Raw genomic sequence first — 121,896 nt, 5'->3', positions numbered from 1 at the left:
GCTCTGGGTCCCGGGGAGTCTGAGGAAAGGCCTTTGCTGGGGGGAGCGCGGAGAAGGGACTGACGGGAGCCAGGAGAACGGGAGGGGCATTCTCAGGCGTCCTTCACAAACACACAAAAACAAGGAAGCAGGAAGGGAAGGCGATGCAAGGAGAGAGGAGGGAGGGGAAGCCGTGAATAAAAGCGCGCCCCGGGCTTCCCTGGTGGCGCAGTGGTTGAGAATCTGCCTGCCAATGCAGGGGACACGGGTTCGAGCCCTGGTCTGGGAAAATCCCACATGCCGCGGAGCAACTAAGCCCGTGCGCCACAACTACTGAGCCTGCGCGTCTGGAGCCTGTGCTCCGCAACAAGAGAGGCCGCGATAGTGAGAGGCCCGCGCACCGCGATGAAGAGTGGCGCCCGCTTGCCGCAACTAGAGAAAGCCCTCGCACAGAAACGAAGACCCAACACAGCCAAAAATAAATAAATAAATAAATAAATTTAAAAATAGAGCAATAAAGTCATCAATTAAAAAAAAAAAAAAAAAAGGCGCGCCCCTCCAGTGATCGGTTACTGTTTTAAGCTCATTCCGGAAAGCGCCCGGCTGCTGCTAAAGCTTGCGGCCGCGCGCGCATAGTCCCCCAGCTCTCGGGCGCTGGGCGGAGCAGAGCAGCGCGCCTCTGTCAACCTGGCCAATCACGCTTTTCGGCCCCTCCCGCGCGGCCTCGCCCCGCCCCCTCGCGGAGGCTCACGGCCGCGCGCGCGCAGTCCCGCCTCTCCGGGCGCAGGGCTAAGTGGAGCTGCGCGCGTCAGTCAAACTGGCCAATCGCGCGTCTCTTCCGCCTCCCGCGCGGCCCCGCCTCTGAGACTCCCGGTTGCCGGCAGCAGCTGGGTTAGTTCTCTGCGCTCTCCGGGGATGGCGGAGGGAGGTAGCGTGCTGGGCGTGGAGTGGGCGTCTGAGAACTGGACTTCTTCGGGGATTGGGTGGGGAGTCGAGTAGCGCTCCCTTTCCGCGGTCAGGGAACCTCTCAGCTCCACCTCAGGCCTGGGGTCTCTCGAGGGCTCGCGTGTGCTTGCTGTAGTGGCGGGAGGGGAGGGAGGACTCCCTGTGGTATTTTTCCCGGTAAAGTTGATGGCCTTTGTTTGAGAAGCAAACTTCGGTCTCTCCTTTTCAGGGTCTCTTCGCTGCTTAATCGAAAACGATGCAGACAGGAGTAAGTTTATCTGTGCTTGGGCTCCTTATTCCTCAGGCCTGGAGTGTCATTAGTTTTAGGCACACAGCCTTTAGGATTTAGGGTAGCGTGACAGGTCTGATTATGTTTTTTTGAGTCAGGATTTCAGTTACATTTCTTTTCATCGTGAAGCTGGCGTAATGAAATTAAAGAATTCCTGACTATCCAAAGTTGTTATCCAACCCCCCCCCCCCAATATGGCAGATTTTGAGGATTTTATCAGATTTTATCCATCAATAAAAACAAATGTGGAGTTGTTCATATGAGATGCTAGCTAGTTAACTTGTCATGAAAAAAACTAGTAGTCACCATAATGACCAACACAATCCGATTTAGGAAAGTAAATGAAAAACTGCAAAAAAAAAAAAAAAGCAAGAATGAATCACAACTAAGTGAAAGAAGGAAGCTGGCTGGCTTACTTGATGATGTTATGTAAAACAATAAAAAATTCTTTTATAAAAATTGAGGAATATATAGAGGTGTGGGTTAATTTGATTTCCGTTTTGTGATTATTTTTTGTTTTTTAGAAGTAAAGCAAGATTTCAAGATGGAAAGTCCATCAGACTCAGCTGTGGCGTTACCTAGCACTCCACAGGCTGGGGCCAATACACCATCTCCCCGTACAAGCAGTTCAGGAAAACAAGTATGAAAATCTTAGTTCTTTCAGTGGATCTATTCTGTATTTCTAAGTATTGTGGCAATGGTGGTTTCAAGTCTACTGAACATTGTCAGTTAACGTAATGTGTAAATTAGTAAGTAAAAATTTTCTTAACATAATTTTAGGTCTTTCCCCTTAGATAATGTATTGGACCTTCCCGTCAAATTTTCATCTTGACCCAATTATTTCCATTTAGTTTCAGTTCAAGTTATTACAGCATTCCAAACAGGAAGTTTGAATCTGACATCATGAAGGTCTTTGGGGGAAAGATCTAGGTCGTTTCCTTAATTTGTAACTCTGAAGCACCTAACCATGTCAGGCTTGGGACAATTGCTGAACAAATGTTTGTGATTACTGAGATAAGTGTTTCAGCACCGTTTTAGAAGGGTGCCGGCTCTGCTAATATAAAAAGGGATTAAAACTTAGTGGAGCTTACAGGAATTAAAGATATTTTGTGATGGTTACTTTAGATATATGGAGACAGAAAGTCATAAAGTGGTGTCTGCCATAGAAACGTAAGGTCTTGATTTCTAGTAGATTTATTCATATCAAGAATATTTTTCTTAACATGATTAACGTTTGATGCCTTTTTCAGCCTATGAGTGCAACCCTTAGGGAACGATTAAGGAAAACTAGATTTTCATTCAATTCCTGTTACGGTGTGGTAAAACGACTTAAAGTAGAGAGTGAAGAAAATGATCAGACCTTTTCAGAGAAACCAGCACCGTCAACAGAAGAAAACTGTTTGGAATTTCAAGAAAATTTTAAACACACAGACAGTGAATTTGAAGAAAGTATATATTTGAAAAATACCTTCAAGAATATCAATGCATGTGCATCTAAATCACTTGATTCTGAGTCATGCAGTGATCTCCGGAATGACTTTATGAATGAGAATCTTCCCAAACATGGATTAAACAAAGAAAAAGCAAAATTGGTGAAGCAGATTCAGGAGAAAGAAGACCTTCTTCGGAGGCTAAAACTAGTCAAAATGTATAGATCAAAGGTGAGAAGAATTTCAGAACCATTGCCTAATTTTTTTTATTTTTAGATAAATGGTAGGAAAGTATTTCAAAAAGAAAAGTTTATTTTAGCATAATAAGAAATAAGCCAAGTATCCAGAAACCAAAAACTTTAACTCAAATATGTCATAGATTTAGAGTAGAGCAGTAGAGGCCTCTAAACACCAGGTGTAACTTTTAAAAGTCCCAGCCCTTATTTAATATGCAGTTGAAGCTTTCTCTCTAGTTTCCAGCCCACAGCAGTATTAGACGCTTCAAATGTTAGCTGCAAGTGGCAATGAGAACAGAAGCAACAGCGACAGTGAATGAGAAAAAAAGCTAAAAATGGGCCACAGAGTACAATGAGAAGTATTTTTAGTAATGATCTTTTGTTATTCAATTATTTGTAACAAATTATTAAAATGTTCCGAGCATTTTCTTTAAGAAAACAACAAATATATATTAGGTTTTAGATTTCAACCCAGATAAGGTTGAAGCAAATAGAATTTGGGCACTTGGAAGAAGATGACCCTTACTTACCTGGATCATTCATGTATATTGCAATTGCTCCTTCTTCTGCAGCAATGTGTAATAAATGATGGAATACTGTATCTTATTTGCTCTCTTGAATTTTTAGGACTTCTCTAAATATAACTACTTGAGTTTCATGAGATAGTGACATGGAAAAATATTAATTTGAATATCATTTTTTAAAGTACAGCTGTGGTAGAAAAAGTAGATTTTTTTTTTTTAACCCATATTGTTGCTTCTTTACATAGTTTTGCCCTATTTAATGATTCGATTTTTCCCTGAGGGTAAGGATAGCCCAGAGCTTCTACCAAACAAAACAGCCATAGAACTCAATTTGAGTGATAGTTACTTAAAACCATCCTACTTTTTTCCTGGGTAGAAGTCCCATTCATGTCCAAATGTGTTACCCTTTAAACCTACTACTCATCGACTGATTTGACAACTTTCATTAAGTAAGTTAGGATGACTATCTAGTTATTGACATACATTTGTGTCTTTTTTTTTTTTTTTCTGTTTCAGAATGACCTGTCTCAGTTACAGATGTTAATAAAGAAGTGGAGAAGCTGTAGCCAGCTGTTGCTTTATGAGCTGCAGTCAGCTATGTCTGAGAACAAGAAACTAAGCCTTACTCAGCTGATAGACCACTATGGGTTAGATGATAAATTGCTACACTATAACAGAAATGAAGAAGAATTTATAGGTGTTTAATTTATAATTTTTTTCTCCAGAATGTCTTTGTGGATGACAATGTAATTAAAAGATATTTATACATTTTACAGGGAAGATGTAAACCATTAGGGCTTAGAGAAAGGTATCCTGGTGAACCTGGATCAATTTAGGGCCTCTGTTATATAAGTATAAACTAGGTTCTAAAATGAAAATTTAGTGTTTTGAATAAATTTGCCAAAGAAAACTTGACAGTTAAAGAAAGGTGAAAACAATTTTAAAAATTAAGTCATGATTAAAAAAATAATTTGGACAACTGTGGAAGTGAGTTTTAATACATTGTTTTATTTATTGTGGTAAAAGTTTTATTTTAAATGTTAAGAAACAGTCCATCTAGTGAATGTCTAAACCTAAACTTGTCTGAAAATGCCTGCCTCTCCTAAGTTTATGCTTCTCCTTTGTTTCCACCCATTTACCACATATTTCCATCTGGATGGTCTAGCAGGTAATTAAACTTGTATGTTCAAAATTACATTAGTTCCTGTCTCTTCAAATTTGTTACGTGTATTCCTCATCTCAGTTAGTGAAGTGATCATCTGTTTCCCATAAAACCACATGTCCTCATCGCCCACTTCAGGGCATCACAGCATACAGGGCCTTTTACATTCATCTACCTTTCTAGTTTTATCTGTGAAATAGGTAAAAGCTAGCGTATCTACTCCATTAACAGTGACTCCTCAGCCAGAAACCCACCTTCACTGGGTTGGGGTTCTGGCTGCCACGTTGTACGTTATCTGTCATCCTGGCCATAGACGGACGTATGACCCAAGCATCCCAGTCCTTGAGAATTCGAAATTGAGCTCAAGAAAAGAAAGCCCCTCTCTTTTTGTAGCTGGAGCTGTTGTATGTGAACTTGAAAGCAGAAAAGCTGGTGTGCTTAAGTGTGCCCTTACAGAGAAAGGCAGAGATGACAGAGAGAACTTTTTGGGTCAGTGGCTTCTTGGTTCTGGTTTCCAGTCTCTTGGGTCCTTTTAAGGGCTGAGACAGCTTTACTTAGTTGTGTTTTTTTTTTCCCCCAATCTTAAAAAAAAAGTACTTCCCTACTACTTGGTAAACAGCCACTACCCTAAGCTTCCCCCCTCCACGCCCAACTGCTCCTTACTTTCAGCCCATTCCTTCCCCGTGATCCAACAGACTATTAATGTTGGCATATCAAGACCCTGACCTTGCATGCATTCTAATTGTTAATGCCCGTGCCAGTAACCTACCCCTCACCCCGGCCCTAATTCTTGCCTTCTAGACACTGCCATTGTCATTGGCTTCTGTGAACACAAGAGGACTGGCCCAGCCCTCACATGGGCCTTCCCTGGCTCTGGGATTCCCAGATGGGCATCCCTGGGAAGCTGTGCTGACCAGCCTCCATTGCTTCTTGCTGCTCAGCCAGAGGTCCTAAATGTGGCAGGAGAAGTGGTTTCCCTGGTGATGGTGCCAGCATTTGACTGCAGCTGCCCACTGCTGACTAGCACATCCCCTGGAGTCACCCTTACATGTCCATTTGGGGGAACTACAGCATCAGTGGGACTCTGGTTTTGGGAGAGTTGGGGAGCAGTTGGTGGTATAGCAATGGGGATTTCTAAGGCATTGGCTAGGTGCTGAGGGCTCCAACAGCTCAGTGGGCACTTCTACAAGAGGAGGTGGGTCATGGAGTATGGATGGGGCTTATGGGAGAGTTTGGGGCCTAGGGATGCCCATGAAGCAGTCCCCTTTTTAATAATTTCTATTGAATTTCACCTCCATTTAATAGGATATATTTATTAAGAACTACTGAATAAGAATTATTTTTATTCATTAAAATGAAAGCTAACACTTAGCACTTGCTTTGTGCCAGTTTTAAAAGTATGTTAACTCATTTGAGTTTTACAATTATCAACATCCCAATTTTAAAGATGAGGAAATTTTAAGATTAAGTAGTTATTTAGTGACAGTCAGAATTTGAACCCAAGCAACCCAGCAACAGAGCTCATAACCATGTTATGTTTGACCCAATTAATTATATATATTACTACTTGATAATATAGATAATATTTTAAAGGACTATAAAAATACAAATATAATTGCTCTTAGTTCAGCAGAAGCTGAGAGGAATCAGTACCATGAACATATCAAGAGAGAGGACTGCGTTCCATGACCCATGTGCCCTTCCAAAGCACCTGCCAATACCCCCAAAGCAGAAGATGCCTCTTGTTGAAAGTGCTGCTACTAGAATACAGCTTGGGGGCAAGAGGCTCTTGCTAACCTCCACTCTATTTATGCCTCAAAGCTGAGGCATTCAAGCAAGGAGCATTGCCAGAATCACTCAGGGTAGACACTAAGAAACAGAAACGACACAGGCTGTTAAGACCCGGGAATCCACAGAGCACTGTCCAGTGAAATTTGTGGCCTTGCCTTAGTAGCAAATGGAGGCTCCAGCAGCTAATTTAGGTGACATGGAAATATTACCAATAGGCACTACCCTGCTTAATCAGCCAAATCGACTACTTCAGGAATCATTCTAGGTCTAAGGGGGGGAGTTGTCAAAATGATGTTGGTTCTATTTTCCTTACCATTCTCACCACTGATCACTATACAGGTGATCAATTATGGTACTATCCTGGCAATTTCTAAATAGAAGGTTTTAAAACTTCTAATTTTTTTTTTCTAAACAGAATGTTTTATAATTGCTCTCTTGCTTTACCTACACCAGTGTACATTGGATATGGTGTTACGAATTAAACTTAATATTTAATTCACAAATTGCAGAACATTGAGACATTGACACCCTTTGGAGATTGTGGTTAATGATCCCAATGGTATTACCTTGAAATGCACCAGTCCATAGGCTATGGAAAGGCAAAGCAATTTTCTGAACAGTTAATCTTCTCATTACTTATTTATCATCATCTACATGAATAAAGTGATAAACTATTTCATGGAAATGTAAGAATTCTGATCACCAAATTCTTTTGTGTGTGTCTGTGTTTCTCCACACCAAGCAATTCTCAAAACACCATCTGGATGTCCTACAATTCAACTCAATTCTGACACATCTATCTGGAGATAGCATCAGATTCTACGAGTTAAGGGCTCAGTCCCACAAGACCACCCTCCACTTCAGATGCCATTTGAAAACACAGATTGTTACCTGTGCTTCTGACCGGCTGGCAATAAATCAGAGGTTCCCAAGATTCCCTCCTTCCTTGGGTTCAGTTAATTTGCTAGAGTGGCTCACAGAACTCAGAGAAACATTTTATTTATCAGATTACCATTTTATTATAAAAGGATCTAACTCAGGAACCTCGGGATGGAAGAGATGCATAAGGCAAGTTATGGTGAAAAGCTCAGAGCTTGCTTGCTCTCTCTGGGCACACTCTCCAAACCTTGTCCTTCTGGGCTTTTATGGAGACCTCATTACATAGGCACGATTGATTAAATCATTGGTCATTGGTGATCAATTCAACTTCCAGCCCCTTTACCCTTCCTAGAGGTGGGGGTGGGGGGGTGGGTGTGGGTAAGGGTGGGGGGTGGATGGGAGGTTGGGACACAGGGTTGGTTCTCCTGGCAAACAGCCCCCATCCTTAGGTGCAATCCCAAAGTCACCTCATTAACATAACAAGACACCTGTACCTCTCTCATCACTCAGGAAATTCCAAGGGTTTTAGGATCTCTGTGCCAGGAATGGTGTTGAAGACCAAATATATATATTTCTTATTATAAATCACAATATCACAAAATGAGAAAATGCTTTTTTCTGTTTACTAAACTCAATCGTGTGGGGCACAAAATTAAGTTCTGTTGCAATAAATATGAAGTATAGAAGATTATGTCATGTTTATGTAGAACATTTATGTAGAAGAAAATATGTTGTAATTTACAAATGATTTAGGGCTTGGTAAAAGTAAACAATTCACCTTGTTCCCATTGGTAGGACAGGGAATAATCTTAAACATTCTATTAATTTTTTTTCTGATGATAGAGAAATGCTTACTGAAGAAAATGGGAAATATAGAAAAGTATAAAAGATAAAAATCATTCATAATCTCATAACATTCCTGGTAATTTTATAAAATTAGAAATACCAGTAGTGGCTAAAAATAATATTTTGTCTTTAAGACTTTCTATACTACTACTGTGAAAATAATTTTTGATCAAATTAAGACTTAATAAAATAGATCTTGAATATATTCTGAGTTAAAATCTTGTTCATTCTTGAATAAAAGTCATTCATGTTATTTTAGACATTTATTCATGCAGGACAAACATTTTTACAACGACTAAGGCTAAAATCAAACAATTTGCTATTAAAAATATGCCACTAAAAGGAGACTCTACTTAAATTTCCTTATATAAGAGAAACAGAAATCATTTTAACCAAATGAAATTATTTTTAAAATGACTGATTTGGTCTTATGTTTCCCACCAGCATTTTTACATTTGAACGAGAGCAGGAAATGTTTTCATCCTTAATCTTTCAACTTCAGCCTGTAGTATTGAAATCTGCTCAGCTTGTTCTTTTGAAATTTTTGTTAATTTTTGGTGTTGCATCATGTTTTCATATCGTTCTTTGGCAATCTTTTCACAAGTCAGTGTAGACCCTATCCCAGGAATGAAGAAGAAGGAATTATTTGGATTATTATCTATACTTTTAAATACAGAAACAGCACTCAGAATCAATTAAACATATGGAACAAATACTGGTAGCTTTATAACCACTGTACAGATTTTAGGAATTATGATCACTTTTAAAGAAACTGACAGTTGATTGAAGAAAAAAATCTTACCCACTGCATTACAGATGTCTTTTCTCTCTGAGACAGCCACCAGTTCTTCTCGTAAATTGCAGCTTAGGTTATAATTTGCTACATCTTTTTGATTGCTGCACCTTCTCAGTTTTTTAAGCAGCTTTTTGCAGTTTTCCACATTCTTTTTGTGGGTCTGAAATTTTTGTTCCCATGACACCCCACAGAAATAATTTTGAAAAAAATATATTTTATAAAGACATTATTCTTAAAATTTAAATACATTGTCATCATTAAGACATATTACCATCATATCCCTAGTACCTAGCATAATGCCTGCACATAGTAGGTACTTAAATTATTTGTTGAAAGATAGAATGGTATGTTAATACACATTTTAGAAAAAAATTTGTATGTTCTTAGAAATGAGAGAAGATTTTAAAAACACATAGCCTTGAGATTACTTTGTTCCATATATGTTCAACACTCAAAACTGAGCACTGTTAGGCAATTAGGGTAAAACAAAGCCTTTACAATGCAAAGGAAAGACTATCAGCACTTCTACTACATAAATCATAACCTAATGTGAAACAGGAAATTTACCTACACTCTGATATCTCCCAAGGGGTTAATTCAAATGTTAAAAGAAGTGCTTCACAACCTAAATGACTGACAGATGAATGGATGAAGAAGATGGGGTACATACATACAATGGAATATTACTCAGCCATTAAAAAGAATGAAATAATGCCATTTGCAGCAACATGGATGGACCTGGAGATTATCATACTAAGTGAAGTAAGTCAGACAGAGAAAGATAAATATAATATGATATCGCTTATAGGCGGAATCTTAAAAAAATGATACAAATGAACTTATTTACAAAACAGAAACAGACTCACAGACTTAGAGAACAAACTTATGGTTACTGGGGGAAGGGAGAGAGGGATAGATTGGGAGGTTGGGATTGACATATACACACTGCTATATTTAAGATAGATAAGCAACAAGGACCTACTGTATAGCACAGGGAACTCTGCTCAGTATTCTGCAATAACCTAAATGGGAAAAGAACTTGAAAAAGAATAGATACATGTATGTGTATAACTGAATCACTTTGCTGTACACCTGAAACTAACACAACACTGTTCATCAACTATACTCCAATATAAAATAAAAATTAAAAAAAAAAGAAGTGCTTCAGGCTACCACATTGGTTACAGTTGCAAAGACACTATTTAGAGACCTCTAATTACATCCTGAATATCAGTATAAAAGACCAAGATTTTGGTAGGTTCTATTGAATTCATGATTTGCAAACTATTACTTTGTTCAAATCATTCACAACTACTGGAATTATAATGATTAGTATCCTTGAGACCTACCTTATCTAAAACAGCAATGGTTTGCTCCATTATTCCAATCTGAATGGCAATCAGAGTCTCATAGTTTGGTTCATTTAGGTACTTTAAGAGGAAAAAAAAAACCCACAATGTATGTAAGGATATTTTTCTCTATTTCTTTCAGTAGATAATTTTATAAAGATTATCTTAGTTTTGAAAGTTACTGTTTCTCATAAAAATTATCTATCCAAGTTAGGATTGATTTGACTTTAGTGTCATGCTATTTACTTATACTTGGCTATTGATACATTCATCTATATACTAATAGTTACAAATGCCTAGAGTTTATTTTCTCATTCATTCATTCACTTATTCAACTCACCAAATATTTATTGTGTCTCATTTGAGAGTGTCTCATTAAGTCTCATATTAACAATGTCCCAGTTAAAGATACTGAGGGAGATAACAAAGATAGATAACATGACAGAGCCTTCAAGAAAAAGAGAACATGTAGTATGATTAGTTGCCAGAATGTATGTAAGGTGACATGCAAATTAAAAGGTGGTTTGAGTTGGGCTATTGTTTCTCTGAACTGGGGAAATCAAAAGGCTTTATGGATGAGGTGGTATTTAAACCAGACCTTGAAAAATAGATAGATTAGGGATGTGAAAAAAAAATGCGGAAAAATATTGCAGGTAGAAGAGCCAGTACAAGCAAAGGCACAGAGGTAGAATCCTAGAAAATAAAATCAGTTTGGTTTGAGAACACTGATGCGTAAGAGGAACAGTGGGAATGAATTTCAAAAGATAGTTTGAAGGACACCGAACGCCACTTAAGGATTTGAGAATTCATGTGCCAGGTAAGAAGAGGAACTTTAAAATATTTGAGCAGAGTAGTAATGTTATTAGACCTGAAGAGGAATGTGACAGCAGTATACAGTATAATTAGAAAGAGAAAAACGCAAGGTCAAGAGACTAGTTAGGAGATTATTATAAAATACTCTAAACCATTGAAAAGGAAGGACTGAAGCAAGGTAAAGGCAGTGGGCATAGAGAATGAGGGAGTAAATGGATAAACTAGTCAAGACTTGGAAGACAAGGGAAAGAGAGGAATCAAAGAGGACAACAACTTTAACCCTGAGTGAATGGCTGAAAGAACAGAAATAAGCAAAATAAGAAGAGGAGCTGTTGGGAGGTGGGAAATACAGAAATAGAGCTTGAGAAAGGTCAGGTTCAGAGAGCTTAGATTGGAATTCGAATTTAATTGGAATCCAGAAAGCTTGGATGAGTCTTTTAGCAGTGATCATGAAAGTCAGAAAAAGAGAAATCATCAAAGGAGAGGGCATGGAAAGAAACACAGAGCTAAGGGCAGAATCTTAAAAATAGCTATACTTAAGAGAAACAAAAGAGAAATGGGGAAAAGAGGCAGAGTGGTCTGACATGTCGGAAGAAATACAGGAGAAAACAGGGATGATTAAAGCCAAAACAATGGGCAATTAAGAATGGAGATGGATGGACTTCCCTGGCGGTCCAGTGGTTAACACTCCGTGCTTCCACTGCAGGTTCGATCCCTGGTCAGGGAACTAAGATCTCACATGCCACGCGGCCAAAAAAAAAAAAGAAGATGGACAAATGCTACAGGGATGGTTATGACTGGGAAAGGGACCACTAGATTTGACAATTAGGAAATTCTTGGTGAACTGCAAGACAGAACTATACTACTGAATGGGTCACAAAGAACCAGAGGCAGCAAATGTAAACTACCAGAAGAAACAGACAGAATTCATAGTCACATTATGAACTACTTCTGGCATAGAACATGCTTGATGTCACAGAGGCTTCTTATTAAATACTGGTTGATTGAATGAATAAATTAATGAATGAAATTAAAATTATATCGTGGGGGGCAGGGAGAACTTACCTTTTGACGATCTCTTGAAAAAAACAGCATCTGAATATCCCAAGCCTTCTGATTTAGATCTTCCATTTCCATCTCCATTTTCTTATGTTCCCACTCGATCTGAAATATTCCTTTGTGGATTTCTTTACTTTCCATCATGCTAGCAACTTTCTTTTGTCCTTGAGTCTTAAAGAAAAAGTACATTCCGATATTCATGTAATATGATTCTGCATACAGAATACAGAATATTTGAAGCTGAATGCTTTTCTTAGAAAACACTTGGAGTGCAGAGATAATTCTATCCTCTTTTTTAAAATGTAGCAGATATTAAAAAATTACTTCATGGGCACAATCTGATCACTATAAAGCATGATAGTTACTAAACAGAAGGGATTATAAGATACATTTGAATGGCATAGCCAATTTACTTTATGTCAGTGATTAGGCAGGAACTCCTCTTGCCATCACCAATCTACCAATCTGTATGCATTTATACCCCTAGTCTGCCCTGCTTCTTGACACTATAGATAAAGGATTGTAATTTAATGCAGCTAGGCACAGCAGTATCTTTTTGGAAGCTAGTGGAAAAGCAAAAATATTCAATGGGTTAAATATGATATTTAAACACCTAGATGTTTTGTACTTCATTTCAAATTGCATACATGAAGTTCAGGAATATTTTCATGGAGTTGTTTTCCCAGATTGCTAACAGTGAAACTACTATGTCTCTAAAATAAATTTGTATGTGAGTTCCATCAGTTAATGTTTTATATTTTTCCTCCCTTCTCCTTCAAGAACTTAGCTTTTTCAAGTTCATGCCACTAGACTATACCAACTGCTACTCTTTTTAAAAATTATTTTCATCTTTTGGTCACTGCTTGGACTCAGTTCCTTGAATTTCCCACTTTCAATGATCTTTTCTCTATCTTGCTCAGCCACCCAGCTCCCATGATCATACCCTTGATCTTGTCATCACCAGCTCCAAAATCTTAAGGTCAAGTATTTCTCTGGAGCAGTATTTCCCAAATGTGGGAAATATTGCCCCATCAGGGGACATTCAACTATGTTTGAGGATATTTTTGGCTGATGTAACTGTTGGGGGGCATTGCTACTGGCATCCAGTGGGTAGAGGCCAGGGAGGCTGCTAAACTTCACACAATACACAGGACATCTCTCCCTAACAAATAATCATCCAGCTCAAAATGTCAGTAGTGCTGAGGTTGAGAAACACTTCTGTCGAACTACCACATCTCCCCTCTCCTTTCCTTTCAGTCAACTTTGTCATAAGATTTATTTATAGTCCCGGTCTCAACTTCCTCACTTCATATTGTTTCTTCAGCCATCACCAATTGAGCTCCTGCCCCAACCCTCCACTGAGACTGCTCTTGTCAAGTAATTGACATAGTGCATGGTTCTCTCCTCCTTGGAACTGTTTCTCTCATGGTTTCTAGGTTTCCTTCTATCTCACTGGCAGCTCCTTCTCAGTCTCCTCACTTAACTCCTTCTCTGCTAGATCTTTCAGAGTTGGACTTCGGGTGTTGGCCCAAATGCCCTCCTCCTATCTACCCACTTCCTACGTGGTCTCAAGCAATCTCGTGGCATAAATTATCTCTATGCAGATATCTATATGTAATAATCCATATGTAGTTAAATATATGTGATCTACATATAGAACACTCCTAAATATATATCTCAACCCTGAATTCTGACTATTAGATATTTCCACTGGGGTGTTCTATAGGTATCTCAAATTTAACAAAAGCCAACATTCTTCATCCTATGTCCCCAGCCAAGGCTACATCTCCCTAGTCTTTCTCATGTCAGTGAATGACACCATCACCTTCTCAGTTGCTCCAAAGCCAAAATATTAAGAATTATTCTTGATCCCTCTCTTTACCTGACCCTTCACATTCAGTCCATCAACAAATCTGATGATTGTTGCTTCTACTCTAACAACAAAAATGGAAGGAGAATTTAAAACTTCCTGAGATAAACAAAAACTGAGGGAGCCCATCGTTACTAGACTGCTCTACAAGAATTGCTAAAGGGAGTCCTTCAAGCTGAAATAAAAAGCAAGTAGATAGTAACTCAAAGCCAGAAGAACTAAATTAAAAAAAAAAAAAACTAAATAAAAAATGTAACTACATAGGTAAATATAAAAGCCAGTATTCTTGTATTTTGGTTTGTAAGTACTCTACTTTTCCTGTGTAGTTTAAAAGAAAAATGCATAAAATAATGATTAAAAATCTATGTTAATGGACACATAGTATATAAAGATGTAATTCATGATAATAATAACATACTGGCGGAGAAACAGAGCTCCATGGAAGCAGAGATTTGCATACTACTGAAACTAAGTTGGTGTTAATTTGAACTAGTCTGTTAAAAAATTAAGATGTCAATTATAATTTCCAGGGGTAACCACTAAGAAAGCATATGGAAAAGGAAATGTATAGGGAAAAGGAAAAGAGAAGGGGATCAGAATGGTTCTCTGCAAAAAAACCCAATTATATACTAAAGAAAGCAATAGGGAGGGACTGAACAACCAAAAAATATGATATGTAGAAAACAAATACCAAAATGGCAGCAGTAAGTTCTTCTTTACCAGTAATTATGTTCAATGTAAATGCATTAAAGCCTACAATTAAAAGGCAAAGATAGACACAATGGATTTAAAAAAGATCCAGTAATATTCTGTCTAGAAGAGACTCACTTTAGATCCAATGACACAAGTAGCTTAAAGGTGAAAGGATGGAAAGATATCTTCCATGCAAACTGTAACCAAAAAACAGCTGGAATAGTTACACTAACATCAGACAAAATAAACTTTAACACAAAAATTGTCTTTTATATGCTGATAGAAGGCCAATCCTTCAAGAAGATATAACAATTATAAACATATATGCACCTAAAAACAGCTTCAAAATATATGAAGCAAAAATTGACAGAATTGACGGAGAAATAGACATTTTAATAACAATAATTGGAGACTTCAATATCTTACTTTCACTAATGGATAGAACAAGTACATAGATCAATATAGAAATAGAGGATTTGAACACTATAAATTAATTAGACATAAGAGACATATACAGAATTCATCACTCAATAACAGCAGAATACACATTATTTGCAAGTGCAAATGGAACATTCTCAAATACAGATCACATGTTAGGCCATAAAATGAATCCTAATACATTTTAAAAGATGGAAATCATACAAAGTATCTGCTCTGACCACAAGGGAATGAAACTAGAAATCAATAACAGAAAGAAAACTCGAATATTTACAAATATGTGGAAATTCAACCCCACATTATTAAATAATCAGTGAGGTCAAAAAAGAAATAACAAGGGATATTAGAAAACACTTTGAAATGAATGTAAGTGAAAACGTAACATACCAGAATTTATACAAATCCTTCTCAAACACTTAACAAAAAATTGAAAAGGAGGGAATATTTCCAAACGTTTTATGAGGCCAACATTACCCTGTTTGATTATCAAAGCCAGACAAAGACACCACAAGAAGAGAAAATTACAGGTCAATATCCTTGATGAACATAGATGCCAAAATCATGAACAAAATATTAGCAAACCAAAGTCAACAGTACATTAAAAGGATCTCACACACACACACACACACACACACACACACACTCCTAGACATATGTTCAAACTGCTGAAAACCAAAGATAAAGAGAAAAATCTCAAGGATTAAAAAAATATAGTAGGCATCTTGTCAGAAGTTCCGTAAGCCAGAAGAAGAGGAACACCTTTAAAGTGAAAAGAATGAGAGGGAGAAAGAAAGAATCTGTCAATCCAGGGAACCCAGCAAAATATCTTTCAATAATAGAGGTGAATCAATTTCAGACAAGGAAAAACAGAGAGAATTTATTACCAACAGACTTGCAATTCAGTTGTTAAAAGAAGTTTTTTAAGCAGAAGGTATATATAATACAAGACAGAAACTTCAATCTATACAAAGAAAGATCTCTTGAAATAGTGAAATTGAAGGGGAACAGAAAATGCTTTTTTCTTATTTTCATCACTCTAAAAGATAACTATCTACAGGAACAATAATAACAATATATTGTGGGTTAAGAGCATTTATAAAAGTAATATGTATAGCAACATTAGCACATAATTCCCAAATAGCACAAAATCCTCAAATATTTGGAAATTAAATAACACACTTCTAAATAACCCATAGTAACTTCTAATAGGAAGTTACAAGGGAAATTAGATAATATTTTAAATGGAAAGAAAATAAAAATACAAAATATCAAAATTTGCAGAATGCAGCTAAAATAGTGCTTAGAAGGCAACTTACAACATTAAATGTTTATATCAGAAAACAAGCAAGGTCTGAAATCAATTCTCTAAGCTTATGAAACTTATCATTAGGTGAGGAGATTGACTCTAACAAAATAATAGCATGTATATTAGAACGAACACTTAACTCCGTGGTCCTGAACTTCTTTTACCTTAGAATTATCTGGCAAGCTTTTAAAAAATATCCATGCTTAGGGGTGGGGTCTGGACACATTTGTAAACTTGTTCAGGTGATTCTAATGTAGAGCCAGAGTTAGCAACCACTGGTTCAACTGAATGAAAATGATTTACCACAGAAATGGGAGAATATGAAAAATATTTGGTACAGCGGGTGATATGTTGGTTTTTTCTCCTTAAAGCATGATAATTACCCGAATCACAGAATTCAAGTCTTCAATTATGTTCTTGTTGATGAGGATTGCATCAGAATAATCCAGCAGTAACTGGAAATTCTCCAGTTCTACTTGCCCTTGTTTAAGGAGGATTTGGATTGTCAAATTCAACTGGAATTTCACTTTGTCTTCCTGTAATCTAAATTGAAAAAGACTTTAAAGTAAGTAGTTGTAATACATTTATATTCCAAATTTCATCTATCATCTGATATATAAATTCAATAAAATATATCTGATATAAAAATTGAATATAAAATTCAAAATTGATTTTCCTTAAGTTGAAGGAAAACATGCTGGAGATTAATGTGGAAAATATTTTCCCAATGACAAGCTTTCCTAGAGGTCTCTATGGTACCTCTTCTTACTGATGTGGAATTACACTTGGGCCGCTCAAAGAATGGTATGGACAGAAACACATTCATAAAGTTTTACTTCATGATTAAGAAAAGATTAATATGGTTTCGAATGTAAGTGGAAAAAATAGAGATGTTACCAAATAACAAATCTGTTAAAGTTCTGACTTTATGTATTGATCTCTGATATTATATTAACAATGTTTAATCTGTATGCTACTTATCAAATCTATTTTTAGGTAATTCATATTCCTACTCATCACCTAGATCTGAAAATGATGTTTAATGATGAATTTGGGAACATCAGAGAAGTATTTATCAATGTGGCTGTAAATATGGCCAAAAGTGAAGCAAGGACTTAAAACAGTATCCCAATTACTACGGAAAATACAACAAGCTCCCCTGAAGAAAAAATATTAGCTGCTTAGGCATCTACATGGAAATTTCTTGGATATCTGCTTAATTTTCCACACAGTTTGCTTGTGTGGCTTGAGCTTAAAAGTACTTACCAGCAGAAACATGTTCTTTGTATTTTCATGTGGAAGGAGATTAAAATAAAAGATTTTCCCCAAATTTGCCTATTTGATTAAGTCACAGGAATGTGAGGTATAGTATAGGGAATATAGTCAATAAAATTGTCATAACTTTGTGTGATGATACATGGTAACGACTTATCATGGAGATCATTGAGTAATGTATAGGAATATCAAATCACTATGTTGCGCATCTGAAACTAATTTTGTAAGTCAATTATGCTTCAAATTTTAAAAAAGGGAAAAAAAGAAATTGAAGAGTAAAAAAAACTTGACCATTTGCAGTAAGAACAGTGGAGCATGTAGGCAAATTTCATTCTGAAATAAGGTCTTATGTAACAAAATGCACTTTCTCAAAGAGAAGTTATAAAGCCATGAATATAGGTAAGCCAGTGCCAGCTGTAAACCAGTGAGTCAGCATTCTCTCCCCATGATAACACAGCCTAATTTAGCCCTAGATTTTGAATAAATGAACATGAATGAAAGGTTCAAATTACAGGATGAGCTCATGGAACACTTTTTCAATTTCATGTTGCACCTTCTCATCATCCTCAGTTCTCCTCTGGAGGAAAGCCACCATTTCTATTAAGCCAGCTGCTTTCTGCTTTACCTGAAGAAACCAAACCACCAACATCTCAGAACATACGGAGCTTTAGAAATAAAAGCAAACTAATTTTAAAGAACTTTAAAAAATATACGTCTTTTAACTTTGTTACAAAACCTTAACAAGTCCAACTTTCTAAGAAATAAACAAAAATTTAAATCCTGCTATTATGTAATATAAGAAACCCAAAACTTAACATGGTACATCCCATGAATAATTAGAAAAGTATCAAATTTGCTTCTCACTGAAAGACAATATGCAAGCAACTAGAATTTTTCTTATATCTTATCATCTTAGATAAAGTTTTACAATCATAGATACTTTAACAAGAATATGACAGCCTGACGCATGCGGCACAATTTAGGTCATCTGGCGGCAGGGCCAGGGGGCAAGGTGTGGTCAAGAAGCAGCAAGAGGAAGGAGTCTCTTCCCAATTAAACACACTCTCCAGTTGCTACCCTTTGTGACATTAACAAAATATTCTAGCAAAACTATAAAGCTGATTCTGGTGAAATATAATTCTAATCTATGCAAAAAGGGATGAGGACTACTCAGGACCAGAGCAGACAGGAGAAGTTGTATCTACAACAGTGTTGTCCAAGAGAAATGTCATGTGAGCCATCAATGCAAGCCACATATGTAATTTTAAATTTTGTAGGAGCCACATTATACAAGTGAAATGATACAGATGAAATTAATTTTATTATCTTATTTAATACAATATATCCAAAACATTATCATTTCAACCTGTAAGGAATATAAAAAATATTAAGACATTTTCCATTCTTTTTTTCATGCTAAGTCTTCTAAATCTGTGTGTATTTTCCAATCACAGCATGTCTCAATTAGGACTGTCCACATTTATTTCAAGTAAAAAATAACCCCGTGTGGCTAGTGGCCATCAATTTGGGCCTACAAGTACTTAGCCCTCAATAGGACTGAGGTTAATATTTTATTTCTTTATCAGTATTATTAATATTACTAACTATTACCCTAGTGGGAAAACCTAAATAACTAGCTTTTCTAGAAGCACTGACCACCATAAACTATATATTTGATACTAGTACACTAAATGAAATGAAATAAAATAATAAAATGTTATTATATACTTTCTGTTCATTTTCCACTTTTGCTCGTCTGGTCATGCAGAAATGTTCCCAGACGGAGGGGTCTAAGCCTTCTGGCATGTTATTAATACTGTCCAAGTCATCCATGGCTTTCATTAACTGGGCAAAGGCATCCTTATTCAATTTCCCAGATCCTGGTCGCTCTCCAAAAGGCACAAGACTGGTCGTATCTGAGTGCACTTTTTGTTTGTGAATCCTGGTGTAACCAATAAAAGCCCATCAACCTTTCACATTCTCACATACAAAAAAAATCACTGTTAAATTAATGTAACCCTTAGCAGAGGTCTGACACTGCATGACAGTTTCCTGTGGCTAATGGGTGGATTACCCTAAAGAGAAAAGCACCCACTTGGACCTTCTTCCATCCTCTCTGGATCCCCAGACATGACCTCGGCTGGACTATAGATGTCCCCAATTGCTGTCAGCACTGACAGCTTTACCTGCACTAGAAAATGTCTCCCTTCTGGGCATTTTAAGCAGGTAAGTAAATGCCTGAGGGAAGCGTGGATGTCCCCTGGTTCTGCCCCATACATCCTCTGCTGGTATCCTTGTTGCAGGTGAGTAGCCTGGAAAATGTTCAGATATATGTGCAACTGGAGAAGTGCCTCTTTTTATCTACATTAATGGATTAGTTTTGTTTCCCTGGCCTGCGGCTGGGAAGAGAAGGGTACAGAGATTTGTACCAGGCACTCATTCTCAAGTTGCTTTACAATTCGCCGTGAAGTTACTATTGTAACTTTTTCTTTTTCTAGATGAAGGAAGTGAGGCTCTGAGAGAAGTGACTGGCCGAGGCCACAGGTCTGATAGATGTGGAGTTAGGATTTAAAGCTAATTCTGTTGGACAATAGAGTTTATGCTTTTTCCACTGCTGCCTCCCAGTATATGGGAGGTCTCACTTCTTTCTTCACAGGCTTATGTAACTCACTCCTTTAAAAATAGGGAAACAAAGACATAAGGCTTGTTCTAGGCTGAATTCCTCAGGTTGCATGTAACCTGTCAAAGGTGAGGGAATGAGTTTGCATCTCAGACACAAATGAGCCTATATCTTTGTGACAAACTCCATGATTCCTATATTATGTCTGATTAAAAATTATGGAAATCTGAATTGATAAAAATTTGGAAATCTGTGAAATGTAATTCTAATGCTACTCTCGGTATAAAAATCAGATATTTTAGAACTCTTCTGATAATGGTTATTTTCAATCATTTATACTGGCATTTTTCAAACTTTGTCTTGAACACAAATCACATGAGATGCTCTGAGGAAAGGGTGTTTGTGGTCGAATAAGTCTGGAAAACATTTCCTACTCTATTTCTTATACTTGGGGATGCAAAGGCTACAAAAAGTTCTGAAATGTTCTTCAGTAAAGAAAATCTTTTAACCTTGTCTTTTTCAACCCAGTATTTCCTTAAACTTATTTTGTCCTGGAAGACTTTTATGTGTAATTCCAATTCATACTGGAAGGGACTCATACTTGCTGGAACACATCTTGGGAAAAACAGTTTATAAATCTGTCTGCCATTTGTGTCTTACGAGGAACTACTTTCATGTATAAAATAGAACCTATAATAGCACTATGATTACCTAGATACTTAACTTTTTTTAAATAGTAAAAAGAAATCCTTAGTCTTCATTGCCTACTGTAAGATATAAGAATGATCTTTAACAAACTGAGTTATGATCAAGACACTTGAACATTTTCACATAAAAGATGTTACACTGAATATTACGAACTAATTGGGAGAAAAAGCTGACATCTAATAACGCTTACAAATTTTTTTCTCAAAAACATGATAGCAAAGAGGAAACAAACCTTGGTCGGCGTTTAAAAAGTTTGTAGAGTATATCCACCTGATGACTGGGAATTTCAGAAAATTCCTTTTTAAAGCTGCGATCTAGAACCTAAGGGAAAACATATCATTGACAGGATTGCAACTTTGTTCCGAAGGTTTTATTTGTTGACAATACTCTTTAAAATATAGGTTGTATCACTTTGATTTTAAAAATCCATGAAAACTTGGTTTATAAACTTGTTAGAGGGTGACCACTCACTGTGCAAGGATTTAACAAAGATTTACTTTGAACAAGAAGCACCTCAGTAAATTTAAAACATTATTTCATATAAGAGGTCTTAGAAATCATTCAGAACTGAAGTTTCACAAAATGATATTTACCTGTAAAACATGCAAGTTACCTCTATTTTATTCCATTCCGTTCTATTCTATTCTTCTGTTTGCTTTTCTATCCTATTCTTTTCCATTATAAATCTGCTGGTCATAGCCTACTAAATTGATTTCATAACCAACTAATGGGGCTTGCAACCTGAAGTTCAAAAAGCTCCAAAGTCTAGATGAGCTCTCTCTTTTTCGTACAAGAGAAAGCTTAAACGAGAGAAGTTTACAAAAATTTATTTTACACAGTGATTTTTAGAAATACACAGTGGCATAGAATGAAGTACACCCGTAATTGTGAATTACAGTAGGAGAAAAATCTATGAGGAAATTAAATTATATCCCCCTTAATCTTCCCCAAATCCAGGCAGCAGCAATTCTATTGCATTAGCGAGTGGGTGAGACAACAGCTCTCACTTTGTCTTCCGCCAGTAAGTTGTCATAGTGTTCCTTGTACATATCGAGGTCTTCTCTAGATTTCCGGATGGCCTCTGTAGTCTGGCTCTATAATAACATCGGGAACAGAAGATTGGAACCGGAGATTTTTCAGGATAAACAAAAATACTGGGGATACTGAAAAGAACAAGGAATTCCCTAGTACAAGATAAATGTGAAGTGAAGTATTGATTACAGATAACATTCACAGAAGAAAGTAAACTGACTGGAGGCTGAAAGGACAAACATCCACTCACCTGTTTCGAAGGGTAGCCAGCTCTGTATGTGAGTGTGTAAGTGACTAGGGAGCACACTACACTCTTGGCAGGGCAGTATGGATGATGAAATTGCACAGACTTGGGAGTTGCATGGACCTTGGTTCTGAGAGACTGAATATATAAATGGACAACGGCCAGACCGTATATAAAGATAGTGCCCTGACCCATAAACTACACCCAGCCAGAAAGTGAAACCACAGCCTCTGCAGCAATCGGCCCTAGACTGCCAGGACTTGGTCAATAACGTTCAGCTTTCCTAATTTTTGCCACCATTTTCAACTTAGGACCAACCAGAGAAAGCCAAAGCTGCTTCCCAAACCAAGCACATAGGTTGCTAAGCTTCTAATTAACTTGCCCCAGGCTCCTCCATGCCAACAACTTCGAATCAGGGAATAGCTGAAGCCCTCTCTTCTATTCATTATAAAGCTTTCTCATCCCCCTGCCTGCCTTTGAGTGTCTGCCAAACACAAGTGATGGTGGCTGATTCCCTTACTATACCAAGCTCTGAATAAATAGTCTGCTTATTCTCATTTGGAGGGTCTTTATTTATATCTACAGTTCCAATTTCTGGCATGTTACACACTAGTGAGTGACTTAGCCTGTTACCAGTCTCTCTGAGATGGACTCCTCACCTACAAAAGAAATCCCATACTCTGTAGGGTTGTTATGAGTAGGGCTGTGTTTAGAAGGTGCTTTGCATATGCCCTTTAACAGACTCTTGGCAACAATAATTACATATGTCATTTGATACTTTGTATCATTCATTCATAAATGTCATTTATTAATACTAATAAAAGCTGACATCTTTTGAAAATTATTATGTGACATGTATTTTGTATTCATTGGCTCTTTAATGAAACATATCTATTCATGCTCCTATTTGAGTTTTTCAAAATATGACAGCTTTTCATTCTATAAGCTAACCCATTACTTATATATTTAGTGAAACTTAGGGTGCCAAATGGTCCAGAGAGAACAATATTCCCTAGAGAAGAGATTGAAAATAGCTTTAAAGGTTATGTGTCTTGTCCAAGGTCCCATAGCTAGTCAGTGGTTAAAAGTGGGCCCCTTCAACCATGAAGCCACATGGCCTCATTTTATAAACCATATGTCATATGAAAGTTACATAGTTCGTTTGACTAAATGATTGCAGACGCAGAATCACATAAATTTATGAACAGATTGGAGTGGGCACTTTCATCTGACCCTGGAGCAAAGTCCCAGACAGGGAGCCAAGGAACGCACACAGTTGAGTAGGAATGTAGAAGGAAGGAAGGGGCTAGGCATGTGAGCTCTTGTTAAGAGGGATCCCCTTTGTCAGAAGATGTTTGTACTCAGGTATCAGACACTATACTTACTTTCTCCTCCTGCTTCCTTGCAAGGTAGTTGTTCAGGAAGGCTTCTCTAGAGCTTATTTCTTCATCCAACAGTAAGGAAAAAACAAGGTTGTTTATTTTCAATTCTTCCTGTAGAAATATTTTAAAAGGGGGAAAATGATCAATATGCCTACCTTTGAAAGGATTTCCTATTGAGGGTCACAGACTTGGCACTCATCAAGCAAGTTTATGACATACAAGTAAGAGAAATTCTTTTTAAGAAAAAGGGAATATAAACTTACAATAACGGCTCAGTTGTTTTTACCTTTTTCAATTTTCATTGTAAGATAAAACACGTACACAGGAAAATACGTAAAACAAATGTAGAGTTGAATGAGTTATTATAAAGGCAAAACACCCTTGTAATCACCACTCAGTTAAGAACTAGAACTTTACCACTTTACCAGAGCCCTTTCCATGTGTCCCCATTCTAATCTCAACCCCGATAATAACCATTGTACTGACTTTTATAGTAATCACATCTTTATGTTTCTTTGCAGTATTATTACCCAAATATGTATCTCTAGGCACTATTGTATAACTTGCTGGTGAAAAAACTGTCACATTTTAAAAGTCTCTTATAATCCACAGGTTCCCTTTCAGCCCTTTCCTTTCCTCACATTTATTTGCAGTTCTCTGTAGTTTCACCTAGTCTGGGTTTTGCTAACTGCATACTTATGGCAAGTTTATCAGAGTTCTTTATCCCATGTATTTCCTGAAAATTGCCAGCTGAATCAGAGGACAGATCAGACCTATGTTTGATCCTTTTATGAAGACCATAAAGGATATTGTGTTTTTTGATCAGGAAACAGGTAGTATCAAGTTGTCTTTCTTTTTGAGATGTTAGCAGCTGTAGATCTCAATGCCCGGGTCCATTAATCCACTGGGAGCTGCAAAATGGTGATGTTATATTTCTATCATTCCTTTTTCACTTACTGATTGAAATCCTCTTATAAAGGGATGCTTCTCCCTATCTATTTGGTTACCTAGCAGTGTAGTTCATACAGGAAAACAGTAAACACTTGACACTTTCTCTTTATTAGTTTTTAGATAATAAATTTGTTGTTATCCTTTGATGGCATTTTTATTTTTAAAATATCACACATTCATTAATCTAACAAATTTGATAGGTTTCAGTTAATTGCAATTATTATTATTGTTGAATCTTAAATTGTCCCATTTAGGGGAGCTTTTAAAGTTGACTCCTGAGTCCTTTTGATGTTACTTAGTAGTCTTTGATAGTTTCCTCATTGTCTTTTATGAAAAGATGTTCTAAGTATATCTTTTTAAAATAACAGCTTTATTAAGATGTATTTCACAATCCATACAATTCACTCCTTTAAAGTCTGTAATTCAATGGTTTTTAAAAATTAGATTCCCAGTTGTGCAACCATCACCACAATTTTAGAATATTTCATCACTTCTAAAAGAAATCCATTAGCAGCCATTTCCCATTTCTCCCCACACCTCCCAGAGGCCTTCCCGCCTCCACCCAAAGCAACCACTAATTAACTTTCTGTCTCTATGGATTTGCCTATTCTGGACATTTCATATATATGGAATCATTCAATATGTGTCCTAGAGTGCCTGGCTTCTTTCACTTAGCATGTTTTCAAGGTTCATCCATGCCGTAGAATGTATTATTACATTCTTTTTGTAGCTGAATAATATGCCATTATAGGGATAAACCACATTTTATTTATCAATTCATAGTTGTTGGACAGTTGGATTATTTCTACTTTTTGGCCGTTATGACTAACGCACTCTTAAGACTAATGCTGGAGCATTCATTCCCAATCTCCCCCCACCCAACTACCATATGCATACATCCCCTCCCTGCTGGGCCGGTGATTATGTTCTTCTATCTGTGGCCACGATAACTGAGGAACAGCCCCTCTCCCATGGCTACGGGTCTTGCTGGGTCCTGGTAATAGTGCCCTTCCCTTGCCTCTTTAACTATAGGGATGACACTGGATTCCCATCATTTCTAGTCTCCAGCTGTTTCACCATTCTTTACTGTTTCTCTTAACCCTGCCCATACCTCAGTAAAGAGTCCCTGCATTACCTCTCTTAAATGTAACCCTTTCAGGGTACCATTCCTATTAGGACCCTGACAATACAGACATCCTCCTGGAGGTTCCTTAACCTCTCTCATATTTTTTGGTTGACCCCTTTGCTTTGGTGAGATACATCTTCCATTAGCTTCCAGAGAATGGGTGCATATAAATTTTTGAGACCTTGCATTTCTCAAAATATTACTCTCCTCTCACATTCAATTGATAGTTTGGTCAGGTATAGAATCTAATGTTAGGAATAATTTTCCCTCAGAATTTAAAGCCTTCATTCTTGGTCTTCTTGCTTCCAAGTTATTGTATGCTTCATTTATATTCTTACTGCTGAATCAAATTAAGTCAGATTTTTCATCTGATCTTTTGGGGCATGTATATTATTCATTCATTCAACATACAGGATGAGCCCAGCCCTTTGCTAGTTGCTGGAAATACAAAAATGAACAAGACAGACTCAGTCCCTACCCTCATGGAGCTTATAGTCTTGGGAGCATTAAAAAGTGATTCACAATAAATTAAAATTCAGTTGTAACAAGTGATAGGAAGTAAAAGAACAGAGTATATAACAAGAAGATCTAACCTAGTCTGGGACCTGACAGATGAGTAGATGTAGCCCAGGAAGCAGAGAAGTGGGCAGAGTCTTACTGCCACGTTGGGAGGAAGGAGATGTGAACAGGAGGCAGAGAACTGAGCATGGCAAGTGAGGGGGAGGGTGGCACAGATGAGGCTGGGACAGGAGTCACCGCCAGCGAGTGCAGGACCTGGATGCCAGACAGTGTGTTGGTCTTTGTCCTAAGAGCAATGAGAGGCCCTGGAGGCTCCTTAAAAGAACAAGTCATATAAGTAAAGCTTTTATTTACCTGGCTGACAACCATCTCCGCCCTCACTCTCCTTTCAAAGAGTCTTTTCAAATGTTCATCAAAATTCTGTGTGCTTTCTTGAATAGAGTTTTGAAGTTTCTTCATTTCTGTTTCTAATGACTAAAAGGAAATCAACAGCAAAGTTAACATTTAGGAACATCAAATGTTCCTAGGAAGTGGTTGTTTACATTTTGCTAAAAGAAAGGGGCAGGTGGAGGGCAGCCCTCGTGAGGTACTCTGGGCTCCCCCTTTAACCAGAGATGTTTCTGCTGCGTCTGTTATATTGTGAATCTGAGATTTTTGCTTAAAAAAGATTACACTGGAAAAAAAAAGTTAAAATCACTAATCAGGGCTAATGATGCAAGCAGACAGAGGTCTAGTAAAACAAATTGCAGCAAAGTTTTCCGGAAAATTCTGACTCTATACAGGACAGAAATTTCCAGGCACACAATCTGGCCCTAAGAAATCTTGATTTTTTTTTTAAGTTATGAATACAGTTGGTGGTTGAATAACATGGGTTTGAACTGTGTGTGTCCATTTATACACAGATTTTTTTTTCAACAAATATGTATCACAGTACTACACCATCCACGGATGGTTGAATCCACAGATGTGGAGGGCCAACAGTAAAATTACACTCAGATTTTTGACTGTGAGGAGGGTCAGGGGCCCTAAACCTGAGTCATTTTAGGGGTGAACTGTATATATACATATTTACGTTATTTATACTCTCTCTTGTTTTCTCCCTCCAAATAGTTCTACATCAGAAGGAAAAAGTACCACCTCCTTCTTTAAAATTCCAACAAGACTTAGCACTAAGCACACAGTAGGTAAGTAGAAAGATAGAAATTTATATTTTTAAAGAGAATGACATCTGCAGATCAAACCTAGACATACTGTTACAAACTATTTTTACCTTAGAAATTTTTGGTAACTTTTAAATTTTGATATAACTTCAAAATTTACAGAAAAGATGCAAGAATAGGACAAAGAATTCTCATATGCTTTTAACCAAATTAATCAACGGTTAATATTCTACCCCATTTCCTTTATTGCTTGCTCAATCTCACCCCCTTGCTCTCTCTCTCAACCATTTCAGAATAAGCTGCAGACACTTGAATACAAGCTAGTTATTTTGGGGTCTGCCACTCAGGTTAGGTCTGTCTGGCATTTCCTATGCTTAGACCAGCATGTACATTTCTAGCAGGAATGCTCCACAAATCATGTTGTGTCCTTCCCAGTGCACCACTTCAGGAGACACAATGCTGCTGCGTTTCACTTTGGCTGATGTTAACTGTGATCACTGGGTTAGGTAGCGTCTGCTAGTTTCTCTATTGTACCATTCCCGCTTTTCCATTTGTAATTGATTTGTGGGAAAATACTTTGAGACTATGTAAAAAATCTTGTTTCTCATCAAACTTTTAGCATCCATTGATAATTCTTACCTGAATCAATTATTACTATGATGGTAGAATGTTGTTATTATTTTAAATTTATTTTAAAAAACCAAGTTTTCTCTATGCTGGTTTAATAAAGGAAGAGACTAACCCTGGGAAGATTATGGAGAGAGAAGTTTAGCAAAATGTATAGAAATATATGATACAAGGAGAAATACCACCTAAACTAGGCTAATTAAGCAATGAGGAAATATTAAAAATAAAACAAATACAGCTCTGGGCCAATTTGCTTATAATAATTTATGACACTATCTCATAGGAATGGAAAAATCCTATGAATTGTGGCCTCCTAGTAGTTGTTTATCAAGTTCAGGTGTTTCTGGATAATGGCAGCATCATTATATGGCAAATGGCCAAAGACTCAGCCTCCTGAGGCCAGATTGTCCAAGGGTCCCCTACGCACCCTTCTTTAAAACACTGAGCTTTCAGGCTTTTGAAGCTCTCTGGTCTGAAAGGAACTTTTTATGATATCAAAACGGACTTTTGCTAAAACTGTTCTTCAAATGCCCCACACTCTTCTCATTGCAGGCCCTTCTCCATGCTTCCCCATCTGCCTGCTGTCCCTTCCTCACTCTTCAACCTGTTCATTCTTTCTCATTCTTCTAATGTGAGAACAAATGCCACTTTCTCAAGGAAGCCTTTCTTGGGTCCTGTCTTGGGCACTATCTTGAGTCTTAGCAGCAAAGTCTGGCACAGGATTCCAGTGCACATGCTTTCTGGAGGGAGTGCTCTTTTGACACCTATACGGGGGTGAGGGAAACGGGTAGGAAGGGGCAGGAGCTGAGCTATGATGTGCTTTCAGGTGGCCCAGCCTTGGCCTGATTCTCAGGGGTATAAGGGTAATAGAGAGGCTCTGCTGACCTGTCCCAATGTGAGCCGAGAGGGCTGGACTTTCATACCCCCATCTCATCAGTCAATTGCTGGCTATTCTGGGTGGGAGCAGCGGTATAACCTTGCGGTGTCTCTGGACAATAATGCCCCCTTGGTCAGCCAAGGACAAGACTCCAGTGGCCTTGGGTATAAGCCTTCAGCTGCAGCACTCACAGCAGCAAAGGGATGGGCATGCCAGCCTGTAAAGGGGACCAGGTGAACACCCCGATCTAAGTCAGTGCCTCTGTGTTTACTGTTATAGATGGCATTTGAACTTGTCCTTCCTAATTTATCACATTGTAGCTAAATAATTATTTTGTGAATGTCCAGTTAATATATAACCCCTTCACCACCAGATAGTGAACACTGAGGGTTGAGGGCTGTGTCTTTCTATTCACCACGTGTCCCTTGGATCTAACACAGTGCACATAGTGGGAACTCAAGGAGTATTGGTTAAAAACAAAAGTTTCCCTCAAACCTTCCTGGGGGAATCTAATTTTGTCTAAAAATGTCTGTATCAGATGCTGAGAAACGAGAAGCAGGGGAGGTGAGAGACGGAAGACCAAGTAGGAAGGATGAATAAACAATGTAGAATCCATCACATCAAGATTTTCTCCCATTCCCGGGACGTCCCTGGTAGTCCAGTGGTTAAGAATCCGCCTTCCAGTGCAGGGGACGCGGGTTCGATCCCTGGTCCAGGAAGATCCCACATGCCATGGAGCAACTAAGCCCGGGCACCACAACTACTAAGCCCATGCGCCGCAACTACTGAGCCCGCATGCTGCAACTACTGAAGTTCATGCGCCTAGAGCCCATGCTCCACAACAAGAGAAGCCACTGCAATGAGAAGGCCGTGCACACCGCAACAAAGAGTAGCCCCTGCTTGCTGCAACTAGAGAAAGCCCGTGCACATCAGCGAAGACCCAACGCAGCCAAAATATAAATTAAAAAAAAGTTTTTTTTAAATGACTGAAAAAATAATTCAGTGTCAGGGAAGTAGGTAGAGGTATAAAATGAGATAAGATTTGCATTAGTCAATAATTGTTGAAACTGCATAAGGGGGTCATTATATATGTTTGACATTTTCCATAACACAAAAGTTTTTTTTAAAAAAGATTCTTTTAAAAGAGGGGAATTAGAGACAGTGAACATCAGTTTTTCGAGGAGACATTGAGCAGTGGATTGAGAGGAAGGTGGAGTCAAGGGAGTGTTTGTTTTTTCTTTTCTTTTAACTTTTTATTTTGAAATAAATTCAGACTAACCCCAAAGTCACAAGAGTAATAGAAAGAACTCCAGAATCCCGTTCAAAGGAGTCTTTTTTTCTTTTGTATAAGATGAGAGATGTATACAATGTGTAAGACTACAGCACGTGTCTATGGAAAAATCCAGTAGAGGGGGAAAACTGACGATGCAGGGAAAAGGGGCAAATTGCTGGAGTAACAGCACTGAACAGGTAAGATGGGATGGGACCTAGTGCACGAGGGGAAGACCAGGCTTGGGCAGCCGCAAGGCCACTTCACCCATAAGGAACAGAAAGGCAGGGAGGATCTGTGGATTCAAGGCAGGTGGGTGTAGATGTGGTGGGAGAGGCGTAAGGAAAATCTCTTTTAGTTGCTTCTCTTCTCGCAGTGAAAAAGAAAATAAGGTGAGAGTGAGTTGAGGGTCAGGTGTTGGAGGTTTGAGGGTAGCGGAGAACACATGAAGTGGTCCTCTAGGATCTTGCTAGGATCTTGTGGTCCACCCACCAGCAGAAGCTGCACCACGTGGTTACTTGTTAGAAATGCAGAATCTCAGGGTCCTTCTATGTCCTCAGAATGACGGACTCTGAAGCTGTATTTTAAAAAAGATCCCCAAAGTGATGTGGATTAAGCTAGGGGGAAATTGAAAGCTAGGGGGAATAGCATTGTTGAGCAGCTTTACGGACCCAATAAAGAGGGTCATTAGACTGCAACCAGTCAGTATTTTTCCTTTACCCACTGCATGGTGCAGGTGCAGAGAAGGTTGAGTCCTGGTTTAATCAAGGCTGAGGTTTTACCAGGTGAGCATGGCCAAGGAGCAGGGGGTGAAGGTGTAGGCAGCAGACTATTTTACAGTGCAAGACTGTGGAGTAAATGGCACCACTTTAGGCATCTATACTCCGTAACTTCTTGAAATCTTTACTGCATTCAAAACTACTCATTTTGGATAAAATACAAAGACATTGTTAGAGGACTGCAGTGAATAAAAGCAGGGACAAGTTAACAATATGTTCAAAGGAATTGTTCACCATAAAGCTGACAAACTGCCCTGCCTCAAATGATGGTATGATTTTACTTTCTTCACAGAAGAATAAGTATCATTTACTTGGTTGTATACCATCACCTTTTACATCTCTATTATAATTGTAAGCACTTTTAATGTGGGAATGTTTCTTTGTGATGGAAGGATAAAAGTGGGAGACCTGCACTGCAAAAATCTCAAATTAGAACTTTATTGACTGTGTCATTTTTCTCTCAAGTCTTTTCCTTGAAATTGAGAGCAAGTCAAGCAAGAGAATACAGCTCAAATTGACGTAGGCAATAGAGAGCAGTACCTTGCAGTGCCTTGAACATACTATCATAGGTGTTCATTAGATATTTGAAGAATGAATGAAGGACCAAATGAACTGTAATGATGTGAAATTTGAAATCAATAAGAACTTTAAAAAATTGCTATATGTTCTTTTCATTTTAAATTGTCCCAAGTCTTTAAATTTATCTCCATTCCCTTCTTCAAATTCTCTTGAGAATTTAAGCCAAAACACCATCCTTAGGCTGCTAAAGACACTGAGAAAATAAAGAGCACTTCATTTGAAAAGATAGTGAAACAAAACCCTTGATAAGGTAGGTTATATTCTTTGCTCTTCTGACCTTTCTATACTTATCTCTTTCTTCATTTAATTCCTTGACTTTTTTCTCATACGCTTTGAATTGTTTCCTTTCCTCTTCAGACCACAAAGCATCAGGCTTTGACATGAAAGCAGGTTGAGGAATCACCTGAAGATATAAAGGAAAACATATATTCTAGGTTAAACATAAATATAGCAATACAGTAAAACTCAGAGTTATTGTTACAGTTAAAAAAAAAGAGCCCTTTAAAAGGGTATAGTTCTTCACATTGGCAAGGCAACGACCTAACACTTTGACCAAAGGATATGAAAAAATGTTACAATGGTTTTTCTGTGACTTAAGCAAGGGCAAGCATTTTGGGATGTACCCTGACTCTTAGGTGACAAGTTCAGAAGTGTGAGTTGATATCTTCATAGCTAGAACTATGCCTGAGCTCCAGGGATACCTATGTCAGGTATCAAAGGGAATGTTTCTTGGTTTATCTGGAGAATTAGGGGTGCAGTATTATCCCTGCTTTCTGTAGAGACCCAAACAACTGTGGTTTGTTTTTTTGTTGTTGTTCATTTGTTTGCTTTTCATCAGATTGTAAGGCAAGCCTGGGGTTTCAAACTTCTTCTTCTTTGCCTGATGTGGTAAGTTTATAAGGTACTGGGGGGTGGTATATTTGTCGCTGTAGAATTTCTACAACTCAGGTTCACATGGGAAAAAATGGTCACATTTAAGTAGCTCTTTCCATCCCATTCCACCTTCCACAAAGATGGCCAGGAATCTCACCATTCTCAAAATGTCTTCCTTCTTGACTTCCAGAACTCCTCCCATCATGTCCATGAGGGCTCGGCGTCTTGCGTTGGGGCCCTTGGGAAAGAGCCAAGGTCAGAGAGAGGCACTGAGACAGAGATCTGACACTCCAGTGGCACTGAGGACTGCCCCCCTGTCCCCAGTGTTAGAATGACTGCATTTAGGATTGGGGAGGGTGGGCAGTGGCATGCATGGAGGGGAGAAGAGGAGGCCACTGAGATTCCAGTGACCTCTGACCACGACAAATGCCTTGATGTGTTTCTGTGGTGGAGTACAAGACTATTCAACCAAATTAGGAACAAATATCCCTAAAAGGAAAAGGGTCTTAGGTACCATTTGAAAAAAAACTGCATACCCGTGACAGAAGCAATCGCTCCATTTCACGGGTCACAAGCAATTCTGTTTTGGCTTTTTGCCATGGATTAATATGTCTCTGAGCTGTAATCTGAAAGAGAAAATGTGGTTTCCTGCTGTTATCCTTAGAAAATTCAAGCCATACTTTCTTTCCACACACCGGGAGGAGGTTAGAAGGGATTAAGGAGATAGAGGGACTATCCAGATTTTGCAACCAATTTCCTATCTTGGAATGAAGATGAGGTCCAAAATGAGACAGTTAGAAAAATAGATGGTTACTGTTAACAGGGACTGTATAAGTGTTTGTTATTACTTCTAAGCAACACTATTATCTTTTGCCCCAAAGTAATCAAGATGGTTTCATGTGAGCAAGGGTATTCTCTTTGAGTTACTTTTTATAAATGAAATATGGTTATATTTGAATTGTTTTCTTTAAGCATTTACTTGTAACTGCATTTGTGCTAAACACCTTTTAAGAAGGCTGTCCAGTGAGCCCCTTTCTCTGGGACCCATACTACTCTAATGGCTAGATAATTACTGGAGCTCCATCAGCCTCATTCCCATTATGTGACCCAACCTCCATGGGTACAGGTGCTGGACCCAAGTTGGGCCAAGAAGCCCCTTCCCAGGTGAATCCAGAACTAGGACTAAGAGATTATAGTTTGGACAAGTTGCTCTCTTGAGCATAGGCGATATAACATAGAAACTGCTAGAGGCAGCTGAAATGCAGAGAGAAGTGAGTCAAGAGATGAAGAAAGAGCACTTCTGGACTCTCCAAAAGGTTCCAGTGTGTGGTTCCTGCTTCTTTCTAGGCTTGGTGTCCAAATCTTCTCTGGACTCTATGGCATTCATAGAAGAAATCCTCATTATTGCTGGGGCTATGTTAACTGTTTTTGTTACTTGTAACCAAGAATGCTACCTTATACAGTTGCTTCTGGTAGCAAAAACAAGAAGAATAAATAAGAGCCTGGAAAATGTCATGAGAAAGAAGGGAAGAGATGATGTACAGATAATCGTACCTCAGTACTTTCCACAATAAGGGTTCTCTCTGGCTTCTCACAGTCCTCAAATTCTGGTTGCCAGACTGATTCTTCCAACTCCAGATCTAAAACAATTTCTTGAATTCTTACATTTTTTTCCTTCACACGTGCAATTTCAATCTCTTTTTGTTTATATGCCGCATCAAACTCACTATTGAAAGCAGTTTTTACCTTGTAAATAATATCCTGAAATATCAATATGTTATTATAAACACACCATGTATTATACCTTTACTGGCAACATGGTCCCACAGTTTTACTTTCCCTCCAAAATCACTTTACAAATTATAAGCAAATTAATCTTTCTAAAATACTGTTTATATTAAGTCATTTATTGGTCCAGTAATCTATAGTGGCATCCCACCATGGGTAAGGCTAAGCAACAGCATAACTGTTATACTACAACGTACTTCCAGAAATGTACGATGTAACTCAGTGTGCAGGTATATTGATAAGTGGGTAATGGATACTTGGAGGCTCTTTGGGCTATTCTCTCTACTTTTGTGTATGTTCTTAAAAAAATCCATCATAAAAATATTTAAAAAGCAATATTCAGTATTAAAGTTGGGAAATATCTTTTCTTTGGAACCAGGTTTGGGGAGAGGAGGTGAGGAAAAGATGGCCTATAGAGGTCTGGAGAATCTTCCAGAGAAGCACAACTACACACAATATTCTTCCTCTGTATGGACAGGTCATTTTCAGGTAGAAAGGGAACCCAAGCTGTCCAGTTGGATCAGCCAGTTACTAAGGTGGACGTGGGTCCAACTGGATTGCCCCTAGCTCTGCTGATGAGTAGAATGATGGGTCAAACTAAAAGTAGACTTGACTTTACCATCAGAGTTCAGTCTATATATCTATCCTACTGAAGATGAAACCATTAAAGCAGGGTAGAAAATGATCTTAACGGCTGGCACCAGAATTTCTCTTAGGCTGAAATTACTTTCTTGTAGGAAAACACCTTAATAAAGCAGCAGGAAGGTGAGACACTGAGGGCATAGGTCAGCAGAAGCTAAGCAACAAAAGGGATAACTCAACGGTTCTCAGTATAAATGCACAGGAATTTCAGGTATTGGAGGAGACAAAGAAGAGAAAAAGATAGGAAGGGAGAGCAGAGTAACACAGCAGGAGGCTAGAACTCAAATTGCAGACATGGCTGAAGGATCTTCAGGAATAGGAATGGCCAAACATTAAATTTCAAACCATCTTCATTGGTGCAATCTCAGTTACTGAGTTTTCAAAAACCTTCAGTAGGCATGTACAGGTGTGTTCTGAAACTGACTTGTTTGGTTGAAAGCAAGGAGTAGGAACTTAGAGCCTGAAGGACACCATACCTTATCCCTGAGCCCCAGAACTTACAGAAATCTTAGAGAGGAAATTGTATTTTCCTAGATTAAGGAGATAGACAAGCATTCACATCTTGATCTTACAAGGAGGTCCTAATTGACATCTGGGTTACCTAGAAGGTGGCATTCAAGGATTTCTTTTATCTTTGAGTTTCCCGAAGATCTAAGTAGAAAAATGGTTCGCGGTGTTAGCCAGTGGAGGGTGCTCTTTAGAAAACCTGGTATCACAGAACCCACTCCAAATGGATGAAAACAACTCTTGTCCATGAGCTCTGTTTAAAGAACATGGATGCTAGCCATGTGGATATTTCTCTGTGGACTTTAAAGACATCATTTGATTGGCATTAGATTGCAATTTGAGCCTTTGTAAGGCACCTCATGGAAAGTTTTAGAGATTTTCAAGGGTAAAGAAAAAAATTCACCCACTTTCAGTAATATAATTTGGTTGATTTTCTCCTCTCTGGAATGAAGTTCCAGTTGGCTTGACAACAAAGAGGTATGTACCCTAAAATCAGTACTCAGACTACCAAGCAGGTAATTGGGCAAGTTGGTATCTTTTGCTGTCCCATCTTCTTCCTCTTCTTCATCCTCCTCTTCATGATGCTTTTTAACCAAGGTAATTGCAGACTGAACCTCTACAATTTCCTTCTGTAGCTAAATATAGAAAAAGATGAAATGAAAGTTATGCAATAAGAAGAATTCTCTAAAGGGCAATTTTGGGACAACTTAATTATTTCCACAATCATTTTAAGATGTTAATTGTCTTGCCAACAACTGAATTTAAAGTGATGTCCTGAACCTGCCGAAGAGAAAGCCTCAGAAATTGATAGACTGTAGATAAATCATAAGAGTAAAAATTCTTCTTGATAGTGTGTAATATTCATATTTTTCTGTCAGGATGACAGCTGCTTGTAAATATTTTGAGTCTTTCTTGGTACTTAAGCATTAAAAAATATACTTTCTCTTCATATTTTAAAAAGGAACTTATTCACATAGGGCTGGTATGTGTATGTAAAAAGAATTAAGCATGCCTTCATTTTAGTTTTAGAAAAAGAATGGATGCAAAGTTCTGGCCAAAATGAAACTACACCAATTGGGCAGTGTTTTTAAGTGGTTTGACAGAGATTGCTGGGGAAAAAAAGCTAGGATTACTTTAGGAAAACTATAAATCCCATCAAAACAGATTCTACTTCATCCTTGGCCAATCTCTTAAAACACAATCCCCAGTGATAAGAGGTGATAAAATGAGTATGTGCGGATGAAGAACTTCTGACCAGGACAAGAACAAAATCCCAAATCTCAATTTTAAAAGTATATCATCATATTTGAGGGATAGCCAATGTTGTTAGGATGTAGGCTCCTTAATGTGGATATAGGTTCCTACATTCATTAGAATATATTCTACACATAAACAAGGAATATAAATATAAACACAACTAATATCTAAGCATATCTTAAGTAGTATTCCAACTCAAATCTGTATGAAGGAAATCCTGAAACAAAACACGCCACTTATATAAACACATATATATTTTAAATTGTACTTTAAGACACTCTGCTTCAATCTTCTTTTGCTGCACAACTCTCTTCAATTCTTTCAACTCTTCATCTGTGCGTTCTTTCATTGGGAAGTTCTCAACCACACATGGGATGTGAAAGCACTTGGGAAAAAAAGAGAAAAATGAAATAAATCCATTTTTAGAACAATTGTGTGTATCCGGGGCAGAGTGGGGCATATTTTCTCTGATCAAAATTAATCCATAGGTTATCATCATGCATGAGTGAAATGGCCGATGGAAGCTTTCTTTAAAATAAAACAATGTAGAGATCATCACACTAAGTGAAGTAAGTCAGAAGGAGAAAGACAAATACCAGATGATACCACTTATATGTGGAATCTAAAATATGGCACAAATGAACTTATCTATAAAATAGAAACAGAGTCATAGACACAGAGAACAGACTTGCAGTTGCCAAGGGGAAGGAGGGAGGGAGAGGGATGGACTGGGAGTTTGGGGTTGGTAGATGCAAACTATTACATTTAGAATAGATAAACAACAAGGTCCTAATGTATAGTACAGGGAACAATACTCAATAGCCTGTGATAAACCATGATGGAAAAGAATATAAAAAAAGAATGTCTACATGTGTATAACTGAGTCACCTTGCTGTACAGCAGAGATCGTCACAACATTGTAAATCAACTCTACTTCAATTAAAAAAAAGAAATAAAATAAAACAATGTATGCCTTCAGTATTGGTGTAAACTTTGTATAAAAAATACTGTGCTTTTGTGAAAGATTTATTTCTAGAGCAGTGCTTCTCAACCAGAAGTGATTTTGCTGGCCCCTGTCCCCATCCTCTCCAGCCCCCCAGGGACATTTGGCAATGTCTGGAGACATTTTTGATTGTCACTGATGGGGGGGCGGTGCGTGGAGTCTGCTGGGGCCTGGTAGATAGAGGGCAGGGATGTTGCAAAATCCTCCAATCCTTAGGCCAGCCTCTAAAACAAAGAATTATCCAGCCCCAAGTGTGCCGTTCTCGAGAAACCCTGTTTTAGAGCCATACTCAATCACATAAATGGAGGGTGACCAATACTTCATTATCTAAACAGGGGGCATATTTGAAAGTGAAAAAGGTGCTGTTAATAGTTACTCTTGGACCACAGGCATAAACTGGGACTCTTGGTCACCCTACACAAAGAGGGAAACTGTGTTGGGAGGAATCCTAATAAAAAGGCACAAAAAACAGTCCTTTAGAAAATGTGAAGGTAGGGGCTTCCCTGGTGGCTCAGTGGTTAAGATTCCACCTGCTAATGCAGGGGACATGGGTTTGAGCCCTGGTCCACATGCCGCGGAGCAACTAAGCCTGTGCACCACAACTACTGAGCCTGCACTCTAGGACCTGCGAGCCACAACTACTGAGCCTGCGAGCCACAACTACTGATCCCACATGCCACAACTACTGAAGCCCGCGCGCCTAGAGCCTGTGCTCCGCAACAAGAGAAGCCATCACAATGAGAAGCCCACACACCGCAACAAAGAGTAGACCCTGCTCACCGCAACTAGAGAAAGCCCACCCGCAGCAACGAAGACCTAACACAGCCAAAAATTAAAAAATAAATTAAAAAAAAAAGATCATAAAAATCTCACTGTGAATATTAAAAAAAGAAAAGAAAAAGAAAATGTGAAGGCAGGTACAGGTAGAAATGTGAATAATACGCAGAGCAACTAAGCCCGTGCACCACAACTACCGAGCCTGTGCTCTGGAGCCCATGAGCCACAACTACTGAGCCCACGTGCCACAACTACTGAAGCCCGTGCGCCTAGAGCCCGTGCTCCACAAGACAAGCCACTGCAATGAGAAGCCACGCACTGCAGCGAAGAGTAGCCCCCACTTGCCGCAACTAAAGAAAGCCCGTGCACAGCAATGAAGACCCAACACAGCCAAAAATAAATAAATAAAATAAATAAATTTATATTAAAAAAAAGAAATGTGAATAATATTATGTCTAATTTTCAATCTGTGTGGAATGTGAGTGAAGTGGCTTTTTGAGACAGATATTGAGACCCGGATGCAGGTGGTGTCATAGAGGAAAGAGGGAAAGAGGTGCTGAAACAAAGCTTAAGAGATGCTGGCTTAGAAGCACATGGGGACTGAGCAGAGAGGAAAGAATGAGACAAGGGAAAAGACACATCGAGGTGGAGTCAGTACAAGAAGGGGCAAGGTGTGCTTTGAATGCTTTCCTATATATGGCTTTTCTTAAACTTTTTCTTTTTTAAATTTTCTGCCATGAGACTTTGCATGAAAATTTTAATTGGCTAAGGTGTTGTACCTGAAGTTCTATCTGTTACCTTAAGAGCTCGGCCTTTCACAGCCATCGAATTCCAGCATTCTTCTTTGATAAGTTCAGCCAAATATCTCTTGGCTAGGTTTTGCATCTCAGCATCCTTTCTTATCTTAAGGAACACAAATGAAGGGAAAAGTAAAAATGAAAATGTGGCCTCAAAAAAAATCTCAGTTGTAAAAACCAGATGCACTTGGAGGAGGACACTTCCCTGTCTTTGGTTTAGTCTGGAGGCTTAGAATTCCATTCCTTGAGGACTAGGGTGTCAACACAAACACCACTAAGGCAGGCAGGTCCTACACAGGAGCCAAGGCAGGTGTGCGGGCAGTTGCACAGCCATGGTATCTGGATAGCTAACACACACATAATCACAGATCTGGCTGGTTGGCGCAAGGTGGTAAAGCAAACCCACTGTGCCAAGTCTTCCTGTTTTATTAGAAAAGTTTGAAATATGTAAATATTGGCTTAATCCTTGTCAATGCATATTTGAAGTGGCATTTTGTGACCCCTGTCTTGGGGTCTTTATTGCACTAAATTCTTCTATTGTTTATGTCCATTGTGAAATGAATGTTCCACTATTCTTGGGGATCGTATGATGTACCTTTTGCCATTTAGAAACATATGTTACCTCAATTCGTTTTATCTCCTTAAGTGATTAAGCATTCTTATTTTAATAAAGTTTGCCAAAAGAGCTGGCATGAAAGTGACACCCAACAATCCTTAGTCCTTAGGGTCCTCTTCAGAAACTTTTTTTTTTTTTTAATTTTTTTACTGAAGTATAGTTGATTTACAATGTTGTACAGAACCTTTTTTTTTTTTTGGCATTTCACTTTGTTGGCAGATCATTAGTAAACTAGCTGAAAATAATATCTCCCAGATTAGAAAATGTCTTATTTATTTATTCATTCATTCACTTACTCATTTTTCATGTTTATTTTATTCATTGTCTGAACAAATACCTTGTTTAATTTGCGTTTTATTTATTTTTGATTTTACCCATTGAGTTAATGGCTAATACAGTTTTAAATTATTTTTTCTTTTTTTTTTTTTCAGAGATCAAAAATGTTCTTTATTTAGAAATAAAGAAGGTATTTGATGGGCTCTGGACATGATGGCAGACTGGACATGGCTGAGGAAAGAATCTCTGAGCTAGAGAATGTAACAGTAGAATCTTCAAAAACATAGAATTCCTTTATTCCTTTTTAATTTCCATGGAATCTGTAGTGATGTCCCTCTTTTCTTCCTAACATTAGTAATTGTATCTATCTCTTTTTTTTCTTAGCTTAGCCATAGGCTTATTCATTTTATCAATCTTTTCAAAGAATCAGCTTTTGATTTCATTGATTCTTTTTTTTTGAATTTTATTTTATTTTTTTATACAGCAGGTTCTCATTAGCTATCCATTTTATACATATTAGTGTATACACGTCAATCCCAATCTCCCAATTCATCACACCACCACCACCACCACCCCCGCCACTTTCCCCCCTTGGTGTCCATACGTTTGTTCTCTACATCTTTGTCTCAGTTTCTGCCCTGCAAACCGGGTCATCTGTACCATTTTTCTAGGTTCCACATATATGCGTTAATATACGATATTTGTTTTTCTCTTTCTGACTTACTTCACTCTGTATGACAGTCTCTAGATCCATCCACGTCTCTACAAATGACCCAATTTCGTTCCTTTTTATGGCTGAGTAATATTCCATTGTATATATGTACCACCTCTTCTTTATCCATTCGTCTGTCGATGGGCATTTAGGTTGCTTCCATGTCCTGGCTATTGTAAATAGTGCTGCAGTGAACGTTAGGGTGCATGTGTCTTTTTGAATTATGGTTTTCTCTGGGTATATGCCCAGTAGTGGGATTGCTGGGTCATATGGTAATTCTGTTTTTAGTTTTTTAAGGAACCTCCATACTGTTCTCTATAGTGGCTGTATCAATTTACATTCCCACCAACAGTGCAAGAGGGTTCCCTTTTCTCCACACCCTCTCCAGCACTTGTTGTTTGTAGATGTTCTGATGATGCCCATTCTAACTGGTGTGAGGTGATACCTCATTGTAGTTTTGATTTGCATTTCTCTAATAATTAGTCATGTTGAGCAGCTTTCCATGTGCTTTTGGCCATCTGTATATCTTCTTTGGAGAAATGTCTATTTAGGTCTTCTGCCCATTTTTGGTTTGGGTTGTTTGTTTTTTTAATATTGAGCTGCATGAACTGTTTATATATTTTGGAGATTAATCCTTTGTCTGTTGATTCGTTGGCAAATATTTTCTCCCATTCTGAGGGTTGTCTTTTCGTCTTGTTTATGGTTTCCTTTGCTGTGCAAAAGCTTTGAAGTTTCATTAGATCCCATTTGTTTATTTTTGTTTTTATTTCCATTACTCTAGGAGGTGGATCAAAAAAGATATTGCTGTGATTTATGTCAAAGAGTGTTCTTCCTATGTTTTCCTCTAAGAGTTTCATAGTGTCCGGTCTTACATTTAGGTCTCGAATCCATTTTGAGTTTTTTTTTAATATAAATCACCTGTATGTGGCAGGTAGATTAGAAGGACTAATATTAGTGACTTAATTGCTATTCCTATGTTGTTTCTTACAACGGCCTGATAGGTTTTTTTTTTAATAGCTACTTTATTTATTTATTTATTTATTTATTTATTTATTTATTTATTTATTTATTTTTGGCTGTGTTGGGTCTTTGTTTTGTGCGAGGGCTTTCTCTAGTTGCGGCAAGCGGGGGCCACTCTTCATCGCGGTGCACGGGCCTTTCACTATCGTGGCCCCTCCCGCTGCGGGGCACAGGCTCCAGACGCGCAGTCTCAATAGTTGTGGCTCACGGGCCCAGTTGCTCTGCGGCATGTGGGATCTTTCCAGACCAGGGCTCAAACCCGTGCCCCCTGCATTAGCAGGCAGATTCTCAACCACTGCGCCACCAGGGAAGCCCTTGAGTTTATTTTTGTGTATGATGTTAGGGAGTGTTCTAATTTCATTCTTTTACATGTAGCTGTCCAGTTTTCCCAGCACCACTTATTGTAGAGACTGTCTTTTTTCCATTGTATATCCTTGCCTCTTTTGTCATAGATTAGTTGACCATAGGTGCGTGGGTTTATCTCTGGGCTTTCTAGCCTGTTCCATTGATCTATATTTCTGTTTTTGTGCCAGTACCATATTGTCTTGATTACTGTAGCTTTGTAGTATTAAATTATTTTTTCTTAAACAGCTGTTTTGGCATATTAATTGTCAGAACCTGTCTGATTCCCAGGCTCCTCCATTCCTCCCCTTGGTACTCTTGAGGCTATTTGCTCAATCCCTCCAGAATAATGCTAATACTGTGTCTAGGTGGTCATTACTGGGCTTTGGTCTTTGTCCTGTTGTTGAGGTCCTGGCCAGGGCGGGTAGTAGCCTGGTCCCTTTAGGACTGGGAGCCTTAGCTCTTCCCAGGGGCTAGTGTTCTGCTCGCAGGTGGATTTATGGCGCCATCTGCTAACACTGTTCTGTCCTGGACTGTCTGGTTCTACTATCATGCCCAATCTAGGGCTGATATCTCTTCAAAGCCCAGAACTCAGGAAAACTAAACAACAAGAGGGAAATGAGCATGTGAAGAGCCTTTCTCTGTACCAAAGCCTGCGACAGAGGATCAAGGAGGCTCCTCGAGGGATGCACAGGAATTTGATAAGCAGCAAGGGATGGGGGCATCTGGGGCAGAGGCACAGGGTGGGGGTCAGGTGAGCAGAGTGGCTTCATCAGGGGTCAGTAGGTCAACAGTCCAGAGGAGCAGGTTCATGGGGCCGAGTGGTCAGACAAGAGCTTGGAGAAAAAAGCAATGAGAGGGTGAGGATGGGGGCAGGCACCTAAGCCAAACTCATTTTAGAGTGATCAAGATGAAAATGGGCTGGGAGAAGCTGGTGCCAGAATAGGAGGTGGAATTCCAGGCCTGTGAGGCCAGGGCCGAGGAGGATGAGCCAGAAGCCCGGTGGGCAGACCAGCACTGCTTACCGGCTCAGACTCGAGCTGGGGGCTCCTAGCCAAGTGACTCGAGCACCTAAGCCTTAGTTTCCTTAAGTGGGGAAAACAATAACCTACCTTTTTGGATTGCTGTGATGATCAAATAACATTCAAAAAGCCCCTAGATTGGTGCCTATCTGTTATAATAAGAAAAAGGGATCACTTCTAATAGCTTCCTGTTGTATGTTTAAAAACAAAAGCCAAATTCTTCACCACAACATACAAGGTCTTCAGCGCTGGCCTCTGCCTACCTCTCCCACCTCATTCTGTGAGGCCCTCTCCTGTCCACTGTGCTACAGCCTTTCTGGCCTTTCTGGCCCTGGAATACGCTGAGCAATTTCTGCCTCGGGGCCTTTGTTCTTGCTGCTCCGTTTGCCTGACATTCTCTTTCCTCAGATCTTTGTATAGCCAGCTCCCTCTCTTCTCTTAGTTTGCAACTGAAAGGTCCCCTCTTTAAAGTTGTCTTCTCTGACCACAGAAGTAGATCCCTCACATCTATTATCGAATCTGGTTTGTTTCCATCATATAATATATAGAGATTTGTTTATGGTCTCTGTTCTCTACTAGAGTAGCCCCATGTGGGTGGGAACTATCTGTATTATTCATTGTATCCCCAGCACCTACAGTAGTGCCTGGCATGTAATAGGTGTTCAATAAATGTTGCAGAATGAATGAATGGATGGGCGAATGAACATCCAGGTGAATTTTATCTCCTTCAGTTAGTTCCTTGAGGTACTTTTGGTATTAATTCTGTTATCTAATATATTTCCTCTCATTCTCAGCCTCATGTCATTTACCATTTGGACAGATCTGCCTCATTTTCACATCTTCACTCCAGTCATTAAAAAAACATGTTTAACAGGACAGAGTCCTGGGGCACATGATTGGAGATTTCTCTCCTAGAATCATCAGTCAAATAACAAGTCTCTTCTTGGTGTAGTTGTTTAACCAACTATAATCCACTTAAATGTCCTTATATCCAGCTATATTTAATTCTCTTGTTCAGTGGGGAAAATGTTTTTATACTTGCACGCTCAAAGAATCAAATGTACTGTGCAGGTTGAGAGAGAGGTTGCTTAAGAACATCCTGTGCAAAACACTCTAAAGGCTTTTACCCAAAATAAAATCCGTATGAGTAAGCAATGTGTTGTGACTGCCACAAAACAGTGCAAAGGGTGAATTAATAGAAGTACAGTACCTAGAAAAATGGAGGTTTCAGTTTATGCTTTTGTCTAAACTGGAAAGATAATAATTAAAATTCTTTTGTGGGTGCCATACAGAAATAAAATGAAATTAGAGGAAAACTACAATAATAATAAAACTATTAAAACTATAGTATATGATATCATAGGAGCTGGGATAGTTAGCCTAGACAAGAGAAGATACATAGGAAATATGGTAATTGCTAGTCTTCTCTAACCACTTTCACAGTGGTTATAGAGTAAATGGTGCTCAAAGAGTAGAAGAATCAGTGAGTACAGGGAGAAAGATTTCAACGTTAATTAAGAAAGGGCTTACTAAACCAAAAATGTTTGAAGTTGGTATGAGGTGGCTGAGGAGATCTCTAAAAATGTTCAAATATATGGTGGAAGATGGTTGGCATTAATGTCATGGGGGAGAGACAAATATCAGATGTCTGGCTGGTCTAGATGTTCTTCTTTCCCCTGACTCCCAAATTCAATAATTCTCTGACTCATTCCATTTGTATGCACTAAATTTGCTGTATTCACATCACGCTGGAAAAGGTTTGTTTTATTTGCATTATCCTAGAAAAGTTCTCCTTCCTATTTTCTTTTTACTTTCTTTATTAAATCTTTATGGTGCTTAAATCAGATTTTTCCATACCTTTGCCACTTCTTCCTCACTTTCATCGTGGAGTCTTTCCAGTTCTTCAAGATCCAGGCCAAATTCTTGTTGCTCTAATTTTGCAATATTATCTACTGCTTCATTTTCTTCCATCATGTCCAGAATCTGAATTTTCCAATAGTAAAGGATGGAGACAAGCAAAGAATTAAACTTTAAAGGGATGGTTTTCTGAGTCTCTTCAGACAGCAACCAATAAAAAAAAATAGATATTCTGTTTATCTAAATGTAACTATCAAATAAAGAATTAGGTTATAGGTTTATTTAGGTTTTAAGGTTTAATCCATAAAAGCTCATTTATCTAAAAACAACAAAAATATGTAATGATATTAAGGAATTAATGATATTTAGGTGTGCTAGTAGTATTATTATTAAGTATTTTCAGAGTTCTTATCTTTCAGACACATATACTTAAATAATTAAAGGTGAAATGATATGACATCTGGGGTCTTTTTCAAAACAATCAGGGGAGAGGATAGTGGATGGTGTATAGAGGAAAAAATATTGGTGATTAGATTTATTATATTATTATTCCCTCCACTTTTATATATATTTGAACATTTCTAAAATAAAAATATCTTTAAAAGTTTATAGCTTCAAAAAAAAAAAGTTTATAGCTTCAAAAAATTCAGTGACAAAGGGCACACATTAAAACATATATGACAAAATATTAATATCTTCAAAATATAAAGAGCCCTTACAAATAAACAAAAACAACAAAGACAATATGAGAGAAAAAAATGAGGACTTCATTTTCAAAATGGACTGAGAATGGGCTTTACAATCTTCCCTTCTTGCCCCAATCCATAAAATTAAGAGGAAAAAAGTGTATAATAAATCAATAAATCCAACACTGCAATTAAGAGGGGGAAGAAAAGGATCCTTCAGTAGCATGGAAACCGTAAAGTCTGAAGGATGAAAATCAGTTGGATCCGAATGATGTATCATGGCCCCATGGGTCCCCAGGACAGAGCTCAGCAAAAGGTAGACTGTAATACCTGCTGAAGTCAGATCTCCTACACATCTTCTTCCCAAGCTTGCTGAACTGGTGTAGTGAAATTATAATAGGGAATTTCAATTATAAAGAGTGAGAGAGTGGCATGGACTTATATATACTACCAAATGTAAAATAGCTAGTGGGAAGCAGCCACATAGCACAGGGAGATCAGCTCCGTGCTTTGTGACCACCTAGGGGGGTGGGATAGGTAGGGTGGGAGGGAGACTCAAGAGGGAGGAGATATGGGGATATATGTATATGTATAGCTGATTCACTTTGTTTTACAGCAGAAGCTAACACACCATTGTAAAGCAATTATGCTCCAATAAAGATGTTAAAAAAAAAAAGATGAGCATGCAATAATGAAAATAAAAATGGATCATAAAATATTTGGGGAACAACAAGACCACTGAAGACAGACAATAAATTCAATAAACAGAAAACTTGTTATGCAAAGAGAAAGAGTTAATTAAGCAAGAAGAGTAGAATTTTACAGTAACTAGGGATGCAAAATATTAGATCATAAAATAATCAAGAGATTATGAACTTAAAAGTTTAATCTTTGAAACAAACAAAAAATTCGACAGATGGGCTGAATAGCAAAATGGACACAGTTGAAGATAATTAATGATCTGTAAAAGTCAGTTAAGACTTCTCCCTGAGTGTAACAAAGGATAAAAAGAAGAAAATGTGAAAGAAAAATTAATAAACATGTATGACATATCTAGAAGTACCTGTTACTAATATGACTTTCAGAAGGACAGAATAAAGAGAACATGAGCCATGATGTTTAAAGAAACAATAAGGGAGGATTTTTTAAAGACACAATAAAGCATGAATACTCAAGATTCAAAGGGTATAACAAGTGTTGAGCCAGCCCAGGTCTAGAGAAAGAAATGTCGGGAAACTAAAGGACCAAATCCTAAACATTTCTGAAGAGGAAAAGAGTATCACAAAAATAGAAGAATTAGACTAATAGAAGAACTCACATCAGCAACACTGAATGCAAGAATGCAATGGATCAATAGCTTTGGATCAAAGTTTTAAGTGAAAGAAAAACCTTGAATCTCTAATTCTATAGTCATCAAACCATCATTCAAGTGTGAGGTCAAAATAGAGTAGAGTCATTTGTAAAAATTCAGGGGCTCAGAAAGTTCACTAATACCTACATCTCTGAAAGGATTATTAAGGACGTACTGAAGTCAGAGGGAAGGTAGGCAGAAAGACTTATTAAGTCTAAATAAGATTTACACATTTTTTAAGAGTTTTTAAAGGTACCAATTTAAACTATAATTCTAAATGATATCAATGAGAGAAAGTGGGGAAGCAGAAGGAGATGAAAACGTAAAAACTGAGAACAACATAAGCATGCTGGAGCTCTTATCTGGAGGGCAGATATGGTATGATACAGGCTAAACCAGAGCTTCTCCAACTTTAATGTGCCTATGAATCACCTAGGGATCTTGTGAAAATAGCAGATTCTGATTCAGGACATCTGGGATGGGGTCAAGATCCTAGGTGGTGTCAATGCTTCTGTGCTCTATACCATTGAGTAGGAAGGCACCAGGTGATGTTAAAAAAAAAATAGGAGGTCAAGCATGTGAGTTAGAATTTTATAAAAAGAATATATTTATGACTCCCAAAATAGTTGGAAAAAAAAAAGAAAAATGAATAACAAAAATTGCACAAGCAATCCAAGCACATAGGAAAGAGGGAAAAAGAAAAAACTTGGAAATAGGTTAAACAGAAAGCCCAAAATCAAATGGCAGGAATTATGTGTAAACATATCAATAATTATAATAAACGTGGCTAAACTCACCTATTAAAACTCTTAGATAGGATTTAAAGAAAACAATCCAGCTATATACTGATTAGAGCACAGAAGAAACTTGGAAATAAAGCAATGGAAAAAGATACGTAAATAAGTGCTAGTAAAAGGAATTACAGAAAAAAATATTAATATAAAAAAATCAAGGGGCTTCCTTGGTGGTGCAGTGGTTAAGAATCCGCCTGCCAACGCAGGGGACACGGGTTCGAGCCCTGGTCCGGGAGGATCCCACATGTCGCGGAGCAACTAAGCCCGTGCACCACAACTACTGAGCCTGCGCTCTACAGCCAGCAAGCCACAACTACTGAGCCCGCATGCCACAACTACTGAAGTCTGTGTGCCTAGAGCCCGTGCTCCACAACAAGAGAAACCACCGCAATGAGAAGCCCGCGCACCACAACAAAGAGTAGCCCCCGCTCGCTGCAACTAGAGAAAGCCCGCGCGCAGCAATGAAGACCCAACGCAGCCAAAATAAATAAAATAAATAAATTTATATTAAAAAAAATAAAAAGGCACAGTATAAAAGTTGAGACAAAACAGAAAATATTTGTAGTATATTGGGCTGAACCATATAAAACAGCAATCTCGTGTGGTTCAACCTAATAATAAGGGCTACCTCCAGATTTGCCCAATGCACGCCTCCATGCTCTTTTCCTCTTCCAGCTGAGTGGGATGAGATCAAGCAAGGCAACCTCAGAAGCCATGTGCTAGAGACAGCAGAGTCTCTGTCAGCTTGGGTCTCTGAATGACTGCATGGAACAGAGCAGCTGCTGACCTGAACACCTACCCAGAATGATTATATAGGGAAGAAATAAACTTCTCATCCCTATGCCATTATATTTTTGGAGTTTGTTTGTTATCATAGCTTAGCTAACGCTAATTATTATAAAGAAATATAAGTTAAAAATAAAAATAAAGAACTTCTACAATCAACAAGAAAAAGACCAGCAACCCGATAGAAAAATTGGCAAAGGACATGAACAGGGAATTTATAGAAGAGGAAATTAAGTCTTCAGAGTTATGAAAAGATGTTCAACCTCATTAGTAATCAGGGAAACAAAAATTAAGGGGAAGAAATTACTAAAGAAATAATTAAAGAACATTTCCCAGACTTGAAAGAGAAAGGTTTCTTGTTAAAAGTGCTCCAGTGCCTAGCACATGAAAGAGACAAGAAAGCCCAAACAAACTAGGGTCCTGGTATGAAACAGAATGACACACTCAAACGGCATAAATGGGGAGAGGGACCTTTAAAACAGATTTGGCATGGTAAGGGAAATCAGCAAGGCATGATAAAGCACCTCAGGCGAGCAACCACGGGAAGCTATCACCACTCCCAGGTCTGAAAGGCAAGGATGGGAAGTGGTTACTAGAACCTGGGGAGATCAGTAGCTGTAGGAGAGGGCTAGCAGTCACTGCCAACTCATAATACCACAGAGAGGAAACTGGAGAAATAAAGACCCTGACCTTGTCTTCTCCTGCCCCTTGATCGTCTGCTGACGCCACTCACTGTCTAAACCCAAACAGAAGACAGAGGCAAGAGAGCTCACTGATGCCATCCACAGAGGCCAGCCTCTTGGGGCTAGGAGCAGGGTGAAAAAGGGTGAAGAGTATGTCTGCACCAGCAAATCAAGAATATCCATCAAAGGTATGAAGGTGCATATTGTAAAATTTCCAAACACCAGAGAAAAAGAAAGGATCCTGTAAGTTTCCAGAGATAAAAATCTGGTTACCTAGAGAACTGGGAATCAAAAAGATATTGAATTCTCTAAAGCAAACACTGAAAGCTAAAAGACAATGGAGCAAGTCTTCAAAATTCTGAGGGTAAATCATTGTATTTGAGAAAAACCACGTCTCAAAAAATGTACCTCCTATGTACCCTTTCTCAAGAACAGAGCCAAAGCATTGTACACCTCTAGGGGGTAGGCACCACTCACACTGTATTACATTTGAATGACACTAGCACAGCTGCATGATAAATGATGTTCCCAAGTATGGGCCTGCACAGCAGTCCTGCTTAGAAAGCTACTGGAAGATGCACACCAAGAAGACAAAGAAAAACACACAGGACTCTGGAAACAGGGGCTCTAACTCAGGAGGCAGGTGAGACAATTTCCCAGGAAGATGGACAAGAGAAGTCCCTAGAACAGCAGCTGTGTGCCTGGTCTAGAGAGCAAGGTGTGTAGACTAGCGCTGGAAGATAGAAAGCTCTAGAAGGGAGGTCCCACACACACACACACACAAATGCACTGACAGATTGATTACCTCAGGTATCTAGCATTTTGAGAGAGTTTGAATAGAAAGGCTTAATCTAAAACAAAGGCAATTATTAATTCCAGGAAAAAGAAAGTTGTAAAAATGGAAATGTAATCATAATATACCATGTGGCTCAGCTTTGAAGAATATTTATATAACTATAATAGTGTACCTACTGAGTATTGATTTATGTGCATACAGTAGTGGTGGAGGGTGTAAAAGAAACTGAGTACTCATCTTCCATGCCAGAAAGCCCACAACAAGTGTCAAAATAGAAATACCAAGAAATAGCAGTATTACGAAGACCATTACAAAGATGGAGGTAAATATCCAAACAAAAAGTCTGAAAAAACTGAAAACATTTACCTCAGGATTGCAGGAATCATAGTGAAGAAAAGTAGAGCAGGTGCTGCTAGAAAAACATTTTTAAAAATTTATTATTGGGCTTCCCTGGTGGCGCAGTGGTTGAGAATCTGCCTGCCAATGCAGGGGACACGGGTTCGAGCCCTGGTCTGGGAAGATCCCACATGCCGCGGAGCAACTGGGCCCGTGAGCCACAATTACTGAGCCTGCGCGTCTGGAGCCTGCGCTCCGCAACGAGAGGCTGCGATAGTGAGAGGCCCGTGCACCGCAATGAAGAGTGGCCCCCGCTTGCCGCAACTAGAGAAAGCCCTCGCACAGAAACGAAGACCCAACACAGCCAAAAAATTAAATAAATAAATAAATAAAGTGAAATTCTTTAAAAAAAAAAAAAAATTATTATTTATTTTTGGTTGCATTGGGTCTTTGTTGCTGTGCGCGGGCTTTCTCTAGTTGCGGCAAGCAGGGGCTGCTCTTCGTTGTGGTGCGCAGGCTTCTCACTGCGGTGGCTTCTCTTGTTGCGGAGCACGGGCTCTAGGCACACGGGCTTCAGTAGTTGTGGCTCGTGGGCTCTAGAGCGCAGGCTCAGTAGTTGTGGCGCATGGGCTTAGTTGCTCCGCGGCTTGTGGGATCTTCCCAGACCAGGGCTCGAACCCGTGTCCCCTGCACTGGCAGGCGGGTTCTTAACCACTGCGCCACCAGGGAAGCCCCAAAAACATTATTTTTAATTACATAACTCTGTATTATTTAATTTGTAAAAATGTAAATGTATAACTTTGACAAAAATAAGTATTAAAGACAGTATTTGGGGAAGACAGGGAAGAAAACCACTGTTTATATGTTGTATGGTAAGATAAAAATTATACCCTATTAAAGTGCCCCAGAAAACTAAGCTTACAGGCAGAGAAAATAATGGGGTGTAGTGTCTCATGCTGGGTTGAACAAAATAAAGTTCAAAACGTAATTTTAGACCAAGGGCCAAACGTATTAGTACATGGAATCGCAACACTTACAGTTTTAGCAAGTGCTTTGATTCCTCTTTTTATCTCTTTCCTTTTGTTGGAAAACAGTTTAACCTCGTTTTTGATGGCCTGGAATGGAGAAAGTACATCCTTTAAACAAGCAACAGGGATGATAGCGAGATGATAGATACATATGTACATACTTAGATACATAGATAGCACTTCCCTAGAAACAGAAATAAGGAAAAAATTAAAGACTAATAATATAAAGTGTACATGAAATAATACCACTGCAATACTTTGCTTAAGTCTAAATTGCTGCTATGTAAGCGGCCACTGAAGCAACTTGGAACTGAGGTCAATGATAAGGCCAACAGAAAGAAAATAATCTAGTGAAAAATTAAAGAACAGTTGATAACAGAAAACTAGTCTGCTATTTTATTGGGAACTTGAGTGCGACTAGATAAGCAGGCTAAATCCAGACACAAGCTGCCACCTATGTCACCTTTCTGCACATCAGAAGCCACAGTGTCTCTTCTGTTCCGGGCCCACCCCTTTTATTTAAGCCTACCTTGCCGCATCCCCCCAAATGTACTTCAGCATGAGTTATCTTAGTTCATTCTTTGCCTTGGCCTACCTGGACACTTTTCTCGGGTTTCGTATTAGCCTAAGTACAGCACTTAAAGCTCATATAACTTAATCTAAAAGACTGGGCCGTGTTTAGTGTGTTTGCCTGCTTTCAGGGAAGGTACACTTATACGATGTAATGGTCTGCCAAGTAGTATCTCTTTCCACTTTCTAACTTTCCAAGGGGTTTCACAGGAAACTAATCTATTTGGCACCCCTACAAAGCATTATTTCAAACTTCTCTCATGTTTTATAAATACCTCTTGGCTTTTTTGTTGTATCCAGGGAATTTCCGCCATATTATCAACTTTGACTAATTCCTCTTGTAATGAGTCAACGCTTAACCTCACATTCTCATTTATCTTAGAAGAAGACAGACATATCTTAAATTAAAAATTCATCAAGTTCTCCTCCCACCCTACTTCATTTAATTGCTTTGAATCCCTCTTTACTTGTTGCATTTTAAAATATATTACCAAGCATTTTGCCTGCTCAAGATGTAAGGTTTAGTTAATTTTATTCCTTCCATTCTGTGCTTGTATCAGCCACACTTTTCACTGAGAAAGCAGCAATGATCAGACAGGTCACACGTTCACCAGATCACTCTTGGCCTTCTTCCTGTTACTGTAGACCAAATGCTGCTGCCTATCGAGGCCTGCCCCACCATTTGTGCTTAGGATCTTAATCTTTTCCTCCTTCTTGAAGGCTTTGCACTTAAAAAAAATTTCCATCACCCTTCTGCATCATCCATTTCTGCCTTCTACTGAATCTTTCCCTACAGTATCTAAACATGCTCTGGAATCTCCTGTCCCAGGAAAGCTACTCTCCACTGACCACCACATTCCCCTTTAGCTGCCGCCCTATTTCTGTGCTCCCCTTTGCAGCAAAAAATCTTGAAAGAGTTTGGAATGTCACACTCTGCTGGTTCTCCTGCAACCTCACTGGCCGCCCCTTCTCAATCTCCTTCACCTCCCTGAACTCTTCTCCTGGAGTTCTAGAAGTTGCTCTATCTTGGTCCCCTTCTGTTTCTCACCATCCACTCTTCCATGATGATCTTACTCAGCTTTATGGCTTTAAATTCCATTCATATGCCCTTGACTCTCAAATCAACATCCCGAGTCCTGGACTCTCCCCAGAACATCTACACAATGGCATACTTGGTATCTCGCTTGGATGTCTAACAGTATTCTCATGCTCAGTCCAGGGAACTGATTTTAGATTCCCTTCTTTCTCCCCACAGTGGCTCCCCTCCCCCACAGTCTTCCCCTTCTCTGTGAATGGTACCTTCTTCTACATAGTTCTTCAAGTAAAAAATCTAGGAGTCATCCTTGAGTCCTTTCTTTCCCTTTCCCTCTATGTCCAATTCATCAGAAGTTCTGTCAACTCTACCTCTGCAAACGGCCTGGAAACTACCACCTCTCCACAACACTCTTGCACCTCTATCACTGGCACCTAAGCCTTCTAACTCCTTCTCTGCTTCTACTCTTGTGCCCTACAGGAATCATTCTCCACACAGCGGAAGTAATCATTTCAAAAACGTAAATAAGATCTTGTAAATCCTCTGCTCAGAACACTTTAATAGGTTCTCATTACATGTAAAATTATGTCCAAATGCTACCTGGTTTACAAAGCCCTTCTTTACCTATTTCTTTCCCACCTCCAGGACCTTATCCCCTACCACTCTCTCCCTTGCTCACTTCAGCTGCACAGGTCTTTTTTAGGTCTTCAAACGTGCCAAGCTCTTTCTCCCTCTGCCCTGAGTGCTTGTTCCTGCCCCACATATTGGCACATTTCTTTTAAGTCAGATCACAGCCTTTCTCCATGGAGGGGCTATTCCAGCCAAACATTATCACACCAACCCATTTTTATTTGGTAAATAGATCTTGTTACTACTTAATTTTTTCTTATTTATTTGATTATTTATCTATCTCTCTCTGCTCACACCCGACCCCCAATTAGCATGTAAGCTCTATGAAAGCAGAAACTTTTCCTATCTTTTCATGCCTGTATCCCCCAGAGTCCAGCACTTTGTAGGCACTCGATAAATATTTGTTAAATGATTGAGTGAATAAATGTTCTCTGGCTAAACACATCCTAAATAATGTATGTGATGTAAAAGTATAGAGAGACTAGTTTGAACAAGCGCCAGAATTGTAGTAGATTTTTTTTTTCAAGCAAGCCCAGACAGATCTTGTACTATGGTTTAAATGAGATCTGAAATGTGATATTTGTGATTGCTTTGAGAAAGGCTGAATATTTTCTCTTAAATGTAGTGCATGCTCTTTTTGAAAATCATGAGATATCTGGATAAAGAGGAATATTACTAAAATATCTGCTAAAAGAAAACCACAAGCTGAAAACTGATATCTGATTTAGGAAGGAAGGAAGGAAAGAAGGAAGGAAAAAAAGAAGGAAAGAGGGACTTCCCTGGTAGTGCAGTGGTTAAGAATCCGCCTGCCAATGCAGGGGACAGGGGTTCGAGCTCTGGTCTGGGAAGATCCCACATGCCACGGAGCTACTAAGCCGCTGCACCACAACTACTGAGCCTGTGTTCTAGAGCCCGCGAGCCACAACTACTGAGCCCGCATGCCACAACTCCTGAAGCCTGCACACCTAGAGCCCATGCTCTGCTACAAGAGAAGTCACCGCAATGAGAAGCCCGTGCACCAAAAGGAATAGTAGCCCCCACTCGCCACAACTAGAGAAAGTCCGTCCGCACGCAGCAACGAAGACCAAACGTGGCCAAAATAAATAAATAAATAAATAAAATGTAAAAAAAAAAAAAGGAAAGAAGGGAGGGAGGGAGGGAGGAAGGAGAAAGAAAACTATAGTGAAACTCAACTGCATGTTCAGGTTCTGATCCCAAATCCAAGGAATCTTTTTTTGCTACACTTAAAGAATCATTCTCCTCATCCATGGTGTTCTTCAGGTAAGTTGAAAGTTGCTGGCTATATTCAAGAATTTCATTGGCTAAGTTTCCTCCAAACTGCCTATATTAATAAAAAAGAAAACACATAGGCTACAAAATCACAATTTGAAAAAGACACATTTAGCAGTATTATTTCCAGATACCTAACCATTTCTACGCAAAGAAATATGTGGATAGTTCTCCACAGTGCCCTGGAGTTATTAGGACTCTGCTTCTTAGAGGACAGTACTTTCATGGGCTCCAGGACATGGCAAACTTCTTGACCTCTCTGGGGTCATCTCTCTTCACACTGTCCCCATACCCTTACCCTACATGCCCTCTGTACCCATCCGCCCCGGTCATTGCGCAGAAGAGCCACTGCTCTGGTTGCACCCTCGGAGATAGTAGGTGCTGTGCTGCTTCACATATATAATCACATCACCACATTCAGTCCTCATAGCCCCCACCCCACACTCAGGAAAGTATTATTACTTCCACTCAATACACCAGGGCATTTCAAACTTCAGGCATATCAGCATGGCCTGGAGGGTTTGTTAAAACAGATTCCTGGGCCCCACCCATAGAGATTCTGATTCGAAAAGTCTGGATGAGGCCCAAGAATATGCATTTCTAACAAGCTCACAGGTGCTGCAGATCCCACCTTGAATAACAGTGGTTACAGATGATTTAGAGGGGTTGTCAGGTGCCCTAAGGTCACAAGTGCTGGACCAAGTTTTCAAACTCAACTTTTTTTGAGTCAGAGGTCCATGAGATTAACTGCCAATGGATGGAAATGACCTCACTGCCGTGAATAGGGCTCCAGCACATGTTTGCTGTTGCCTGAGATGCTATGTGATCCCTTACTACAAAGAATGCATTAGGATTTATATACTGAGATACAGGTTAGTGTTTTATTCAGGATTCCACATATAAAATGGGCATGATGATACAGTCAGTCATCAAATGGGTCTTTGAAGTAAGTGGCGACCAAAATTGCTATGATATAGAATCTCCATAATATGTAACATTTCACAGTGTCACTGAGATACGCCATGTTTTATTATTGTTTTGCTCACAGGAGGCACCGTGAAATAGTATTTTTGTGGAAATGAATTGCACATTGACTAGTGACGTGCATCGGCAGATCAAACAAGGTAACATTTCAAGTCCAGGGTGTCACCTTCATGTTCTCTATGCCCTGGCCATTATCTGTATGCTTGGCTAATATTTGTTTATTTAGGATTTTAATTTTAGTCTAAGCAAAGTCTAAATAATTTAATATTGTCTAGGCAAAGTCTAATTAGGAAAGTAAACGTGTATGTGTTTACAGATACATACATACCTATGTCAGGTTTTTTAGGGATAAATAGGAGTTTTAAAAATGATCTACTATTCAGAATTGTCCTCATTCCTTGTCCTCCTCCAACAGATGTTATGACAGGGAGGACTGGTCACTTCATAGGTCTTAACTGGGTCTTTTTATTTTTTGTATTTTGATGCTTTGACATCTGGGGTCTTGCTAATAACCTTGGAGGAAATGCCCCTCCCAGGACCAGCAATTCATAGAGATGGCAAACAACTCATCTGGAGCTCACCTTTCAAATGCAAACCCACCAACTCAGAGCCCACATCCCCAACCAAATCCTCTATTGGGCTTTCACACTTGGGGCCACTATTTCTATCCTAATCATCCCTGGGTCAAGTGCCAGAAAACTAGCAGCAGCCTCTATGGCCCTGAACCCACTGAAATTATCCAAACTAGTCAATCCTAAACCTGCCTGCTCCTTCCCATAGAAACCATAATGAAGACACTTGCCCACATTTCCCTGCTCCCTCTGCCTCCTAACCCTCCCTGGTGCTTCCGCATGTGGCTCCCCCATAGCATGGCATATCCCCTCCTCTTGGGATCATTAGTATAACAATTTTTTCAATGGCAGTTGTCTCCTGTTGTGTTGGCCTTGCTATTACCTAAATAATAACAACATCTTTATTTTAAAACACCGTATCATGTGAGGTTGCTTACTGTATACTGTACTTACCTCCATCTCAGGTTAACAAGGGTGCTGTCATCCTTCCCATTCACCAGAATGCTTTGTCCATCCATTGAAATTCTCACCGATTGAATTCCATGCCCCTGGTGAGAATGACTCCGACACTGAACAAATGTTTCCTTAATAGTTTTAGGAACAAAGTACAGAAATTACAAATGTGATTCTACCACATGGTTTTTCTAAGGGGGTTACGTGCACTCTTGCTTGTGGATAAACCTTTTTCTATTTGTTAACAGCATTTTAGTTGGTATGGAGTAGCCTCTTAATAATACATAGCACTGAAAATTCCTAGTACAAAATACATTCACCAGTACTGGTTTGTTCTCCCTTCTGTGTAATATGGAAGAAGAGGGATTATTATCATCAATTTATAATAGGAAAATCAGACACAGAGAGTGAATGGACTTGCTGAAGACTACGAGAAGAGGCCTTGAGCAAGCAGTGCAGGCAAATTCAGATCCTTCAAGGATTAGGCAAGTTCCCTTTATGTGCAGAGAGGCTGAGTGTGATGAGAGAAGGTGATGGGTTCTGTGAAGAATGACAGAGGATGCCAATTAAACCAGTTTAATTAGAACCCGAACAAATCACTAATTGGTACACAGTGCAATGGTTTAAACTTTTTGACTAAAAACTGAGATTTCTTTGTCACACTAGTTATCAACCATGATGCCTTTAAAAATTTTTTAATTTTTTGAATAGGCAATATATTCAAATGTTTCAAAATTTAAAAACTATAGAAGAGTATGCAGTGAAATCTCCTTCCTGCCCCCATTCCCCAACACCTCCCAAAGGCAATCAATATTATTAGTACCTTCAATATCCTTTCAGAGTTTTTTTAATGTACATAAACAAATTTTTATACAAACAATTTTTAACATAAATTGTAGCATAATACGTATATTACACACTTTGCCTTTCCTCCTTAACAATATATCTTGGGATTCTTTCCATATCGTTTCATAAAGATTTCCTCATTCTGTATTACAGCATAATATTCCATACTTTATTTATATACTGTTTATGTACCATTATTTATTTATCCAGTCCTCTGATGATGGACATTAGGTTGCTTTTACAAACAGTACTGCCATGAATAACCTCCTATATGAGGTACTTTGCATAGAATCACCCAGAAAAACTCTGACATCTTGCCACTATCAGTTGTAGCGTACATTTACAAATCACTTGAATAAGAGACAATGTAGCAGAGTTTGCACATTGTTCACCTAAAAATAATTTCTAAGGGATTTAAGATTTTTCCTATATAATAATAATATCACTTTTGCCCAACTGTATTCCAAATATGCTTTCTTGCACAAGTGAGCAAGGAGAGCTGGATATGCACAGCCAGGACCCAGTTTACCTGTGGCCCCATGGGAGAGTGTCATGCGGGGTGATTGTGATGCTTCAGGTGTGTGGGGTAGATCCCTGGGTAAAAATAACTGACTGAATTAAATTAAATTGATAACCAGTACTACTTGGTCTCAAAACCTAGAAAAGGATCTTTCACTTTTTTGGGAGAAGAAACTATTTTCATTTTTTCAGAGATCTGAGAAAAATGGAAATCAGAAATGGTAGTGGTACTGGTGACGTCGAGGTCTGCAAGTGATAGGGGAGGACTCAGTAAGGGCCACACCCTTCTCCCTTATGCTCTTCTAGCATCACATGAGGAGTCAGGTGGGGGGTGGCAGCAACCAGCCTAGAGGCCCTCCAGGCCAGGGAGCTAGCCGTAATCAACCTTAGGTTTGCAAAGCAATTCACTATTTCCAAAGAAGTTTTGCATGTACCCTCTCACCAGCTCTCACCAGAATCCCACAGGGTGAGAGCAAGCAAGGCTTCCTTAAAATTGCAGAGGAGCAGCTGAAGCTCAGTGAGGCTCAGTGAGTTTCCAAGACACACAGTAAGTGGTGACGGAGCTGGGCTGGAGCTCACCTACTGTATCCCAGCCCCATGTTCCTTCTTTGCAAGATCTCAGTCTATTTGTTGGCGTTTCCTCCCTTAGAGCCTCAAACCTTAGCACATAAATACACCCAGTGTTGGAATCAATAACACCATTAGGGCTAAATAAGTTGTGAGTCAATTAACTTAAGAGTTCCAATTCCTATTGTAAGAGCTTTTGTTCCTTATATGAGATCAAGACACACATCCCATAACCATAAAAAAAAAGGAGTTTACCAAAGTATGAATATCTCGGATACACAGAATTCCACATTTAGCTATTGTTATGAGCCACAGTCCATGTGGAGACAGAGAGAGCATTCCAGGTCCGTATTGTTTGCTTTGTACTTTTTGGTATGACTTAAGAATGCAGATACCACTATGTTCCTGCCAAAGAAAATGACCACATTATAGAAAAGATCAGGGGAGCGGTAACTTGGGGTTTGCAGTTGTGCATATATAGTCAGATTCAAATCCAAAATCACTGTCATTGGAAATAAACTGATACATGATAAAGTGGGCACCTGTATTTGCACCACATTTTCCATCTCTGATTGCAAGGAGAAGTTCGTTTTGGCCAACTAAGAAAAGTCTTCTTTGTATGTTAGCTACTATTAAAAATCCCAGCCTACAACTGACAATCTTTATTTCTCACTAATCCATTTCATATACCCCTGTGCTCAAGTCAAAATAAATGAGTCAATTTCCCCCCATGTTTCTCATGTATGCCCTTCTTCAAACCTCTGCATGTGTTGTGACTTTTGTCTGGAATGCCCTTTTCCATCCCATCCCCACCAATTTGGCCCCCCTCCCTACATCAGGAACCCCACCTCCCTGCCAAGATTGTACACAATATTTCTCATGTCTAAATCTGACCTATTCTTCAAACTCCAGTGCAAATATTACTTCCACCAGGAAGCTTTTCTTGAATCCTCCTTACGATAAACCATTTCTTCTGTCTCTGAATGTCTTTGTCTCAGACCTTGCTGACATTGTCTACTCTGGGAGAGAAGCCCTTTGATTGAAGGATTTAGAAAAGGAAGGGTGATAGATAATCTGGGTCAGTGTATGTAGCAGGAAATGACACAGTATGGGAGAAGTTTGAAGAGAGTATGATGAAAGAATGCCAGAAACATAGTTTAGGTATTTTGTGCAATTTTCTTTAGGACTCAGGTACAAAGTTCCACCGAAAATCATCAATCCTGTAGCTCCTGACACCTGTGGAATAGATTTTCTAATGATAGATTCTTTAAAAATAGTTTTGAAAGGCACTAAACTAATATCGTGTCGTCTGCACTTTTATCTGACAAGTATGATGTTGTAAGTGTGAGGTTGCTCAAATGTATTTTATGATGAATTAACAAATCATGCTAACATATATCTAATTCAAAGAAATTATGTTACTATAATAAAGACATTTGTTAACTGGACTAGAGTGTTAAAGCATGGATCACGTCTAATTGATACGATGTGTCAATCTTGACGGCTAAGAAAAATGATAGCACGCTTAAGCTTTGACATACTTTTTCAGGAAGAAGATAGCTGCAGATGTATGGCACTTGGTTACAGAAGCCATATATTCGGTTACTTTGAAAGTTCAAGACAGCGGAGGACAGAGCGTGCTCTATCTCATACACGAACTTATGAATGAAGGCATCTCTCAGCCTCCCTCGTTCATCAGCAAAGCTTGCAGAAACTATAAGATTTGGGGAAGAAGAGAAATCACTTGCACCATATATTGATTTTATTTTTTAAAAATTGTTATGAAAACTATGAAAAGCAAAATAAAGAAGTTAAATGCTCAATTAATGTAGAAACTATTAGGAGATAAAAACGATTGGAAAGCAACTTGGCTCCGTTAGAAATACTTGAGTATTAAATGACTAAGAGTGAGTAAAATATCTTTTATAAAGCCTTGGTTAATTTTATCAGTTAAGTAGAGACACAGCATTAAAAGAAACTCATGATGGTCTAGAGAGTCTTAATTAAGACACAAAAGTACTTTGAGGTTTTTGACTCTCTTATACTCTATATATTTGCAAAATAGCTAACCAGATATATTTGTTATCTATTGATAAAACAAAGAAAGTGTCTATTTTATCAGACCTTTTTATCCCAAAAGCTTTCTTTATAATTTTATCAGTGCAAGTAACTACACAGTAACCTATCTGAATTTGACTATGTATATTTAAGGCTACAAAAAAGAGACATCACAAAATGACAAATCGATTTGACAAAAGTGACAGTTGATCCTGTTTTTTCTCTGATAATAAGACAGATTCATATGAATGACAGGACCTAGAGGACAGTCCACATTTCACATTATTTAGCAGCCACGTCAATTTCACTTTGTAAGACACAGAAAAGGTGGTGGCCATTTTAACCTCTTCACATGTTAAAACGAAAAAAAATGCTACCACCAGAAAAAAAAAAAAAAAAAAAAAAGAAGGAAAGCTATAGCAGCTATTCAACTGGACGCACAGGACAGAATTTGTTGCTCATTTTTTTCTTTACCTTGTGGTAGTATTTTAGGCAGAGTAAATATTTCCAGCCTGCTTCTTCCTGTTTCTGGAAGTGGGGAAAGCACCATCACTTCTACTACATCTGTTTCCAAAGGAGACACTGTGGATATTTGTAAAATGCCTTTGCCCACCTCTGAAAGCAAATGGAAATCAACACTACAAGTCATCGTTGATAAGTTTATAGAATCTTTTATACTCCCAGGTAAGATATCACATTATAGAACTGCCTTCACTAAATCTTTAGGTCCAAATTTATTTACTGGATATTTAAGTGACCTTTAAACATAAGTGATGGAAACATTTTTGATGAACAAATGGGGGCTTCTCCATATTAGATGTCTGGGTTGGCAGATTCAATCCAGCTCAGTTGGACTCAGCTTCTTTCCAGCCAGAGAGGCCTCCAGAGTCTGCCATGTCCACCCCACTCAGCAGCACCTGCATGCTCTGGCCTCTTGAATGTCCACTCCAGCCATCTGCCCATTCCCGATACTGAATAAACTCAGGCATCAGTGTTCTTTGCATTTGTAGTCAAGGTTTTGCGGGTGTGGTGGGATTACACATGCCTTTGTGAGTTTGTCCTCCAGAAACCCAGGTAATCTGACCTCTGCAAGGTGCTTGGGGCCCACCTTGGATTCTCTCCAGATTCACTACTGCCACTCTCCCCAGGGACTGTTCAGCATGTGTCCACTTTCTCAGGTCCCATCTCAGCCCCTCCCCTCAGGTGTTCACTGGATGACCTTTCCTCTTACTTAACGAGGAAGACAGAAAACATCTGACACAAACTTGACCTCAACTTTCTTATCCTGAATCTCACATTTTCTCTCTGTTTGTTCCCATCTTCCTGCTTCATTTCTTGACATTTTTGTAGGAACAAAATGTAACCCTTTCCATCTGTGATTCTGAGCCCACACCTCCAATATCCTATTACACCACGTGCTATCCATTACCTCTTTTAATTTTCTTGTGTCTTGTATGGCTTCCCCTATTCAGTCCTCAAGACTCCCCTATCTTCAAATTAGGACCTTCCTTCAACCCTGCTAATTCTAATTCTCTTTTAGAAGTTACTAATTCTCTTTTCTCCACTGCAAACTTCTAAGAACAGAAGTTGCTACTTACTGACTTCCTTTTCTGACCTCCACTCCCTCCTGAACCACTTTGTCTCTCTGTTCCAGAGGAGTAGCTGTCCCTGGGCTCACACAGTGACTGCCTCATCCTAGCCCTCACCCCACTCACACTTCTGCCATAATCCACCCCTTCACGTAGCCTTCCTTCTTCAAGCTCTTCCTCGAGTGGATGACTCCCAGTTCTCTCTTTACTCTGGCCCATCCTTAGTTTTCTTCACTGCCTTGTCTTCCTCTGCCCACAACTTCAGAGTAGGTAGCTTTTCCCATCCCACACTCTGACTGACCAGATATGTTGAAAAATGTAACATTTAGGCAGGACTGGTACCCATTCTGAGGTCAGCCATAGGTCCTACCACACTCCATGTCATCTAATTTACATATTTACGTTACCTGTTTGACCTCATTAAACAATTGGATTTGCTTCAACTCTGCCTTAAACCATCTCATCAGCTTCCATGATTTCAAGATCAGACTTCTATCATTAAACTTTGAACTACAAATCTTCATTTCCAAATTTATGGTAAAGATTCCCAAATGAAGAGTTTATTGGCTTCAACTCTACAGAGCTTGTCAGCTTACCCTATCCCTCTACCTCCATAACTTTATTTTTCCCTGAGTTTTTACTTCAATTGATGACAGCACAAACTTCCACCATCCAGGTTAGAAACTTTGGAGTCATTGCTGATCACTCCCTTTCACATATAATCAATTATCAAGTCCTACCCATTCCATCACTCAGAGCTGTCCCCTCCTTTCTCTTCCCATGACTGCTGCATGGGCTCGTGCATTGTGGATAAGATCACAAGCCCTGAAGCCGGTCTTCCTGAGTCTGAGTCCTGGCTCCACCACCACCTACCTTCATGGCTTTGAACAAATACTTAACCTCATTGTGTCTCAGTTGTCTTATGTTTAAATTGGGCATAACAGTAGTCTCTACCTCATAAAAGTTGTCTGTAAGAATTAAATGAATGAACACGTGTCAAGTACTTAGAATACTGTCTATCACATGGTAAGGAATCCCTCAATAAATGTTGGCTATTGTTATGATTAATATCATTTCTTGCCTAAGTTACTATAATATTATAGTTTCCTAACTCATCTTTTTTATTCCATTCTCTTGCCTTTCTGCTCCAGCCTTCAGTGATGCCAGAGTCGTCCTCTAAAAACCAAGTCAAATCACACCAGTCACATCTTGAAAACATCTGATGATGTGTCATTAACTACAGAACAAAGTCCAGACTCCTTGGAATGATGTTCAGCGTGCTCCACTTCCTTTCAGACTTTGTCACCATGATCATCATCTAGTAAACTCTTTTTTTTTTTTTTTTAATTTATTTATTTATGGCTGTGTTGGGTCTTCGTTTCTGTGCGAGGGCTTCCTCTAGTTGCGGCAAGCGGGGGCCACTCTTCATCGCGGTGCACGGGCCTCTCATCACCGTGGCCTCTCCCATTGCGGAGCACAGGTTCCAGACGCGCAGGCTCAGTAGTTGTGGCTCACGGGCCTAGTTGCTCCGCGGCATGTGGGATCTTCCCAGACCAGGGCTTGAACCCGTGTCCCCTGCACTGGCAGGCAGACTCTCAACCACTGCACCACCAGGGAAGCCCCATCTAGTAAACTCTTATTTACCTGTTACACCAGACTTCTTACCATTCCAAGTGCCTTTGCTGAAACTCTTGTCCCAAGCTAGAATACCAACAAGTCCCATCCTCCACTACTTTAAGTCTTTGGAAAACTCTCCCCCAGTCCTCTGTGCCACCCCATCACTTCCACTCCTCTCTTCACACATGGCAGAATTAATTGCTTCTTCCCCTGAGCCTACGCAGCTCTCTGCTATTCCTCTTCCACTAAATTTTCTCCTTGACCTTTCCATGCTCCCACAGAGCCTAGGTTCAGCATCTTACACCTAGCAGGCACTCAATTTTTAAAAATCAATACATAGGGCTTCCCTGGTGGCACAGTGGTTGAGAATCTGCCTGCTAATGCAGGGGACACGGGTTCGAGCCCTGGTCTGGGAAGATCCCACATGCTGCGGAGCAACTAGGCCTGTGAGCCACAACTACTGAGCCTGCGCGTCTGGAGCCTGTGCTCTGCACCAAAAGAGGCCACGATAGTGAGAGGCCCACGCACCGTGATGAAGAGTGGCCCCCGCTTGCCGCAACCAGAGAAAGCCCTCGCACAGAAACGAGGACCCAACACAGCCAAAAATAAATAAATAAATAAATAAATAATTTTTAAAAAATCTAACAGAAAACAGAATATTGTGCAAAGGACAGGAATACATTATTAAAAAAAATCAATGCATAGATTTTAAAATATACATACATATTTGGTATGTAAAGCCAGAAAGAAAAGTATTAGTTCTTATTATTTATCACCTAAGTGCTATCTCACCTACCAAATCTGTGGTTTACCTGGGCATTTGGATGCACATTACTGCAAAAGCTGGATGTCATTTTGTTTCAATAGGAAACTCTAAAGATACATGGAACAAAACTTTCTTTAGATATCTTAATTAAATAGAGATCAAATGTTATTTTAAAAGTATTTCAGGGATAAACCAACCCAACATTCCTTTGTAGTAACATTAGAAACATTTAGCCATTTCATTAATTCATTAATTGATTCAAGAAGATTTATTTACCATCAACTATGTACCAAGTACATGTACCAAAACCTCTACATATGATGTGGGAATTCTCTTAAGTAACTTTGAACAGTTATTTAAATGTCTCTGTTTTAGAAAACATGCTACAAGTAATTGTTTCACCATAGCCCCATTTTCACAACTTTAAATTCTTTGGAATAAAGTGACCAATATTTTAAGTTAATAAGCATTCTACGTAAGTACCTATGAATCCAAGAATCTGAAATAAGCTTGAGGGTTTGGCATTGATAACAAAGACGTGTCCTTCTGATGTTCCAACTAATAGATACATTCCCCTCTGGTCATACCTAGAAAAGAAGAAATCTGATTATCAGATTCTACTTGTTTCACTAATAAGATGGTAAACAAATTTATTGAATGACAGCGTGGAGATACATCCAAAACCATTTATTCTTATGGTTTATGATTTTTAATATTATCAGACCTTATAAAAGGCAAGTGATTATATATAAATGTAATCATTACATTCTAGGCTAATACTGTTTCCCAATTGCAACTTATAAGTACATGGTCAAGAAGATTCACTAAAAATGGGTGACTATTTCATCATAAGTAAATGAAATATGACAGTAAAGCTTTCTTAATATTGCAAGTGGACATAAGCAATTGTCAAATTAGTGATGAGTGGAACATTCCAATGCCTCTCAGTACCCATCCTGGCAGAAAGAGGAAGAATGTAGTGAAATGTTTCTATCCTTTCATCAAATTGGAACAAGTGGGAAATGCAAATTAGGGTAAGAGAGAAAGATCTGAAAAAGGGGCACCAAAAAATATGGTACAGAGGAGCAGAATGTAAATGGAGGGAGACTACAGATCCTTCCCCACTGAGCCAGAGGCAGCAGAGCTTGTAGGAACAACACAGATGGTGGAAACCCAGCCCTTCCCGGCACTAGTTGAGTAATCTTGGGCAAATGCTTCCCTTAACCTCTCTGAACCTAAATTATCTCACTTGTGAAATAGGAACAAGCATAATACTTTTCTGAATGTGTGGCAAATATCACACTCAATAAGCTACAATGTGTGACAGCACCTCAAGCTGTAAAGCAGGGCATAAATGTCATTTCTTATTAATACTTACTATTATGATATAACGAAAGAAAGAATAATAACATGAATCTAAATCCAATGCTCTATGCTGTCTTCTTAAAAGTATTGCTTCAAAAAATTTGAAATCAACTAAATGTCCATCAGTATATTGTCTTTTAAAAATTATGGTATACCCATATAATGGAATACGATGTAGCTGTAAAAAAGAATGAGGAAGGTCTTCACGTGTGGATAGAAGACTTTCTCTAAGACATACCATTAAATGAAAAAAAAAATTGAGGTGCAGAACATTGTATACGGTTTGCTGCCCTGTAAGAGCCAAGGCAATGACTCTGGAGCCCAACTGCCTCAGTTCAAATCCTAAAACTTGCCATTTACTATGCGTGTAATATTAATTATTATTTAAATTCTTTGTGCATCATCTTCCTTATCTCTAAAATGGACACAATAAGAATATCTATCTCATGAAGTTAATACAACAGAAGTGCTTGGCACACTCTAAGTGCTTGATATGTATTCATATAATTAAAAGGAAGTACTTATCTTTTTTGCTTGTTTGTGAATAAAATATATCCAGAAAAAAGACATGAGAAATTGGTAACAGGCTGCCTCCAGCGAGGAGAACTGGGTATTCAGGGACAAGCGTGGGAAACTGTACCATACACTGCTCTGTACTTCTTAAAGGTAGAACTGAGTCAATATATTAATTTTCAAAACAACACATGTAAAACTTAAAATTAAAAGAAATTAGGGCTTCACTGGAATTCTCAACAGACAGGCCTGACAAAGTTGCTGCCAGAAGCAGGCATTACTTACAGGAGGTGCTGCACGGGCGATTCAGAGAGATAGGCTGTATGAACTGAGTGAGGGGATTCAACGTCCTGGATGTCGAGGAAGTGGACAAAGCCATCCTCGGTCCCCACGGCTGCAGAGAGGGAGGAGGGAGAGCAAGCCAGAACTGTTGCCTGTTTAAAATAAACGGCATATAGAAACAGACTCACAGATATGGAAAACAAACTTGTGGTTACCAAAGGGAAGAGACAAGGAGGGAGGGACAAATTAGGGGTGTGGGACTAACAGACACAAACTACTATACATAAAACAGATAAGCAACAAGGGTATACTGTAGAGCACAGGGAATTATACCTGCTATCTTGTAATAACCTATAATGGAGTATAACCTGGAAAAATACTGAATCACTATGCTGTACACCTGAAAATAACACAGTATTGTAAATCAATTACACTTTAATATAAAATAAAATAAAATAAAATAACCCCCCAGATGCTCAACTTCACTGTGCCAGAAAATGAAACCTGTTCTCCCTCACATAAGAATTCTACAGTTTATTTGAAAAGCCCGCAGAACAAGAAGAGTGGCAAGTGTCGTGTGGTATTACAAATTATACACTCAACATTCTTCAGCTAATCGATAGCATAAGATGTCACAGCAATCTGTACATCATACTCTTTTACCCTAAAATTAGAATGATAAAAATATAAGGAAATTGCTTGAACTTTAAACCATGGCTTCATTTTTATCCTTAAATGATTGCAAAATGATTATACCTGATAATAATGAAAAATAAGAAATTTAAAATATATTCCTAGCATCTTTTGGACATCTTTATAGAATGTTAGCGATTTTTAAAAATCAGCATTCATCTGCTGGATAATGGTAGATCCTGAGATGGGGGCATAACTGAGGAAGACTTAAGAAAATAACTATTGAGTTGGCCAAAAAGTTTGTTTGGGTTTTTCCATAAGATGTTACAGAACTTTTTGGCCAACCCAATATATCACTGGACCACGTGGCCTGTCACCAAAGAAATGCATCACAGATTCCTGCTTATGTCGCGATCATTTACAGAAGATGATGTCTAAGAGAATAAATTTTTTGTCATGATACTTAAGGAATCAGATTCATTCCTCTATAGTTGTCACTGACAAAGCCCACTGGGTTTCCCGGGAAAAATAAGATGGAATCTAGGTGGTAAGGTCTAACCTCTTCTTTTGTGCTTCATCTAGTTTCACTTGCTCATCGGGTGCTGTGTGCAGCAGTCTTGCACCCAGCACTTCAGACCAGGAAAGTGACACCTCAACTCCGAGGCCGTGTGGAGAAGTGCTGCCAATGACACCTCAATTCAAGATGGCGGCAGTGGCGGGCAGTGCGCAGAGACACTGCACCCAGAACTTGGATGTGAAGCCAGAGCAGCACAGCTGCACTAGCCCCGCGAGAGCTCCAACCCCCCACCCCGTCCCCGCAATGAGGAGAACCATATAGAGCATCCCCACCCATCCCCTGTCCCAAACACGTGTGCTCTAGAGCGAGAGCTCCCACCCCTCCGTTCTCTGATCAAAGAATAAAACTTTCCTTTGTTTCTGAACCAAACTCAGTCGCAATCTATTGGCACGGGCAACGCCAGAGAAGAGGACCCCTACTGGGGCCCAACTTGAAAGGGTTGGTAACGTAATTACATTTTGTAGTTTGTTTTGAATAAAATAATGGAATGTTAGAAATAGAAAAGATCTTAAAGAGATCATTGTTTTGCAGACTAGAAAACGGAGGCAAAGAAAAATGTAGCAATTTGCCCCAGGATCCCATAGCTTGTAACAAAGCTCAGAGGAAAACTCAGGTGTCCTGCCCCATTAGAATGCATGGTTTCCCCATTGAGCAGGTTTTCATTTTATTTTTTAAAGTGAATTTTCCAAGCCTTAACCAGTTTGAGACTTTAGTGGTATCTCAGTATGAAACTGGAAACAAAGTGGTGAGGGTTTGTTTTTTTTAGCTAAAAGCCTTTATGGGAGATCTCAGTGTGTGTGTCTGTGTGTCTGTGTTCCCTCAAAATAATCAGTTGAAATTACCCTCCATTCCAGGGCTATTGTGGACTAGGCTAAATATGTACAGCAATACTTGGAGGGGTCTTAGTTACCCTAGCAGGCACCATCAGGGGAAGCTAGTAGTGTTCAGGCATCCTGCCATCATGACGCTGAGCAGGGTTCTCTAAGGACCACTGCCTAAAATGTTCACGGGGAACACAGTCCCCAGCACAGGCAGGGAGATCTGGACTCAGCACTGCTGGGTCAATCCACTTATCATTTCCCCATGGGGCAGCAGTATCCTCCAGTAAGGAGAAACCACTGACTCTCCCCAGTAAGAGCTGAACTACATGAGTGTACAATGCCTGGTTTGGAGCTCAGTGAAGGGTTGTCTAATTAACTGTGACAGCTGTCTGAATCTCTCCCCTCTGATCAGAGGAAGGGAACATATCTGAAGCAGAAAGAGGGCCTTTTGGTGGTACCTACATCCCTCCTGATTATTATTATTATTAAGGTAAGTCCTGATTATACAGACCCTTGGGTGGGTTGTTAAACATCTGTATGTCTCTCATCTGTAAAAGGAGGTGTGATCAGATGAGCTTTAAGATTTTTCTAGTTCTAGTAATTCTAACAGAAATGAATACATATAAACCTTGTCACATAGATTATGGAGTCTACACATATTCTTTCAGGTAAGAATTTTTATCTTTACTTTTTTAGGATGAGTTTTTTATCTCATTGAATTTTATGCATCTTGTAATCCTCTTGCATCCTTTTGCATATTGTAATCCTCTTATGTGAGGTATGACGCTTCATCTTGTATTATAACTGAGATTTTAATTTATAATAGAGAAGGATTGTAACTTCTCTTCCTACTACGAAGACCCATAACTCATCTAGAACTGTGTAATACAGAAAATGATAATTTAAGAAAAAATAGCATTACCACTGTTTCTTGGTCTTTTTAAAAATATTATTTTATGTAAAATGCACCATGAACATGGTGGAAAGAATGGTATCACCTTATGGTAGGTTAGGGTTAGGTTTAGGTAAGGAATTGTGGTTTGCCACCCAGCATCAATACACCTTCCTTCTGGAAAATTTCTTGAATATCCATTGAGAAACCATTTCTCCCCTATTTTCAGGGTTGAGTGGAACAGATCTGACTCCCATTTCCATGGCTGATTTTAAGCCAGTTAGCATTTCTCATCCCCCTGTCTACAGTGATTAGTTCAGTGTTATTATTAAGACATTAGGAGGTATTTACTAAGCCTTCTGAAAAGGAGAAACTTCTCTTCTTTTCCTCCTCCCACTGTAGGAGGCTTTCTTCCCTGATGATCTGATGTGACGCTGGTACCTGAGGCATTTGGGTACCACTAAATGAAGCCTAAGATGAAACTAAAGACATAGTATACAGACAGAGAGGAAAACAAGATCCTTGGTAATATCATTTGAGTTTCTAGATCAAGCCACAGCTGAGCCCAGACAAACTCTATACTTTATAGTTGATTGAGTCAATAACCCCCACTTTTTAATTTTTGGCTCAAGCTGGTTAGAGTGGTACTTTTCTTTCATTTGTTTGTTTGTTTTAATTTATTTATTTTTGGCTGCACTGGGTCTTTGTTGTTGCACACAGGCTTTCTCTAGTTTCGGCGAGCGGGGCTACTGTTCACTGCAGTGCGCAAGCTTCTCATTGTGGTGGCTTCTCTTGTTGTGGAGCATGGGCTCTAGGCACGCGGGCTTCAGTAGTTGTGGCATGCGGGCTCCAGTAGTTGTGGCACGCAGGCTCAGTAGTTGTGGCTCGCGGGCTCTAGAGCACTGGCTCAGCAGTTGTGGCGCACAGGCTTAGTCGCTCCGCAGCATGTGGGATCTTCCCAGACTAGGGTTTGAACCCATGTTCCCCTGCATTGGCAGGCGGATTCTTATCCACTGCGCCACCAGGGAAGTCCCTTTCTTTCATTTCTAACCAATCCTCTTGAGGTTAGATGGGGCCATTTATCTAGTTACTGCCAAGGAGATGTTTCATTTTTTAGTAAAAGCACTTAATTGCTAATTCAAGAACTTCCAGCACTCTTCCCATACCATGGCACTGAGGAGCTATTAGCTGGTGGAGCCTCTGTCGACTTTGTTCCCTGAAAGGTCGTGTGGAGCAGAGAACCTTTCAATCCACAATGAACTTACAGCCTCAGTGAGATATAAACCATTAGGGTTTCAGGAATAACTGCCACCACAGAAAATCTTGTTCTTTCCCATACACCAGTAGAGTATCTTATGTTCCACTCTCTGGGCTGTGGAATATAATTTATACACAAGAATTACTCTAATATATAAGGTAAAAATGCAATAAGGCCTCTGTAATGAGTATTTCCACAGACTATTGACATGTGAATATGAAAAAGTAGGTTGGAGTAGAATTCAATATATATATTTTAAAATTCATTTATAAGGCACACTTACTGGGATATTCAGATAAATCTTGCTGACACAAGCACCATCCTCTATACCCCAAACACAAACTTCTCCTGACTGTGTGAGAGTCTGTAAAAGAAAGAAAAAGAAAACTCAAATGGAAAACAAGACTTTGCTATGGGAGTATGTTCTAAACTCCTTTCTAGTATGTCACACACTAAAATGATTTAGTATAAAATTTCATTTTATTTATGTGGATTAAAATTACTTTACAATTTCAACGTCAATACTTCTGATTTGACAAAAATTAACTATTACCTTTAATGCAATTTAAGTAACACATAATAACTAATTAGGATTAGAAAAGTGAAATAAAGGTTTTTTTCTCTGTGTAACATAATTGAAATAAGTTACTTGGAAATTCAATGAATTTCCTAGTGAATAAGCCTAGGAATAGAAAATCACCATTGGTATTTTAAACAATTAATAGACTTTGCTTTTAAGAGCAGTTTTAGGATTACAGAAATTTTGAGCAGGAAGTAGAGAGTTGCACTTCCCTCCCTGCCCTTCCCAATATCCATACAATTTTCCCTGTTACTAACATCTTGCACTATTGTGGTGCATTTGTTAGAATTGATGAGCCAATATTGATACAGTGTTATGGACTAAAGCCATAGTTTACCTTAGGGTTTACTCTTTGTGTTATACATTCTATGGGTTTTGACAAACGTACGATGACATGTAACCACCATCACAGTATCATACAGAATAGTTTTACTGCCCTAAAAATCCTCTATGCTTCACCTCTTCATCCCTCCCTCCCTTCCCACTGAACCTCTGGCAACCACTGATTCTTTTTAGTGTCTCCACAATTGTGCCTTGTCCAGAATGTCTTACAGAGGGAACCATACAGCTTTCTCAGATTGCCTTCTTTCACATAGCAATATGCATTTAAGGTTTCTCTATGTCTTTTCATGGCTTTATAGCTCATTTCTTTTTAGTACTGAATAATATTCCATTGTATGGATGTACCACAGTTTGTTTATTCATTCTCTTATTGAAGGACATCTTGATTGCTTCCAAGTTTTGGCAATTATGAATAAAGATGCTATAAGCATTCACATGCAGATTTTAGTGTGGGCATAAGATTTCAACTAATGTGGGTAAACACTAAGAAGCCCAATTGCTGAATCATATGGTAAGAGTATGTTTAATTTTGTAGAAACTGCCAACTGTCTTCCAAAGGGGCTGTACCATTTTGCCTCAGTAGTGAATGAGGGTTTCTGTTGCTCCATATCCTCACTAGCACTTTGTACTGTCAGTGTTTTGGATTCTAGACATTCTAATAGGTGTGTAGCATTGTTTTAATTTGCAATTCTCTAATGACGAAAAATGTTGAACATCTTTTCATCTTTCTTATTTGCCACCTGTATACCTTCTGTGTTAAGGTGTTTATTCAGATTTTTTTTGCCCATTTTTCAATGGGGTTGTTTATTTTCTGATTGTTGAGTTTTAATAGTTCTTTGTATATTTTGGATGCCAGTATTTTATCAGATATATGTTTTGCAAAGATTTTTCTTCCAGTCGGTGCTTTGTCTTTTCTTTCTCTTAACAGTGTCTTTTGCAGAGCAGAAGTCTTTAATTTTGATGAAGTCCAGCTTATCAATTTTTTCTTTCATGGATTGCATTTTTGGTGTTGTGTCTAGAAAGTCATTACCAAACCCAAGGTCACTTAGATTTTTCTCCTATGTTATCTCCTAGGAGTTTTACAGTTTTGTATTTTACATTTAGGTCTACAATCCATTTTGAGTTAATTTTTTGTGAAGGGTGTAAGATCTGTGACTAGATTTTTTTTTTTGGCATGTGAATGTCCATTTGCTCCTGCACCATTTGTTGAAAAAAACTATGCTTTCTCAATTAAATTGCTTTCGCATATTTGTGAAAGGTCAGTTGACTATATTTCTAGACACTGTTCCATTGATCTGTTTGTCTAATTCTCTCACGAATATCATACTGTCTTGATTACTGTAGCTTTATAGTAAATATTGAAATTGGGTAGTGTTAGTCCTACCCAATTCTACAATCAGTAAGTTCTAGAATCAATAAGTTCTAGAAGCAGTTTATTGATATCCACAAAATAATTTACTGGAATGTTGATCGGAATTGCATTGAATCTATAAGCCAAGTTAGAAAGAATCAACATCTTAATAATACTGAGTCTTCTTACCCATGTACATGAAACATTTATGCATTTATTTAGATCTTGTTTGATTTGTTTCATCAGAGTTTTATAGTTTTTCTCATATATATCTTGTACATATTTTGTTATATTCCTATTTTACTTTTTCAGTGCTAACGTAAATGGTATTGTGTTTTAAATTTCAAATTCCAATTCTTCACTGTTTGTATAAGAAAGCAATTGACTTTTGTATATTAAACTTGTACCCTGCAACCTTGTTATAATCACTTAGCTCCAGAAGGATTTTTTATTGATTCTCTGGGATTTTCTACATAGACAATCAGGTCATCTAAGAACAAAGTTTTATTTCTTCCCTCGCAATCTTAATACCTTTTATTCCCCACCCCACCCCCCTTTTTTTTGTCTTACTGCATTAGCTAGGACTTCCAGTTGATTTCATTAAGGTTTTTTTTTTTTTTTTAAAGATGTCCTTTATCAGATTGAAGAAGTTACCCACTCTTTGTTGTTTGCTGAGAGGTTTTGTTTTGTAATGTTATTATTTATTCAATTTATTTAATAGATATAGGCTCAGATTATTTATTTCTCCTTGTATGAGTTTTGGTAGATTGTATCTTTCAAAGAATTGGTCCCTTTCATCTAATTATCAAATTTGTAGGCATAGAGTTGTTCATAATATGGTTGGCCCTCTGTATCTGTGGGTTCTGCATCTGCAGATACAGAGAGCTGACTGTACTATGCCATTTTATATAAAGGACTTGAGCATTCGTGGATTTTGGTATCCACAGGGAGTCCTGTAACCAATCCCCCATGGATACTGAAGGATGACTGTACTCTTTTTATTATCCTCTTAATGTCCCTGGGGTCAGTAGTAATGACCCCTCCTTAATTTTCATTTCTGATGTTAGTAATTTGTAACTCCTCTCTCTCTCTCCCTCCTCCCCCCACTGCCTCATTAACTTGGCTAGAAGTTTATCAATTTTATTGATCTTTTTAAAGGACCAGCTTTTGGTTTCTTAGATTTTCTCTACTGATTTCCTATTTTTAGTTTCATTGCATTCTGCTCTCATATTTATTATTTATTTTCTTCTGCTTACTTTGGATTTAATTTTGGTTTTTTTTTTTTTCTATTTCCTAAAGTGGGGGCTTCGATAATTGATCTTAAACATTCTTCTTTTCTAATATATGCATTGAATGCTATAAATTTCCCTCTAAGCCCTGTATTCACTGCAAAATCCCATAAATCTTGATATGTAGTATATTCATTTTCATTTAGTTCAAATTTTTAATTACTCTTAAGACTTCTTTGAGCCATGTGTTATTAGAAGTGTGTTGTTTACTCTCCAATTATTTTGGGGTGGGGGGAGTTTCCAGCTACCTTTCTGTTATTTACTTCTAATTTAATTCCATGTAGCCTGAGAACGTATTTCTTTTAAATGGTTAAGGTATGTTTTATGACCAAGAATGTGATCTATTTTGGTGGATAATTCATGTGAGCTTGAGAAGAATGTATATTATGCTATCATTTGATGAGGTAGTCTATAGATGTCAATTAGATCCAGTTGACTGATGGTATTGTTCAATTCACCTATGATTTTGATCTTCTGCCTGCTGGTCTGTCTCTCTGAAAAATTTCTTTTAACATTCCTTGCAAGGCAGTTCTGCTAGTGACAAATTCCCTCAATTTTTATTTGTCTGAGAAAATATTTTTTCCTTCACTTTTGAAGGATAATTTTGCTGGATATAGAATCCTGGGTTGTTTTTTTTTTTTCTTTCAACACTTTAGATATTCACTCTACTTTTGCTTACATGATTTCTGAAGAGCAGACCACTGTGATTCTTATCTTTGTTTCTTCAAGGGTAAGGTTTTTTTTTTCCCTTTGGATTTTTTTCAAAATTTTTACTTTGTTTTAGATTTTCTATAGTTTGAATATAACAAGCTTTGGTGTAGATTTTTTGGTATTTATCCCGCTAGTGTTCTCTGAGCTTCCTGGATCTGTCATTAATTTTGAAAAATTCTCAGCTATTATTACTTGAAACATTTCCTCTGTTCCTTCCTTTCTTTCTTCTCCTTCTAGTATTCCTATTATGTGTATGTTATACCATTTATAATTGTCCCATTTTCTTGGATATTCTGTTCTTTCTTTTTCATTCTTTTTTCTCTTTGCATTTCAGTGTTGGAAGGTTCTACTGACATTTCTTTAAGCTTATTGATTCTTTCCTTTGCAATATTCAGTCTATTGATGAGCCCACCAAAGGCATTCTTCATTTCTGTTACAGTGCTTTTTATTTCTAATATTTCTTTTTTTCTTTCTTAGAGTTTTCATATCTCTGCTCATATTATCCAGTCATTCTTTCATGTTGTCCACTGTTTCCATAAGAATCCCTAGTATATTAATCATAGTTTGTTTTAAATTTCTGGCCTGATAATTACAACATGTCTGTCATATCTGAGTCTAATTCTGATGCTTGCTCTGTCTCTTCTGTTGTTGCCTTTTGGTATGCCTTATAATTTTTGTTCAAAGCTGGACATGATGTACTGGGTAAAAGAATATGAATTAAATAGGCTGTAGTGTGAGGTTTGTTTATCTGGCTAGGAGTTAGACTGTGTTTACTGTTTGCTGTAGTTGAATGTGTCAGAAACTAAAATTTCCTCTGGTGTCCTTGTTTTGGTCTGAGATGTGCAGTTTCTCCAGTTGTAATCCCCCTGGGTACTGGCTCCAGTGGTGGTTTCTACTTCTGGGCATCTGCTCCAGTAAGCTGTAATTCTTTGCATCTGCCTGTCTGTCTCTATAATTTTGGGGGGAGTGGTTTTCCCTATGACCTCAATTCTCTGATGGGTCTAAGAGGAATTGTTGATTTTAAATTTATTCAGTTTTTTTCTTTTTTTTTTAAAGATATATTAATTAATTTATTTAATTTATTTATTTTTGGCTGCATTGGGTCTTTGTTGCTGTGCACGGGCTTTCTCTAGTTGCAGCGAGTGGGGACTACTCTTCATTGCGGTGCGTGGGCTTCTCATTGCAGTGGCTTCTCTTGTTGCGGAGCACGGGCTCTAGGCACACGGGCTTCAGTAGTTGTGGCTCGCAGGCTCTAGAGTGCAGGCTCAATAGCTGTGGTGCATGGGCTTAGTTGCTCCGCGGCATGTGGGGTCTTCCCCGACCGGGGCTTGAACCCGTGTCTCCTGCATTGGCAGGTGGATTCTTAACCACTGAACCACCAGGGAAGCCCAACTCAGCTTTTTTCTTGTTGTGAGGTTCTTTACATGCTGGACTGGAAACCCAAAGTTCATATTCATTTTTACAGATAATTTTTACTCTTTCACAGGATCAAGACTGAAAGCAGCTTAAAGTAACTGCAATGTGATACTATTTAAATTCTGTTTCTTGAATACTAGGGAGTGGGTAACATGATACTGTGGATCAAGTATCTAAATCCTAAACATGAAAATCTTGTATTAAACTTTTTTATTGAGTTGAAACAACCCTAAAAACAGACATAATTCTTATCAGAGAACATCTGGAAGAAAAATCACTTAATCAGAATCTGAAGATTGGAAGAAACCTTAAGTGTTACCTATTCCATAGTCTATGTGTTTTTATTTGCTAGAACTCCCAAAATCTTAATGGATTTGTTGATGAATCATATGAAAAGTGAAATATGTTTCTTGAGATCAACTAAAAGTAAGCAGTTAAACACCAGAAAAAAAATTTATTTTCTGCATGTAGAGGGAAGGTTTTTTTTTTTTTTTTCCTAAGTAGACTGAATACATGTTTTGTGCATGGCAACTACTTCATTTTCATTTTCAGATTGGGCTGCATTACTCTGAGAGGGTAAACACTAATAGTTTAATAAGTGTTGACAACTCATTAGCAATGAATGTGTTTAACCATCTGGCTTGGAAAGCCTGGATGGTGAATACAAACAGGATGGCTCCTACAGGGAACTCTGCTCAATATCATGTAGCAACCTAAGTGGGAAAAGAATTTGAAAAAGAATAGATACATGTATATGTATAAGTGAATCACTTTACTGTACACCTGAAACTATCACAACATTGTTAACTATACTCCAGTATAAAATAAAAAGTTTAAAAAATAAAAACAAACAAACAGGATGGCTCCTAAGATTTTCATTGCTTTGGTCATGTTCAGAGACTTAATATTACGAAGTCACAATATGACAATGTCATTCTAACTGGGGAGTAGATTTGATGATGGAAGTGGTTGGCATTTCTACAACATCTTCAAGAGTACCCTCGGGGGACTTCCCTGGTGGTCCAGTGGTTAAGACTTTGTGCTCCCAATCCCAATGCAGGGATTTACAACAGGTTGCACATGAACTTCCAAAATCTTACCCTTAAATCCTAATGTGAAACAATTCAATATTCCTTACCATGCAGTATTCATTTCCAGGTGTGATAAAGTCTGTTGCCTGAAATTTCCCATCACAAGCCGCTAGGAGTTTTTCAAAGGTTGGCTCCTCATCAAAAGTGTAAATATAAATAGATCCCTATAAATATACCAAAAAAAAAAAAATAATGTAATTGTTGTGTGTTCAGTTCAACAAATAGTTATTAAATGCTTACTATGAACAAGGCACTGTGTTAGAAAAGGTAGTGGGAAAGTAGAGATAAACTCAGTAAGGCCCTGACCTTGAGGAGCTTAAAATATAAATGTTTATTGATTCATTCATTCATTCCTCAATTAAAATAATCAATAAATAGGACTTTCTTCTTTTCTCCATTTCCAAGCATTTTTTAAGATTACAATACATAACAAAGCACTTTTTCCTGACTTTAAAAATAATGTCTATTTATGCAGAAAATTTGGAAAATGTAGAAAACCAGAAAAGTTGTTAAGATGAACTAACTTCTATCACATACTAGACCACGGTGGGCACTAACAAAAACTTTTAAATGTACATTTGTGAAAATTGTAGAGGTGTGTCTGAAGCTGTTACTTATGACTTGTTTATCATTCTCAGGTTCCAAATTCACCTCTCCAAAAAATCTATCCTGTACATTATGCATCCCTGCCAAGTAACTGTAATACGGTATGTTTATTTAACTAGCAATAAGAAGTCTGCTTTCAACTGATCACAAGTTCTTCAAGTTTACTTCAGTTAAACATGAATATTTTCGTTCCTGTTTATCTAAAAAATACAACTCTGTAAAGTCTAAAATTTGGTAGGTATTTACTGATTTTACCTTTCATTCATTTACCTTTCATTAATTCCTTCAACAAATATTGAGTGGATACACTGTGCCAAACACAGCTCTGGATGCTGGGGCTGCATCAGAGGACAAAACGGACAACAGTTCCCTGCCCTTATGGAGCTTACATTCTACTGGGGAATTTGGTCAATGCATAAGATTTCTAAACAATATACATTGTAAGTTAAAGAGCAATAATTGTAAGAAGAAAAAAATAAAGCAGGGAAAGAGGATATGACATGGCAAAATAAGAGGGTGAAATTCTAAACTGAGTGGCCAAGAAAGGCTTTACAGAGAAGGTGTGTTTAGAGAAAAGACTTGAAGGAAATGAGGAAGGGATTCATGTGGATTCTGTGGGAAACGCATTCCAGACAGAAGGAACAGCCAGTGCAAACACTCTGAGGGAGGAGCATGCCTGGTGCGTATAAGCAAGCGGCATGATGACCAGCATGACTGAAGCAGGGTGAATAAGAAGAGTCGTGGGAAATAAGGCCAGCGTGGGGAATGGAGTCCACATCATGAAGGGCCTTGTAAAGCATAGTGAACATTTTGGCTTTTACTCAGAATAACATGGGGAATCACTGGCGGGCTCTGAGTAGTAGAGAGAGATGCTTTGCTCACTTTGGCTGCTATGTTGAGTACACATAGTCTATTCTATCATGTACTGAGAAAAGTATATTAAAATCTCCTATTGAGATCATGATTTTGTTTTTCCTTGTCATTGTGTCATGTTTTGCTTTATATATTTTGAGGCTATTTTATTTGGTACATATATATTTTAAAAGTTTATGTATTCCTAGTGAATTTAACCTTTTACTATTCTAAAATAAGCCCATTTATCCTTAGTAATGATTTTTGCCCATAAGTCTTTTTTGCCTAATATTAACATATCTCCAAAGGCTTTCTTTTGGTTAATGTTTGCATGATATATCTTTTCCCATTTTCTAAATTTACTTTACTTTTTAGTTTTTAATTTACTTTCAATGTTACTGTATTTTTAAAAGTTTACTTTCAATCTTATGCTTTAGATATGTCACTTGAAAACAATGCAGTTAGGTTTGGATTTTTTTTTAATCAAATATGGTAATCTTTGCCTTTTAACTAGACCAACTATTCTGTTTTGCTTTAATTGTAATTACTAGTATATTTGAGATTAAACATTACATTTAATTTATGCTTTCTGTTTTCTCACTTGTTTTGTGTTTCTTTTTCTCTCTTTTCTTACCTTGTTTTGGGTTGTTTTTTTTTAACATTTCACTTCCCCCCTCTATGATGTGGAAATTTCATCAGATGTTTCAGTTCTTTTATGGTTACCTTAGCAGTCAGAACATGCATACTTAACTTATAAATATCAGAAGTTACTTAAAACATTTACTCTCCTCCCAGGCAATAAAATAAACTTGAAATACATTATTCCATTTACTCCTTTCCCTCCAACTTACATTATTGTTGTCTGGAATTTTAATTCAATGTTATTTTTAAACCCAACTTTGAATTATTTGTGTTGTTTTATACAGTCAGTGTTCACGTACATTTCTCTACACATTTACTACTGCTCTTCATTCTTTTTGCATCACAGTCCTTCCACCTGGGGTCATTTTCCTTCTGCCTGAAGTACATTCTTTAGAATTTTCTCTAGTGATGATGTGCTAACAAACTCTCAATTCTGGAGTGTCTAGAAAGTCTTTTTTTACCCCTGTACTGAAAAGTATTTTCCCTGAGTATAGAATTCCGGGTGGTAGTAACCTTACTTCACTAAATCAGGGGTCAGCAAACTTTTTCTATAAAAGGACAGCTAGTAAATATACTAGGCTTTGCAGGCCACGTGGTCTCTCACAACTACTTAATTCTATCATTGTTGTGTGAAAGCAGCCATAGACAATACATAAACAAGTGGGTCTGACTGTGTTCCAGTAAAACTTTATTTACAAAAACAAGCAGCAGGCTGGTTTTGGCCCATGGGTCCAAAGTTTCCTGACCCCTGCACTACATGGAAGATCTCATTCCACTCTTTCTTACTTACATTATTGCCAGAGTAGTCAGCTGTTAGTGTAACTGAAAGTCCTTTGAAATAATCTGTTTTTTTCTCTGACTGCTTTTAAGATTTTCTCTTTGTCTTTGGTTTTCAAAAATTTCACTTTGTTAAGTCTAAGCGTGTATATCTTTCCTGCTTGGGATTCACTGGGCCTCTTGAAGCTGTAAATTCATGCCTTTAATCAGTTCTGGAAAATATCTCTTTAAATATTGCCTCTGTCTCACTCTCTCTCCTCTTTGGGATTCCAATCAAATACATGTTAGATCTTTTCACTGTATCATTCATTTCTCTTACCCTCCCTTCTGTATTTCCCATACTTTTGTCTCTTGGGTTCATTCTGGACAACTTCTTCTGATCTATCTTCCAGTTCATTGATTCTCCAGTCTTCTGTCAGACATATTCATTTAATTTTTTCTTTGTTAGTATATTTTTCTTTTTTAGAACTTCTATTTGTGTCTTTCTCCCTTCTGTTATGTTACTTTTTTTATTGTTTCCTGTTCTCCATAGATATTTTAAATTTGGCATTTATTAAAACATCATTAGCACAGTTTAACTTCTGGTAATTACAGAAAAGTCTTTCCATATTTAAATTTAAATTTCTTTTAGGCAGAAAATCATTGAACTTTACTTGTAATTCATCTAAAATCATTGCCTAACAATATAAACTAATATATCCTGACCTAGGAGTCTTCCCAACAGTATAATTCAGGTGGGCATTTGATTTTATCCTGTATTTATTTCCCTCCCTTCTTCTTTTACAGAACCTGTGTTTTCCTTAGAGAACCACCCATGACCCCAGTCTCAGTTCATGTTTGGGTGGACTGACTCTACCCAGGGTCCAAGGGTAGTCATGTGACTTAGGCCTGGTCAATGAGAGTTTAGAATCCCTCTGGACATAGTACTTGACCCAGGGGTAGAGAGGTGACCCAAGTTAGTACAATGAGTCTAGATTCCAGGACATCTTTTTCCAACTGGTATCTTTCTACCAGGGTCACCAAGAGGATAAAAATACAAAATTGGAGTTGCAGAAGACTCTCTTGACACCACAGGGGCGAGTCTGCATAGAAAAGGAGGAAGCAGAGAGGAAACAGAGCCAAGATATGGCAGAAAAACAAGGCATGCAGCATCATGGGAGCTCCTGGATTTATATCAATTCCTTGCTTGCTTTCAGTTATACACACAAAAACAAACAAACAAACATCCCTCTGTTATTTAGGTCTTTTAAATTGAGTATTTTTTCATTTGCAAGCTAAAGAGTCCTGACTAGTAGTGTATCATTCTGCAACACACTCTGCCCTTCATTCCTGTCATGCAATGATGATAATAATAATATCTGAAATTTCATGTCAAGAAACCACCATCTAGCATACCTTGTCTGTCTGAATCAGCAACATTCTGTAACTGGGAGAAAACATCAAATGTTCCACAGGCCCTTCAACCTCAAGAAAATCCTCTACTTTGTAATTTGTATCTTTAATAAGAAAAGAATACACAAAGCCATCCTAGAGACCAAAAACAATGAGATAAATGAATAAAATTAGTCTTGATCAATGCATAGTATTCAATATACTTTCCTCATCAAACAAGCTAAGAATTATTGATTACCATCTACTATTCATTTTTGGAATCATCATCTATGTTTACATTATCTAGAATGCCCTGGCTTCTTACCTTTATTTAGCCAACTTTTAACCATGTTTCCTGGTCAATTTTCAATTTTATCTCTTTTGTGACATATTTTTCAATTACCTAAAATTTTACTGATCTCTCCTTTCTTTGAACTTCTTTAGCATTTATCTTCTTAACACATTCTTCATTATATAGGAGGTGGGGCAGATGAGGCAGAGTTTATCATGTGGCTGGTATCCAGAAGTCTCCTTACTTCAAAGACCTTAGCCTTAATGTATGTATAATCATCATTACGTGCATTTCCTAAATCTCTAAATGACTCAAAGGTAGAGAGTGTGCTGTTTATTTTCTTTTCTAGTTTTTCACACAGCGCAAGAAACAGGGCAAATATCCAGTAAAAAAGGGTTGGTTAAATGTTGATCAGTTAGTTGTAAACAGCTTTAGGTTAATTTAACTACTCTCAAGAAAAACTTAAGTTATTTTTACAGTAATGAAAAGGCTTTGGGCAAATTTACCCATCATTTCTAGATTAGACCCCATAATAACTAAGAGTAGGCATTTGTGAGATGGCTGGGTTCAGACTTGAGACCTGGGGGGAGAAATGTGCAAGGTGCTTTCTCCAAGCCCATCATCATTCTCCATCCCTCACCAGAGCAGATGTTCCAATCTCTCCTTTAAACTAGGTTAAAAAAACACACCAAGGGTGGCCTTGAGAAGGACAAATGCAGACTAAATGTAGGAGGAAGTAGTCCGTTGCAAGGTTGGGGAGAGGAGATTACAAGCTACATGTAGGTTAATGAGCTCCAGATTGTTTCTTGTTGGTGGAGCTACATCTCTCATTCTGACATCATTGCCTAGCTGCCCTTAGGTTCCTGGAGATGTGATCTGTGGCAAAAGAAGACACAAAGCTAACAGTGTTCTGGGACGGCTACCAGTAGACCTGAGATTTTAGTGTAGGTCGGCTCCAAACCTTAGCATTGATTACAACCACATGGAAATGTAACCTGGTCTGACCTCTTTTCATACTTACTGAGGCTATGTGCCCTAATAAATGAGAGCAAGAACTTTGGAGTTTGCCACACCTGGGTTCAAGTCCCAGCTTCACCACTTACTGGCTGGTGAACTCTGTAAGACTCGACTCCTTCGTGTGTGTGTGTGTGTGTGTGTGTTTGGGGGGTTGGATTTTTTAATCCTGTTTTTGCTTATTTGCAATAAGATAGACATATGATAGATCATTATACTGTTATCTGTAATTTTGTATATATTTGAAACTCTTCATAATAAAAAGTTTTACAATAAACATCTCCCCAAAACAGAATTTTAATTAATAATCTGACAGAACTTGACATCCCAAATTATGGCTCATCATAGTAAATGGCAGCAAATGGAAATTGTATATTTTCTTTTTTTCTCTATTTGAAATAAGTTTTTAACTATTTTTTAATTGAAGTATAGTTAATTTACAACGTTGTGTTAGCTTCAGATGTTTGTATATTTTCTTTAAAGCAATTAATTTTGAAGAAAAAAATACATTACAATTCCAGAAGCAAGCACGCCTCCCTTCTGATACACCATGGTGACTGGACTGACAAAATTTCTTCCAACTTTGGAAAAGAAAAACAAGGTAAAACAGGTGACACATAATTAAAAGTGCTGTACAGAGTAATTAATCTCACTTGCTTTCCTAGGACTATTCATTTCTTTGTAATTCTTCTTTCCACAAATCAACTTCCTATCAGGATATGTGCTATGCTTCTCAAACAATGAAGAATAAAAGCTGCTTTGCAATGACTACTGATGTAAATCACACAGTTTTTTTTTTTTTTTAAGGTTCTGTATCATCAGATCTATGGAAGTAACATTGTGGAATTATATAGTTAATATATTTTCTTTTTTAGGAAAGCAATTATCAGAGATTTTAAGGGGTCAGAAAGAAAAAAGACAAAAACTATATTATTATTAAGCTGTATACTTAAGATTTGTACATTTTATGGTACATAAATTTATACCTCAGTAAATAAAACACAGTGGACTTAAAAGAGTAAAAAGAAAAAGTGATCTATAAGAACTTTGTTATTAATAAAATATTGTCCTGGGGAAAGTAACAAAAAGCATATTACCTTTTATGTAGATAAACTGCAAGAACTACAAGATCAAAGGCTCAGAGACATGTATCAGACTTTTACTTACTGAACACTACTTGCTTGGCATTTTGCCAGATGCTAAGACACATACTGTCGTTTCTTCCAAAGACTATTCACCCCAGCAGTCTCTTCTTTCCAATCCAACTGCCACTAGAGTCCAGGTTGCTATGACTCCTGGCCTAGTCTAGGTGCCTGCTACTTATAGCCACCCGCTTCTAGGATTGTGCTTCCCTGAACTATGGATAATTAATCTCCCCAAGCACAACTCCAACTGGGGTACATACCCATTCAGGAGTTGATGTCAGTCCACTGTCAGCTGAATTAAGTATAAATGCCTTAGTCAGACATTCAAGGTCAGATATGGTATCAGATAGATGTCCCTTTGTTCCCCACTATTCCTGCATAACACTCGATGCTCCAGACAAACTGGACCACTTCTTTTTCTCAGCCTTCCCCATGTTTTCCTGTTTATGCAGATACCATTGCCCCAAATTCCACCTACCCTCATCTCTGTCTGTGAACCCATCCTTTAAGGGCTATTTTAAATGCCGCCTACAAAATGACTTAACTTGGCAGTTTTCCCTCATCTGAATTCCCAGAGCACTTTATGAAGTTCTCCTCACATCTTAATTTTCCTGGCTGCAATTGTTTGTCAACTTGTCTTATTCTCTTTAATAAAATATAAATCAGCACCTTGAAGGTGCTGATTATGAGATTATGTATTTGCCACCGATGTCAACTCGGAGGCACCTTGCTTAGTGTCCTCCACATTGTAGAAGCTAGGTAAATATTTATTTGAAAGTATTTATAATATATCATGAAAATAATAAGAAATAGTGTACAGGAAGGAAATACTGAACAATATAAGACTACATACAGGGACTTCCTTGGTGGTCTACTGGTTAAGACTCTGCGCTTCCACTGCAGGGGGCGCAGGTTCGATCCCTGGTCAGGGAACTAAGATCCAGCATGCCGCGAGGTGTGGCCAAAAAAAAAAGACTACATACAACTAAGTCCTAAATTGTGTAAAACATTATAAGTGTGATACGGATTTGGAAATGCGAAACATTGTTCGATAATTCACTTTACAAACACACAGAAGTGCCAATTTACTCCCTAGCAATCTCTGGAATTAAACTATAGAGCCAAAGTTTGAGTAAGTCACAGTTCCTAACTTCAAAGAGTTGGTGACTAGTGGCAAAGACAGACAGGCACATGGGGCGTTGTAGTGTAACAACACAGGATGAGGCTCTAACAGAGAAGTGAGTCTGATGGAACCCCAGATGGGGCACCTGATTTTGCCTGTAGGTTGGGGTGAGGACAGAGGAAGGCTCCAGAATGGATAATTTCGCCAGGTAGACAAGGAAGAGAAGGGCGTCCTAGACAAAGGTAACTACCAATGCCAGCAGGCAGAATTTAGAGAGAGCACAGGAATGATGAGAACTTCTAAAAGGATCAAGCGGGAGAGCTGAAACTGGAAAGATAGGCCAGAAAAGAGGCTTAGTTTTTAGAGAGCTGAGAGATGGCATTGTGGACATGAGATCAGAGGGTGGACTGGGCCTGGAGAGTACAGGTCACAGTAAAGGGAAGAGAGATGGGGGCTGGGGTAGGAAAGTTGAACCTAATGGCTTCACTTTCTCCGTGGAGTGAGTCAGGGAACAGGAGAGGGAGCAGATAAGGGACATGCAGCTGGGGAAAACTTGCTGTAGGATGTGGTGTTTGAGCTGGGAACTGGAGGATTCAGAGAGTAAGGTGGCAAGGGAATGAGCTGGGTGGTATGTCTGTAAAATGATGGGAAGAAATGACTGGCTAGATCAGGAAACTCATGCTGGGGAGTAGCAGGAAATAATATTAATGGCGTGGGTAAGATTAGATTAGAGAGGGCTTGAAATCAAGGCAAAGTAGTCCTTGAGTTATATGTTTAAAATGGTCTTCAAGAAACGCGGTTTGGCAGGGATGAGATGCCTGATTTGGGTCACTTGCGGATTAAGGTCAATGAAGTCAGCCCTAAGGTTGCTGCAGAAATCAAGGTGTGAAAGAATAAGAGGAAATGGAGTGGAGAGTGCCTTGGTCAGGTTGGAGAACTTGCCCTGGTGAGAATCCCTTCTCAAAGTGTCTACACGTAGCCCCCCACAAGGTGACATTGGCTTCTCTGACTCAGGCCCAACTCTGGCCACAGCTGATGGGACCAGGAATGGACACCAGATCCAAGGAGAATAGGTCAGATTCTCTCAGAAGTTCTAACCAAGCAACAAAAAGTAATTTTCAAGACGGCAGTTGGTCTTAAAAGAAGGTCTTGTGGAGAAAGGGTCACTGTGGAAGGCATATTAGCTGATTAAACACACAGGCATATGTATGGGAAAGGATATAGCATAGTAGTTAAGAACTTGGACTCCGAAGTCATTGTCTGGGTTCAGGTGTCAGCTCCATAATTTACTAGTTATGTGAATTTGGGCATGTTTCTTAACCTCTTAATGCCTCCATTTCCTCATCTATATTATGAAGATAAAAATGTATTTCCTTACAAATTTGTTTTAAGGATTATGTGAAATATACATATAGAGTGATAGCAGAAAGCCTAGAGCATAGAGCACTCAATAAACATGTTAGCTACAAGAAACATACAGAGGGCTCGGTAATAAACTAGAGGATAAAGAAGGAGGAATCAAAGATGTCTCTAGAAAGAGAAAAATAGGGAACACAACATCCACTGTCAAGTACAAAACCATCACCAATGGCTACACTTCTGGGAAGATAAAGCAAAGCAGTTTCTTACCCCTTGGTGGTCCGTCTTCTATCTTATTAAGCACAGTTACCTTCAAGTTTTCTCCACTAATCATTAAAAGATGACCCTCTTCACAGCCAACATATAGGTCACTTGTTGGAGTCCAGCAGTGCATAGTCGGGTGAAGCAAAGCATATAGATCATCTTTAGGCTTCAAGGAAAGATTTAAAACCTTGTGTTAAGACAACAGTCATAGCTTAAGAGCCAGAGAAATACTCAGCAAAAACAATTTCCAAGACAAAACAGACGAATATGCCGTGGCTTCTCTGGTTATGGAGCACGGGCTCTACGCGCGCTGGCTCAGTAGTTGTGGCGCCCGGGCTTAGTTGCTCTGCGGCATGTGGGATCTTCCCGGGCCAGGGCTTGAACCCGTGTCCCCTGCATTGGCAGGAGGATTCTTAACCACTGCACCACCAGGGAAGTCCCACAAAATTCTTGAGTAATAACGTCTACACTGTTTCTTGGTGGACTTTTTGATATCTTGGATCTAAGAGTCATTGTCTAAAGTCATTGTTTAGCTAAAATCACACCATTTGAGGAAGATTTTGGTCAACCTTTCCCCTCCTGGTTCTGCAGGGGGACATGAATGTGATTTTCCTTGAGTGGCTATGCAGAGGTTGGCCTCGATCCTCTGCTTGGTTAACTCTCACGGGGAATAAGAGGACACTTTGTCTGCCTCTGGTAGCCTCTCTAGTTCATGAAACATCCTACTTGACTTTGATTCCATGGAAAACTCAGAGAGAAATGCACAAAATCTTTGGGACGTACCTAGAAGAAATGTTAGTTTTGGGAACTAAAAATAATATGGACCAAGGGTCTAAGGCAAATTTTTCCTGTAAAGGACCAGGTAGAGAATAGGCTTTGCAGACCACATAGGTCTCTGTCACATATCCCTTTTTTTTTAAAATCACTTAAAAATGTAAAAAACAGTCTTAGCTTGAAGCCATGTAAAAGCAGGTGACAGTTTGCTGATCTGTTCCTTAGATGATAGTATCTCAGTGTTATGCCCCCTGCAGCCTTAAACACTGTGTCCAGCAGGGGAGAGGTCACTCCTCCTTTCTGTCCACACAGAGCAGGCCTCCTTGTAAGTCCTGGACCATCTGCTTTCCTTTCCAGAGGTCAAAATAGCCATGGCAGCTATTCTGGGCATGTGCCCTCCACAGCACTGATTAAGATCCTGAATTCAGGGTACCATAACATGGCATATCATAACACACCATACCATAACATAACATAAAACATGGCTTTCTTTCCTTTCTATTTAAACAAGTCAAACATACTACCTTACTTTTATTTATTTATTTACAGATGTATTTGCTTGTAATATAACATTTAGTACTATATTAGTTTTTTTTTAATGCTATACTATTATTTAGAATTGCATTAGCTACAACATAACGTCTTTGCTTTCTTTAGGCATCCTTACAGCCATAGGAACAGAAAACATTTTTTAATAATATTTTTATTTGTTTCTAATTATAAAAGTGGTACATCCTTATTTGGGACAGAAAACATTTTTAATAAGCTAATGGCCAAATTAACAGAATTCTTAAATTCCTTGAGAGCTCCATATGTATTTCATTCCTTTATTCATTCATCTAACAAATACTTATGCTACATAACAGGCACTGTTCTAATTACAGGGATGTAGCAGTGAACAAAATACACACACACACACACACACACCCCTGCCCTCATGGGGCTTACATCCTGGTGAGGGAAAACAGAGTAAAAATAAGTTAAGAAGTTAAATATATGGAATGTTATGTGTTGAAAGTGCTGTGGGAGAAAAATAAAGCAGGGGAAGGTGGAATAGGTTTCATAGTTGGGGAATAACTGTAAACCTATATAAACAGCCATTTTTTCATTCAAAACTCTTCGATAATGCAAGCCACCGTTGTAATAAATACTCAGTTATTTGAATAATATATACTGCTCTTTAATTTAGGAAAGGTTTACAGATTCAAGGTAAAGCAGGTGTAGCACTGCCAAAGTAACTACTCTGCTGGATTCCCAACTGATATAAATTTGTTGCATAATTGATATTTCCACAAACATTTATTGGGTGTTGATTATATAGCAGGTATTGTGCCAACTGCTAAGAGAACCCTCTTCTCAATAGGATAATCACCTATCGAGGGAAGAAGTAGTATCAACAAACATCAGAATCAGAAAACATAGTAGGCTATAGGAGAAGAGTGTTTAAATATTAAAGAGAATCTATGAGAAAGCAATTTGTTCTTCTTGGTGGAGTGAAGGAAGTGGACAGAGAGAGAACTATCATTTGGGATGAACCTGGAAATATGACTAAGGCAGAAATCATACATAGGAGCACTCCACAGGATAATTTTTTTAAAGGATACATTGTCTTTAATTGTATGATTGGCCTATTTCATGCCCTCATAGCCTTGGATTGTTAGAAAATAAATACTTGAGTAACAATTTCGCCACCCAGTGGGCAGGAAAAAAAAGGGGACAAAACCACTCAAAAGGATTAAACTGTTGCTGATTAATGACATTTTTGTGGTGTCTAAACTGAGATTTGACTCAGAGGGAAAAGAGTTACTCACTGACTACCATTATTATTATTATTTTTTTTTTTATTTATCTATTTTATTTTATTTTTGGCTGTGTTGGGTCTTTGGTTCATGCGAGGGCTTTCTCTAGTTGAGGCAAGTGGGGGCCACTCTTCATCGCGGTGCGGGGACCGCTCTTCATCGCGGTGCGCGGGCCTTTCACTATCGCGGCCCCTCCCGTCGCGGGGCACAGGCTCCAGACGCGCAGGCTCAGTAGTTGTGGCTCACGGGCCCAGCTGCTCCGTGGCATGTGGGATCTTCCCAGACCAGGGCTCGAACCCGTGTCCCCTGCATTAGCAGGCAGATTCTCAACCACTGTGCCACTAGGGAAGCCCTGACTACCATTATTTAATCATCATTATTTAAAAGTTGCCTGGGTTGTCTTGATGACCTTAGACTATAAATCACAAAAAGACAGACTCTTACCTCGTATGGCAATGGGCTCAAAAATCTTTAAAAAACCACATATATCTGGTTCTCACAATACCAGTGAATCTGTATGTATGCCATAGAAGGTGAGGATTAAAACTTGGAATTTTCTTGCCTTGGTATACTAAACTAGTATTGTGTGTGGCTTTTCTTACTTTAAGATAAACCTGGGCTTGTCTTCCTATTACTTTTCTTTCATCAGTAAATATGTTCTGTGCCATTTAAAAATGAATGTAATATTATGTGGTGCAAGCAGATGTGCAATAATTTTCAATCCTGGAAACTGAGAATTTTAAAAGAAAAGGTGCCTATAGTGTTTAAAAGTATTTGTTGGTAACACCACCTCCTTGTTCAGTCCTCTGGAATCAAACATTTTGATCACTTGAGGATCAAATATAAAAAACTCAAGCCCAACTTAATATTGCTTTAGAAATTGTAAGCATCTGAATGTATGTCAGAATACTTGAGTTTTAAAAGGAATTTCTATTTAGCAACTTCTGCTTTAAAAAAAAAAAAAAAGTAGATGGAAAAAGAAAACTGGACCCTTGAGATTAAATTCACTATCTTGGATCCAGTTTCTGCCCAGATAACATCTGCCTTTGATTTTCCCCATGCTACTACTGGATACCATTTCTAATGCCCCAAATAAGTTGTGTAACGTGATGCGGGCCTATTTAAAGTCCTATCATGTGCCTTTTTAGTGTTAGCTATAAGAGAAATAAGGGGAGTACTTAATATTTGTAATTTTATAAAAATCCACATTTGTCAATTTTTAAGACCCTTAAATAGGTCAAGTCATTACTGGTTTCTTTGCCATTGGTACTGGATCACAAGAAATTTCATTCAAAGGAAGAAACAGAATCAAGACATTTGAGATCTAAGTTTAGTTATGCTTTCACTCATTGTATAGACATTACTCAATGTTTTACCAATTTTTCTCACCTTATTTGTCTATAAGATGAAAGAAGTAAATACTGGGAAAGTTGATTTCTAATTTAAATGTAAAGTAAATGGCTTTAATAATATTCCCTGTATGATTTAGAGATGTCATACTTTAATATTAAATTTCTGTTTTCAGAAAAAGGTTAAAATACACTGAGTTACAAAAGTCCTAGGAAATAAAGATGTCTGTTTATTATGAGCACTTTTTAAAAATGGTAACTTCACATTTAATTATTTAAAGGAGGCATTTCATAGCATTTTTCAAATAACAAGAACAATTACTTGAATTTTATGTAGGATCCATCAAGTTGGCACAAAGGGTGAATGATGGAGGCTCCCACAGAAATTTGCTGCACATACACACTCATACACACACACACACACACGTTTGAGATGGTTGAAAATGTGGGTTCTTTGGCATCAAAAGCTAAGCATAGAAACATTGTTTCAAGTTGTAAACCTTGATGGCTGATGTGTTTGTTTTTACTTTGCTGCCCCACTGTGGCTGAGTGTGGTTGCATTTCCAAGGGTAAGACCTGTACTATTAAAAGGAATTAGTTATTTTCTGTAATTTAAAAAAAGTGAGTAATTGTCATCCTTTAGAGGAAATACTAAGAGCATACAACCTTTTCCCTTGCTGGCCAGAGATTTTTTTGATAAACTACTTATCACATGGAACTATTTTAAACATCTATAGCTTAATTCTCTGCAGTGTTCAGAAACATTGGGGAAACTCTACTTCTGTTCTCCTGGGCTTGGAGCTTTCACACAAGCATTCACATAACCCGGGTTCCAGAGGCTCAGCGGAATCCAGCTCCTTACCTTCATCCCAAAGGCCCTGCATGTGTCACTCTCTGCTCCCTGCCTCGCTCTCGACCATCACGGCACCTCATTCCCCCTCACTTACTCTGCTCCAGCCACAGGGCTCTTTTCTCAGCTCCTCAAACATACTGAGTTCTTTTCTTCCCCCAGGGCCTTTGCAGGCGCAGTTCCCTCTGCCTGAACACTCTTTACCCTGCTTACAGTCGGAGGAACGCCTCCTTGTCCTTCAGAGTCATCTCCCCAGAGGCCTTCCTTGAGCAGCATGTTAATCTCTCCCTCAGCCCACGCCCACCTCTCATTTATCCTGTTGTAATAACTGTCACGTTTTGCAACGATTTGCTGTATCTCTTTACTTCTGGTGTTGGTGGCGTTGCCGCTCTGTCTCCCTGGTAGAATGGAAGCTCCGAGAAGCAGGGTTATGCCTGGCTGGTCGCCATACGACCCTATTGCCTAAAACTGTGCCTGCTACCTACAAGGAGCTTGATAAGTATCTGTTGAATGAAAAAAAATGAGTAACTTGGCAAACTCCCTTATGAAGCTTTCTTCCACCGCTTTCCATGGCCTCATTTTCTCCTGGATTTGCTCCTGCTTCTGTGCCTGTACCTCCTGAGGCTCCTCTTCTTCCTCCTGTCTCTTGGCTGACTCCTTCCTCTCCAGCTCTCTTCCCTGACACCCTCTCTCTCCTTTTCCTCACCCCCTATCCCCTGCCCCCCGCCACGCTCCCACTGTCCTCTCTGGGGGAATGACTCTGACCACACACTGTGTCTCCGGCCCTGCCTTCTCCTCCCTGACACTAGGTCCAAGTTGCCTGCTTCCACCTGGCATCTCCACCTGGATGCTTCCCAGCACTCCGAAGTCAGTATGTCCAAAACTGAAATCACATCTGGGCCGCCTGTTTCAGTTAGCAAGGCCATCATCTTCCTAGTCACCCAAACTCAAAACTCCAGAGCCTTCATCTCTCGTGGCCTCCAGGGCTAGCCTGAAATAAAAACCAGGAAGAGCCTCTCTATCCTGCACGTCTCATGGGATGGTCATGAACGCAAATAGGCAAACACGGAGAGGGGCCAGGTCATTACCCTGAAGGTTTCGGCCTCTTCACCCACTAGTCCGGCAATGGCTGACACGGGGAGCACAGGTCCATAGATAGGATCTTTGGGCAATGATTGGGGAAAAACTACATCTGTTTCATTACAAAATGACCCATCTTCCATAGGCAGTTTTACTGACCTGTGGAAAAAAGAGACATCAGAATAATCAGATTAAGAGAAACAAATCATTGATGGAACTGCTGCATATCAGTGGTAAGCAAAATGGGAGGTGTTACAACTCATTAAAAAAAACCTAGCAAAAACCAGATGAAACCAAATACTAGATTTAAAAAAATGGAGCTGGAGGAATCAGGCTCCCTGACTTCAGACTATATTACAAAACTACAGTAATCAAGACAGTTTCATACTGGCACAAAAACAGAAACATAGATCAATGGAACAGGATAGAAAGCCCAGAGATAAACCCATGCACATATGGTCACCTTATCTTTGATAAAGGAGGCAAGCATATACAGTAGAGAAAAGACAGCCTCTTCAATAAGTGGTGCTGGGAAAACTGGACAGGTACATGTAGAAGTATGAAATTAGAACACTCCCTAACACCATATACAAAAATAAACTCAAAATGGATTAAAGACCTAAATGTAAGACCGGACACTATCAAACTCTTAGAGGAAAACATAGGCAGAACACTCTATGACGTAAATCACAGCAAGATCCTTTTTGACCCAACTCCTAGAGAAATGGAAATAAGAACACAAATAAACAAATGGGACCTAATGAAACTTAAAAGCTTTTGCACAGCAAAGGAAACCATAAACAAGACCAAAAGACAACCCTCAGAATGGGAGAAAATATTTGCAAATGAAGCAACTGACAAAGGATTAATCTCCAAGATTTATAAGCAGCTCATGCAGCTCAATAACAAAAAAACAAACAACCCAATCCAAAAATGGGCAGAAGACCTAAATAGACATTTCTCCAAAGACGATATACAGATGGCCAACAGACACATGAAAGAATGCTCAACATCATTAATCATTAGAGAAATGCAAATCAAAACTACAATGAGATATCATCTCACACCGGTCAGAATGGCCATTATCAAAAAATCTAGAAACAATAAATGCTGGAGACGGTGTGGAGAAAAGGGAACTCTCTTGCACTGTTGGTGGGAATGTAAATTGATACAGCCACTATGGAGAACAGTATGGAGATTCCTTAAAAAACTAAAAATAGAACTACCATACAACCCAGCAATCCCACTACTGGGCATATACTCTGAGAAAACCATAATTCAAAAAGAGTCATGTACCAAAATGTTCATTGCAGCTCTATTTACAATAGCCAGGACATGGCAGCAACCTCAGTGTCCATCATCGGATGAATGGATAAAGAAGATGTGGCACATATATACAATGGAATATTACTCAGCCATATAAAGAAACGAAATGGAGGTATTTGTAGTGAGGTGGATGGAGTTAGAGTCTGTCATACAGAGTGAAGTAAGTCAGAAAAAGAAAAGCAAATACAGTATGCTAACACATATATATGGAATCTAAGGGAAAAAAAAGGTCATGAAAAACCTAGTGGCAAGATGGGAATAAAGACACAGACCTACTAGAGAATGGACTTGAGGATATGGGGAGCGGGAGGGGTAAGATGTGACAGGGTGAGAGAGCGGCATGGACATATATACACTATCAAATGTAAAATAGACAGCTAGTGGGAAGCAGCCGCATAGCACAGGGAGATCAGCTCGGTGCTTTGTGACCACCTAGAGGGGTGGGATAAGGAGGATGGGAGGGAGGGAGACGCAAGAGGGAAGAGATATGGGAACATATGTATATGTATAACTGATTCACTTTGTTATAAAGCAGAAACTAACACACCACTGTGGGGCAATTATACTCCAATAAACATGTTTAAAAATATATATATATATATATATCATAAAAGTACAAGTAATACACAGTCATAAATTAAGTATATTGGTATTTTTCAAAAAATTTTAAAGTTAATATGTAAAGCAGGAATTGTAAATTTGAACACTGACAGGGGTTAAGCAGGTGATGTGTGGCCAGGTAGGATTATGGCAGATGGGAAAGTGTTTTCCCTCCTGTGAGACAGTGGAAAATATGTATATAGGTCTCTTGCTAGTTTCCTGGCACAGAGTTCCTGAAATCCTTGTAAGTTCCCAAGTGATAAGAGCATTAGGAGCATCTTTTGTACTACTGAGGCGATTCTAGGTGGGCTCCTGGATGGCTCCTGAATGGGTGCTGGTCACCAGAAAGACCAAGCCATGACTAGAAGCTTGGAAGTTTCAGCCCCAACTCCCATCCTCCAGAGAGAGCAGAGGAGCTGGAAATGGAGCAAATAATTGATCATGCAACATGAGGAAGCCTCCATAAAATCACAATGGTAGGGAGTCTGGAGAGCTTCCAGGTTGGTGAACACATACACTTGGGAGGGTGATGCAGCCCAATTCCATGGGACAGAAATTCCTTCATTCAAGACCCTCCAAGACCTCGCCCTATGTATCTCATCATTTAGCTGCTCATTTGTATCCTTTATCATATCCTTTAATAAACTAGTAAATGTAAGTAAGTGTTGCCCTGCGTTCTGTGAGCTGCTCTTGCAAATTAATGGAACCCAAGGAGGGGGTCATTGAAACCTCTAATCTATAGCCACTTAGTCAGAAGTACAGGTAACAACCTGGGCTGCAGCTAGCATCTGAAGTGGAAAGGGGAGGACAGTCTTGTAGGACTGAACCCTTAGCCTATGGAATCTGATTCTGTCTCTGGGTAGATAGCATCAGAATTGAGTTGAATGGTAAGACACCCAGCTGGTATTGAGGAGATTTGCTTGGTGCAGGGAAAAACCTCCTCCACAAATGTCAGAATTGAAGTGTTCACTGTAATAAAGGAGACTCATGGAGAAGAAAAACACAGTAGGGAAGAACTAGGCTTTTGCCTACATAGAGAAAGAAAATCTGAGTTTTTTTCTCTATATACACCCCCTAAAGCTGGCAGGCACCACTCAGTTCCAACCAAGAGGGTTTGCTGACTTGTGAGAACTTTGGTTCCAAAATTTCAAGAGAAAATCATAATCTGTATATTTATGAGAAAATTCTCAAATTTTAAATATTGGCAACACACATGGACCAAAAAAAACATAAATGTAGGTTGTATTCAGCTACCTTTACAACCTCTAGTATCAAGAATTTATTTTCAGATTTCCCAAATATTTACTTTTAAACCACAACATGGCTATAAAAGTGAGTTTAGAGAATTCATGGCTTTATGTATTAAACTCAAAATGTCTTTGGTTATGTTTTATGAATGATGAATAATTTTGAAAAATGATCACACAAAAAGTACTTACTACTCAAATGTAAGACTTAACTAAGTATTTTCAAATCCTACTTGTTTTCTGATCCAGGACAATCCACTCACTTTGCCTCCCACTTTATCTGCTTATAGAAAAATCACAACTCAACATTCAGAACTAAAGAAGAATATTCAAGGGAAGCAAAAGGAGAGAAAGATGTGATAAATTACTTGCCTGCCGTGGCAAGGATCTGATAGAGACATTACCCACTTTATAAAAAGGTACAGTGTTGTCAACTCTGCCTTGAGACAGATTTGGCTATTCAATGGGTTCTTGTAAAAATGAAATTGAGACATAAAGAATACTGAGGAGAAAGAAGTGCCTCTCTTAGGGTTCTCCATTCGAAAACTTCATTTACTAGCTTTACATTGCTCTTTAAGAAGGCAGTTTTTCAAAAACTGCAATTTCAAGGATGTGTATGTCCAACATTTCCTTACTCTTTGACTTTGGGGAGTATGATGAGAATGGTCAGCTCAGGGGCACCTTGAGTCTTTGAATTCTTTTCAACAAAGGTACCATTATTATCAGCTATCACCAGGACATTGGTCATAGAACTTCTCTTTGACCCAGTTCTATTTAAACAGGCAATTCCATGACTTCACTACATGCAACTACCCTTTTATTTACAGATAATGTGGCTGAAGGTATAAACTACACACTTCCCATATCTAAAAATTTCTTATTTTTGAGATTTCAATTGGGCATCAAAGTAATAGGAGCAAAAAGTGAAAACATGACCTTTAAAAAAAAAAATATATATATATATATACACACACATACACACAATAGGCATGTTTTGAAATAGTAAGAGCAAATACAATTTTGGAAAATTAAACCATGTGGGAAAAGCTTGATATTTAAAACAAACTCAGTGGGAAATCAAAGCACAGAGAATCCTTTCAAAATGCAAACAACCACTCCAAGGAAATTATATTGATATATGTAGAAAGAACGTTTTAAGTTAAGATGCACGTATATACAGATGAACCCATTTGCAAGGCAGAAATAAAGACACAGATGCAGAGAACAAACGTATGGACACCAAAGGGGGAAAGCAGGGGGGTGGGGTGATGGTGGTGGGATGAATTGCGAGATTGGGATTGACATATATACACTAATATGTATAAAACAGATAACTAATAAGAACCTGCTTAAAATAAATAAATAAATAAATAAATAAGGAAGGAAAAAAAAAAGAACCTTCTGTATAGCTCAGGGAACTCTACTCGATACTCTGTAATGACCTATATGGGAATAGAATCTAAAAAAGAGTGGATATATGTATATGTATAACTGATTCACTTTGCTGTACAGCAGAAACTAACGCAACATTTTAAATCAACTATACTCCAATAAAACTTAATTTAAAAACATTTAGAAAACAAACAAACAAAAAAAAAGGATGCATGTATAAAGCCACTTAATTCACCAAACTGATCCAATCACGTTACATGAATGCAAACAAAAATCCCCACTTTGTTGTGTTGTAATGAAGTCTCTTACTTTGCTTTGAGATAATGCTCCTGGTTACTTCTTTCGATTGTCCACACAGTCACTGCACTTGGACTTGACAAGCACAGCTGGTGCCAGTTCATGGGGTTAAAGGTCATCTGGCTCACATCTATACCGGGTTGTGATTTCTTGCACAAAATGACACCCGATTCCCAGTTCCTGAGAGGAAAATTGAGTTTGGTGAAAAATAATTCATTTGAATTTCATATCTTGAGAACATTTATCTAATTATTTGAAAACAATTTACATAAGTTGAGAATTTATGATATAATTTATTAATCTATGATCTTAATATCAAATTTATAAATAATTATGCTTATCATTATAGTGTGCCCTCCTAGGAAAGCAAAATAACTATTTTAAAATATTACTGTTCAATATGCTACTAAGGCTGTTTTATCCTCCTTATCAAATTTGGATTTGACCCGTTCAAATGTAGGAAATGGAATATATCATCACATTTGCTGAAAAGTAAGTGTAGGTACCTAAATCTCTTAGCACACATGAGTACTCCTCATAGATCGAGACGCACTGTACACACTGATGCCAGTAGATCGTTCACTGAGTTTTTAAAATCACAGTACTAGTACCTTAAAACAGACTAAATCATTTACCTATTTGAGAGAATATCTTGAATGCCCATCATGAGCAAGTTCCTTTGCTAGATGACATATACAGAAAAAAAATTAATGTGAGCTGTCTGGCTCCTGAATGGAGCCAGAACTCCATTCAGGGTTGTGATTTGCAAATTGGAACTAATAGGTGTGGAGCTCGCCTTGTCTATCAGCTCCCTGCTGCTTCCACCTCTTTCCATCCCCTTCACAAAGGTCCCATCCATCAATATCAACCATTCTCTTGCTGGTATCACCGGTTCCCTGGATTTTTTGACTTTCTGCCTCAGATGCCTGGGAAAACCCATCAACCCTGGATGGATACGACTGAAAGCCTGGGCAGTTGAGAGAAAAGAAGAAAGATCACAGGACTATGTGTGTCAGTGACATTATAAATTCGTGGTTACCACCCCCAGGGACCCTCTGTACCACCGCCAATCCTACTATGTTTCTCTGGTTGGTTTTCTCTCCTGTTCTCTAAAGTGCTGGTTTTTTTAATACTCTCCATTTTCCTGAAGCCTCAAACTCCTCCACCTCCTTCTTACTCTCAGTAAATGGCTTTGATTTCCACAAAGAAAACAGAGGCCATCAGCTGAGAATTCCTCCAAATTTCTGCTATCGAGTGTAATGACTCGCCAGGATGTGTATCATTCTTTCCCTCTCCTCTTCTGTTACAATGAAGGCATATACTTCCTCCTGCCTAGGGCCAATTTCACCACCTGTGCTCTGGACCCTACAGGTCCTGACTTCTTAGGAATGTTAGTTTATCCATTATTCCTTCTCATCTGCATCTTCAGACTCTCCCTCTCTCCTGACTCCTCCCATTCAGCACTTAAGTTAAGCGCTCATCTGTACTATCTTAAGAAAAAAAAAAAGCCCTCCCTCAGTCTCACCCTTCCACGTCTCTCTCCCTCCCTTCGAGCCAGACTTCCCGAGTGAGTGAGTTGTTCTAAACTCACAGCCTCCTCTTTCTCACTCCCACTCCTCATTCCAGGAAATCTGCATCCCATCACCACCATTCCATCAACATAGCTCTGTGTCTCCAAGATCCACTGACATCCACCTTCATCTCAAACCCAGCAGGCACTTCTCAGTCCTTGTCTAACTTCACTTCTGCAGGATTGGACTCCGCTCACCACAACTACCTTCTGGGATGACTCTTGGACTCTCTGTCACACAGCTCTTATGGGACACCCCATACCTGTCAGCCTCGCACTGTTTCTGGGACCTGGACCACTTGTTCTGCCTAGCTGACTCGATGGCTGTCCAGCAGTGTAGGCTTCAACTAACTTCACAGGCACACCTCATGCCTGCTCCACACGCCCAGGGCCATCCCAGGTTGCAATAAATCTGAAAGTGTGGTGGAGTTAATATCCTGGGCAGGGAAACTTTGATCGATAGGGTAACAGGAGTAGGTGGGTAAGTTCCCATATCTTCCTCTCCCTTCCCCAGCCCCCTGCATCACTGCCCAGGGACTGTCCATGTTCACAGTAGTCCATTACGGCCTCTCAGAAGACCACCCGCAGGACAGAGCAGCCAAGTGGTGCCCAGTAAAGTAATGCGCATTCACACTGGCTCTTCCCCTTCCCTGCCCCCTTTTCCAGCTTGCCTCCCACCTGGAACTTTACTCCCTCCTAAAGAAGTCGCTGGTGAGCTTCTGCCTCAGGCTCTGCTTTCTTTGGAATCCAGGCTGAGGCATATTCTGGAACCTCCATGCCTCTGTCCCTCCTTGCTCCATGACTGCTCCTTCTGCGTGTCCTATGAGATTCCTCTGCCTCTTTCAGTCCCTTTTATTGGTCTTCCTCTAGGTTCTGTCTGAGGTTCCTCTGTAGGTGCTCTAATCCACTTTTTGCACTTTGATTACTAATCTGATTTAACAACTCCCAAATGTTAATCTCCAGCCCTCTCTCCTGTGCTCTAGGTCTGGCTATCTAGGACAGTGACAAATTGTGTCTCTCAACATCTGTTCTCCATTTCTTCCTCTGAGTAACAGAACCCCTGGTTTTTAGCCAGGCACATGTCACCCACAGTGAGGACCATATTTCCCAGCTTCCCTTGTAGCTTGATTTGACTTGTGACTAAGCTGGCCAGTGGGATCGAAGTGGCAGTGGTGTGTGCAGCTCCCAGGCTAGGCATTCCAACAAATGTTTGTGCCCTTCCCCTTATGCTTTTCCTTTCCACATGGCTCCCCAGAATACATGGCTGGTGCCCCACTTCAGACTAGAGAAGAGGGCAACACGCTAGGAGTGGGAGAACAACAGAATAGAGCAGAGAGGTCCCAGACACTGGGGAGCCACCAGACCAGCCATGGGCTGCTCATACCCGGACTGTTGCATGGGAGGGAAAGAAACTTCAGTCTTGTTTAAGCCACTTCTTTAGGGTGGTTTGGGTTTCTGTGACAGCAACTGAACCTAAATCCTAACTGATATATCAACTGCCAACTAGACATCCCCATTTCTTTATCTCAGGCACACTCAGCTGTCCCAACTCATCTTCCCCACTGCCTCGTCCAACCTCCCTCCGCCCATGCTCTCTATATCTTTCTGAAAAGCACCACAACGTCCTCAAGTTTCCCAAGTCACAACTCTGGGTAAAACCCTCAACTGTCCCTCTCCCTCAGCACCATGCCCAACATTCAGTCGGTCACCAAGCCTCATGGTGCTGCCTCCTAAACACCTCCCAAACATCTCCACTTCTCTCTGTCCCTATACTCACCACCCCAATCCATGCCACAGCCATCTCTCATCTGGACCACCACAGCCTCCTAATTGATGTTCATGGCTTCCTTCCCTCCAATATCCTTCCATGATGTGACTAGAAGGAGTCTCCTTACATGCAGATCTAATCATGTCACATCCCTGGTTAAAATCCGTAATAGTCTCCCAATGTCTCTAGGATAAAGGACGTGCCTACTAGCATGGCTTATACATAGGGTGAGTATCCTTCTGTATTAATTATTGATAACATACCCCTTTCACTCTCACAAGTGTCCTGATTTGGATGGTAAACTACGTGGTCACATATTTACAAGGCTGCTCATGAGCTGGCCTCAGACTGACCCTCTGGGCTTGCCTCTCATGGCTGATCTCTTGTTCTCATCATTATGATCTCTTAATTAAATCTGCAAACTCGCCATATTTTCTGACCTCATGGCCTTTGCACATGCCTGTCCTCTGCTTAGAATCCTCTTCCTTTTCCTCTTCACAAAGCTGATTCCTACTCATCCTTTAAGTATTGCTATGGTTGAACTGCGTCCCCCACAATTCAAGGGTTGATGTCCTCACCCTCAGCATCTCAGAATGTTACCTTATTTGGAAGGAGGGTCTTTACTGAATTAAATGAAGCCATTTAGGGTGGCCCTACTCCAATATGACTAGTATCCTTATAAAAAGGGGAAATTAAGAGACAGATACACATACAAGGAGAACACCATGTGAGCACGAAGACAGTTATTCACAATCTGGAACAGACTGTCCCTCACAGTCCTCAGCAGGAGCCAACCCTGCTGACAACTTGATCTCAGACTTCTGGCCTCCAGAACTGTGAGACAATAAATTTCTATGTTTAAGCCACTCAGTTTGTGGTACTTTGTTAATGGCAGCCCTAGCAAACCAATACAACCATCAACAGGTGAGTGGGTAAACAAACTGTGGTACATCCATACCATGAAATAGAAAGGAATAAACTATTGAAACACACAGTACATGAGAGAATTTCAAACTAATTGTGCTGCATGGAAGAAGCCAGACCAAAAAAAAAAAGAGTATATAATGTATGTGCAATTCTAGAGAATGCAAAGTAATCCAGAGTGTGAGTAAACACATCAGTGGTTCCCTGGGGGCGAGGGGCAGGGCAACGATGGTGTACAGGAATGTGTGGCAAGAGCCAGTAAGGAAGGGTCTGAAGAGCAAAGGGAAACTTTTGGAGATGATGGATATATTCATTATCCTCATTATGGTGATGGTTTTATGGGTAAGTCAAAAGTTATCAAGTTGTGTGTGTGTGTATGTATATATATATATATATATATATAAGCAGTATATTATACGCCAGTCATACCTCAGTAAAGCTGTTTTTAAAAAAAGTAACTCTGCATAAACTAAATGTTGTTTTCGGAATCTAGATTATTACATTTTTTCCTGAGAAATGCTGGTATGTAAGGAGTGTCCTCAATCATTCATGGAACATTCTGTATTTCCCCTTAATAAGACAAATTCCCCCCTGAAGCAGTTTATATTATGGATGGAAGAGTGAGTGCATCTTTGAAGGTGGCCACATGAAGGGACCCAGCAAAGACCAGGCATGTGTCTTATTCACAAGTATTTCCTCTACAGCTGGAAAATGGGATATAATGTTCCATTCTCTGAACATATAATTGTTCCAACGTCCCTAAAAACAATTACTCAAACTGAGCTCTAATATAGAGACCATCTTAATTTCAACATTAGTGGAAAATATGAAAATAATTCGAAGGTACCATTTGTTTTAAGAAAAGATGAAACTTTATGTACTTATCCATGTGTTCTTTACCTGACAAAGGAAATATAACAGGTTAACAAAAAGAGAAAGATGGTAATTAATCTCTTTTAGCTTTTATGCTGTCAATTTTCTGCCTGAAAGTAGTGACTATATTAAACCTTATGATTAGGACTTTTATTTCTTCCATTTTTCCTTGTTCTGGATTTTTCATGTATATGTCCTTTGATACAATCCAGAAGGACAAGATTAAAATGTGACCCAATGAAAGGAATTCTGCAGGAGGCTGCAACTTACCAGAGGGCCAGTTCAAATTCTGGGAGGGAGGAGTAACTAGCCAGGTAGGTGCCACAGTAACTGAACGAAAGTAAAGTGTAGTCCAGAAGAACATTGCCTAAAATACAAAATCCATTACAAGGATTTAATCATTATGTTCAGATTAACTATAGTCTTATAGTTTAATTTCCCTTATCTAATAATTTTTACATAATTCAAAAGCATTTGGCTCCTGGAATAAGAGATGTTTTGGTTGATTTCTAACACTATTAACAGAAAGCTATGAGCTAAGTTCAGATCCATGTTTAAAAGATTCTAGAGTGAATTAAGACCACAAGGTCACTCTCTCTAGTCTTCAGTACAAAACTGAGCATACTGCACCATGTATGTCCCCATTTGGCTTGAAACGGCCCAAGAACCATAAAATATTCCATAAATATATGAAACATGGTAATTAGAAAAATTATTCAAACAACTTGAAAAACCCTGGGGAGTTGTAGTAATTCTACCTTACTTCCATATCTCTGACTCTTAGGCCATATCTGGCTCTTAGCTTAGTATCTTCCAGTTCTTGGAACAATTATAAAAGGTCTATTCTCATTTGTACCTACAGTTGAAGAAATGAAACGTGACATTAAAAGCCTTAGCAACAACGTGTTTAAAATGTGCATCATGAGGATGCTAAAACAGGGAAGTGTCGGCTTCTGACTCCTTGCATACGAGCCTCTGGTTTCCCCTCCTTTATCTGCTCTTCTTCAGTGTGGTTCCATAGATGCAAGCTTTGCCTTCTCCTATGTCTGTCTTTACATTCATGTCTTTGTATCAATTTTTACCCCCACCTTCAACAAAAAAGAATGCTATCAATTTCACTGCACTCTGCCTAGCAATTATGAGCTTCAAAAAAATCGTGACCTTGATAAGGAGAAAAACCTCATCTTGGTTTAAAAGACACTTTTTAAAGTGAATATTGAGATGGAAGAGTTTTTATGTTTTTGGTCGTTGGTAGTCTTGTGGTTTGGGCAAATTCCATTGTTCTAATGAATATCTGTCTTTTTTCTTATTGTTTCATAAATGCTCTGAAAATGTTTGGTCATCCTTGTTCCAAATATTTCCCTCAGTTTATTATTTGCCTGTTAATTTTTCATGTATTTTTGATGTTCATAAGATTTAAATTTGTATGTAATCAAAAACATGTCTATTTAAAATTTTATCCTTCGTGTGAAAAGTTCTTTCCCATCCTCAAATTATTTCAGTTTTCTACCACATTTTTTCTACTTTTCAATGGGTTTGTTGTTTATAATGAACTCTTATTTTTGTTTGATATATGTTTTGATGTACAGTATGACATGAGTACCTAACTTGATACTTTTGTTCTCATAGTTTTAATACCATTGTTGAATAATCCATATCATCTACTGTGTGTGTATGTGTAGGGGAGCATCTTCATCATATACTTAGCTGTATATATTCTAGAGTCTGTCCTTAGCCTTCAACTCTTCCATTGATGGAGTGATCCCTGCACCAATACAACACTCTACATGACTATAGCACCATAATGCTAAGAGGGCCCTCTGCCTTGGCATCAATCTCTTTCAAATTATTCCCATTCTCTACTTTTTGTTCTGGAAGAATAGTCATTTCATTTAAGTACTCTTGGCTCTCTAAAACATATGATAAACCTATGAATTATACTCTGTGAAGATATCAGAAATATTTTTATAATAACTGGACTCTCCATGCAGGGATATGCCTATGTTTAAATATTTTATATCAGTGATTTTTGTAGTTGTCTTCATTAAGGTCAGTCACATTCCTTCTTTGGAGTATTCCTAAGTGTTTAAATCTTCTAACTGTATGGATATTTATTTTGAAACCAGCATCTTACTGAGCATTATTTTATTAGTCCTAGTACACTATTATGCATTAACTCCTTTCCCATAGGTATAATTTTTCAGTTTCATATTTTGTTGCATTGGCTAGAAACTACACGTTGGTTTTAATATTAGTGGTAACAACAGGCATCCTTGATGACTTAGTCCTAATTTTATTATAAATGCCTTTATAGTTTCATTATTCAATACTAATGTTGGCTATTGGTTTGAATTAACTTTCAATTGCTTGTACAGGGCTACAGCCAAATAATAAAGCTGGGGAAATTATTTTTAATTTTATTTTTTTATTTTTAATTTAAAAAAATTTTTATTGGAGTATAATTGCTTTACAATGTTGTGTTAGTTTCTGCTGTACAGCAAAGTGAATCAGTTATATGTAGACATACGTCCCCTTTTTCAGATTTCCTTCCCATTTAGGTCACCACAGTGCACTGAGCTCCCTGTGCTATACAGTAGGTTCTCATTAGTTATCTATTTTATACATAGTAGTGTATACATGTCAATCCCAAACTCCAGTTCATCCCACCCCCACCCCCGCCTTGGTATCCATAAGTTTGTTCTCTACATCTGTGTCTCCATTTCTGTAAAGCTGTGGAAATTTTTTTTAATTAATTTATTTATTTATTTATTTATTTATTTATTTATCTATTGGCTGTGCCGTGTGGCATGTGGGATCTTTGTTCCCCGACCAGGGATTGAACCTGCACCCCTTGCATTGGAAGCATGGAGTCTTAACCACTGGACCGTCAGGGAAGTCCCTGCGGAAATTTTAAAGATGAAGGGTAGTTACGGTCCCTGTACAGGCATACTTTGGAGATATGGGTTTGGTTTCAAACCACCACAGTAATATTGCAATAAAGCGAGCAACAAATTTTTTTCGTTTCCCAGTGCATATAAAAGTCATATTTACACTATACTGTAGTCTATTAAGTGTGCAATATCATTATGTCTAAAAAAAATAATTTCCTTAATTTAAAAATATTTTGTTACCAAAAGATGCTAAGCATCATCTCAGCCTTTAGTGAGTCATAATCTTTTTGCTGGTGGAGGGACTTGCCGCCATGTTGATGGCTGCTGCCTGATGAGGGTGGTGATTGCTGAAGGTTGGGGTGGCTGTGGCTATTGATTAAAATAAGACAACAATGAAGTTTGCACATCAACTGACTCTTCCTTTCATGAACGATTTCCTTGTAGCACACAATGCTGTTTGATAGCATTTTACTCAGGGTAGAACTTCTTTCAAAATTAAAGTCAATCTTCTCAAACTCTGCCACTGTTTTATCAACTAAGTTTATGTAATATTCTAAACCTTTTCTTGTCATTTCAACAACCTCATAGCATCTTCACCAGGAATAGATTCCAACTCAAGAAGCCACTTTCTTTGCTCATCCGTAAGAATAAACTCCTCATCTCTTCAAGTTTTACAATGAGATTGCAGCAATTCAGTCACATCTTCAGGCTCCACTTCTCATTCTAGTTCTCTTGCTATTTCCACCATATCTGCAATTACTTCCTCCACTAAAGTCTTGAACCCTTCAGTCATCCATCAGGGTTGGAATCAACTTCTTCCAAACTCCTGTTAATATTGATATTTTAACCTCTTTCAATGAATCACGAATGTTCTTAATGGCATCTAGAACGGTAAACCCTTTCCATAAGGTATTCAATTTACTTTGCCCAGATCCATCAGAAGAGTCAGTATCAATGGCAGTCTTACAAAATGTATTTCTTGAATAATAAGACTTGAAAGTTGAAATTACTCCTTGATCCATGGGGTGCAGAAGGGATGTTGCATTAGCAAGCCATGAAAACAACATTAATCTCATTGTACATCTCCACCAGAGCTCTTGGGTGACCAGGTGCATTGTCAATAAGCAGTAATATTTTGAAAGGAATCTTCTTTTCTAAGCAGTAGGTCTCAATAGTGAGCTTAAAATATTCAGTAAGCCATGTTGTAAACAGATATGCTGTCATCCAGGATTTGTAGAGTACAGGCAGAGTAGATTTACCACAGTTCTTAAAGGCCCTAGGATTTTCAGAATAGTAAATGGGCATTGACTTCAACTTCAAGTCACAAGCTGCATTAGCCCCTAACAAGAGAGTCAGCCTGTCTTTCGAAGTTTTGAAACTAGGCATTGACTTCTCTTCTCTAGCTATAAAAGTCCTAGAAGGTATCTTCTTCCAATATAAGGCTGTTTCATCTACATTGAAAATTTGTTGCTTAGTGTAGCCACCTTTATTAATTATCTTAGCTAGATCTTCTAGATAACTTGCTGCAGCTTCTACATCAGCACTTGCTGCTTCACCTTACACTTTTATGTTATGGAGATGACTTCTTTCCTTAAACCTCATGAACCAACCTCTGGTAGCTTCAAACTTTTCTTCTGCAGCTTTCTCACCTCTCTCAGCCTTCACAGAATTAAAGCGAGTTAGGGCCTTGCTCTGGATTAGGTTTTGGCTTAAGGGAATATTGTGGCTGTTTGATCTGCTATCAAGACCACTAAAACTTTCTCCATATCAGCAATGAGACTGTTTTGCTTTCTTACCATTTGTGTGTTCACTGGAGTAGCACTCTGAATTTCCTTCAAGAACTTTTCCTTTGCATTCACCACTTGGCTAACGATTTGGTGCAAGAGGCCTAGCTTCCGGTCTATCTGGGCTTCTGACATGCCTTCTTCACTAAGCTTAATTATTTTTAGCTTTTGATTTCAAGAGAGATATGTGCGACTCTTCCTTTCACTTGAACACTTAGAGGCTATTGTAGGGTTATTAATGGGCCTAATTTCAATACTGTTGTGTCTCAAGGAACAGGGAGGCCTGAGGAGAGGCAGAGAGACAGGGAATGGCTGTTTGGTGGAACAGTCAGAACATATACAAAATTTAGAGATTAAGTTTGCCATCTTATTTGGGTGTAGTTTGTGGCACCCCAAAACAAATACAATAGTAACATCACAGATCGCTGATCACCAAAACAAATATAATAATAATGGGGAAAGTTTGAAAAACTGCAATAATTACCAAAATGTGACACAGCGACAAGAAGTGAGCAAATACTATTGTAAAAATGGTGTCAGTAGACTTGTTCAATGCAGGGTTGCCACAAACTTTCAATCTGTAAAAAAACGCAGTATCTATGAAGCATAATAAAGCAAAGCACAATAGAACAAGATATGCCTGTAGACGGTGCCCAATGTATGAATGGGTTATGTTTTAAATGTTGTTTTAGTCTGTTAAGAACACAGACAAATTTCCCCACAAATAAAATGTTAAATTACAGTGAATATCCTTGGCATGATCCAAACACTTCTTTTATCATAAGCTACAGAACTGAAACCAGCCTCAAGCCTTCCTAAGCTTTCTGTCCAAGATGTGTTAAATGAGGGAATCGTTACATGGAGGCCCTAATATATGTGCAACAGCCCAGCCTGGGTCAGCTGTATCTATGAATGAGTCAATAATAATTTAAATGGTAGGAAACATTGATTGACATTGTATATATGACATATATATTATATATATACATATATATACATTTCATATATATATATATGAAATGTATTATATAATTACATATGTTACACATAATCTCATTTATTATCACCACAGCCTTAACAGTAGATACCATTATCCCCATTTCATGGATAAGGAAATTGAGGCTCAGAGACTTATCTTTAGAAGTTATACAACATCCATTCGGTTAGATTTTCCATAAATCATAAGGAAAGAAAATACTGTTCTGAAAAAGGTTTACGAACAACATTTAGTGCTCTAATAGAGTGTTCTAGCCCAGTGCTTCTCAAGTTTAACGTGCGTATGAATCACCTAGGGAATCTGGTTAAAACACAGATTACATACAATTCAGTAGGTCCTGGATGAGAGCAGAGTTTCTGCATTTATAATAAGCATCCTAGGCAACGCAATGCTAATTGTAAGCAGACCACATATTAAGTAGCAAGGTTCTAGCCTACTTAATTAAATTCTAAGTGATCAGCCTGATTCCTTCCTTATAAATGTGTATTACCAAAAAACAAAACAAATAAAAAACCCACCAAAACTGAAAAAACAATCCTTCAAAAAAAAACCAACTTCATTTATAAGAGCTAGATCTGGTCACACCTTAAAACAAAATCCTTCAGTCATGGCAGAGGAAGGGTCTTGTAAGATACCTTTTAATTTGGTCCTTCTGGTTAATCCAGGAAAGTTGTATATGTAGATGAGGGGTCTCAGCCGCCGGTCAGAAAAAGCCACAACCTCATAAGGAATGTTAGTTGCCACGACACCCACAATTCCATTCATACACTGGAGTACAGTCTTTTTCTTGGTTTCAATATTAATAAATATTACGAAATTCCCACAAGGGTAGCAAATGGTGCTGTCGTTGACAAAATGAACATTCTGCCTGGGGAATCCTTGCACCCATCTTTGGGAAAAGACACATCAACATCAATAAAATACATTTCAAATACTTTTTCTTTCTTTCTTTTTTAAACAAAGAAAACAAAAGATCATCAAAATTTTTGAAACATATCTATTCTCTTTTCACCCCGTTTTTGCCCAAACACACAAGGTTGCTGTGAGACCAGTTTAAGCCCAGGCACTACAGAAACTTAAATGCCACCTAAGGTTCCACAGGTCTCAAGAACCTTCTTCAAAGAGCTTTTCCAGTGAAGCACAACCTCTGTTCAAACTTGAAAAAATCTCAGGAGGATTTCTGGGGTCTTGTATACTTGGAAAAGAAAAAGTAAAAACAACAGGGAGAGAAAAGAGCTTGATCCTAATTGAAAACAGGTTGCATCCTGGTCCTCACCTTTAAAACTAGTTTTGATTTTTAAAATAAACGTTAAAAAAACAACTTTGAATAGGACTGCCTGCTTTATGGTTGTGAGCCCAGTAGGGAAATTGCTTCTTTACAAAGATGGAGCATGTGTAGCCATATTTTAGATCTAAAATGTAGAGATAAATGCAGAAAGTAAAAGGAATAAGTCAACATGAATGAAAAGATTAGAACACAAAAGTAACATATTTTTAAGTAAGGAGTGTTTGGTGAGTGTAAGCTAGACCAAGGAGAGAGAGACTGAGAAGAGGGGGAGAGTATACTTCTATTTAAATAGTAAAGATATGCTTAAAGATGGTGGAGAGGGCAAGAGAAAGACACTGGTTTGGAGAGAAACTTCATGGGAATGGAGAGTACAGCCAGGACTGGTGGAGGTTGCTGTGTGAACATAGTGCAGGTAACACTCTAGAATGTGGAAGGAGAGCAATACTAACTTACACCTGGGCAGCGCTTTATGCTTTTCAAAGGCCAGTATAAGTGCAAACAAATCCAGAGTCGGTGGATAGGAGATAGAAGGAAGGGATTGATGGCCCTAACTTCGGGGAAAATCACCAAAGACCACTAGGATGGGAGGAGGGCTGTCATTGGGATGGGGGTGGGGAGTGGGGAATATATATGAAAGCAAAATGGATCACTGAAGGTAATAGTCAAAAAGAGGAGGCAGAAATGGAGAGTGGAGGAGAGCAGTACTGGGTAAGCCAGCGAGGGTTGGGGTCACAGAATAGTGAGGAACGGAGTGGGGGGCGTGGAAAGAGCTGGAAATGTGGTCATTGACTAAGGGGACGAGGGGAATGGAGAGAAGTCACAGAGAAAGGAAGCCTGCAGGAAGGCGTTGCGGGTTGAAGGAAAAGACGTCGAGTTTGCGTGAAAGCAGGTCTACAGGGATGGGAGGAAGCGGAGGATAGGGAGAGGATGCAGTTCTGAGGGAAGAATTTCCACTAGACGAGTCAGTCGCGGGGCCGCGAACGCCGCACCTCACGGACAGGGACGCGCCGAGGGCGACGTTCTGGGCTTCATCTCGCTCCCGGTCTTCCGCCATGGGCCGTGTGTCTCTCAGCCGGGCCGGGGGCAGCAAACGCCGGACCCAGGCCCGTGTCTGCAACGGTTACACCGAGGCCCCTGGCTGCTGGGTGGGCGGTCTCCACTGTTTACACCGTATCCGGGAGACCGCAACCCCTGCGCCCATTGGCTCTGTCCTTTCAGCTGCTCCCTCTCGAGCCAAGCGGATTGGTGGAAGCGCTGACGGGCCTTGACCAATGGGAGAGCGTAGAACGAAGCGAGGGGCTGGCCCCAAGGTGGGTGCTGGAGTGGCCTACTACGGGGCATATAATTACAAAATTAATAAATATCAGTAGCAGACTTTAATATTGAGTGGTGACCGTGCCAGACGTCTTTCCAAGCGCGGTCAGATATTATTTCATTTAATATTCAAACCCCCCAATCAGCCCCATTTTATAGAAAAGGAAAACAGGATAAGAGAATTAATTTGTCCAAGGCTACAAAACTGAGTGGGACTTAAAGCCAGATCTAGTCTAAATCTAGAGCTTCAAGCCTTTAATTACTTATTACACACTCTAATGGATCCTCAACTATTTCAAGGAGGCAGAAAGCTTCTGGAAGTAACTGATCAAAAGGTCAGCAGTTTTTCCTTGCCTCTTCCCTTCCCTCTCATACACTCTCTTGCCCTCCCGTACTTTCCTTCTGCCCTACCCCCTCTCCAGTCCTCTCCTCTTCCCTTCTTTAGGTCTCTCCTTCCCATCTTGCCACCTTCTCTTCATTTCATTCACAAATATTTACCCAGTATTACTGTGCATTGTGCTAGTTGCTTGGAACAAAATAGTGAGCAAACCAGATACAGTGCCTTCCTTCATGGAACTTAGAAGAGCTTCCTTCTTGGTGGGGCCCAGGGAGTGAGGGATAGACATCCACTCCATTACACAAATGTAGGAATCACAGATTGAATTAAGAAGAAAAGGAACATGATATTACAGGGCTTATGTTGTGGTCCTCTCCTGGTTGGATGGGCAGTGTCAGAGCTGGTTTCTGTGTGCATGTGCTGTTTTCACTGAGATTTAAAGGATGAGGAGTGATTGCTGCAGGTAGAGGATGGGGAATGGGCAGAGAACAGTTTTAGTAAAGGAATTAAGGAAGGAAAACAGATGGTATGAACTGGGAAGGGCAGTGTGATTGGAACAGAGGGTGATCAGTAGAAAACACTGAAGGCTGGAGAAGGAGCAAAGCACCAGGTAAAGGCCAAGCTGAGAATTCTGTTGTTTATCCTAAGAGCCACAGAAATACATTAAATGGTTTTAAAGAGAGGAATGACATGATCAGATATATGTTTATTAAAGATCATTCTGGCTGCAGGAGGATTATCAATTGTGTAGGAGAGTAGAGAGAATAGAAATAGGAAGATCTGCTAGGAGTCGATTTCATGGTCCCAACAAGGGAAGCAAAGCAGGGTTGTCAGGCTGAGCACTACTGGCGTTTGGGACTGGATGGGGGTGGGGGTGGGTCTCATGCCTTGTGGGATGTTTAGCAGCATCCCTGCCAGTAGCACCTGCACAGTTGTGACAATCAAAATTATCTATGGACATTGTCAAATGTCCCCTGGGGGACAAAATCACACCCAGTTGAAAGCCACTGTTGAGTCCATGTGTTAAAAATATCTTAAAGGTAAAAACCTATAGACGTTGTTGATAGATTGATAAAGAGGGGTAAGAGAGAAGGAAGAATCCAGGTTGCTCCTGGGTGTCTGATTATCACAGTCAGAGATGGTTGTGTCCTTTGCTGAGATGGCATGAGGAAGGAGTGGAGCTATGTGTTTCTGCCCTGAAGAATTTCTTTGCTGGAATGCGAGTGCCAAACACAGGCAGTGCTTAGTGCGAGTGCCAAACACAAAACTGGCTGACAAAATCCCACATTGCTGAGTCACAGGGAGAAGTGTCTTGGACAACAGTCAGGCTTTCTCCTCTAGTGCTTCTTAAGCTCTGGGCAGTTTCTGTTGCTACTCCCTCACTAGTTGGCTTATTTGTGTTTCCATCAAGCTCTCCATGCACCACCCCCCAAAACACAATATACCTTTAACTACAACCTGAGCATTTTAAAGCCACCACTAGAGAAGAATGTGATGAGGCAAGTCCTGCCACTGCTCCCAGAGTAAATGGTAGGTAGAGGATGTAGGGTGGGCAGGAAGTGTGGACTCTGGGAAACAAATACTGACCTTGGCTGCAATCAGCTATGACTCTGGGAATCTGAACTTGCCCTGCGCTAGAGCAAAGGAGGAACTGAACAGAATCAAATTGAAAAAGCAATCATGTGGCTATCTTACTCCATGAAATCCTGACTGGGTTTTAGATGAAAACGGAGGTCTCCAGCTGGGTTTCTGGGAAATATCCATGGCTGATATTCAGGAGAAGGTGCCCTGACCTCTGCACCATGCAGATCAGAGGAAGATGAGTGGCCTTTCTTTCTTAGTCGGGAAGGGGAAAGATAGACTATCCCAGAGAATGGACTGGGAGAGATAAATAAGGAAAATGAGTTCCAGTTCTCACTGTGAAAGATTTACTGATATCGGTAGAGGCACAAAGCACAAAACTCACAGCATTCAAGAGAAAAAAGCTGAGAACTCTGGAGCCAGAAAGGGGTTAGTCACAGCAGTATATCTTTAGGGTCGCAGTGGTGCTGGTGGAATGTTGGGTGCTGTTACCTGCTGTTACCATGACAGAGGCCTGAGTCCTTTAAAGCAGGGGACCCATGGCCAGGGCACCCCTTGCTGCATTTGTGGGTGGCACTATGTCACATGTGTCTGACAAACCATGTACTTAGTGAAAGACAAAATAATGTCAGAGTAAGACTTTGTAGTGGCTGATGAAAGGGGAAAACAGGGTTATTTTTAAGAAGTATGATAAAATACATTACAGTGTAACAAAAAGTTAGGTATTTATCCCTGCGGGTGGTACCTGGAGGTAGAGGGGCTTCACCATGGAGGCTTGTGAGGTTTCTTGGGGCAATTTTGCAGAACTGGTATCTATGGACTCTAACACGGACATAATTTAAAGAATTCCAAGGGCCATTCATGGGCAAAAACAGGAGACAATTTGCATTGTGGCACAAATAGCATTTAAAATAGCACTTTAGGAGAGCATTAAGTACAAAAAATTTTGAAGACCGTGGTTTACCATCATTACATGTTCAGGATTTGAGTTTGAATAATCTCATCAAGACTTAAGATCCTCTTCAAAAGCTTCAAGTCTCATCTGCATTAAATTCTCCATTGAAACTTCTCACAAAAGTAAAAGTTTAAAAGCACTAAAATCCATCAGTACCTTCCATTTTATATCCTTTTATCTGACTTCCATTCAATTTCCTTTGCCTTTAGGGTCTGTGTACTGTGTTCCCTTAGACTAGAGAAAAAGAAATAATGCTTTCCAAAAAACAACGTGTACTGTGGCTATAAGTTTTTACTGGTAGAAACCAGGCATGACCTGAGCATGTATAAAAACACCTCATTAATATCAATTTCTTATATATTAGATAGTATAAAATTATTCCAGTTGCATTCCTGAAAATTCACAGAAGAATGTTCTTACCAAGTGGTGTATATGGGCAATAAAAACAGGTGATACTTAGAAGGAAGAAAACTATTTCTTACCACAAGGACCTCTAACTCTTTATCTTTAACCAGCAGAATCAGTTCAGTTTAGCTTCCTCAGGTTAATATTACTGACAATTACAGCTACAAAAATTACAGCTACTGTGCCCTTTTACCTGTGGCTAACAGTAGTGTGTATCTAGATGTTCACATCTTATGCACACAACCACAAAGGCCTTGGAGATGATTCACTATAATGCAGAGCAGTACTACAGAGCTGTACTTTCCTAGCACAGTAAATTTGCTTTCAACTTCTTTCTTCTGCCTTGCAAACTGGTTCATCTATACCATTTTTCTAGATTTCACGTATATGCATTAACATACAATATTTCTTTTTCTCCTTCTGACTTACTTCACTCTGTATGACAGTCTCTAGGTCCATCCACGTCTCTACAAATGACCCAGTTTTGTTCCTTTTCATGGCTGAGTAATATTCCATTGTATATATGTGCCATATCTTCTTTATCCATTTGTCTGTTGATGGACATTTAGGTTGCTTCCATATCCTGGCTATTGTAAATACTGCTGCAATGAACATTGGGGTGCATGTGTCTTTTTGAACTATGGTTTGCTCAGGGTATATGCCCAGTAGTGGGATTGCTGGGTCATATGATAATTCTACTTTTAGTTTCTTAAGGAACCTCCATACTGTTCTCCATAGTGGCTGTATCAATTTACATTCCCACCAACAGTGCAAGAGGGTTCCCTTTTCTCCACACCCTCTCCAGCATTTGTTGTTTGTAGATTTTCTGATGATGCCCATTCTAACCAGTGTGAGGTGATACCTCATTGATTTGAATTTCTCTAATAATTAGTGATGTTGAGCACCTTTTCATGTGCTTCTTGGCCATCTGTATGTCTTCTTTGGAGAAATGTCTGTTTAGGTCTTCTGCCCATTTTTTGATTGGGTTGTTTGTTTCTTTAATATTGAGCTGCATGAGCTGTTTATATATTTTGGAGATTAATCCTTTGTCCCTTGAATCATTTGCAAATATTTTCTCCCATTCTGAGCATTGTCTTTTTGTCTTGTTTATAGTTTCCTTTACTGTGCAAAAGCTTTTAAGTTTCACTAGGTCCCATTTGTTTATTTTTGTTTTTATTTCCATTACTCTAGGAAGTGGGTCAAAAAAGATCTTGCTGTGATTTATGTCAAAGAGTTTTCTTCCTATGTTTTCCTCTAAGAGTTTTATAGCATCCAGTCTTACATTTAGGTCTTTAATCCATTTTGAGTTTATTTTTGTGTATGGTGTTAGGGAGTGTTCATTCTTTTACGTGTAGCTGTCCAGTTTTCCCAGCACCACTTATTGAAGAGACTGTCTTTTCTCCATTGTATATCCTTGCCTCCTTTGTCATAGATTAGGTGACCATAGGTGCATGGGTTTATCTCTGGGCTTTCTATCCTGCTCCATTGATCTATATTTCTGTTTTTGTGCCAGTACCATATTGTCTTGATCAGTGTAACTTTGTAGTATAGTCTGAAGTCAGGGAGTCTGATTCCTCCAGCTCCATTTTTTTCCCTCAAGATTGCTTTGGCTATTCGGGTTCTTCTGTGTTCTTTTCTCTCCTCTAAATGTTTGATAGAATTCACCTGTGAAGCCATCTGGTCCTGGACTTTTGTTTGTTGGAAGATTTTTAATCACAGTTTCAATTTCATTACTTGTGATTGGTCTGTTCATATTTTCTATTTCTTCCTGGTTCAGTCTTGGAAGGTTACACCTTTCTAAGAATTTGTCCATTTTTTCCAGATTGTCCATTTGATTTTCATAGAGTTGCTTGTAGTGTCTCTTATGATGCTTTGTATTTCTGCAGTGTCTGTTGTAACTTCTCCTTTTTCATTTCTAATTTTATTGATTTGAGTCTTCTCTCTCTTTTTCTTGATGAGTCTGGCTAAAGGTTTATCAATTTTGTTTATCTTCTCAAAGAACCAGCTTTTAGTTTTATTGATCTTTGCTATTGTTTTGTTTCTATTTCATTTATTTCTGCTCTGATCTTTATGATTTCTTTCCTTCTGTGAACTTTGGGTTTTGTTTGTTCTTCTTTCTCTAGTTCCTTTAGGTGTAAGGTTAGATTGTTTATTTGAGATCTTTCTTGTTTCTTGAGGTAGGCTTGTATTGCTATAAACTTCCCTCTTAGAACTGCTTTTGCTGCATCCCATAGGTTTTGGATCATCGTGTTTTCATTGTCATTTGTCTCTAGGTATTTTTTTGATTTCCTCTTTGATTTCTTCAGTGATCTCTTGGTTATTTAGCAATGTATTGTTTAGCCTCCATGTGTTTGTGTTTTTTACGTTTTTTTCCCTGTGATTGATTTCTAATCTCATAGCGTTGTGGTCAGAAAAGATGCTTAATATGATTTCGATATTCTTAAATTTACTGAGGCTTGAGTGACCCAAGATGTGATGTATCCTGGAGAATGTTCCGTGCGCACTTGAGAAGAAAGTGTAATCTGCTGTTTTTGGATGGAGTGTCCTATAAATATCAATGAAATCTATCTGGTCTATTGTGTCATTTCAAGCTTGTGTTTCCTTATTTTCTGTCTGGATGATCTGTCCATTGGTGTAAGTGAGGTGTTAAAGTCCCTCACTATTATTGTTATTATATTATTATTACTGTTGATTTCCTCTTTTATAGCTGTTAGCATTTGCCTTATGTATTGAGGTGCTCCTATGTTGGGTGCATATATATTTATAATTGTGATATCTTCTTCTTGGATTGATCCCTTGATCATTATGTAGTGTCCTTCCTTGTCTCTTATAACATTCTTTATTTTAAAGTCTATTTTATCTGATATGAGTATTGCTACTCCAGCTTTCTTTTGATCTCCATTTGCATGGAATATCTTTTTCCATCCCCTCACTTTCAGTTTGTCAGTGTCCCTAGGTCTGAAGTGGGTCTCTTGTAGACAGCATATAGATGGGTCCATTTGTATCCATTCAGTAAGCCTGTGTCTTTTGGTTGGAGCATTTAATCCATTCACATTTAAGGTAATTATCTATATGTATGTTCCTATGACCATTTTCTTAATTGTTTTGGGTTTGTTTTTGTAGGTCCTTTTCTTCTCTTGTGTTTCCCACTTAGAGAAGTTCCTTTAGCATTTGTTGTAGAGCTGGTTTGGTGGTGCTGAATTCTCTTAGCTTTTGCTTGTCTGTAAAGCTTTTGATTTCTCCATTGAATTTGAATGAGATGCTTGCTGGGTAGAGTAATCTTGATTCTAGGTTCTTCCCTTTCATCACTTTAAATATATCATGCCACTCCCTTCTGGCTTGTAGAGTTTCTGCTGAGAAATTAGCTGTTAACCTTATGGAAATTCCCGTGTATGTTATTTGTCATTTTTCCCTTGTTGCTTTTAATAATTTTTCTTTTTTTAATAAATTTATTTATTTATTTATTTATTTTTGGCTGCATTGTGTCTTCATTGTTGGGTCTTCATTGCTGTGCACGGGCTTTCTCTAGTTGCGGTGAGTGGGGGCTACTCTTCATTGCAGTGCGCAGGCTTCTCATTGCGGTGGTTTCTCTTGTTGCAGAGCTTGGGCTCTAGGTGCGTGGGCTTTGGTAGTTGTGGCACACAGGCTCAGTAGTTGTGGCTCACGGGCTCTAGAGTGCAGGCTCTAGTTGTGGCACATGGGCTTAGTTGCTCTGTGCATGTCGGATCTTCCCAGACCAGGGCTTGAACCTGTGTCCGCTGCATTGGCAGGCAGATTCTCAACCACTGCACCACCAGGGAAGTCCCAATAATTTTTCCTTGTCTTTAATTTTTGTCAGTTTGATTACTATGTCTCAGCGTGTTTCTCCTTGGGTTTATCCTGCCTGGGACTCTCTGAACTTCCTGGACTTGGGTGGCTATTTCTTTTCCCATGTTAGGGAAGTTTTCGACTATAATCTCTTCAAATATTTTCTCGGGTCCTTTCTCTCTCTCTTCTCCTTCTGGGACCCCTATAATGTGAATGTTGGTGCATTTAATGTTGTCCTAGAGGTCTCTTAGGCTGTCTTCATTTCTTTTCATTCTTTTTTCTTTATTCTCTTCTGCAGCAGTGAATTCCACCATTCTGTCTTCCAGGTCACTTATCCATTCTTCTGCCTCAGTTATTCTGCTATTGGTTCCTTCTAGTGTGGTTTTCATTTCAGTTATTGTATTGTTCATCTCTGTTTGTTTGTTCTTTAATTCTTCTAGATCTTTGTTAAACATTTCTTACATCTTCTCAATCTTTGCCTCCATTCTTTTTCCGAGGTCCTGGATCATCTTCACTATCATTGTTTTGAATTCTTTTTCTGGAAGGTTGCCTATCTCCACTTCATTTAGTTGTTTTCTGGGGTTTTATCTTGTTCCTTCATATGGTACAAAGTCCTCTGCCTTTTCATTTTGTCTGTCTTTCTGTGAATGTGGTTTTCGTTCCACAGGCTGCAGGATTGTAGTTCTTCTTGCTTGTGCTGTCTGCCCTCTGGTGGATGAGGCTATCTAAGAGGCTTGTGCAAGCTTCCTGATGGGAGGGACTGGTGGTGGGTAGAGCTGGGTGTTGCTCTGGTGGGCAGAGCTCAGTAAAACTTTAATCTGCTTATCTGCTGATGGGTGGGGCTGAGTTCCCTCCCTGTTGGTTGTTTGGCCTGAGACGACCCAGCACTGGAGCCTACAGGCCCTTTGGTGGGGCTAATGGCGGACCCTGGGAGGGTTCAAAACAAGGAGTACTTCCCAGAACTTCTGCTGCCAGTGTCCTTGTCCCTGCGGTGAGCCACAGTTGCCCCCCACCTCTGCAGGAGACCCTCCAACACTAGCAGATAGGTCTGGTTCAGTCTCCTATGGGGTCACTGCTCCTTCCCCCTGGGTTCTGATGTGCACACTACTTTGTGTGTGCCCTCCAAGAGAGGAGTTTCTGTTTTCCCCAGACCTGTTGAAGTCCTGCAATCAAATCCCGCTAACCTTCAAAGTCTGATTGTCTGGGAATTTCTCCTCCTGTTGCCGGACCTCCAGGTTGGGAAGCCTGACGTGGGGCTCAGAACTTTCACTCCAGTGGGTGGACTTCTGTGGCATAAGTGTTCTCCAGTTTGTGAGTCACCCACCCAGTGGTTATGGGATTTGATTTTGTAATTGCGCCCCTCCTACCATCTCACTGTGGCTTCTCCTTTTTCTTTGGATGTGGGGTATCTCTTTTGGTGAGTTCCAGTGTCTTCCTGTCGATGACTGTTCAGCAGTTAGTTGTGATTCCGCTCCTCTCACAAGAGGGAGTGAGTCTCAACTTCTTTCTTTGAGGAATTAACATTTTACTTTATTAACTGGATCTTTCTAATCATTACAACAAAATGTTGCATTATTCATACTAATTAGGGGACGGGCCATTCCAAATAAAAGTTCTCAAATAATCCCTACACCTGGAATCACTAGTTTGGCCAATCAGAGGTTTTGCCTTGCTATGTTTAAATTCACAGGGTTAATTTGCATATCATTAATGTGCTAAAGACCTTCTAAACAGTTAATTTTCTAAAAAAGAGTTAAGCAAGACTCATGTTTTAGCAAAAATGTGGTCTAATTTTTTTGCTTAGTATCTAATAATAACAAACATTTATTTAACATTAATTCTGTGCCAAGAACTAAGTATTTCTTATTTATTAACTAATTTAATCTTTCTTCAAACTCTATAAGAGAGGCATTAAGTTTCTACCACCACATTTTACAGAAGAGGGAGCTGAAACACAGAGAGAACTTGCCCACATTCACATGGTTAATAAGGGATTATTATAATTCATATGGTTTCATAATAAATTTATAAGTTAAATTATGAAATTATGAATTCATAAATTCGTGTGTTAAAGCCCTAACCCTCAGTACATCAGAATGTGATCTTATTTGGAAATAGGTTCATTGCAGTTGTAATTAGTTAAATTAAGATGAGGTCATGCTGGAGTAGGATGGGCCCATAATCCAATATGACCAGTGTCTTTATAAAGAGGGGAAATTTGGACACAGACATGCACCCAAGGAGAAGGGCATGTGAAGATGAAGGCAGCTATTTGATGATACTTCTACACTCCAAGGAGCACCAAAGATTGCCACCTAACCATCAGAAGCTAGAGGAGAGGCACAGAACAGATTCTCCCTCACAGCCTTCAGAAGGAACCAACCCTGCTCACACCTTGATCTGGGACTTACAGCCTCCAGAACTGTGAGAATAAATTTCCAGCGTTTAAGTCACTCAGTTTGTGGTATTTTGTTAATGGCAGCCCTAGCAAACTAACACAGGCATGGAGTCAGGATCACACTCAGGCAGGAAGCCTCCAAGATGGGCATGCTTATCACCTCACTCTGCAGCTCCAAATATAGAGCTAATCAAAATAAAACACTCCCTGCTCCTTCCTCCCCAAATAAACAGCACAGGAGGTACCAGCTTGGAAATCTATGCAGACAAATAAAACATTGACTGCTCTTTTCCAGTATCTGTACTATGTGCCCTGGAACCCCCTCTTTCCTAATTGAGGGGGCTGATTGAGTGGATGATCTGGCCAGACATTTTTCATAGACCTGCAGACTAAATTCACTAACCCACCTGCCTGACTCTAAGCATGTGCCCCTACTAGGGCTTCAAAATCCCCGTATTTAATAGATTTTTGAAAGTAGCATCATCATTCTGAGATTAGTAATATCCAGATTTGTGCTGTTTCCTTTGGGTTAAAATTAAAAGGATGTGTCCTAAGGGTGACAGTAGAGACAGTGACCCTCCCCAGTAGTCATATGAAGTTAGTACAGACAGAAAAAGGAAATGGCTCTCCAGGCGGCTGGGCGACCTGGCCCTGGGCTATGGAAAGGAGAGCATGTTCTGGAACCTTGAGCAAGCACTGGCACCCGGGGCCACAGGCTCTGAAGTAA

General features: G+C 38.9%; 2 protein-coding genes across 12 annotated transcripts; one reads left to right on the top strand and one right to left on the bottom strand.

Annotated features, from left to right (window-relative positions):
- The first annotated feature begins 772 nt into the window (after nt 1-772).
- Nucleotides 773-4,568, top strand: SFR1 (SWI5 dependent homologous recombination repair protein 1). 3 transcript variants are annotated; one of them, XM_059899676.1, is made up of 5 exons: nt 773-870; nt 1,154-1,192; nt 1,738-1,853; nt 2,464-2,874; nt 3,920-4,568. In XM_059899676.1, exons 3-5 carry the CDS (start codon nt 1,758-1,760, stop codon nt 4,106-4,108), a joined length of 696 nt encoding a protein of 231 aa, XP_059755659.1. In that variant the 5' UTR covers nt 773-870; nt 1,154-1,192; nt 1,738-1,757; the 3' UTR covers nt 4,109-4,568. The 3 variants fall into 3 exon arrangements, with proteins under 3 accessions (XP_059755659.1, XP_059755658.1, XP_059755657.1); XM_059899674.1 differs by having other exon boundaries at nt 865-907; XM_059899675.1 differs by lacking the exon at nt 1,154-1,192 and having other exon boundaries at nt 839-870.
- Nucleotides 4,569-8,406: 3,838 nt separating this feature from the next.
- CFAP43 (cilia and flagella associated protein 43) lies at nt 8,407-111,517 on the bottom strand. 9 transcript variants are annotated; one of them, XM_059900165.1, is made up of 38 exons: nt 111,362-111,517; nt 109,720-109,973; nt 103,683-103,779; nt 98,290-98,457; nt 93,424-93,574; nt 87,570-87,729; nt 84,186-84,253; nt 82,391-82,522; nt 78,166-78,282; nt 71,622-71,702; nt 67,161-67,309; nt 65,481-65,584; nt 61,500-61,640; nt 60,509-60,681; nt 59,223-59,372; nt 57,036-57,166; nt 54,931-55,078; nt 52,349-52,450; nt 51,513-51,590; nt 45,044-45,169; nt 39,200-39,304; nt 36,890-37,006; nt 35,772-35,999; nt 33,982-34,188; nt 32,964-33,053; nt 32,585-32,665; nt 31,832-31,957; nt 26,617-26,736; nt 23,670-23,777; nt 22,016-22,102; nt 21,241-21,329; nt 19,409-19,622; nt 18,193-18,305; nt 16,789-16,948; nt 12,105-12,269; nt 10,227-10,307; nt 8,884-9,037; nt 8,407-8,697 (listed from the first exon to the last, which is right to left on the bottom strand). In XM_059900165.1, the coding sequence occupies exons 1-38, from the start codon at nt 111,424-111,426 to the stop codon at nt 8,531-8,533; spliced, it is 5,007 nt and encodes a 1,668-aa protein (XP_059756148.1). In that variant the 5' UTR covers nt 111,427-111,517; the 3' UTR covers nt 8,407-8,530. The 9 variants fall into 9 exon arrangements, with proteins under 9 accessions (XP_059756148.1, XP_059756152.1, XP_059756149.1 ...); XM_059900169.1 differs by lacking the exon at nt 26,617-26,736; XM_059900166.1 differs by lacking the exon at nt 32,964-33,053.
- Nucleotides 111,518-121,896: the final 10,379 nt, after the last annotated feature.

Source organism: Balaenoptera ricei, chromosome 16, assembly GCF_028023285.1.
Source record: "Balaenoptera ricei isolate mBalRic1 chromosome 16, mBalRic1.hap2, whole genome shotgun sequence".
NCBI classification, from domain to species: domain Eukaryota; kingdom Metazoa; phylum Chordata; class Mammalia; order Artiodactyla; family Balaenopteridae; genus Balaenoptera; species Balaenoptera ricei.
Note: the sequence above shows the minus strand (reverse complement) of the source record. Positions and strands in the feature narration are given on the sequence as shown.

Coding starts and splice junctions, on each gene's coding strand:
- SFR1 (XM_059899674.1), top strand. Junction 1,854..2,463: donor CAAGCAGTTCAGGAAAACAA/GTATGAAAATCT, acceptor TGCCTTTTTCAG/CCTATGAGTGCAACCCTTAG. Junction 2,875..3,919: donor TCAAAATGTATAGATCAAAG/GTGAGAAGAATT, acceptor TTTCTGTTTCAG/AATGACCTGTCTCAGTTACA.
- CFAP43 (XM_059900165.1), bottom strand. CDS start 111,426: ATGGCGGAAGACCGGGAGCGAGATGAAGCCCAGAACGTCGCCCTCGGC. Junction 36,000..36,889: donor TTGAAGCAGAGTGTCTTAAA/GTACAATTTAAA, acceptor TTCTATATTTAG/CTACAGAAGGAAATTGTAGA. Junction 8,698..8,883: donor AGACATCTGTAATGCAGTGG/GTAAGATTTTTT, acceptor TTCCTGGGATAG/GGTCTACACTGACTTGTGAA.